The 144179-nt window shown below is 41.9% G+C and overlaps 2 protein-coding genes and 1 pseudogene across 2 annotated transcripts; 1 reads left to right on the forward strand and 2 right to left on the reverse strand.

The window, feature by feature from the left end:
• Nucleotides 1–3270: 3270 nt before the first annotated feature.
• LOC144367050 (small ribosomal subunit protein eS6 pseudogene) lies at nucleotides 3271–4016 on the reverse strand (annotated as a pseudogene).
• Nucleotides 4017–27141: 23125 nt separating this feature from the next.
• On the forward strand, nucleotides 27142–29869 carry LOC101955374 (very long chain fatty acid elongase 5). Its single transcript, XM_078023537.1, has one exon. The coding sequence runs from the start codon at nucleotides 27228–27230 to the stop codon at nucleotides 28125–28127; it is 900 nt and encodes a 299-aa protein (XP_077879663.1). The 5' UTR covers nucleotides 27142–27227; the 3' UTR covers nucleotides 28128–29869.
• Nucleotides 29870–30875: 1006 nt separating this feature from the next.
• Nucleotides 30876–73655, reverse strand: LOC120888585 (uncharacterized). The gene is made up of 4 exons (XM_078023538.1): nucleotides 73256–73655; nucleotides 50164–50234; nucleotides 42859–42985; nucleotides 30876–38075 (listed from the first exon to the last, which is right to left on the reverse strand). Exons 2-4 carry the CDS (start codon nucleotides 50164–50166, stop codon nucleotides 36283–36285), a joined length of 1923 nt encoding a protein of 640 aa, XP_077879664.1. The 5' UTR covers nucleotides 50167–50234; nucleotides 73256–73655; the 3' UTR covers nucleotides 30876–36282.
• Between the last annotated feature and the right edge of the window lie 70524 nt (nucleotides 73656–144179).

Raw genomic sequence — 144179 nt, forward strand, 5'->3', positions numbered from 1 at the left:
TTAGCTGTATCTCAAGTTCCTTTATTTATTTTATAAAAATTAATTTTGAGTCAGGGACTCACAAATTTATTAAGGCTCTTTCTAAATTGCTGGTGTGGGCCTCAAGCATATGATTCTACTGACCCATGATCCTGAGGCATTAGGATTGCAGTTTTGTGCTACCATCAACAACTGACAAGAGAAATTTCTCTAGATTCTTTCCATTGTTGCATTTCTGTAGTATGCCCACATTCACTCTTTCATAGAAGCAGATGGACTCTTAAGCAAATACATGAGGGACATCTGATTGTTGATTTAAGTCACCTTATGATCCTTGAAAAGAGTTCTGATGAACATTAATGTATCCCCCAATTTCCCATAGAGATTTTTATATTGCAAGTCCATTTGTTCTCATTTCTCACAGTTCAAATTGCAATTGCCCTCTTGTCTCAGCATGAAATTGGGCCATAAGATATTCCATAGTTTTTAGTAGACACTGAAACATTATGGAAAATAGCATGAAGCTCAACACACCAAGCTGATTTGATTTTTTGTTGTTATTCTGTAAGAGAAGTAGCTGAGTAGCTGTCTAAAATCCTTCTAGAATATAATGTTATTCATTCATCAGTGCAGTTTAATTTTATCTATGATGGAATTTTATTACACTGAGTAATAAGTTGCAGAGATAGCAACATAATGACACTTACTTTCTAAAATAGATACATCAATTTTCTTTTCAGCCATTTAGATTTTTGTCTTCCCTAAGTTATACTCAGGTTCTAGGTCTGTGATGTGCTTTTCACACACTGTATTCTCTAAGTATTTACCCTTCTGAGGAATCTGGGTTGACATAGCTATTGTAGAATGCTTCTTTTAACAAAAAGGATGGAAAAACAGTTGTGTTACTTGAATTACAGTGTCTTTCTGTGATGTCTTCTCTAGGAATTTTCTTAATAATGATGGGAAATAATCTTATGTCAGATTTTCATTTCCTATATCAAAAGCAAACTTGACTTCAGGAGTTTATATGAAAATTTAGATAACTTTTTTTGTTAGTTTTCAGTATGATGTTGAGTAGCCATTTGACATCCAGAACCTGTGTTTTCTCATCTACAAAGTGGATGATTTTAGAGGACAAAATTGGATAATATATTTCATGGTTACTATTAATAGAAGTATGTGATGTGGCTCTATATCTGATAAAACACTTGAAAGACACAGTATAGATGTTATTTATTTAATTATTATCTGTCATTCACATTAATTTTATTTAAAAATCTTGTAATAACATTTTTACCATAGTCACACATGTCAGCCACATCAGAATTCCAGATTCCAATTCTTTCGTGATTTAAGGTGATGAAACTGATTATATGCTTCTCATTTCTCTCTGCTTACTCTATGTCCCCAATAGAGAAATGCTCTGTTCCATGCCTCCATAACCCTTGTTCACCTGCTTTAAAAAATTATGTAGAAACCTGATGTTCTCAACCTATCAATATGATTTGTATTAGTCACAGGAGGAAGGTATTCTAAGCTGTTTTAGAAATAAATAGGGGATAAATAGGGATCTGTGCTTTTTAACCAATAATCCTCACTTCTGGTGAGAATTGTATCCCATTGAAATGCTTGTGACCTAGGAAGATTGTTATATGTATAGTCGCCATTTTCCAATGCTTCTGTATGTCCTTAATACCACTTCTTATATGGAGAAAAAGGTTATTGATTATACTTTATTCCAATTTACTGGATCAAACTTAATCATGTCTTTAGGAACCATAAATTCAAATAGAGCTAGAGTCTGAGGCACTGAGTATTTAGAACATCAAAATATGTTGATGAAACACAATTTAACTAGTAACATAAATTAGTCACCTTCTAAAGACAGGCTCCCAGGAAAAAAATTCAGAATGAAAGAATATGCACAAGTACCATTTTAACAACTACAATCAGATTACATCACATAAGAATAAGTTATATTTTCACCAGGAATCTCTGACTGTAGTTGCTTTTTGCAGCCAAAATTTCTTGGTATTGGCATTTTAAAAATATCTAATCTCTTGAACATGTAGGTCATACTCATATTCTGGATCCTGTGTTGTGCTTTTTTTTCACCCTGTAGCCTCCAAGCATTTGCTCCTATGATGAAGCGGAGTTGATATCGTTGTTTTTGAAGATTTTCCTTAACATAAAAAAAGTAAAATCTGGGCACTATGGTGCATGACTGTAACCGCTACATCTCAGGAGGCTGAGACAGGAGGATCACAAATTCAAAGCCAGACTCAGCAAAAGTGAGGCAGTAAGCAATTCAGTGGGGCCCTCTCTCTAAAGTACAAAATAGGGCTGGGAATGTGGCTCAGTGTTTGAGTGCCCCTGAGTTCAATTCCCAGTACCAGAAAAAAGAAGTGAAATCTTTTGTGTCTCTTAAGTCAAAGAATTCACCTTGGATATTTTGTCCTCATGGTACTGTCCTCACAATGTGGTGGAATAATATTTTCTCCTGACTGCCATCCCTTATACCAGGATCAACCAAGACTTCAGGTAGCTTAGAAGCAATTTTATACAGGTATGTCCACAAGCAATTCTCATTTCTATGCATGCTGCTGAGAAGATTTTTCATACCTAGTATCCTGTGTTATCTTATTTCTACTGAAGGGATGTTTTTAGATTACTCAGTTGTATAGTAGCTTCATGGAGACCATTGACACCAGTAGGTACTATGACCACACAGCTGACAAAACACCTTGAAGTTACTTGTAGAGACTGTTTAACAATTATCTGACACCCAGAACCTTATAACCTTGTCATCATGGGCATTCATGTCATGCACATGCCCAAATACAAAATTTTGAATCTTTCTTGTTTGAGATCCAGATTCCAATTCTGTGATAATTCATGGTCTTGTCGATAAGCATATGTCCCTTCTTTTACTCTAAACCCCTAATAAAGAAGTTTTTTTCTGCATGCTTCTATAGCCCATGTACATTTGTGTTTTGAAAACATAAGACTAGGTGATCTTTTACCTCTTTCTAGACAACATGTCTTATAATTGACAAACTCTGATTAAACTGACCACATTTTATTTTATTTTTTAACTGATTTTATTATTTTTTAAATACATGACAACAGTGGAATGTATTACAATCCTTATTACACATATAGAGCACAATTTTTTATATCTCTGTATATAAAGTACGTTCATGTCAATTTCTGCCATTATATATGTACTTTTTCTTGTATTACAATTCTTTTTTTTGAGGGTCTGATCGTATTTGTTACTGATAAAAATTCTTATTTTTGACTGGACTCAGACTTAGAAGTAGAAGCTCTTATAGAAGACAGCCTGTGTCTCTTGGCAATCCTTTCCTGGTGTTATTCTTTGGGTTTCTTTCATTCTCTTGGCCCAAAGTTTGGCATATTCTTCAGTCTCTTCCTTATTCTTCTTAGTATGCTGTTTCTTCAGAGCAGTACACTAGTGCTTGTGTTGAGTAAAAAGACGTTGAATCTTTGGTGCTTTGGTCCTGGTTTTTTTACCTTCCTTGTTTAAGGGTTTTCTGAAAATATATTGGTGAACATCATCTTCTTTAGAGAGATTGAAAAGTTTGCGGATTCTACTAGCTCTTTTGGGTCCCAGTCTACGATGTACAGTAGTATCAGTAAGTCCAGGATTATCCTTCTTTCCTTTTTTTACAATAACCAAGTTGAGAATGCTCAGATTGGCATCCACAATGCAACCTCAAATAGATTTACACTTTCTCTCTCCAGTTCGCCTAGGTCTATAACAGAAGTGCCCCTTACTCAGTAGTAAGCAAACATGGCCATGGGTCAAGACGCCCTGCTTCATGGGGAAATGTTGTTTCTTGTTCCCGCCACTGATTTGGACCACATAACCCTTTTATTCTTCACCCAGAGCATCCACAGCAACTTCTGTGGCCATATGCTTCTCATAAAAAGTATGAAGTTTGTATTCATCATCCACTTCAATGAGTTTCTGACAGCCAGTGGCTGGGAAGGAGATATTCAGGTTCATCTTGGAGCAGCTGTATTACAATTCTTAATACACACCTTTATACCACAATTTTTCATATCTCTGTTTGTATATAAGGTGTGTTGACACTCAATGCAAATCTTCATACAGGTATTTTGTGTAATGATGACCATCACATTCAACAATCCTTGCTAATCTCCTTCCCCCTTTTCCTCTCACCCCTCTTTCCTATCTAGAATTAATCTGATCCTCCCATGCTCTCCCTCCCTACCCCACTATGAGTCACTCCTCTTGTATCAGAGAAAACATTCAGCATTTGTTTTTTGGGGATTGGCAGACTTCACTTAGCATTATCTTCTCCAATGCCATCCATTTACCTGCAAATGCCATGATTTTGTTCTTTTTTTAATGATGAGTAATATTCCATTGTGTATAAATGCCCATTTTTTTTATCCATTCATCCACTGAAGGACATTTAGGTTGGCTCCACAGTTTAGCTATTGTGAATTGTGCTGCTATAAATTGATGTGGCTGTGTCCCTGTAATATACTGTTTTTAAGTCCTTTGGGTATAGTCCGAGAAGAGGAATAGCTGGGTCAAATGGTGGTTCCATTCCCAGATTTCCAAGAAATCTCCATACTGCTTTCCAAATTGGATGCACCAATCTGCAGTACCACCAGAAATATATGAGTGTACCTTTTTCCCCATACCCTCACCATTATATTATGTTGTTTGTCTTCATAATAGCTGCCATCCTGACTGAAGTGAGATGATATATTAGAGTAGTTTTGATTTGCATTTCTCTGATTGCTAGAGATGATGAGCATTTTTATATGTTTGTTGATTGATTTTATATCCACTTCTGAGAAGTGTCTGTTCAGGTGCTTGGCACATTTATTTATTGGCCCATTTATTTGTTTTTTTAAACTGACCACATTTTAAATATTAGTCTATCCTTTAATTTGTAAAGGGGGTTTGAGATGAATTCTAGCTGGTGTTTGCCCTTGATGTAAACTGAATTAAGATTTTCTGTATCCTGGAATAAGAATCTAAAGGTAATTCAGATATATGAAAAGATTCTGTTTCTGTTAAAATATACAATATATAGTACTATATTCTATATACATATATCAGAATTCCTGGTTTTTTAATAATTATCCATTTCAAGTCAGAAGAGAATAAGAAATGTTGCATTTGTCTTTTATTCTGGTGGGGGTGTCTTGGCTTTGGGATGAGATCAAGTTTATCCTGTGTCCAGCTACTTATTAGGTGTGAGACTTTGACCATAGGAGGAAATAGATATTATAACCTGACTGTTAGCTCTAAGGACAAATTGCCAAATAAGATGTTTGCATTTCATGTATTTAAACAATTGAGTCAGGGATTCTGGACAGATCTGAATTTATATATCCCCCATCTGAAATCCCATCTTCTTTTTTCTCCTGAATTACATGTGCAATGGAAGTGGAACTTTTACCAACATCAATTGGGAAGACTGATCTACTTTTGGATACTTCTTGGTTGAAGGTTCCTGCTCTCACTCATGGCTGTGTCTCTTCTAGTCTTTGGGCCTAAGGATAAATATTTATAAGAAACTTTATCCCTTACTTCTAGCATAAAAATGAAGAAATGAGGACTGTACCTGCCTGAGGTAAGAGGAACCATAGCTCTCAAATCTGGAATGTGGCTGTTGTGAGCTAAGATATACTGGAGGCTTTAAATACAGTGAGTTTGGGGATGTAGATATATAAAATATATAATTCTATATAAATATAAAAATATAAATACATGTATTTCATTAGTAAAATATATTACTATTGAAATACATAAATATATGTATTTCAATAGTAATATATTACAAAATAATAATAATTTGAACATATTGGCTTATTATCATTGCAATCAATTTTACCTCTTTTAATTTTTAACATGAATACTAGAAAAATCTAAATTACTCTTGTGCCTCAAAAATTATTTTACTTGTGCATTGCTTATTTAGAGGTTTGCTTTCCAGTAAAAACTCTCTTCTCTCAAGAAAAGAGAGCAGAAAATTTAAGTGAAATTTTACATTGATTGTCATTACATTGTTTCCATCCATGAATAATCTATAGATGTGTAAAATCCACCCATTGATTTGACCTTATATACAGGGTTAAATACAAATGTTCTTCTTGCTGAGCTAGATCCTCTTCTCTGAGGAAAACTGACCTTAAAGAAGGCCCCAGTTGGCTTGAGACCAGCACCCACTTTCGTTTTTTTTTTTTTTTTTTTTTTGACAATCTGAAAAGGGAATCTGTGTCTTTGTGTGTCTTTTTGTCTGTGTTTCTGTTAAGTGTGATGGCATTGTTTTACTTTGGACAGATGCAGAGTCCCAAGTTCCAATCTGCCTTAGATGTTTGGAGGTAACTTTAGCTAAATTTTAGCCTAAGAATGTTTCTAGTATGCTTCTCCTGTAAGGGACCAAGAGTCAATAGAACTACCAGCTTTTCTGTTCTCAACTTTTACACCCCTCTTAGCTGTGTTTTAAAAAAAAAACTTTGATAAACCTTACTCCCCTTTGTTAAATGGGATTAGGGCAGCAATGTTTCCTTTTCTTCCCATAGTTGGCTTGAGTGCATCCACTGCAGAGGGAAATGCCTGCTGGGGATCTAAGAACTTTGATACCTCGCTTTTTCTTTTTCTCAAAACCCTGCCTTCATTATTAAATTGGCATTAATTGGCTTCGAGGACAGGAACCAAACTTTTCAGTCACACATTTTTGGCACCCCAGAGGGGACTTTAGAGGAGCCCCCACTCTCTTTCTTGGGGAAGCCTAGCACAACTGTAAGCAGAGGATTAACTTTTTGAGAGCTGACTACTGGAAAGTTAGGAAATATGCCAGTGTGCCTGGGATCAGACCAACCAAAGGAGCTAATCCTGTAAATAAAAGGAGAGACTGAGGGACTCCCAGCAGCTGCTGAAGCCCCTTTTGCTTCGGGAAACCTCAATCATTTCTTCCCTGCACTGTAAGTGTTGCTCCATAGGAGACACTGAATGCAGTAATGTTGCCACACCGAGATCCTTGATTTTACACTTCTGGTTGCCCCTATGTGAGAACATCTGGTCCACTCATGGGGAAATCTATGGTGCCACTGATGTAGGAGTCATAATGGGAGTTAGAAACTTGAGGAGATTTTTCTCTTATCTGGTCTGTTTTAAAGGTTATTATAGATTGTTTCTTGGGGATGATCTTGGCTGAATGCGTGTATAAAAGATGAATTTTTTATTGTAACAATCTGATGTCTGAATGGGTTTTTGAAGCATTGCATAATCTTGCAGTTAAAAGTTGGGTTTAGGTTAATGTTTAGTTTATGATTTCAGATAATTCATGCCAGAGAACTTAAATACTTAAGATGGAAAATTAAATAACTCTATTTCCAAATTGGCAAGTAACTCCCAATCATTTATTTTTATTTTTTCATCAATTTTTTTAACTGGGTAGCCTGGGAATATTTCACTAGGTGTACCAGAGCATTAATTTGGGCAAGGATAGTAAATTATGATAAGGTATCTGTTCCCTTCATTGTGTAGGATTTAGGAAAGGAAAATGTTGGATTGGGACGTTGGTCTGGCTTATTGAAATGACATTGAATAGCAACAGTCTTGGAAATTTTTAAAGCTTAATTTTGGATATATGTGGTGGTATGTGGGTTCTCTTTTGGAATTTTTTTCAGGTGATTTACTGTAACTTAAAACTACATTAGGAACTTCAGAACAAAGAAAGTAGCTTAATAATCCTGAAGGAATTTCTTCTGATGGTAGCTTTTATATTATCAAGTAAGATCCTATTTTCAGTTTTGTGTGAGCAAGTTTTTCTAGTGTAGGAAGATATAAAGGTATGAAATTTTGTGAATTCTATTTTAAACTTGTATAATAATTTTCAACATCCAAACCTGAAAATTATGACTTAACAATAGATAGAAACAAAAGTCAGTTTGACTACTTCATCTTAAACACTTAGCAAAGACAGTTAAAACAAAAACACAGCTATTCCTGGGCATTTTAAATAATAATAATACTTAAATGTAACTTCCAAGAATAAGTAAACTGGAGGCTACAAAAGAGATTCTTAGGCAGGAATGCCTGATAACTATCAAAAGGAACTGCCAGAGTAGTTTTTAGTTTAAAGCATACAGCTATTTCTAACCTACACACGTAGGCTTGGTGTTTGCTAGTATGATTATCCAGCCCTAGGTAACAGAATTAAAGGTTTCTCTATTAGACACAGAGGTCATACTAGTAAAAAGATTTTGCAAGATCAGATAACATTAAATTATTAAACTGTATCTTAAGGGGAAGGACATCTGTAACCCTAAGAGTTAAATGTTATGTTTACAGTCCTGATAACTGGGGATGTTAAAGCCTATTGAGGGAACTTCTGTACAGTGACATGTTCCAGCTGCTGCAACATTTATTCAGTACTCATGCTTTTTGTTTCTCTCATAGAGGCACCCATCCCCGGATGACAACCTGTTTTTCCCCACCCAGACTTCAAATAGAACTGACTTCTAAAAGGGAACTCACGTCCCCCACGTCATCCCCCATATCGTCTCCCATGTCATCAACCCCCTCATGTTTGACACCCCTTTTCAGCTCTGAGGTAGCCAGAATGAGCTGTTGCCCCTTCTCTTTACAGCAATAAAAAGTTCCTAAAATTAGGAGGGAATGAAGCCAGAAATAGTGTAGATAGGTAAATTGAGTCAGGTTGGATCTAAGAAGCCAATTTTGAGTGAGTCTGGGAAGTTAAAGACTGTCCCTTGAGGATTACTGTTTACCAAGATGTAGAGCCTAACCAAATAGGCCCCCAACTGAGGAAACTATGATTGGTTCCCAAGTTTCCAGACAAAGGGGGGAATGAAAAACCAGCCTCTACCTCAGAGCAAAGCCTGTCCAAGGAAGGGACATGACCTTTGTCCTTGGAAAGACCCACAGAGCACTCCTAGGCACATTTCCACCTTGCTAATTGTTTATCCACAAATAACAGGAGAGATCTGCTGCACCAGGTGTCCAGGTGTCCCTGACTCAGTCAGGCTAGGTGGGGACCCATAGCAACCCCCTAGCAGCCACCAATCAATATGAGACAGGGAAATACCTGGAATGCCAGATGACCCTCCCAGTAGTTTATGGTGGTTGATAACATGTTGGGAAGCCGTGTAGTTCAGCACTAACACCCCTCTTGGCTTAAACCAATCAGTTCAAATGAATCCCCCTCTTATAGTAACCAATCACCCCTTCCCAACTTGTTCCCACCAGTGAATATGCTAATCATGTTTTAAAGTTGTTATTTGATTTTCCCGGGTGTGTGATGATTTGCTAAGAGATGCTATGATGTATGTGGGGGTCCTTGCCTTCTCCAAAGAACTGCTGCACACCCTGGGCTCAGGGCCTCTCAGTGTCACCTGTTGCTGTGTGCACACAGAAGACCAAGCTAGCTTACAATAAACACCTCTTTGCTGTTTACATCGATCTTGGTCTCTGGTGGTCTTTTGGGGGTCCCAAATTCGAACATAACATATCTAATGTCCCCAAAGTGTCCCCAGTGTAAATCTATGATATCAAGAATTTCTAATGTTTATTTGTCAAAACGATATCTTATTCAATCAGGTAGGTCATGAATTCATGGCATGAATTTGACAAAAGTGTAATAATCAAAGGACGTTTTCCAATGTAGGGGATATGTATGTGCATATATATTTAAAGAGTTAAAATTGACTATTGTGAGAAGTAAAGGAAATTGTTAAAATATGTAAACACATATGTGAAAGATAGGTAGGTAATGTCTGAAAGTTATAAGTATAAAGTACTTTAGAAGGAAAATCCAGTGGATCCCCAGACTTGGGCCACACACCTGAAAACCAAATACATCTTCTTTCTTCTTATTCTCTAGGCTTCTTTCTCAGGAGTACTGGTGTAAAATTCAAACCCACATCTTGAAAATATGTCTCTGAATAAACAAAATACATAGTCTTCACAGATCTTATTTTGTAATTTCAAAATTAATTTAACTAAAAGTCATTGAGCTCTGCTTCCAAATTTTATCCATAGTTTGTTTGTTCGTTCTTTCTTTCTTTCTGTCTCTCTTTCTCTTTCTCTTTCTTTCTTTCTTTTTTTTCTTTCTTTCTTTAGAAAAAGGAAAAAGAAAATGTATTGCTTTGAAAGCAAAGGAGAAATACAGGGGACTCTGGTTCCAAAAGCTATGTGTGATTCTGCCCTCAGCAGAAATAGGCAGCATTTAAAGAGGGGACTCAAAGACTACATTCCATACAAAGTTGGAGTTGTAATTTACTTGTTAATTTGGGAGATAGTAATTTCTGAGATCTTCTGGTTCCATCCCCATTGTCTGCATTACTTTGTTTTTATGGTGGGTGTATACTCAAGGAGAGATAACACTGCCTATCCTGGGAAAGAAAGGTAATACTATTCACCTGAGATTAGGATGGGGAAGAGATTAGGGAGGAGCAGGAAGAGAGGATGAGAAAGAAACAAGTCCATTTTAAAAATAAGTTGCTGTGGCCGAGAAGCAAGGGTGATATTCAAAGCATAAAGTGGACCACTGTTACAATTCCCACTCTCAATGTGTACATTCAATTTCTATGGAAAAATGAGCAATGACATCTTCAAATTTCTTCCTACTGAAGGTAAGTGATGTTGGGAAAGTAATTCAAAATCCTTGTTTTTTATATTTTAAAAATCTATCATTAGTTTTCCCTTTTTAATGTCCATGTAGGACTGTAATTAGTCTATACTCTCCTTTATGGTGTTTAAGACCAAGTTTGTCAAAATTGACCTTATTCCTATCTACCCTGAAGTATCAGTTGATATTCCTAAGAGATCACTCTTGGAGCCATGTGCAAAGACTCTGGCCTTCTTTAGATACCCTCTACCAATTGTGCGACCTGCCATGATGGGTGAGGTCTGTGGTCTGACCATACATGGCTTCTCTTGGAAGCATCAGGGACATTTCCATCTCCAATGACCGTGCACTTTATAGAATGTTCATTGGTGGGGTTCTTGTTCTCTAGGGTCTTCTCACCGGAGTTACAGGACCCAGAGAGGCATCCATACTTCTCCAGGTCCTAGCTGACCTTAGAGTGTAAGGACAAAAATCTTTTTTATCTTAACCCTTTTACTTCCTTCACTTTGGTCTCCAAGTTTTTTTTATTTTAAACAACCAACAAGCAAGATTTCCTAGTCTTAAAGAAGGAGTAATATTTTATAACTTGAATATCTATAATTTGATTTAATTGGGATCTGGGATCAGTATTACTATTGGAAGTCAAGATTATATACTATATGCCCTGTAGCTTATGGATTATTATCTGAACCAAAGTACTTGGCAAAGTATTCTCCTAAGCTTTACACTTAACTAATTTTAACTTTTAAAGCAAAATTTGATGTTTGTTTATTTGATTTGAAGCAATACATCTGCAAGACACTAACAGGCAAGAATTATAAAGTTTATAAGGAAAATACAAAATAAAATCAAGAGAGCAAAAACATTTTCACTTTGGGAAATAGCTATGATCCAAGAAAAATGATTTTTATAATCTTGAACATTTACTTATTTATACATTATATTTCCTTTCTGAGATCACAGTCATCTTAACAACAGAATCAATCTTTTAAATACAACTTTATTTTTTTACCTGTTATTTATTTATTTTGTTATTTATTAATCATTAAACACAAAGTACTTGTTAATTAATTTTATAGTGAAAAAATAGCAAATATCACATTTACCAAGTGACAAATGGAAACATCATCAATAATGAGAAAAATTGTGTGCCCCAATGAGATGAAATACAAAACACACAGCATTACCACTATAGCATTCTTTGCAACAAACAAACATAAATTTTGAAGAAACATCAGAGTAACCCAAACCTGAGACCAATAAATGATCATTAGCTTTGAATTCTAGATAGGGAAGAAGGGTGGGAGGGAAAAGGAGGGGCAGGTGATTAGCAAGAGCAGAGGAATGTGAGGTCAACTGGGGATCTCTGACTCTCAGGAGGGCATGTCCAGTGATCCACAGGCCACCAAGTCTGAACTTAGACTAGACATGGGCCTGGGCCCTGGATAATTTTCCTGCACTGAGCCACCACTCCTGCCAGTGCCTCTAGAGCTGTGGAGTTGTGAACTTTCACAGAAGCCAACTGCCTCACTAGGCTTACACAGCAGGGAGCTGTCTTAGGAGAACTGTTAGATCTAGTGTACTAACAGAATATGTTGTTACACAGAAGCAGAAAGTTGAGAGGGGCCAGAACCATGTTCAAGACCCAAGTATCCAGCAGCCAATGGCTGAAACCACACCATAACTCCAATGAAAGGATGACCTTAGCCTAAGCAACTGAATTTTAAAACTTCATTTTAAAATAAACCTGTAGTCCCCACCAGACACAAGTCTACAGAGCCCTCCAATATTGTCATCAGGCATAATCTTATAAAATAAGTCACTTTTCATAACCTTGATAAGAGTAAAGATGAAATCATTTGCCTCAGCCTTGATAAGATCAGAGGTATGATATTAAGGCAGAAATCACCTAACCTTATGTCCTGACTCTGAGATGTAAAATGTCACTAAAACCTGGTAGCAGCTGACAGGAATCAAAGGGAGTACAAAGTCCCCAAAGTTTAATATAATGATGGAGCCAATGAACAAGACATTTGGACCAACTAATACTGATATATAGAAGCCTCATAGCCTGATGAGCACCTGGACTGACATCCCAACTCTTCTCATCTTTTGCCTGATTTTCTGCATAGTCCTTGCTCTCAAACTCTGCAGCAGCCTCTAAACCCTGGTAAGGATGATGACCTCTCCTTAGGACTTTATCTCCTCAGCCAGTCATCAACTCCACCCCAGGAGAAGCCTCTATTAATTCCTGACCTGATTGCTGAGGTCTGAGTTAAGTGTGACTCTGCTGGATTTAAGACCTAAGACTGAAGACTTTAAATCTAGCACAACTAGAGGATAAGTCATGGTTAAGAATATTTGCAGTGCTTTAGAGTTAACTTAGAATGTGTTTGCTTTGAATTAGTTGTGTTTATTGCTTTTATCAGTCTGAATTATTGTTTGTAGTGCCCACAATTGTCATTCCTTGATTAAGAACCTATAGGGCTGGGTTATGGCTCAGTTGTCGTGTGCTCATCTAGTACATGTGAGGCCCTGGGTTTGATCCCAACCACACATATAAATAAATAAAATTAAATTATTTTGTCTACCTACAACTAAAAAAAATATATCAAGAAAAAAAACCTATGAAGTAAAAGTTATTGAGTGATTTTGAGTGAATAAAGCATTGAAAAGAGCATAGACCATGGACATTCTTTATCTTTCCCCTTGACTCCAGATGTCCTACCTTTGTCCACCACAACATCCAGTCACCTCAAAAAGGGACAAGCACTACTGTCAGTGAGACCCAATGGACCCTGAACCTTCATGAAGGTGCCAGTGCCTGGGCAATTAGACAGACACATAATCAGGCTGTCTCCTGGAGCCCAGGTCATCCCCAGAAGCTGCTGAAAACTGAGGCTTATATTGCAGAGGAACCCAGAAAGAAAAGGAACCCCAGGCTTGAGGATGCCTTGCAATACAATGATGCCTTTCAGGCAGTGCCCTGGAAGAAGCCTGAAAGACTTCAGTAGGGACCCTCATACTGTTCCTGTGGACTCATGCACTGGGACTGTGCCCTGCATACCTAGGAGCCTTGAAATCTTGGCTGTGATGATCATTTCTTATTTTGTTATTTCACTCCCGAATGATTTAAAAGTTCTTCAATATAAAAAACACTTCATGTGGGCTAGGGATGTGGCTCAGGGGTAGAGCACTCACCTAGCACATGAGAAGAGCAGGGTTCAATACTTAGCACCATGTAAAAAAATGAATACATAAAAGGAAGGTATTGTGTCCAACTAATATATATATATGTTTTCTTTTACACACACATATATATATAATTGTGTGTGTGTGTGTGTGTGTGTGTGTGTGTCTGTGTGGGGGGGGGATACAAAAAATAAAAATAAAAAAGTGGGGTTCCATCCTGGTAATGTTTTATATTGTGACAAGTTCTTCCTGAAGTATGGTGGGGGGAGAGAGGAAAACATTGTTCCAACACAGGCTGCTCTGCCCACCATGCTCTCCAGGAGTAAGCCCTGCCCTTCCTACCTTCTTTGGCCATGGGCCACCTGAGACCAAGTCCCTGCATTGAGGATACTGGTAGTGTTTCAAGATGTATATTCTTCCTTCCACTTGATCCCTCAATGCAAAACATAAACATCACCCAGTCCTAACTTAAAAACCCTGGCCATGTTGGTTTGTTGGGAGAGACCCAGGGCAGGTAGGGAAGGGGTCTCCAACATGATACCTACCTGAGACATAACAGATGCCTCCTTCGGGGTGTCCATGCCCCCACACTCTCTCTTGCTCTTCTATGACCCTGTCTCATTTGTCATCACTGACCGGATGGTCCCCCGTGAATCACCCTATGACATAGAGCTTCTGTATATATATATATATATATTTTAAATTTTATATTGTTTTGGGAGCTACCAGGGATTGAACTCAGGGGCACTTGACCACTGAGCCACATCTGCAGCCCTATTTGGTATTTTATTTAAAGAAAAGTTCTCACCGAGTTGCTTAGCACCTTGGGTTTATTTAAAATTTTTATTCTTTAGTTTTAGGTGGACATAATATCTTTATTTTTTTATGGTGATGAGGATGGAACCCTGTTCCTCACATGTGCTAGGCGAGAGTTCTGTAACTTGAGCCACAGCCCTAACCCTTAGCACCTCGCTTTTGCAGAGACCAGTTTTGAACTCACAATCCTCCTGCCTCAACCTCCCGAGCAACTGGTATTTCAGGTGCGCATTACCGTGCCTGGCTTTATCTTATGTTTGAGGCAAGGTCTTGCTTATGTTGACCAGGTTGGCCTCCAACTCCTGGGCTCCAGTGATTCTCGTTGTCTCAGCCCCTTGTACAGCAGGGACAGCGGGGACTACAAGGTCATGCCACCATGACTGGCTTCTTATTTTTTAAACAAGACTGTTCTGGAGCTGGGGCTGGGGTTCAGTGGTAGAGCTGCTTGCCTAGCTTTCGTGAGGCACTGGGTTCAATCCTCACCGGTACATAAAAATAAATGAAATGAAGGTTAAAAAAATACAACATTATTTAAAAAAACAGACAAACAACCAAGATTGTGCTGATGTCCCAATTTTACAGAAGAAGGCTTGGAGGCTGGGGCTGGGTAACTTGCTGTAGCAGACGCTGTGGGTGCTACACCCATGACCCCCTTCCATCCCACTCAAGGCCCTGGCTGTGGGGGTGGGGGGGGATGACAGAGAGCCGAGTCATGTTATTGGTATATGCTGGGACACATATGCTGGCAGAGGCTCAGCCACTTTCCTCAGTTTCCCCACTTGTCCTGGGGTGTCTGTGTCTTGCAGTATGACAGATGAGCCATGTCTCACAGGCATGGTGGACTGTGTGTGGACAGTCAAGGGGGTGGGACTGGAATGAAGGTGAGCAGGAGGAAATAAGGCCCCTGCAGCCCCCAGAGGGAACCTCAGTTTTCCCACTGTCATTACTGGGTTTGGACAGCCTAAGCCATCCTGTGTCACAGAATCACAGCCCCAGGCCCAGCACCACACTTGCCATCCCAAGCAATCCTCCCTGGGAAATCTCCAGTGGGTTGTGCCAGCTGGGATTTTTGTTGTTTTGTTTTGGTTTGGTTTTTCAAACACAAAGCAACTAAAACAAACACATAGCAATTAAAACCTCCAAGTGAGGGCAGCCACTGTCCTCAGGCAAAGGGTGGAGCAGTGTCGGCCCCTGGGAAGCTTGCCCTGTTGTTCCTCAGTGGAACATGCTGGTGGCCAGTGGACTTGTCTGTGTGTCAAGTTTCAATGAAAACAAGTTGACTTACAAAGTATTAATTCCCAGATGCAGTGTCGCATGCCCGCAATCCCAGTGACTCGGAAGGCTGAAACGGGGGGATCGTGAGTTCCAGGCTGTCCTGGACAAAACTCAGTGAGGTCCTGTCTCAAAAACAGAAGGGGACACACAGGTGTGCGAGGCTGAGATAGGAGAATTGCAAGTTCAAAACCAGCCTCAGACTCCGGGAGGTGCTAAGCAAGTCAGTGAGTCCCTGTCTCCAAATAAAATACAAAATAGGGCTGGGGAGGTGGCTCAGTGGTGGAGTGGCCCTGAGTTCAATCCCCTCCCAAAAAAAACAGAAGGGGATGAGGGTGTGGCTATGTGGTCAAGTGCTTTTCTAGCAGGTGTGGCCCTGGGTCCACATCCAGTACCAAAAAAGAAAGAGGGAAGAGAGAGAGAGGAAGGAAGGAAGGAGGCAGAGAGGGAGGGAGGGAAAGAGAAAGTCCTGAAGTGGTGCTGAATGAATAGGTTTGGAATCGTTTCCAACACTGTCCGCAGCACGGGGGGAACAGGAGGAAGATGTCTGCATCTGTCACGTGTGTGGCCGAACACACAATTGCCTAGAACCAGGCAGCAGAAACTAGAACGACAGTGGCCTCCAGGAAAGGCAGGTGGGTGGCTGAGGGCTGTTTTTAATTTTATCCCATATGCATTCATGAGCAGCCAGTGTTTTTAAAAGTGTGTGTGTGTCCTCCTTACAACCCTCTGCCCCATCCCCAGGGTGCCCATGACAGGGTATTGTGGTGTCCATCTCAACCTCCTCACTCCAACCTGTCCCTGCTGGGTGGTGGGGCCCTGGAGACATTCTTGGCCTCTCTGGACTCTCATTTCCCTGTGATACAAAGTGAAACTAGAACAGGTTTCCCCCAAGACCCCTCCCATCCCAATGTCCCATGTGCTGTGACTTGCTAAATGTCAGGGGCTAGAAGGTAGTTACACTCTTACCGTCGCCTGCCTCAACAACTTATAAATGATGTACAAACTCTATCAGGAATCATTAAAGATTTACAGGACCAAATAGACTCCCTGGCAGAAGTGGTCCTTCAAAACAGACGAGGCTTAGATTTGCTGACAGCTAACCAGGGAGGTATTTGCTTGGCCCTAGGGGAACGATGCTGCTTTTATGCCAATAAATCAGGCATAGTATGCACTAAAATTAAGCTGCTTTAAGAAGATCTAGAAAAGAGATGAAGGAAACTATTTGAAAATCCCCTCTGGATTTGGCTTAATGGATTTCTACCCTACCTTCTAGCCCCTGACAGGTAAACCCAATCCAGGTCCAAAAGCTGCCCTGATGGGCAACAAACCTCTCCACCCAGCCCACCCCACAACCCAGACCTAGGCCTCTGAAGTCTCCCAAGATGGCGGGACAGCACAGCCAAACAGCAGCAGTGCTTGGGCAGGTGTCCCCTCTCCAGGCAGCCTCTGCCCCGCCTCTGCTACCAGCACCCTCACTGTGCCTTAAGACCCCCCTCACACTGTGTGGACCTTGAGGGACTCTCCCTGCTAACCCAGCATAGTGCATATGCTTCCCCAGGCCCTGGTTTCACAGCCCAGGGACATGGCGACAACAGGACAGGGGCTCTCCCCACGGTGGAGTTCCCTGGAGGGTGGTCCATTCCTTGGTCCCCTAGGGTCTGGAGAACCCAAACCCTAGTCCTTCTCCCATTCATCCCAGCAGCTCTCCCCCAACCAGGAAATTCCTCTTGAGCCTAAGTTGTCACCTCTGTCGTGTGCAAACCCTGGACCCTGATGGATAGGAGAGCAGCCCTGTTGCTAAGATAGCAGCTGAGACCAAGTGTGTCTCCACCCTCATCCTACACAGGAGCCACCTTGGAAGGGTGATCTCAGCAGGCCTGAGAGTGCACAGCCCTCCACTCTGCCCTGGAGAGTCAGGCCCAGGCCCCATCTGGGGGAAGAAAGCAAGCTCTTCCTTCCTGTAGGTTGGTGGGGCTCACTGAGCACCCACTTCCTTCCCTGGAGCCCAGAGCGCTCAGGAAGCAGCTGGTGCAGGAAGGGAAGCCTGTGCCCAGGGACTGGCTAGAGGCTGCCAGGAGTCCCTGGCTGGGTCCAGGCTCCCCCAGCTGTTTCGAACCCAGGCCTGGGATGGATGAGGCCTTGGAAGCAGTCACAAACCCAGCCATTAGCAGCTGAGAACGTCGGCCAGAGCCTATAACATTAACCTTTTCAGACATCACCTATAAATGGGGGGATTCAGCTCCTTTCCCCAGAGGAGCTGCAGAGGGGGTGAGTTGCAGGGGGAGCCTGGCAGGGGAGGTTACCCTTGTCCTTTCCATCATAGGGACACAGGCTGGGAGTGGGCACGGACAGGGGTTTTCCTTTCTCAGATAGGAGAACCAAGGCTCAGACAGGACATGCTGGGTCCTGAGAACTACGAGAACTCCCCATTCTCCAGGTTCATCCTAAACAACCACAGCAGCTGTCCAGGCTGCACAATGTGGCCTATGGAACTTGGTGAGCAATTATTACACCTGCAAAGAACCACAAGGGTTCTTGAGTGCATCTCCCTATCCCATCTGAGGGCACCACACAGCACCACTGACCCTTGCTGTGCAAGAACTCAGTCAAGGGCTGCCAGATCTCCTGATCACCTGGAGCCTGAGAGCACAGCCCGGGTCAGCCCTGGGGGAGGGAAGCCTGGTCCTTAGCACACAGCCAGAGGGGGACTTCCCTGATTGTGCCGATGGCCTGTGAGGAGGGCTAGTGCAAGAGGTGGCAGAGTCTCCCCAGGGCACTGGCCTCCCCTTTGCCGCAGGGCACCTCTCTACACCCACCTCCTCCCAAGCCACCTAAGGGACAGAAACAGTAGTTAGGGCCCCACTGTCTGCAATGACACAAACCCGGGCTCTTGGTCACTCATAGCTATGTGACCTCTGGCAAGTTACTCAACCTCTCAAAACTTCAGTTTTTTTTTTTTTTTTTTCTGTAAAACAGGGGAGGAGAGCCTCTCTTTGTAGGAGAATAATGCTGCTCAACAAATCCCATCATTCTTATCAATAAACACATTATGGTTCCAGAAGCCTTGGTGCATGCCTTTAATCCTAGCAGCTCAGGGGGCTGAGGCAGGAAGATCACCAGTTCAAGACCAGCCTCAGCAACTTAGAAGACCTTCTCTTAAAAATAAAGGAGGTGGAGGCTGGGGATAGAATTCAGCAGTAAAGCACCCTGGGTTCAATCCCCATTACCACAAAAGAAATAAAAATAAAAAAGTCTTGTCCCTTTCCTGTTCTAATACACCTCACGCCCCTGGCTATGGGGTTAACACAAGTAGTTACCGGGAGTTTTCCAACCCTGGAAAAGCAGGGAGTCACCTAAGCAAAATCTGATTTCCAGGCCTAATTCAAAAAGGAGAGAAGGGAGACAAGGCAGCCCACATCTCAGCCTTGTCCTGGCTTAAAGTGGAAAACCACTGATCTAGTCTACTGTCCTCCAGACAGATAGGGAAACTGAAGCACAGAGAAGTGCGTGACTGGAGCAAAGTCACATAGCAAGCAGGAAGCAGGGCTGGACAAGAAGTTTCATGCTGACTCCTGCGTGCTGCCCCAGCTTATCTAACCCTTAGTGTGTTAGCAACACTCAAGGCCTCCAGGGCCAGATACAAAAGGGGAAAAGAGGGCTCACCTGCATTCAGGAGTCATGGAAACTGGCAGGACAGCACCAGAGATCCTTGCTATGTGAGAACTCAGTCTGGAGCTGCCAGGTCTCCTGGTGACTTTGAAGGACAGTTAAAAACCTTAGTTTTTGTGCAAACTTTCCTGAATCTTAAGAATTACGTTCTAGGGCTGGGGTTGTGGCTGAGTGGTAGAGGGCTCACCTAGTATGTGTGAGGCACTGGGATTGATCCTCACCACTACATAAATATAAAATAAAGATATTGTGTCCACCTAAAACTAAAATATAAATATAAAAAAATTACGTTCTAATTCCAAGCAAATTTTTTAAATATTTATATTTTAGTAGTAGTTGGACACAATACCTTTATTTATTTATTTATTTATTTATTTATTTATTTATTTATTTATTTTTATGTGGTGCTAAAGATCGATCCCAGGGCCTCGCACGTGGTAGATGAGTGCTCTACCGCGGAGTCACAGCCCCAGAACCCAAGCAAATTTTAAACCTGAGCAACCAACAAACAAAAACCTGGAGCCAGGTGCGATTCTTGGGTTACCAGTTTGCAACCTCGGTTCAGGATTTCAGGGTTGGACCTGGGGATGACTTTTTGGCACAGAGTCAGGATGACATGAGAGGTTCTTGGAAAGTATCTTTCTCTATAAATCAGTGTCTGGTCCTGGTGGCTCAAATTCTTCTGTTAGCTATTTGTTCTTTTGAGCCAGACAGTGCTCTCCCCAGATATTCTTGCCAAAAGATTTCAAAGAGTTTATTACAAATATCTTTGTCTAGAGGACAGATCTAGGTACTGTCCTGGACCTGGAAGAACAGAAAACAGTAATATAGACAAGAGCAATTGGACAACACGGAGCAGTTCCGATGCCCCAGGTTCCACCCCAAGACCTAGGGACATAGAGTACCGCCAAAGCTTCTGAGAGGTTGAAGCAAGGCACATGTCTATTCTAGATAAGAAGCTGCCAATATCCCCCCAATATACCACCCATGAGAGGCTGAGATCAGAAAGCTGGTGTCTTGCCAACCAGGAAGCATCCGCCAGATTTGCCATCTCAAAATAAGTCTGGCATCTTCCAGGAACAAAACTTTTAGCTGTCAAATGAATCACTGGGGCTCAGCGGAGGCTCTGGCCACCTGAAATTCTGCCCAGAGTCCTCACAGTGCCGAGGGGAAGACAGAGGTAGGTGGGCAGGCATGGGAAGCTGTGCCTAGACACTTTTTCCTAAAATGCTAATCTTAGGTCTAGACAACAGAAAAGCCTTTCCCCAAAAGGCATCCGGTTACCTCGGATTTTAAAACTGCACTGATGGAAGCCTCTCCTCTTGGCCTGTCCTGGGTTTCCACACGAGGGCTCTGGAAGAGGACTCCAAGTTTAGGGACACAATTAAGGAGAGGCAGAGGCTTAGAGGATTTCCCAGGAAACAAATGGGGGCGGGCGAAGGGGGGAGGACCAGATTCTTTACAAACTCCCTTCTCTCTATTCAAACATGATGAGTTCATCCAGTGTGCCAAGCCCTTCCCATCAGGGTGCCTGGGGAGCTTTGGACCATCACCACCAATGCCCCAGCCCCCAAGCCCATCCACATCACCTCTTTACTTCTTAGACCCAGCCCTACCATCCCTTTTTCTCAGGAATGGTCTGTAGTCTGGAATTCAGTTCCCCTGCTCCTAGCAGCACTCAGTCCAACCAAATTGCACTGTAGCATCACACCCACTGCCAAGCTAGCCTGAGCAAAGCTGCATAAAAATCACCTGGAAAGACTTTGCAATTTCAGATTCCTGGTCTCCACCCACAGAGATACTGGCTCAGCAGATCCAGGGGCCTGGGTTCCCAGGTGAGGGTGATATCCGGCTTGCACTATCCATGACAGTAGCCATTAGCCTCCTGTGGCTACTTAAGTGAAAATCAAAGTTAAATCAAATTAAAAATAGTAAGCCAGGTGAGGCAGAGCCCATGTCTATAGTCCCAGCTACTTGGGAGGTGGAGGATGGCTGGATTTCAGGAGTTCAAGGCCAGCCTGGGTAGCACAGCAAGAGCTCATCTCTAACAAAAGTAGTCACACTGGTCACATTTCAAATGCTCAACAGCCACATGGGGCAGGTGGCAGCCATGCAAGACAGTCCAAATGGAGAACATTCCCCTGTCTGCAAAGGTTCTCTCAGGTAGCACTGGTCTAGACTCCAGAGCACATGTCATGTTGGAAATCGTGGTCTTCCTTGTGAGTTCCTCAAGGCTGTTGTCTCGAGCAATCAGAAGGCAGGATTCCTGAGGACAGGGACTAATGCTGTGTTCAGCTCATAGGAAGAAATATTTGTTGAAGAAAAGGATGGCTAAACACTGGATGGATGGAGGGAGAGACTGATGGTCAGCTGGACACAACTCCAGAAGGGTTACAGAAACCTGGTGGCCTGAATCCTCTTGGGGATTGGATCCACACCTCCTTTACTGACTGGGCATGCTCTCTCCATTCAATACCAGAACCCTGCCCCCAGACTCAAGCAGCCAAGGACTGTCCCCCAGGTCCTGGATGGCCATGCCCTGCTTAAAACTGAGAGATAGCCACTGATGGAAAAGAAAGTCGATTCTAAAATGCCTTTACTATTTTGAGTTCCTGGCTACCGAGCAAAATGGGGCTGACAATCTGCCTTTAATAGCTTCAGCTCTGAGTGTCTTAAAGACATTTATTTCCAATTAAGTAACCCAAATAACTTTAGTGACTTTTTTTTTAATAAGGATTAAAGATGCTAGAGGACCTCAGTTTTCACCCACAATGTGGGGCTCCATCCTCTGGGCCAGCTGAGGGCCCTGCAGTGGGATGTGCATCTGTAGGAGGAAGGATGAAGGAACAGAGTCCTCTTTGCCCCACGGACTTGTCTTTAAACACTCCTGTGATTGGTTGAAGAGGTGGCTTAGCAGCAGAGCATTCGCCCAGCATCGCACACACAGAGTCCTGCTGGGGTGACTGAGGCAGATGAGCTGACCTTTCAGCCCTGACACCAGGGAGGCTACTGTACCCAGACACCTGTCCCCACAGGGTCCGCCCATGCTCTTGCTGGAACTGTCATTGAGCCAGCCACGGTTGCTGGAGCGCTCCTCTTGAGTGTCTTCCCTGCAGTGGGAGAGGAGGTGTGGAGATAACTGAACATTCTCTGGTGGAGGCCAAAAAGCCCAACTGGAGGCCTCATATGCATCCACCAGAGGCCCTTCCATGAGTGTGTGCAACAGACCTCATGCCCTTGGAGCTGCAGCCCTTGAGGCTGCAGAGGGACTGGGACTGGGGGAGGGTGTAATAAATACCTTGATGCTGGTGGAGCCCTGAATGGCCTCCTTCCCTGGGCCTGAGTGACAGCCAGCCTAGGCCTTTGCACTCCCAGGAGCCAGAAGGAGGGAAAGAGAGAGAGCTACAGGGGCAGAAGAGGGGGTGCCAGCCAGGGACAAAGGCAGAGACAGAAACAAAGGAAGAAAAATCCCCTCTTGTTATAACCTGTGGTTTAAAGAAAATTGTGGCTTGCTCCCCCAGGAGACCTCGAGTGCAACCCTGAGTCCATCTGATGCAAGGCCAGGCTCTTCTCCTTTGCACACTACACCTCAAGCCCAGGTGTGACACGGTGTCCTGGGCATTCTCCTAGGCCGGAAGCTCCCCAGGCCTATGTTCAGAATCAGGTGGAGTCAGAGCCAATCATCTCCAGCCAGATTTGGGAGCAAACAGTTTTCTTTCTGGATTTAAATAATTGCATTGCATCCCCAGTTCTGATTCTCTTCTAAAGCCAGCCCAAAATGACATTTGGCAGGCTAACGGTGGTCTGGCTTTTCACACCCCCACTGCCCTGTGGGGTTTTCTCAGAATATTTTCCTCAATGTCTGGGTAGCTGCCTTTTAAACAAGTTTATTCTTTTTTATATCAGGTCTTAAATTTTATTAAATTTTATTCCATTTCAGGCTATAAAATCTCCAAAAGTGGCTTTGAAAGTGAACAGGTTTTGGCATGCTGGAAATAGGTTACCTCCAATGCAAATAAAAGAGTCTAGCTTCTGAGAAGAACAAGGCTCTAAGGGTTGGGAAAATGTGTGGAGTGGTTAGAGACCAATTTAAAAGCACATATATTTTAAATGAAACATTCTGTGGACATATGGAACCAATATTTCTGCCAAGAGCTCAATTCTAGGGATCAAGTCTCAAGAACTAAACTTCAGTCTTTACTACCCAAGGTGATTTTAAGCGGACAAAAGAAAACTCCTTTTTTGGTTTCTAGTCTAAGGCGAATCTTTATACATTTTTAAATTATTTGGCATTTTAAATTAATTTTCTTAGAATGAAACGAGATTCTTAAATTGAGATCTTTATTTATTATATATATCACCAATAAATTTCTAAAAATATAATTTACACCTATTTTTTTCTAATCCTGTTTATGATTTCTCTATTTTCTTGATTATATGAATTTTTTAAAACTGATATTAACTTGATAATCTGTATCATTTCCTGGTTTACAAACACTCATTGATTTTTGCATCTTTTTATTTATAGCTGGCCTCCAGTAACCCCTTTCTGTCTGCTCCTCCCAGCCTTGCTCCAGCCTCTCAGCTTCCCAGACCCTCATGCAGTTGGTTGTAAATTCTTCCAGAATTTTTTATTATTTTTCAAGACAAAAAAAAACTTTAGAAAATACTTTAAAAAGAAAAATGTGGAGGGAGGAAGCAGCAACACGTTTTTTTCAAAATTAGGCTTTTTAAAATTTTTTTTAACATTTGTCCATATTTAATGTGGGTCAGCCACTGATACTTCATCAAAATAACAGTTTCTTTGCTGAGTTCAGGTGACCAAGGAATAGCCACACCCTCGGAATAAAACAAAACACACACATACAAAAAAATAAAAAAAAAAACACAGAATCATCTTTAACCTAACTTTTTATATGATGTTTCAGATCCCCTTAACTTTGCAAACAAGATTTTGTATTCAGTTGAATTTTAACTTTTTTTTTTATTTGAAGAGAGTGTGACTATTGAACTTGAAACCTTTTATTCTAAACATCTTGTTGGTTTCTAGTGAGTTTAAGTGGGTGAGAGGGTGAAGAGAAACTGGGGGATTCTTTTCTATCATAACATGAAGTTTCCCCCACAGTCTGCTCTCAGGTGCCAGACTTCAAGTTTTTCTTACAATGGTATACTTTGATTATTCTTACTTCCCCTTTACCCATAAGTTTTAACAGAATTTGATCAAACTGCACTTATTAAGAAAAATTTTAAAAAATAATTATAGTTCACTTCACCAGTCTGTACTTATTGCTTATGGTTTCACTCGCCTGTTATGTCTGTTTTTGGTGTCTGAAAAACAGACATATTATTTTACATATTTTACCCAGTTTCCTCCATGTTTATACTGGAAAGAAAATCAGGTCTGGAAATACTCCACTTTGATTGAATGCTATAATCAAGAAAATAAATTTTAAATATGCTAAATATATCTCCAGAATTTCTCAAGTAGCTATGCCTAAAACAAAGAGAATTTCCTGAAAAGAAAAACCATAGTTTGTCTGAATGCCTGTGACTTTAAAAGTAAATATTATTTATAGGAAAAAAAAAAACCATGGTCAGTTTCAAGAAAGCATGAATAGAACCCAAGTATTTATCACTAACGATAGATTGTAGATGATAAACACAGAATAACCTCATGATTTAAAGGAAAACTAGTATTCAACATGGTATTCTAAACTGAAACAGACTACCCTTTAATGATAAATAAAAATAGATTTTCATAAATGATAAAATTCTAAAAAGCTGTTTTCTGTTCCTCATTTCAAAGAGAGTTACTCAATATAGAAGAAAAATAAAACAAAGGGAGCAAAGTTTGTGGATAGAAACAGGGCCTCTAACTACAGAGCTGAAGAAAGTTATGCTGAAGAAAGTTATTCTGCAGTAGACCTTGAAAATAGCTTTGTTAGCATACCCCAGTCCAACTTTTAAAATGATGGTTTAATAGAAATATTAGCTAGTGAGTAGTCAAGTGATTGAATGTAGCAAAAGTTAGAAGATTCTAGTGATCTATTTTCCTCAACACAAAAAAATTAAATATTAGAAAATACAGAAAAAACAAAGTGATGGAAAAGAAAGTAAAAACCCACTAGACACAAATAAAGGAACATTAAGTTCTGCATATGAAACACAGTAAAATGTGCTTTTTTTGTAACATTTGATGGCATTGAAGAAAATAGTATTGTTTTTTTTAACTATTCAGTGCATGTGCAAGAAGATCCATTTGTTTTCATATTCAAAGTAAATAAGATTGTTTTAAAATTATTTAATGTTGCTTGCCTTCTTAAAGTTTTGAACTCCCAATATCCTGCATTTGAAAAGTGACAGGGCTATTTGAGTATTGATTGTTCTTGATGGGAAAAACATCCTTTCATGAGCAGCATTCAAGTCCTGATATTGGATGTCAGAAAAGCTAATAAATTAGAGAAATAAACTATTCTTACTTCTGGTGTGTGTTTTGCAGTGAAAACTATTTTGAAGTTAAATTTGTGAAAATGGTTATTTTAACCTTCATAAATTTTTTGTAGACAAAGAATGCAATACATAATTATTTTTAAAAGAGAATAACTAACTGATGAAGCATGAACACAGGCCCTTGTAACTATTGAAAAATAGAGTGGGGTGTAGAGGCCTGTACAAATGCTGATGTTCAGAAATAATAAAGTGTCCAATGTTGATTAAGCAGGAAATCACAGAACACATATCATTATGATTACATAAATGATAAATAATTAAACACTAAAGCCTTTTAATATTTGACTCATCAAGCCTGAAGAGAAAGAAGTGGCCCCATAAGCTAAATTGGTTTTCCTCCCTCTCTCATTGCAATTGGAAAAAGTAATGGGAACACCTAATACATTGTGAAGGGTCTCCTATGTATATATTTAAAAATCATGGTCAATATCATACAACTAGTAGTAGGTATGGCTGAATTTAGTTTCCTTTTAGAACTTTACATAGTTGCAGATATAGTGGAGGCTGCTGATTTGGGTGTAAATTTTGGAAACTACTGTTTTATATAGTGCTGGGAATTAAACCCAGGGGTGCTTTATCATTTATCTATATTCACAATTCTTTGATATTTTTATCATGGAGATCTGGTCTCAGTTACCAAAGCTGGCCTTGAAGTTGTGATCCTTCTGCCTCAGACTCTATGATTTTTTGAGGTTACAAGTATGTACCACCACATCAGGCCTGGATACTACCTTTTAATTTTTTACATGTGTCTAATAATCAAAACTATTTTAAATATTCCTGCCTTTTCTTTTATATAAAATATTCAATACTACCTTTCCAAATTGTTTTTCACCATCACATTCTTTTTTTAAAAAAGGCCAATCTTCATGTTGTGTAATTATACATTTTTGACCATCAAAAGATATACTCAATAGATTTTATTCTGAGTTAGCAAGTCAATTTTATATATGTTTTAGAAAAACAAATTGCCATAAATTTTTCTGGTCATGCTCTTAATAGAAGTACCTTCCTCCTCTTCCCATCGCAGCGGATCCTCTTTGCTTCAGCTGGCCAAGGGCTCTCCTGCCGCCGCCTTGCTGCTTCTCAAAGCTGCTGCTGTCTCTCAAGCCAAGAGGTTTTAAAATGGAACATTTTGATGCATCACTCAGTACCTATTTCAAGGTCTTGCTGGGCCCCCGAGATACCAGAGTAAAAGGATGGTTTCTTCTGGACAATTACATACCTACCTTTGTCTGCACTGTCATTTATTTACTAATTGTATGGTTAGGACCAAAATACATGAAGAAAAAACAGCCATTCTCTTGCCGGGGAATCTTAGTGGTGTATAACCTTGGACTCACGTTGCTGTCTCTCTACATGTTCTGTGAGTTGGTGACAGGAGTATGGCAAGGCAGCTACAACTTCTTTTGTCAGGGCACATGCAGTGCGGGAGAATCAGACATGAAGATCATCCGTGTCCTTTGGTGGTATTACTTCTCTAAACTCATAGAATTCATGGACACATTTTTCTTCATCCTGTGCAAGAACAACCATCAGATCACAGTCCTGCACGACTACCACCATGCCACCATGTTCAACATCTGGTGGTTTGTGATGAACTGGGTACCATGTGGCCACTCTTATTTCGGTGCCACACTTAATAGCTTCATCCATGTCCTCATGTACTCGTACTATGGCTTGTCATCTGTACCTTCCATGCGCCCATACCTCTGGTGGAAGAAGTACATCACTCAGGGACAGCTGGTTCAGTTTGTGCTGACAATCATTCAGACCAGCTGTGGGGTCATCTGGCCATGTGTGTTCCCTCTTGGTTGGCTATATTTCCAGATTGGATACATGATATCCCTGATTGCTCTCTTCACAAACTTTTACATTGAGACTTACAACATGAAAGGAGCCTCTCGGAGGAGAGGCTACCAAAAGGACCACCAGAATGGATCTGTGACTGCTGTGAATGAACACACCAACAGCTTTTCTTCCCTGGAAAACACAGCGAAGCCAAGGAAGCAACGGAAGGATTGAAGTGGCAGAGTGGAACACCTCCAGACATGCCATGCGATTGTAAGCACAATGATTTGTGCCCGACGCTCATTAACAGCTGCTGTAACTAGTCCGGCCTACAATAGTGTGATTTGTGTAGGACCCCCTTCATCAGTTCAAAACCCCTAGAATACGTATACAGATTATACAAGTAAGATTTCTCACATTTCCAGGCTCTTGTCGACCCCTGCGCTAGACTGTGGAAAAGGGAGTGTTACCGTAGTACTCGACACTGCTGTTGCCTTATTAGTTATAACATGATAGGTGCTGAATTGTGATTCACAATTTAAAACACAACTGTAATCCAAACTTTTTTTTTAAACTGTAAATCATGCATGTGATTGTAAATGTAAATTTGTACAGTGTTGTTACAGTAGAGAAACACACATGCCTTAAAATTTAAAAAGCAGGGCCCAAAGCTTATTAGTTTAAATTAGGATATGTTTCAAGTTTGTATTCATTTGTAATAGCTCTGTTTAGAAAAATCAAAGACCATGATTTATGAAACGAGCGTGTAAGGCGTCATTTTAAGTGACTGGCTAGATGTGAAATCAGAAACGGCACCTTCGGTTTTATAATATTGGCTTTCAATCAAGCAGGCTCAAATCTAGTGGAACAGTCCGTTTAACTTTTTAACAGATCTTATTTTTTTATTTTGAGTGCCACTATTAATAATGTAAAAAAAATAAAAATTGGGGGTGGGGAGCTCTAAAGGAGTCATGATGAAACTTAAATATATATTCTTTGTCCTCAAGATTTTAAGAAGAGTGTAGGGGTAAGTAGGCCATTTTTAATTTTTGAAGTGCTAAGTGTTTTTATATAAGAAACAGAGGTCCATTTTGCTTTACCCAGTGAGAGAGAGGTTGGTATTTTTTAAGAGATGATTGAATATTTACCATTTGACAGAGTTCCATAGATGAACTGGTTGCTAGGGTCCAAATTTGGATTGGTTTCTGTACTGCTATCTGTTTTGACAGACTTCCTTTTAAATGTGCCTAGTTTACCAAAATTAACAAAGGAGAGGGGAGAACCTTAAAAAATTAAGGTAAAATTAAACAGATAGCTACAGCATAAGAGAACTGGGAAATTGGATGGAGACATAACCTGTTTAATGTAAATCTAATAGTATCTGTGATTTTTTTTTCTACTTAGAATTTAAAGATTTGTTTAGAACCACTTGTTTAAAAACAATAGACTGCTTATCTAAAATCATGTCTTACACTTCAAATTGAGGCAGTGGTCAAACAGATAAGGACTTTTATGTGTCATTTAAAAGTATTGGAGTTTAGTCTCTGAGTACTTTCTCCATTTGGGAAAAAAAATTCATTGAACCACTCATGACACATCTTAGAAGGTCATTGACAATGTATAAACTAATTGTGTGTTTGATATTTATGTAAATATCAGTTTACCATGCTTTAATTTTGCACATTCATACTGTAGGGAGCCATTTGGTTCTCTTATTAATCTTGTGGGTTTTCTGTTTGGAAGGAGTCACAGCATCTGTTTACATTTACCTTATCAAATCTAGAATGTGTATATTTGTAAATGTATGTCTTCATTCCTAGGTACTAGTTTGCAAATGTCTTTACATATTTCAATACAGAAACTATAACATTCAATAGTGTGCTTGTCAAAGTGTGCTTAGCTCATCTGGATATACCCACACTGTTAAATAATGTCTAAACATTAATCATTAAAACATTTTTTATTACAAAAAAAAAGTACCTTCCTCTTAGTCATCATCAAAAGAAAATAAGAGGAAATTTAGAAAAGTCAAAAGCTAAGATCCAACAGTTGGCTAGTTAATTCAACCAGATGTTTATAATTTTATTGTTTTCTATTAAATTACTTATTCTGATTGCTCTGATGGCTTTTCCTATGATATTTTATAGTCAGCTCAATTTAAAAGCACTAGTTTATGTGAAAAGTGGATACTAAGGGAAATAAATATCTGGAACAAATTAATATTACTCAATGTTTCTCATAATTATATACAGCTTCCTCCTATCATACTGGGATTGCAATACATAGAGCTTTCAATGACTTCTATTCCTCACTATATTTCACTAATCAGCACATGCAGAAATAATTTCTCAACAAATTTATATTAAATAAGTAGCAATTTAGAGAAAATTAGATAAAATTCACACCTGTAAAATTAAAACAATATATGTGGCAGTTTGCCAAAGAATACTTGGCATATTCAAATAATAAAATAAATAACTGTTGCTTTCCTTTATGTGATAGGGAACAGTTTATTGTCATGCTGTTTCAAAAAAACATTGACAGTTTCCTTATGAAAAAAAAATAGTTGTTATTGTTTAACATGGATTTTACTTGAATTTTTTCATTTTTATTTTTACCTATTTATCTTGAACACTGAGAAGGTATTTGCTATGGTCAAACACAGTGAGATACTGATCAATTGATTGTATTTTCAAGTAATGTTTTAAAATGCATCTCTGAAACATTTGCAATTGTTTTCATTTTATATAATAACATCATGCACACTCAGCACGAGAAGAGGTTGCTCGTTAATTTTGGTATCAATACTGTGTTAGGTACATTGAAAAGATGTTGACAAAAATATATCTATAATGGTGGAATCTCCCAATTCTTTGTTTTCATTTTTCCTGTGGTGCTTCTGCTATTGATATTAGTATGTTAACTTTAATTTGAATTTTTCATACAGTTTCTTAAAACATAAGACACTTAGAATTGAGGATATCACATATAGCATATTTATTTCATAAACTGATATAAGATTCAATGAAAGACTTCAGCATTATTAATGTACATTTTATCAAAATTCCATTAAGTCACAATGTAAGAAACAGTATTAAAATTTTATATAACTAAAGGATTTTTAACAATGAGCTATAGGCACCCTAAGCAAGTATGTAGTTCCAATTATTCATTTACTGAACTTCATTCATTCATAATATAATAGTTGGTAAAAACCACACATCAGAGTGTCTGTCTTTGAAAAAATTGTTTGGTGAATTACTAACAATGCAGCATGTAATTGGTATTTGTCATTTGTTCATCATACCCACATAAGATTGTTATAATACTCAATAAGTTGTAGCTAAAAACATGAAAAACCACATACCATATTGTACAGATTATATAAATGCTCTTTTTAACAGAAATTTACTATATGCTAATTAGAATTAAGTTCATCCTAATTATTTCAGATATTAAAAAAAAAAACCTACAAGACCTCATTTGAAAAGGGCAAAATAGATTTCAGAAGTAACTACTGTTTCTCTAGTGAATAATGTGTATAGAAATCTGCTATGGTATTGGGGTATGAAAATATATTTGGGATGCATCAGAGAGTGCATATGAAAAAACATACTATTGATCATATTATATAAATGAAGTGAAATATCATACCAAAAGGTTAAAAAAAATTAACTTTTGGGGAAAAAAAGCATAAGAGTGCACTAGTATTTGAAATAAGGTAATAATTTTTTTTACTATAAGTAGTTGTTTCTGGGTGTCATTTCAGTCTTTACTTTAATTATCCATGCATTTTGTTAAGTACCCCTATAGGTGTTTTTGGAAAATATTGGCATTCAGTCAGTAATGCCACCAATTTCTGTTCTGCAATATTAAAGAACTATTTCAGATTTATTGCAATGAATAGTTTTGTTTAAAAGTAACAGTAGTGTTCCAATGTAGAAATTACTAAGGTAAATTTGGGTGTTCTCAAAAAGTTTATAACAGCCATATTTGATGAACTTTTTGTCATAAGAAATGTTGCTTCCATACCCCAAACCAGACATCATTGGAATACCCTTGTGTAGTATTAGCATATACAAGTTTTGATGAGGACTTTTGCATATTTTCTCCTTTTACTTCCCACGTACAACATGGCTTATTTTTTATAAGCAAATTTCTATGCTTGTTTAACCTCTCACACATCTCAGAATTCACTAGGAGGGATCCCTGACAATCTAGAAACAAACATATCTGAGATAGTGTATTGATTAATATATGAAGAAGTTCAAGAAAATATTGATCTGGCCATGAGATGGTGTGGTAACTATATAGAAAGCTAAAAAATTGAAATTGAAAGATAGATAATACTCCTGAGAATTACTATGAATTATGTAGTCTGTGGAAGTAGATATTTTAAGTAGGTAGATAAGTGTACATCATCACAAGCAGAAAAATTAAATACACAAAAAGTGCAATTTGCCTTATGCTAAAAAGACCCCTTCATTTATGTCCTTTTCTTTTAGCTCTCAGGTTACATATCTTTGGGCTCAAGATATTCAACAAGAAGAAAGTGGATTTGTTTTATGCTAGAGCAGTTAAGAACTGATATAATTAGGATGTAAAGATATTCTGATTGGGGGTTCAGTTGTTTCAAGTATGACAGCTTGCCCAGGAAAACAATGCAGGAGATTTTGTCCAACACTTGATCCAAATTGTATGGAAAAATTATTATCTTTTAAATTAAAAGTGGAACCCACAGGCAATCTACAGCAGGTATTGAAAGGTCATGATGAGACACCAAAAAGCAGTTGTTTTTCTCATGGTTTTTCTTTTTTTTTATCATTAATTGCTGTGGAATTTGATTTGAATGTTTGAAATATAAAAACTATATTTAAAAATAAACATAAAATATTCTTTTGTATTTTAAGGCTCAGAGCCTGAGGTCATAATACACAGTATAATTACCTCATATTTTTCTAATGAAATTCCAAGACAAAACAGTTGGGATATATTTTTCATTAAAAAAATATTTTTACTAAGTAAAATTATGTTGTTCGATGTATCATACTTTTCTCTGCAGTAAATGTTTGGCCTTAAAATTAATAGAAGTGAATGCTTTGATGGGGTTGACAAAAGGTTTATATTATCTTGTCCTGGTGAATATTGTGGCAGAATATATGGAGCATAAACCAGAAGATTTCTGAAATTGTGTACTGTTGTGGCTGGAAACACCTGAAAGGTACATCACTGTTATTAATAAAAATGACTTACTAAAAACAGCAATGTTCTTTTAGCTGTACATAAGTGAACAAATTCTTTGTTATGCAAAAATGCCTTGTGCATCCAGAGATCACTGAAATACATTATACAGAGACTCTGGAAATCTCAGTTCTATTTTTTACCTCTAACTAGTAAGTTTTTCTAGCTCAATAAATCTTTATTCCTTTTCTTGCTTTTAAAACCAGAGGAGAAATACTTTTCTTTTTTTAACTTTCTGGATTGTTTCTCAATTTGACTGAAATAAAACATGCAGGAATCTTGGAATATATTACAAAGCATAAAAAAGGAAGTCAATTGTGATTCTTTTTCTTTCAAATGCTGTTCTAGCTCAAAGTGGGTAACTTATCTTTCTTCAATTACCTATGATTATATGATGATTTTCCCCCTAGAATTTAGAGGCCACACTTTATCCACTATTTGTCTCTTGCTTAAATCTTTACAAGTTTTTATTTGTATATGGTTGTGCTTTGATCCAATTTATTTTTCTTCTTATTTAGTGTAATTTAATGTATAATTGGTATAAATATGTCTGTATTGGAGAGTGTACAATGTCCCCAGGCATTGTTCTTAGCCATATATTGTTTTAAACTCAGTTCTAAATAAATTATATGTAATATTAATAATATTGTGAATAATATTCAATATGATTTTTGAATGGATTCCATGCATAAAAAGCCTTTGCCCTATTGTAGTTGGTAAGCCAACATTTTATGATAAGAAACTTAATCTTTACATAAAACCTTCTCAGTTTACCTCTTAACACTTGGTTCACAGAAAATAAGACTATGAAACATAGCTTATTATTTTTTCATAAGTATATGACCTCACTCAACCTTGACTCCACATCCATTTCTCTGATTCCTGCCCTAAAATAACACTGCCTATAGAATAACAGTGATGTCAGAATTAACTAATGTATATGAAAACACTGATCATTTACCTCATTCACATAAAAATGCAATGTTTCCAATAAGGCTGAAGTCTAGAAGTGCATTATGCACACACAAGAAAGATAAAGCACTTCTCTCTTGCAAGAGCTACCTTTAAGGTTGTGGAAATTCAGTCTATTCAAATCATTATGAAATGTTAAAATGTTAAAAAGTTAAAATGTTAAAATTTGTAAATATAGATGTGAAAATCTGGGGCTTATTTTCCAATATTTATCTATGTCCTTCCTATAAATTGTAATTTCACCATGAAAAAAAAAACAGAAAATAAATTACAATGATTTGATTATGCAAATTGTGCTCCACATTAAGTTTGATTAAAATGTGTAAAAGTATTAAGAGATGCTAGAGTATTATTTATTCAATAGTAGGTTTTACTGTTGCATAAAATATTTAATCAAGTGGAATACTGTGATATCTGTTTTTTAATGACACAATGCAATACATGCGTGTTAACATATACAGAAATATTCAGTTATAAAGACATATTGCATACATAAATAGGTAAAAAAAAAAAAAATGAACTGTAAACCGGGCAAGATGGTCCATGCTTGTAATCCAAGCAAATTGGGAAGCTGAGTAGTTTCAGAAGTTTAAATTCAGCCTCAGCAACTTAGTGTGGATTCACGCAACTTGGCAAGACCAGTATCAAAATTTGAAAAAGCAGAGAGAGGACATAAGAATGTGGCACTGTATTTAAAAATCCCTAAATTTAAACTGCAATACAAAAAAAGATTAAAATAATACAATTCAGTGTTACACATCAAAAAATAGATTCCTTATAATTGTTTTCTCTGGTATTCAAAAGTGAAAATAGTAATATTTGATTTAGAAAAAAAATGCTTTCAACGATGAGGTTTCTGCATTATACATGTATGATATTTATGACTAACATTTCTATCAAATAACTTGATAATGCTTAATAAATTTAATCAAAATTTAAAGACAGGTACTTATATTCGATATTTAAATGAGTTGTCTTTACTGATCCTCATATATATCAAGGTGTAATGTATAGATAATGACTTCACTATACTCTCACATTTGTCAAGGTATTGATTATAAAGGTTTAATTGTTATATAAGGCATACATTTTAGACAAAATCTGTTCAGTGTTCACTACTGGTATGATTTTTCAGATGTTCAATGAATTTAAAATTTGAATAACTCTGGAAATATTATTTAACTTTTTAGGGTTTCTGGGCACAATGTATTCTTCAAAAATCACTAGTGTTTAAGAAACATGTGGCTATGAAATGTTGTGTTTTTTTTCCATTTGTATTCTCTCTAACCTGTATGTATCCACTGGTGCTGAGTATTGGTGAATAAATTTTGAAGGCATTGTCACATTGTCAATTTTCACATTTCAAAACTTTCTCTCTGCTATGATTATTGTGGTGAGGATTAAATTTTAACCCTTTCTTAGTGGAATGGTTCAATGGTCTCATTTATAAAGCTTATCTCCAATATATTTTCTCTGATGTCTAGTAATGTATAATATATAATTTAAAACATTTCTACATTCTCTATATTTGTATGTTTCCTTTTCAGAATAAATAGCATAGTGGTGAAAAAGAATTGATTTCTTATTAAAAGTTTTGATACATTGTTTTCATTCATAGGTGTTCTTTCCTATTAATGAGGTTTAGTTTTTCTTTAAAAGTATTATCACTTTATTTACGTTTCATATTCACCAGGGTGTCTTCTGCTGCGGTGAATAGTTTTATTTTTTATTAAAAGTTTTGCCACTTTATTCACATTTTTAGGGCTATTCTCCAGCGTGAGTTCTTCTATGATGAATAATGCCTGTTTTATTCTAAAAGCTTTGCCACAGTTGTAGGGCTTCTCTCGAGTGTGAATTCTGTGTTGCAAATAAGGTGTGATTTTCGATTGAAAGCTTTGTCACATTCTTTGCATTGGTAGGACTTCTCTCCAGTGTGACTTCTCCTGTGGCAAATAAGGTTTGATTTTCGACTGAAATCTTTGCCACATTCTTTACATTTGTAGGGTTTCTATCCAGTGTGAGTTCTGTTGTGGCAAATAACGTGTGATTTTCGACTAGAAGCTTTGCCACATTCTTTACGTTTGTAGGGTTTCTCTCCAGTGTGAGTTCTCCTGTGGCAAATAAGGTTTGATTTTCAACTGAAATCTTTGCCACATTCTTTACATTTGTAGGGTTTCTATCCAGTGTGAGTTCTGTTGTGGCAAATAACGTGTGATTTTCGACTAAAAGCTTTGCCACATTCTTTACATTTGTAGGGTTTCTCTCCAGTGTGAGTTCTCCTGTGGCAAATAAGGTTTGATTTTTGACTGAAAGCTTTGCCACATTCTTTACATTTGTAGGGCTTCTCTCCAGTGTGAGTTCTTCTGTGGCTAATAAGGTGTGATTTTTGACTGAAAGCTTTGCCACATTCTTTACATTTGTAGGGCTTCTCTCCAGTGTGAGTTCTCCTGTGGCAAATAAGGAGAAATTTTCGACTGAAAGCTTTGCCACATTCTTCACATTTGAAGGGCTTCTCTGCAGTGTGAATTCTGCTGTGGCAAATAAGGAGTAATTTTAGACTGAAAGCTTTGCCACATTCTTTACATTTGTAGGGCTTCTCTCCACTGTGAGTTTTGCTGTGATAAGTAAGTCCTACTTTTCGACTGAAAGCTTTGCCACAATCTTTACATTTGTAGGGCTTCTCTCCACTGTGAGTTCTGCTGTGGTGAATAAGGTCTGTTTTTTGACTAAAAGCTTTGCCACATTCTTTACATTTGTAGGGTTTCTCTCCAGTGTGAGTTCTCCTGTGGCAAATAAGGTTTGATTTTCGACTGAAAGCTTTGCCACATTCTTTACATTTGTAGGGCTTCTCTCCAGTGTGAGTTCCTCTGTGGCAGATAAGGTGTGATTTTCGATTGAAAGCTTTGTCACATTCTTCACATTTGTAGGGCTTCTCTCCACTGTGAGTTCTGCTGTGGTAAGTAAGTCCTACTTTTCGACTGAAAGCTTTGCCACAATCTTTACATTTGTAGGGCTTCTCTCCAGTGTGGGTTCTGCTGTGGTGAATAAGGTCTGTTTTTTGACTAAAATCTTTGCCACATTCTTTACATTTGTAGGGTTTCTCTCCAGTGTGTGTTCTCCTGTGGCAAATAAGGTGTGATTTTCGACTGAAAGCTTTGCCACATTCTTTACATTTGTAGGGTTTCTCTCCAGTGTGAGTTCTCCTGTGGCAAATAAGGTTTGATTTTCGACTGAAAGCTTTGCCACATTCTTTACATTTGTAGGGCTTCTCTCCAGTGTGAGTTCCTCTGTGGCAAATAAGGTGTGATTTTTGACTGAAAGCTTTGTCACATTCTTCACATTCGTAGGGCTTTTCTCCACTGTGAGTTCTCCTGTGGTAAGTAAGTCCTACTTTTCGACTGAAAGCTTTGCCACAATCTTTACATTTGTAGGGCTTCTCTCTACTGTGAGTTCTGCTGTGGTGAATAAGGTCTGTTTTTTGACTAAAAGCTTTGTCACATTCTCTACATTTGTAGAGCTTTTCTCCAGTGTGAATTCTTCTTTGGTAAATAATGTTTAATTTTTGACTAAGTAGTTCACCATATTCTTCACATTTGTAGGGCTTCTCTTCAGTGTGAATTCTGCTTTGCTTAATAAAGATTGAGATTTCTTTAAAAACATTCTTCCCATTGGTAAGGCATCTCTCCAGTGTGGTTTCATCTGTGGCAAATAAGACCTTTTTTTTACTAAAATCTTTGCCACATTTTTTATATTTGTAGGACTTTTCTCCAGTATAAATTCTCTGGTGGTGAACAAGACCTGATTTTTTATATGATTTCTGGTTTCCACTCTCACTTGTAGTTTTCCTTATTTTCTTTTGTTGTAAATAGTCAAAATCACAACTTCTGTATTTCCCACTTATCACTTTGTGAAATATATGTTTTATGCCCTTTTCTGGTGAATATTCTTGGGTGTGCTGAGGAGTCATGGCTGAAATAAACAAAAATTAAAAAAATAAACAATACCTTCTAGACAGGGATAAATATATTTTGCATACATAACATGAAATTGGGGTAGAATAAATACATCAGGAGTGTAGAAGATTAGTATGTCCAAGTCATCATAAATCAGTTCAATAAAAAAGCACAAACAAAATAACCTTCAGAATATTACTCAAATTTTTGTAGAGATCACAGCATCCAAGAGGAGTATATCATTAATAAGAGAAATATAATAAAGAGAAGGTAAGTATGTTACTTTTATCATCTACAGCCTTTTGTTCTCTATAAGATAGCATTGTGTATTTAGGAAATATCTACCAGCTACCTTCACTCTCAGTAGAACAAGAGAAATGTAAAATATACAAACATTTGTTGCTTTTTCAAAGAAAGTATCTAAAAACTGGCTTTGGTCTACCATGACATACAGACATGAAAATAACTAGTATATTTTGAAGGATAATACCACAAATATTCAACAAGGGTAAAGAGGCTATGGACTCTTAAAAAGAAAAATGAACAAAAAAATTTACTAAGAAATATACACATATATGTCTATAAAATTTTCCATTAAAACATTTTAAAAGACTATAAAAACCTTGCATAGCCGATGGCCATAATAATTGGATAAAGTCAACCCATAACAATCAAGTATAATAAATTGATTTTTATATTTTTAAATTCATGAGATATGATGATTTCTTTCATTGACAAATATACCTTTGTTTATTTCCTAAATATATCATGGTACTTTATACTATATATATACAAGGTAAAATGACTAAATATAATGAATTAACACAAAAATAATCAATTAACACAATTATTATTTTAGATAATTATCAGTTTTGTTCTTACAAGGTATTATATTTCTTCTATTAGTATTTATGAAGAATATTATACACTCACCATGTGGTAAAACAAAACTCTTGACTCTCTTATGCTCAATAAAATAAAAATATGTAACTTTGAGTATAATATCAACCCTACACAAAACACAGTACCTAGTGAGCAAAATTTTACCCACTAAATTTCTGACTTCCACATGTGAATCAAATGTACCTGCAACTTAATCTCTGCATGCCACATTTCTTTAATGCAAAGTCCTGCATATATTTCTTAAAACACTTTAAGAGACAAAATATTTTATAATTCAATAATAATAGTATATAAGTACAATATTTTTACACATTTGGTCATTGATAGGCACATACATTGAGGCCATAACTTTAATACTGAGAACAAAGTCTGCACTAAACACAAAAGATGAGGTATCTCTTCAGTTTTCTGATTTAATTATTCATGGATACATATTTAGCACTGGCATTTCTCGATCTTTAGGTCATCTAACTTTTAATTTTTCATGTGTGGTGCTTGAGATTAACCCCCCAAATTCTATATCACTGAACTACAACACAAGTCTTTTTAAAATTTTTTTGACTCATGCTGTTTCTAAATTTCTATGACTTCCCTCAACATTAAGTACTTTTGCATGGCCTCCCAATTAGCAAATATTATAAGGATGCAGCACTGCTCTTGCCTATTTTTATTTATTTAAATGTTATTTTATACTTTTTACAAAAATGAACTATATAATCTACTCTTGGCTCCTTTAATGAACAAATAAAAATAATACAGCAAATATAAACAAAGAGAAGCATGGCTTAATCCAAGTGACAAGAAAGAAAAAAAAATTAAAAACTGAAAATTAGGATACTGGCAGTTATTAATTACAAAAAGAACATTAAATAACCATTTAAAGAAAGTTTTGAGAGTGAAATTAAGACAAAATATATAAATATAAATAAGCATAAATCGTGTATTTGAATAATTCTTTTAAAAAAATGAGAGGGGTATTCCTAGTGTGCAAACCTGAAATTCTACCAATATGGGAGAGGCTTATCAAGCAGGACCAAGTTTAAGACAAGTCTAAGCAACTTGTGAAATACTGTAAAAATTAAAAACCTATAGAATATACAAAGATAAGTGGGATACACTCACACACACACACACACACACACACACTACACTTGAGGGGATATAAAACATATATATATATTTGTAAAAAATCCACTCATGTCACAATAAAAAGCAGTGATCTAGAAATTAAGTCATTAATCAAAATAGAAAAATAAGAAATATAGAAAATAGCTTACAAAACAGAAGTATGAGTTATTCACTTCAAAATATTTATGATTATTAATGCATTATTAAAAAACACAATAAAAAAGAAAAAATACTAACAAAATTGAATCTAAAAAAAGAAACTTCCAAGTCAGTACCAGCATTGAGCATGAAAAGAAACCAAGCATGATCTGCTCCTAGAGGGCCTATTTGTTTAAAGATGGATAATACCTCTGCATTTACATCTCATCCTTTTGCACAATGTTTAATGAATGAGATTTAGTTTTAAATTATGAAATTTCTCATAATCGTTTTGGGCAAGCTTTTGTTGAGTAAATTATATCCTGATCCTTGCCTTTTAAAACAAAAACAAACCAAGATCTAGCCTCTCTCATATTAATATGCATTAAATAATGTTTTATTTACACCTAATGTGCTCAATATACAACATAAAATTAATATTCAAAATTGGTCATCTGCATTGAATAGGCATTTTATTCTCAAACAGCCATTATCTATCTATCTATCTAGCTATCTATATCTATCTATCTATGAAAATATATATAAGATTCCACCTTATTACCATGGCAAGGTACTATGCCTTTGATCACATGGGGAAAAGCATAGACTGTTAAACTTATGCCAAAATGTTCTTTTTAATGCATGAAATATAGCAATTATAAATGTATATCAGGGACTTGACAAGCTGATTTATAAGATTCATTTAACCCTGGAAGAGAAGAGTCCCTCCAAACAAGAGAATAATCATTCTCCTTAAAAGAGGAGAAACATTAATAGAGGAACCCAAGATACTATAATTCCAGATTCTTGGGGGGATATAAAACCATTTAAAACCTCAGCTCAAAAGGAGTTGGCTCAAATAGGTTAGAATGCACTATGGATAACTTAGTTACTGCTTTGGTTGCTAAACTCACACAAAACTCTGTTAATGCTTTGCTCTGTTTTTGTACACCACTTGTGGGAAACTCAGTACTGTCAGATCCTGGACTTCTACAACCCATTACAATATCTTGACTCACTTGGATGAAATCGTTATATACCTGAAAAAATGTCTCATGGTATTCATTGTTGTGTTAGCAGAATAACTGTGTCCTTACCATCCACATAGTATTTAATAGGTCACAATCCTGCACAATATATTCATAAAAGGTCTATTCCTCTTGATAAAAACTGTGATAATTCAGTGAACATTCTCTCTAAGGCAGAATTTGATGCTCTGACATTTTCCTTAGTGGGTTTCCCTGATTAGCTCTATGGGCTTACAAAACTACAATGAAACTCACCTATGCAATCATAAAAAGTATTAGTCATGCCTCCATGGCTGTTAATATGCTTAATGAAGAACAAAAACAACATTGTCAAGCCATACTTAAAATTCATGATTGCAATTGATTGTGTGGTATTGTTATATCATAATGGATATCAGAAGTTTAATAACGTGTTCCTTCAATTTAAGTGATAATAGTAATTTTATTTCAAAAGAGTTAGATTACCTTAAAGATATCATTAATAAGGTACAACAAGATGATTGATGATTGACTTGTTGGATTGGCTAACTTCATGTTTACTCAATTTCATCTGCGTCAAAAAATATTCATAGTTGGATGTTTACTGATGTTGGGACTTGTTGTTGTCTATGGCTGCCCTATTTTTTGCCCCCACCAGCATTAAGGAGATAAGTAATATTATTTATTCAAAAGGCCTTAAAAAAGAGGGGAGGGGGCCTTTAAGTATTCTGACCTTGGAAATAGAAAGTGTGCAGGTGATGGAAACTGGTACCCTGAGTCCCCCAATAGTAAGTCCCAGCAGTTTCTCTCTGAAGCTATTAAGACAAGTTTACAGGTGCACTATCTAGTTTCTGTGGTAATGTCCTTTGGGAGAAGAGACTCTTTGTTTGTATTAACTGTACGCTATCTTGGTTAGCTAACACTTGGGGTTAAAATAATACTAGGTTAGAATGTAGTCATTGCAACAGAAGCTATGTAATTTGGGGGCATACTATGTACAGCCAAAAAGAGGAGTGGCCAGTTTTTTTTTTTTTTCCTTTTCACTGAGATTGATTCTCTCTCTTCTTTTTGCTTCTTTAAAGGTTTCCTCACAAGAAGAATTGTAACACATCATGCTGGCCATCACAATAAAACGTAAGTATTGATAGTTAATATGAATAAACTGAGACATCACTAAAGAAGAAAATGGAGGATCACAAAGAATTTGAAAATGTGATAAATGTAGGGCAGTATGTGTTCAATGATTAAAATCAAAAGGAATAAACCTAAGCTTCTAAATTTTTTTTCTGCTACATAACTACTCTACCAACATTTTTTAGATTTGTTTTCTCCATTTGAAGGTATCCCTGTGTCCCCTGCTCTGTGTAGGCTACAAGAGTTTATATCACTAAAGTATGCTAGGAACTACTTATCTAAAGTGGAGAATGTATAACATACCAAGAAAGAGAGAGATTAAAGAGTAACAATATATATTAAAGAGTAAATTATCTGTACTAAAAATGCCCTTTATCTTTGAAACACAAAACTGAAACTCATTCTTATTGAAAAGTACCCAGAAGATACAACAGAAGTACATTAAATAATAACTATTAATTAAAAATTTTAAATGGAAATTAAACTTACCAAGGAAGGCAAAGTTTCTATAGTTCTCTAACATCACATCTTTATATAAGTTTTTCTGAGCAGGCTGAAGGCATTCCCACTCCTCTTCAGTAAAATCAATGGCTATATCCCTGAATGATAAAAGTAACTGTAAAAAGAATACATAAATAAATAACACATTGACCACATGAACATTTGCATAGTCTGTAAGGTAAATGAAGTTAAAATGAAAGTTAGTAGACTATCATGTAGGTGGTGTTCTGGAACAAAATGATACTATTATCTACTTCTGAAGAAAAAGTGATTTAAGTTCCAAAAAGTATATATATTCCACATTTGTGAAACACAACATAAAACTCAGGCATTACCACAAAAATATATAATTTTTGATATTTTATATCATGATCTAAATTATGTATATTGTTCAGATGAGAAAAGTATTGTAATTAAAAAAGGGAATCCTCAAATTTTAATTGTACAACCACTAATCAGAGATTTACTAAAGTGTAGAATCTTATTTTTTTAATTCTCTGATTGAGCTGGCTTTTCTGAATATGTAGTGATATCTCTAGTAATCCCAATACCAATGTTATAAGAGAAATTTTGAAATATAACAAGGTAGACAGACCACTTAATGGAAATATTTATGAATGTTATTAATATAAAAAATAACAAAAACAATCCTGTTTGCATTTTCCATTTTATAATTTTAACAATTTTTAACATACAAAATAATATATGCATATATATATATATAAAATTTGATTGATGCATATATTGTATGATGTTTATAATAGAATATACATATAGCTTTTCAAAATATATAATTTGTTTTTTTTTTCTTTTTTTGGTTCTTTCTAGTTCTACCTGAGAGTAGAATCAATTTTTATGGTATTATGTAAGCATGGGATATATCTTATCCTAATTAGAATCTTGTTCTTGTTGGTGACTCTGATGGTAGGATTTATATACATCTTTAATATTTCTATCTCCTTCCCTTTTATTTATTTATTTATTTTTACCACTGTGCAATCTACAGTTCTTGTTTTCTTACCCTTCCCCACTTTATGAACTTTAGATTTTACATATCAGCAAAAACATTAAACATTCAGTTTTAAAGAAATGGTTTGTTTTTCTAAGCATAACATCTCCAGATCCATTCATTTACTGGCCAATGTCATAAAGTTATTCTTCTTTATGGCTGATTAATAGTTTATTCTGTACATAAGCAACAATTTTTTATCTTGTCATCATTGAATGGACCCATTCCTCATTGAATGTTTGCTTTTGTAGCTTAGCTATTGTGAATTATGCTGCTGTAAACATTAATGTGGCTGAATCAATGTAGCATTCTGATTTTATGTCCTTCAGGTTTATAAAGTACAGTAAAAAACCTGTGTTAAATTGTCTTTCCATTTCTTTAAACAATATCCATACAGGTTATTATGTTTCACTTAGACCTCTATACAGCTGCAAAAATTAAAATTCAACTAAACTTGAGGTTGAAAATAAAACATACAGAAAATAATTAGTAAGCCATAAAATGACTAAGAATTTATTATCAAATCTTTGATCCCAATGAAAAGTAAATTTTATAAACTAAAAGTAAAGAAAATCTTAAGAAAAAGAGCAACATTAGAAGCTATTAAAGATGAACATAACACAGAGACAGTTACCAATATCCATGTTGATGCTTTTAAAAAGCAAATGAGCAAGGTCTAGTGATGGAAAACTATAGTTCCAGTGACTGAGGAGGATGAGGAAAAGGATCATAAATTTGAAGACAATATTATATATAATATTGTCTTATATATATTGTATTGAGCAACTTAGTGAGGCACTTAGCAACTCAGCAAGACTGATAAAATAAAATACAGAAAGGACTGAGGATGTGGCTTCATGGATAAGCACCCCTGTGTTCAATTTACAGTACAAATTTTAAAAAAGCAGATACAATTAAAGAAGCAGTAGCAAATTTGAAAATTCAACAAATAATAATTATTTTAATTATATAGTATATAATTTCAAATATGTGCATATATAATGATTTCTCATTTGATGGAAATACACTCTGATGGAAATTTTATCCTAAGAATATTCTGCAATTTTTCATTTTTCTGAGTATAATGACACGAATCTAGATATCTGGATAAGATATTTGCTATTTCCACTGTTGTACATAAAGTCCACTGCTGATGAAAATATCATGATGCCACATAATTGATGCTATGAAGTTAAATCAATCAGGGTAAACCTCATAATAAAATAAATGGCAGAACTACAGAAAACAACAACAAAAACAAAACTCTTAATAAGCCTCTTGTTATTTAGGCAGTGATACATAATGAAGATTGGAGTGCAGGGAAGAGGAAAAATGGCATTCATTCCAAAGAAAGATGCTAGGATATTGAGAAAACAGTGTGATAATAAAATGCAATTTTATCCCTTTATTAATAAAACATAACAACATATAGACACATTAAATGCTGAATGTAAGTTATTAATAAATAATACTGAAATATATAAAAAGTTCAAAGCTTAACAATTTATATACAAAAGATAGGGTACATACTACATTTACAATAACTTCAAAAATATAAGATACTTGGGAATCAACCTAATGAAAGAGGTAAAAGATCTATACAAGAAAAACTACAGAACCTAAAGAAAAAAAAAAAAAAAAAACAGAAAAGACCTTAGAAGATGGAATGATCTACCTTGCTCATGAATAAGCAGAATTAATATTATCAAAATGACCATGCTACCAAAAGCACTATACAGATTTACTGCAATTCTAATCAAAATCCCAATGGCATTCCCCATAGAATTAGAAAAGCAACCATGAAATTTATCTGGAAAAATAAGAGACCCTGAAAAGCTAAAGCAATCCTTAGCATGAAGAGTGAATCAGGTGGCATCACTATACCAGACCTTAAACTATACTACAGAGCAATGGTAACAAAAACAGCATGACATTGGCAACAAAACAAACTGATATACAAATTGTACAGAATAGAAGACACAGAGACTAACGCACAAAGTTACAATTATTATATATTAGACAAAGGTGCCAAAAACATGCACTGGAGAAAATATAGTCTCTTCAACAAACCCTACCTCTCACTATGCACAAAACTCAACTCAAAGTATATCAAGAACCTAGGAATTAAACCAGAAACTCTGAATCTAATAGAATAAAATGCAGGCTCTAATCTTCATTATGTAGGATTAGGCCCCAATTTCCTTTACAAGACACCTATAGCACAAGAATTAAAACAAATAATCAATAAATGGGATGAAATCAAATTAAATGTTTATTATCAGCAAAAGAAACAATCTGTGAGGTGAAGAGAGAGCCTACATCCTAGGAGGAATTTTTTACCCCTCACACTTCAGATAGAGTACTAATCTCTAAGGTACATAAAGAACTCAAAAATCTAAGCCAATAATAATAATAATAATAACAACAACAAAAACAACCCAGTCAACAAATGGGCCAAGGATCTGAACAGACAATACTTAGAAGAGAATATACAGTCAATCAACATTTTTTCTATATATCTGATAGGTTATGCTGCTCCCTTTTCAGGACAAGCATAGTTCTTGTTCAGTTTCTAAGGAAGGAAGACATGAACTAGAAGTATTCTCAACTCTCCTTTATAAATTATCAAATACAATTTTCTATGTCATTTTCTAAACATAGGTGGACATGGGAAATAGAGACTTGGAGCAGAGACCATTTTTTATTAGAAACACAGTGTAAAAGAAAGACAAAAAAAAAACATAATTATTTGCACCACTTTGAAGCACAAAAGAAATGGACCCTGGAATTCAGAAAAGAAAGATTCATACTTTTATACTCAGGAATGTGGATGACATGGATGCCTAAAGTGAAAAGGTTATTACAAGCTTTTGAAATACATTTTATGTGAGTGGCAGATAATCGTTAACCAAATAGTATCTGCACAATGTCTTCCAGGGGCTTTATCAGCTGTGCACTACAGAACATACAGGTATTCATAGCCTCCATGAAGAGCATTATTTATCTGTGTCCTCTAAAATTATTCCCACAGTACAGATAAAAAAAACATGGGTATTTGTATACTAAATGGCAATTCAGCAGCCCACATCAGACTACCCAGAGACAGAACTGTATGAAATTTCTTTAAAGACCATCAATGTATTGTTAGCTCCTGACACAGGGATGTCAGTCTGGGGAAATATTATTTTCTTTCCATTCTGAAGAGAGTGCATTGAGAATACATTTCAGGGGCAACACAAGTACTTTTTTTTTTTTTTTCATGTTAAGAAACTATTCAGAAACAGAGCTCCCAAGACAGATTTCTTAGAAGGGTAAATGCCTGAAGATTACAAAATGAAAAAAAAAAAAAAAATCAGTGGCCCTGAGAGACTCAGTAACAAAATAAATATAAAAGGCTTATTAGAAACTGAAAAGCAAAAAAGTAACTATTTCTAAAAATAAATATGCTCATTAGTTGCTATCTCCTCAGCATGTCATTAAGTAAACAACAAATTATGTATGAATATTTCTAGGATTGACCAAATTTTATTCCATATGATTTTATATTAAACACCAAAATCCAGATAATAGAATTCATGATTCACTGCCAAAAATATTTAAGAAAAAAATTCCTTAAGGAGTGGATGTTTAGTAAATATGTCATTTAACAATTTAATTACCATATGATTTTGAGGAAATTTACTCATTTTCCTGCAGCCATAGTGTTGAGATATTTCTTATTTATTTTTCCTGTAGTAACTTCCAAAGATAAACCCTAGAATCCACTTTAAATAACCTACACTTACAATCACACAAGAAACCTATAATAAATGATGAGGATAAAAAAGGCAATTTTAAAAAATAATTTAAACCTTTCTCTTTTTGTTGAAATCAAACTCAAGCTGCATTTTTGGATCCATTTTCTCTTTTAAGCCAGAAATCATAAAAAATATAAAGGCCAAAAATTTTAACTGCAAATTTATACATGAGTTATGTCTATTAGATTTAAAAATTCAAAATTTTTAGAAATTAACAAATGCAAAATAAAAACCCATTTTGGGAAAAAAATAATAATATTGATGAACATATAGAACAAATGAATAATTATTAACTAAAAAGGAGTTTAAATTAGTATCTATTTGTGGAAAATATTTTGCTATTGAATATACATGATACTCCCCATCATAGAGACTTAGTGAAATTAGAGCATATGTGACCATGAGTACGCAATGGTACTCATCCAAACACTTTAATTCCAAGGGCATGGCTCAATACAACACACATCTTGAAAGAGAAAAATAATAATCTGTAGGAAAAATGGTCACTAGGCCGGTCACATTTCATAACATATCCAGTTTAAAAAAGAGCATAAAACACTATGTATAAATTTTACATAGGTACCTTATGAAAGTGATATTTTACATGTGTAAATTTTTAGAAATAAAATATGTAGAACTTATAAGAAAATTAAAATTATGAGAAGCACATAAAAGACTGAATTATATATCCCATGTATAGATGATAAAACTCATCATTATAAAGGTGATAATTTTCCCCCAAATTAATCCCCAATACATCTCACCAAAATTGCTATGTACAAATATAAATATATCACAGTGAAGTCCACTTTTATGTGTTTTCTATAATGCAATAATTTTAAAAAGCTATAAATAAATATACAATAAAAGAAAGTAGGAGTATAGGGAAAGGGGAACTACTGGATACTGACAGGTAGCAAATTATATTCCATGTTTTATGATTATGTCAAAATAATCCTGAGTATTAAATACAACAATAATGCAATAATTTTAAAAAATCAAAAACATTTAATTTAAATGAAATAAGTAACCAAATCATAAATTTTTAAAATTAATCTACAAAATTATATGTAGGGGCTGGGGATGTGGCTCAAGTGGTAGCGCGCTCGCCTGGCATGCGTGTGGCCCGGGTTCGATCCTCAGCACCACATACAAACAAGGATGTTGTGTCCACCAAAAACTAAAAAATAAATATTAAAAATTCTCTCTCTCTCTCTAAGAAAAAAAAAAAACACAAAATTATATGTAACTTTAGCCAAAAACCTTTTCAATTATAAGAGCAAAAAAAAAAAAAAAAAGAACTTATCATGGCCTACTATTCATATATATTGAGAAATCATAATATTACAATAATCATGAAAGTATCACAATACAAATAAAATCCCCATATGAATACATTTGTATGTAAATCCTGTATGCTTTATTGTGATAGTAAAGTCTAGATATATCAACCATAGCAAAAATAATCTCAGCAATTTAGCTATGACCTTTCTCAAAATAAATTTAAACCTACTATTAGGGCTATTTACTGGTGACAAGTCCTTGCCTCCGCAATGCTGAAGTATATCAGAGAAGCATGCCAAGATAAGTTTAGAGTGGAATGTTGAAGCTTTATTAAAGGACAGTAGAAAAGACTTCTCTTCAGAGGAAGAACGGGACCCAAGATGAGGAATCCATGAAAGGGAGAGATCTTCTCTTTTTTATAACTAAGTTCTTCCTTCAGCTTTCCTGCATTCCTGTCGAATTTCTGTCCTTTGATCTGTTATCTTGCAGTGATGGAATGTACATGGGAAGGCCCAAAGGCTGGGGGACAGGTGGGCTGAAGCAGTAATCTGGGCAGGAAGGACTTTTGAATTAGCATCTCCCTGTTTGCTGGGAGCTGCTTCATTAACATTTACTTGGGATGGGCTCTGGGCCTTGGGGACATTTTCAATTCCCCTTTTCCTGGACTCCATTCTCAATATAATGTTCATTCTTCATTTTACTTGATATTAGACCTGATTTACCTAATGACACTAACTACCTAAATAATAATAATAATAATAATAATAATAATAGTAAAAATAAAAGAAAGTCAAAATAAAAATTAGCTGGCTCAAGAGGAAATTAGGTGCCCCAAAACAACAGCTCCTTTCTTCAAGAAAATGGCCTGTGGAGATTTGATTTTGATAATTATTCCACCTGTCAATCTCCAGCATCTGGTAGGACAGTGGGCTGCAGGAACACACCTGACACATAGTATTTTAGGCAGACTGAAGATGTCCTTTAAGCATAAGGAAGACAGCAAAGAGTCTCTTCCACTGACATGTTCCCCACCTGGTTGGCCAGTAGGACTGAGGACATAGTGGCCCAGTGGAGGACTTAAGCCTGCAGAAACTGCCCAGAGTCGCAATCTGCTAGCTCCTGTTTTCACCACAGCCAGTCTTAGTGGTTCCAATAAATAGTCTTTCTCCCCCAGCCTACCTCACTAGGCCAATGCATACTCACCATTTCCTGGTTCTCTGCAGTTGGGCCTCTTTGGGATCCTCAGTTTCTGCACAGCAGAGCAACCTGTGACTCTGAAGTATGAGATTCAAGTCCAGACAAATGTCAAAAAAAAAAAAAAAGAGGACTTAGGAGATAAGAAGTAACAGTGAAAGCCCACCCTCCTCCTCCCTGACAACACACAAAATTGAACAGTTCCCACAAAATTCTCTTGATTGGAAGGGGCTCCGGATCATGTATATTGCATCTGAGACCAAAGAGCCCTTTGTGAGTCATCACTAAAGTTTCAGGGAGGATTGTTATCAGGGAAAACAACCCTGATTTTTACAAGCATAATACAAAGGCAGGTACAAGGTTAGTGGTTTAAAATTGTTCATCACTTAGGGAGTAAGTTTAGATCACAACATCAGAATTTATGAGGCACTACTAAGGTTTCAGAGAGGGTTGTCATTTGGTCAGGGAAAGCCAGAATTTATGAGTCATCACTAAAGTTTCAGGGAGGGTTGTTATCTCATCAGGAAAAACCAGACATGGGTGAATTCAAGGCACTGGCAGACATTTCAAGCAACTTTAGAAATCACAGTAATTTATAATGAAGCAGAAATTAACTTTTCATGCCTGTGTGATGAGATGGCTCCCAATCTTAAGAAGAATTTAAGCTGGATTTTTTACTTGCCAAAGCCATAGCTTTTAAAGTATATCTTTCATACTTTAACAAGTATGAACATTAAATTATTGATATGAATTACTACACATTTTTTCTTAAAAAACAATTAAAATAGAAACTAAGATTTGTTATTAAGTGGGTAAAAATTTTGATTAATATATTGATGATATAAATATGGAAAATTGTGACAATGATAAAAAGACATTTAATATAATGGCTTCAATATTATAAGTCCCTATGATTAATGTTCAGTGGGTCAGTTCTTCAATTTTTTTTTATTCTTTAGGTCATTTTGAATTACACTCTTGTAAATGTTTGTTAAGTATACAAATTTCAGATTTTGTACCTGTAAAGTAGAAAAATGGCACATTTGAGCCCCTGTGAGGATTTTAAAACTTATAAGCCACATGGGGCATCTTAGCACATTTTTTTTTTTCATATTTGCGCACAGTACAATTCTAGAGAGGAATGAGTTAGAGATATAGTCTACTTTCCAGAGCAAAAGACAAAATAGCCTTAGGCTATTTCTAAAGCTTTTAACTTTTTTAACTTTTAAAAATTTTTGGTAATTTGAAAAACATATTTTTAAAATGAATTGTTTGAAATTAATTATTTCTTTCCTGCATTCTTTTTCACTTTCATTTAATTTTTAGAAGAACTAACAGAACAGAATTCCAAAAATGTTCCATGTGAATATAAATGTATGTTTCTAATGATCAAGACAGAAAGCAGAAGCAAAACATCATCTAGTTTGATGGGTCTGCCTCAAACTAGAGAGTTACATATCTATTTCTGCCATTCTTCAAGAAACTCCTGAGGTTGAAAAAAATCACCAGCCAACAAAGAGAAATGTGGTTTTTGTTTATTTGTTTCTCACAAATAATTCAAGCTAAAATACAGTAGTATCACTGTAGTTTCAGAACAAAGTGTGATTATATATATATATATATATATATATATATATATATATATATATATATAATGTTAGATAGATATTTTTTGCCTGGATAATCATCTAGTACATATTTCCCTTTAGACACAGTTCTGGGAAAAATGTGTCACAAATAAGACATGGATCCTAGATTGCTACACAGAATAATTAAGGCATATACTAAGAGCTTGAATAAAACTTGGCATACAGACATAAATAAGTAGAGAACACCATAGAAAACTATATCTAAATGCTAAGCAGAAAATTCATAGTCTGTAAGTACATGAAGAGACAAGTTATCATAGTATATTTTATGATTGAGTTGCTGCTAATATACAGAGATAGATATTTATTAAGAGATGCATATTTTTTATTTAAAAAGGGAAAGATCAAATGATGTAGATGACTTAAACATGAGCAATTAATATTTTTCTGCACTCAGTATCTTTTTTAGCAGATATATAAATTGTAATTAATTCCAACCAGTAAAATGGAGAAATGGTATAAAGATTATTCTCTATGAGTAAAACTACTTAAAAATAGTACCATAACTTCCATTAGTGTCCAAATGTTTATTCCTGACAAAAAAAATTGCTTCTTTAGAACCATTTCTGTAGATATGATTTTTTATAATAAATATTTTTGTGATTTTTTTGCACATTACTTGATATAGTTATGCTTCACATTTTCTCTTCTGTGCAAAATATAGACCTGAGAAAGACTCAAATCTCTGCTGCCTCCTCTGCAAAGACTTTTGATTTCTCCCAGCACATGTTCCATCTACCTATTTTACCACCTATATTCTGAAAGAAAAAATTTCTAACTTCTAAACTCCCTTGATATTTGAGCTATCTTTTAATTTTTAAGCTTATATCATTTCTATAATGAATACAGTGCTTTCAGTAAAAATGGCTATTATTATGCACCTGGTTCATTTACAGGAGTTTTGTTTTGTTCTTTGGTTTTAATTACAATGAAGTTTAAAAAAAAAAGTTAATGTTGAAAGAGAACACAAAGAAAAGACCACCAACTCCAATTTGAAATTAAATTAAATCAAGATTGTATTGTGTACACAAACCTGGCCAGAACTGTCTCTTACAAAACTCCATGCTAGAGATCACCCCCTGATCTTCAGGAAAAAGTATTTTCAGCACAAAATATTACAAAGAAGGTGGGTGTCTCGGGTACTATACAGCTAACAAGTTTTTGATAAGCATAAAACAAAGGCATATAGCAGGTTAAGGATCTAGATGTCTCAACATTTCAAGGTAGGGAATAAATTCAACTCCAGACATTAGAATTTATGAGCTGCCACTGAGATTTAGAGAGAGTTGTTATTTGGTCAGTGGGAGCCAGGATTTATGAGGCACCAGTAAGGTTTTAGAGAAGGTTGTTATATGGTCAGGGATAGCCAGGCATATTTGAATTCGAAGCACAGGTAGAAATTCCAAACAAGTTTAAAACATCAAAATATTGTTAGGCCAAAGAGAATTTTTAGTTTTCTTACAGAAAATAAAAATAAACTTTTTATAGCTTTTTGACAAGATGTCTCCCAGTCTTATGCTGGAATTAGGCTGGTTTTATGATTAATACTGTTCAGAGTCAAAAGATTGTTTTAAAATCCCAGGCCTTTTAAATATTTTTTATATTATGTCATTGAAATATTCATACCAATGGTGATCACACCAGGTGAAAAGATTAATATTTGGAAAATAATTTCCAATACAATAGTAAATATAAAATTGTTTTTTTTCCTCTTTAAAAGTTCTTTAGCACAATTCATGTTACCAACATTTGTTGTATATTTTCTATCTAGTTTTAACATTAAGCCTTACATTTACTTTGATAGGGAAACTAGTTAAATTTGATTTCGTCAAATGGACAATGTCAAGATTCAATTAGATATTACAGCAGAGGTTGGCATGAAGCACTTGTGATATGTTTAAGGCAGACCTCTATAAGACTACAGCTGCTTGTTCATGTGATTGCTTTTGTTTTCCTAAAAAAAGTGAAGTTTTGTATGGTAAAACAATAAAATTATCAAAAAAGTAAGATACAAATTGAATTTTTAAGTGGAAATATATAGCTCACAGTCATAATTTTTTTGACTCACCTACAGGCAATATGTTACAAAACAAATATTTTGCAAAGTTCTGATAAATGATATATAAAAACATTTTTTAAAACTCAATGATAAAGAGGCATAATGAGGTGCACAAAAGATTAGAAAATGGTTCATAAAAGATGTACAGAATATCAGTAAGAACAAAAAAAAGAAGTTCTTCAGATAAATGCAAATTAAAATCCGAATGGCATATAGTTACATATTTATTAGACTGGTTAAAATACAAAAGGCTAATAGCCTCTCATGTGGGCAAGACTGCAGAGCAACTGGAAATCCTCTGTGATATTTCTGAGTATATATAATGGACCCAACATTTTGAAAAACAAACTTGTATTTTCCATTTTTGTTTCTAAAATTGAACATAGACACCAAATGTGAGTCCCAAAACCTCCACTCTGAAGTTTTACCCAAGAGAAGTGAAGACATACATCACAAAAGTAGCATTTAGTAACATTTTATTCATAATACCTAATATTTGTAGTTTGGAGTCTACAAATAGAAAATTAAATACACTCTGGCCAAATTACCTATACATTGAATAGCATTTAGTAAAGTCCTTCAATGCCTTACTGTTAGATGTACTATGAATTAATAATAAAACAAGATAACTAAAGTTCATTTAAATAAAAATACATAAACTCTTGTGTTTTATATAAAATTCTAGCACAGACTATTATCAGTTGAGAAAATATAAAAATAGTGATTGCTTCTGGAGTGATGGAGTTGAAATTGACTATTGTAAGAAATTTGGGGGTTTTGGATGGTTATAAGGCATAAAAATACAATTATGGGAGAGGGTCTCATTAAAAAAAAAAAAAAAAAAAAACTATGTTTCACTGTGTGTGGTGGTTCAAGCCTGTAATTCTAGAAGCTTGGGTGAATGAGGCAGGAGGATAACATATTTGAAACCAGACTCAGCAACTTAGTAAAGTTGTAAGCAATCTAGAGGGACCATGTTAAAAAACAAACAAACAAACAAATTTTAAAAACCTGGGGGATGTGGCTTAAAGGTTAAGTGTGCCCTTTAGTTCAAATCCTAGTTAGAAAGAAAGAAGAAAGAAAGAAAGAAAGAAAGAAAGAAAGAAAGAAAGAAAGAAAGAAAGAAAGAAAGGAAGGAAGGAAGGAAGGAAGGAAGGAAGGAAGGAAGGAAGGAAGGAAGGAAGGAAGGAAGGAAGGAAGGAAGGAAGAAAAAGAAAGAAAGAAAAAAGAAAAGAAAAAGAAAAAATAACACCTTTCACAGCCCGAAACTGCCCAGGGAATTATGACAAAGAGCCATAATCCAAAAGTTGAGAATTTCAATTGAACTCATGGGGAAAAAGAGAGTCAGAGAAAGTGTCTCTGGAAATTATTTGCCCAGGTAATATAGCTAATAGTATGGCAGGGGTTATAAAAATCTGAAGGGTGGTATCACCTTGGGGTGTCTTAACCACACTATCTTTTAATTGGACATTAGATGCTAGGTGCTCAAAGCAGGTGGGATGTGAATGGTGAGAATTTTTCTACTTTCATCTATATTTTTAAAATAATTAGGGATAAATAAGTTTGGATTTGGCATTCATGAGCTTTTGAACTAATGGTATTCTGTCTTTAGTGAAGACGTAATTTAGGAGCAAACACATGGAGCAACCACAGAGTTATCTGAAGCCACTCAAGAACAGGGAAAATTGAAAATTAGAACAAGGAAGAGACATGCTAAGCAGGGCAACAAAGGCCTGCTGGAATGCTGGCAGTTATTTTGCAAGATTCCAGGGTCCTTAAATGACAGGACATGACACACCACAGGGACATTTGGAACATGTGAATTAGAGCCTCAAGTGAGACTCTACTCCTCCCCAACCCATATCCATGGAGATTGAAATGGCTGAAAATAACTAACAACTCAAGGAGGTTGGAGACAAGACAGTGGAACAGAAAGAGTCAAAGACGACAAATAAAGGAATGTAACTAGGGAGAAGATGTGAGGGAGAGGGTCACAGAGTATCAGGTGGTGATCTGATCATGTGATGCACAAGGCCTCTAGGGCTGAAACCCTGTTAAAAAAAAAAGAGCCTCAAGTGAGAGAAGGTGCCCAGCAGGGACACAAGGGGCTGCACCCACAAGCTGGGACACAGCCATCTGGGGTACTAGGGGCAGCTTAGGTATGCACAGTGGAGTGGGATTAGCTGAATATTAAGGGCTCTCTATGTATTGACATTTTGATCATCTTCTTGGACTCTTGACTATGGATAAGTGCTGTCTAGGGTGGCAGGGTCTCTGGCCCTGGAAATCCCATGGAGCCCCTTCCTGGAGTTCGTGGCCTCCTCATTCATTGGTTAGCTTTCTATGTTATACCCAGGGCCCTTGCCATTCCACTTCTCTCTCTAGAACTTTCCCGTCCCCACTTATCACATGGATACCCACTCACTCTCTCTGGATTTTGCTTGGACATGAGCTTTTCAACAGTCTGGAGGTTCCCCCCCCCCATCCCTGTCTCTAACAGACAATCTCTGTGCCCCCCACATTGTGCCCATTGCCTTTACCTTTCCTGATCTACTCTATATTTACTTTTCTCTCTCCCCCCCCTTTCAAAATTATAAGCTCCAATTACATTGTATCCCCAATGCCTAGAACAGAGATGCTCAATAGATGTTTGTTCAGACAAATCCTGAATCAACATCTGCCACAGGAACTCAGCACATACCACCCAATTTTACTGACCCTTTTCTCCACCTAAACCTGTTTCTGAAGAGCTGAGATGTGAGGCCATGTTTCCAATAGAAACCGTAATGCATAAGTGGAATCTCATCATGACTCCCAAAGAATCCACTCTCCTTTCACTGGTGAAACAGATCACATGACCAAGTCTGAGGGCAATAGAATCTAAGCTGGACTCTGCCCAATGAGAAAGATAAAATAATCTAATTTATGTCAGCTGCTAACATTCATCATCGTCACATGGTCATCATCCTCTTCATGACATCATTCTCATCAACATTATGTCACTATCATTGGCATAACCATTGCTGTAATCACCATCATAATCATTTTCATCATTATTGCCACTGCCATCATCATCATCACCACCACCACCACCACCATAATCATCACCACCACCACTACCATCATCACCACCATCATTATCATCACCATCATCACCATCATATTTATCATCATCACCATCATTGCCATCATCAGCATCACCAGAAACTCTGAGGAGAGACAACAATTCAGAGTCAGCCCCTTTCATCAAGTTCATAAGCAAGGGTGGAACAAGAAATTTTCATGGCTAAGCATCTAGTGATGATGTGGTTTTGTACATCCAGAAAAGATGGGTGTGAAGTTCATGTGTGAGCACATGAGGGCCTGGTGAGCACATCATGATACAGACTGAGAGTGACCTGCTGTGCCCACTGAAGCAAGTATCTTTCTCACAGGAAAATCAATCCACCTGAGGAAGATAAATGCACATTATGGGTAAAATACAAATGTGAGATTATGAAGAGCAGAGCAGTAACATATTTAGGGTCAGGCAGTAAACTTTACTCTGTTATTCACTCGAGTTTGAAGAAAAACATAACATAATTAACAAAGTTGCATGTTTCCTAAGAATGTTTTTAACCTGATATCCTGAAATAATGACTGTCATCTCTATTTCAAAACTTACTGGGTAATCCACGTAAACTTTCATTGTTTCATGGGGAAAAAAATCCATCAGTTTGTTAAAGCTAACAAGGGCCATCGATTTTACTTATCATTTGTAGTTTCTTAACTAGTTTTTTGCTTTGGTCTTTTTGGTGTCTCACATTTTCTCATGGGGATGAGTTATTGCCCCACAGGTAGCTGTCTTGGAGGAGATGCCCAGTAGTGAGTCAAAGTGATGGTCAGGATAAAGAATAATGGGACATCAGATATCTGTGGACCAAACACAGAATTAGCCTCACTGTACAAAACAGAGGTGCTCCTCAAAGTGCTGCCTGGAAAAATCCCTTGAATGGGTAATGGTTTGGAAAAGATCACTTTGTCTTTTAAGGTTCTGTCCTTTAATTCTCTTTGGCCTCCAGTGGGCAGAGGCCCCTGCCAAGTGAGCGTGAAATGCATTCTTTCCCTGGCTATTAGGAAGATGGCTTTGCCTCCCACCACCCAATTCTGCAGAAATAGACATCACATGAAGTGCTTTGTGAGACTGCCATACGTCACTCCACCCTCTTATACACTCTGCAATAAGTAGACTTTCCCAAAACCAAGGAGGGACATGGTAACAGGATAACACAGGAGAAAGAGAGTGGGCTCCATAGCATTCATGGCTCAAATCACAGCTGTCTTTTCACATGGCCTCTGCATTTTGTTTTAGTGTCCATGCCTCAATCTCCTCAAACTTAAAATGAGAAGAGGATTCATCAGCCAGGATGATGCAGTTGACATTGGCAGGGCAGTTTTTCCATGAAAATTAGCTTGTGTGTTCAGATGTTCAAAGCTGCCTAGGTGTACCAGTGAGACACAAATCCTCATGTGAAGTTGAGCGCAGTTTTGCCACATGGAGTTGGTCCAAGGCTCCTCAGCATTGAGGCCCTGGGTCTCAAGCATGTGGTCAGCCAGGATGCTATCAGTGGCTAGTGGACTTAACCTGACTGCTTAATGACCTGAGCACAGGACCACAAAGCACCAGCTCCCCACCCCCCGACTGCCTGATCTCAGCAGCAGCTGTGAAGTCAGATTTGTTCTCTCCAGAAAAAAATGGAGACACGAGTCCAAGAGGTCAGTCCCCTCCTCCCACACGTAGCACTGTTTAAGGACCAAATCCAGATTGATAGTCACACTTCTTATCCACAATACATGGAACCTCAAAGATGCCTCCTTCATCTTTTCCAGGTAAATTCAGGCAAAAGGACTGGGCTTCTTACCCTCTCAGCAGGTCTTTGACCACTGAGTTCCCAAACAGAGCCTTCCTCCAGTCCAAGTGAACTTGGTCCAAGGCCATATTTTCATGAAATACCAACAGCATTCCTTCTTCTGACTCTGGTCAGACAGTGCCAGCCCTACAAGTATGAAAGATCCTATGCCCAGAAGGGCCTCCAGTTGTTCTACTGTGCTGTTCTCATCATCTAGAAATACTCAACAATTTCATCCTTGAACCTGTGCTCTGAAAGTGCAGCCTAGTGGAACAAAGGCAGTCCACAAGCACAGACTGCCTGCATCAGGCATGGCCATCCTTCCTCACCTTCCCAGCCACCTGCAGAGCCTGCAACACACCAGGAGCACATGAGGCTGGGGCTGGCAGAATGCCTTGTCAGTCAGCAGGATGCATAGTGAGTACTGCAGGTGCATCATGAGGAGGCCGGGAAGACAAGCTGCCTCAACAAGTTGCTCGGCACCTAACCACACCTAGCTTTGAATGCAAAAAAAAAAGAGCAGCAGCATTCTAAGAAATATGACTGACCAAAGAGCTGCCTACTGGATTTCTGTTACTCATCAGCATACCAAAAATCTTTCACTGTAGCAAACTTACTCAAGTATCTGCTCCAAAGTCACCTTTTCTTTTGATCTTTACTCTATGTAAACATGACTGTAAAAGAAAATTACTATTGGATAGAAAAGTAAAGAAATTTGTCTCCCTGGATTGCACAGTTTTCTGTTTACTGGCTTCAAATGAAGTCTGAATGTTTAGCTAAACTACCAGTACTGAAGGCTCAGTCACTGAATACTGAAAACATTACTTTTGCAAGCTGCCCTAAAGCAATTCTCTAATTCAAATAAATATTTACTGCACATGTGCTCTCTGCATGGCACTGTTGAAAGTGCTGGATTTCATGCAGAATAGACAGTACTAAATTACAAAGTTATTCCATGCCTTCTTTTGAAATAATTTGTAAAGTTTAGCGACACTTAAATCACATGATGAAAGAATAGCAATGGAAACAGGCCATAGCCTAGAACATTGACTCTTCTAATTAAAGGTTAAAATATTAAATTTCAATGATTACATGACTGAAGAACTGTATCCTAACAGCTTAGAATTCCAAAATGACAAGTATCACTCACATTTTAAGTGAACTCAGAAAAAAGATTAAAAATTATTCTACACACAGCAAGTATGGAGTCTACAAGCTCTAAGAGGTCATTCTGGCTTAGAAATATAAAAAGATGTGAAGACAGACGCCAAATGATTTTTTTAAATACCAATAACTAACAGGAAATTTTAAGTAAATATTCTAACAGCTGGTATTAAATATAACCCTCTAACAGCATATTCTTCATTACTGAGCTCAGATAACTGGACCAAGAATGGAAATTACTATATCTTATAGAAGATACAACCTTAATTATTCATCATAAATATAACCATCCATAGCTCTGCCACAATATTCAAGACATTTTACAGCTTAGCAAGCATATCCATTTGAAAACCATCCACTATCTTTTTCTCTTGCAATGATACTACCCTTTAAGGTTGTTTCTCTAAAAGAACCCGACACCTGCTTCATTTATGTACAATGAATTGGAGCATTTTCTACTCTCATGTATAACTGATTAGAACTAGTTAATAATTTTTTTAAAAAAGAACCCAACAAAATCATGCCATATCCACCAAAATCTATAAAAATCAATTGTCAGTGATAACTGTGGATGGCATGTGCTTCGGATTCCCTTAGAAAGTTACTCTTCTAATTTTTTTCAGGTTCTTCAGAATTGTCATGTTTTGTGTTCTCAAAGGTACAATTTTGCTAAACAATAAGCTTTTAGTAAATTTTGACTGACATGATTACTCTGAACGTGTTCCAAACACATCATACCCAAATTCATATCTACATTAAACACTACTAATCCTGAGTGTTCAGTAACCATGAAACCTAGACCATGAGCTCTGCAAGCACAATATCCAAGTATTCTCACCTTCACTGAGAAGCAGTATCCACTAAACAAAAGATGACACCAACCATAGTATACAGCTATTGCATCTTATATTTATTGATTTTTGGAGTTTTACAAATGAATATGGCTTGCTTTAGGTAAATTGGTAAAAAAAAAAAAAAAAAAAAGCACAGAAATTTAACTGCTTATAGTTAAAATTATGAAAATTTACATCTCACCTCTGATACTGATTTTAATTAAAATTGTGAAATAACACCTGCTACAGCTGGAATTCCATTGAAGATAAGAGCCAATTTGTTCCTTGTGATACCTCTGCTGTCAATTACTGCCCTCCTGTTGCATTTTACTTTGAAGAAAAACACTGTTGTGTGGAGTAAGATCTACTTATAATTTGAAATGATCTTGGCACTGTGCTTAGCAGTTGATATGCAGCAGCTCTGCTCATCCTCACAACAATGCTATAATGGAGAGTATTATAGACAGTGTCACTAACCTTAATATACTTGTCCAAGGTCACTGAGCTACTTCCCATTATTAACAGCACAGAGTATATCCTGAATCTTTTATCAAGAGGGCCCCAAATAAGACCACAGCTGCCAGAGAATATGGATTCATCCCACCATGAGTACCTCCCATTTAATCTCAGCAAATTTATTTTTCTCGAATTCACCTTAATCTGACCATCTGCCTTGGCATGGAGGAGAAACAACATAGTGGCAGAGCTGGTGTGGGCAACAATTTATCTTCCAAGTTTTGGCATTTAGCTAGCCTTCATTGTCATATCTTGCAAAGCTAGAAAAGATCAAGATCTCTTTAGTAAAATGACATATATGGAATGGCCTTACCAGCAATGCTATTATCAATCCTGACAATGTTTAAAGTGACTTTAAATATTTTAAATATTCAAAACAATTCTGATCTTAAATGAAGCAGTGTTTATCACATAAGCAAATGATTTGTGTCATGTTATAACACATAATATATATAAATGAGTAATTTATCCTTCATTCCTCCAAAAATGACTTTGTATTTCATTAATGAAAACAGAACAATGAGTTGTCTGTGGAACTGAGTATCACACCCAAGGCCTCACACATGTGAGACAAGCCACATCTCCAGCCCAGAATGCTGGTGTTTGAATGATGCTGTTAGAGTAACAGTGTAGTGCCAGCCCAGCCATCCACTGTCCTCTGACAAAAATTCCTATTTAACTGCTACATACACTGATGTTTCATGGATTACATCCAGAAAAGAAGTTTACAGAAACCATATAACTTCTACCTTTTTAGAATTACTATACACTATATTGTACTCTTTGAGATGCAGAAAGAAATTTCAATTCAGACTTCACTGACATAGGAGCAAGAACAGTTAAACAGCATCTACTGTTCTTTGTTAATTAAGGAAGATTGCTCAGCCAGGTTGTTGGCACACACCTATAGTCCCAGTGGCTTGTAAACATGAAGTAGGTGGATTGCAAGTTCAAACCCAGCCTTAGAAATTTAGTGAGGCTTTCAGCAACTTAACAGAACTCTGTCTCAAGAAAAAATAAAAAAAAATTGTTGGGAATGTGGTTCAGTGATTGAGCACCCTGAGCTCAATTCCTAGTACAAAAAAGTCAAAAAACATAGAAACAGAATAAGCTGCACTGTAAAAAATTTTAATGACTTTATCTAAGAGCTAATAAAGGTACCTCTGAAAATCCATGCTAGTCTCTGGAAAGTCATAGCAAAGAAATTAACCAATCCCTAGAGAGGCATCTATTAGTGAATGAAGTCAAGTGAATTGTAACAGAAACATAACATCTTGAAAGTCACATCCAAAACTAAGCTGGTCTAAAAGTGAATTCTGTTTACTTCCTGCATTCTAGTCTACTCACTTGTAAACCTTGTTCTTGCACAGAAATGCTGTCATCATGGTCAACCCAGGCCACAAACTTCTGAGGCATTCCCAATCTTTATCTTCAGATCTTAACATCTGCTCAAGCCAACTTGAATAACCAAAGAGGAACAGATGACTCTGCTCCACAATCCTTCCTCGATTCTGGAAATGCTAGTGATGAGGGCATGGAGCTCTCAGCAAAGCTTCTGCCCAAACAGGGGGCACAAAACCCAAGGCTAAGAGTGCTCTTGGGGGCTGGGGTGTGGCTCAGTGGTAAGCAATAGCCTAGCATGTGTGAGGCACCAGGTTTGATTCTCAGCACTACATAAATATAAACAAAATAAAGTTCATCAACAACTAAAAAAATATATAAATTAAAAAAAAAAGAGTGCTCATGGGATTTTAAAAAGCACAGCTGGAAGGAGACCCTCTTTCCTCCCTCTTGTGGGAGAGCCTGAGTATGGCCCCTGCTCTGTCCCCTTAGCCCTTAAGGCACTAAAATCATGCTGGCTTCTGTAGCATTTCATTCCTTTGAATCTTTCTTCAGAAATCTTCTTTCTTCAGTAATCCTCCTTTTAAATTATGATGGTTGATTGCAGCCAAGCATCCTGACTTGCACCTTCTAAACATTTCCAATCTCTGTGTCCACATCTATCAGCAGTGCCCTAGCTCAGGTCCTCATTGGCTCTCGTCCCACAGCCCCACAAGTCTCCTGTCTCTAGTCCTCACAAACAGCTTCTGTGGTACAGATAACAGGAAGGTCCATGTTCCCCACACACACCCAAACTCATCAATGGCTCTCCATTATTAAAGAAAGATCTAAATTCCTTAACAGGACTCACCCAAGTCTCTATATACAATCTTCCCTCCAGTCAAACAGCTGTTCCTCTTTGACTCACATTTTAGCTCTGACTACCCCAAATTGCTTGGGTTTGGTCTGGAGCTCAGATACACACACCACACCGAATTAATTAGTAAGTAGAAAGTTCCCATTCTTGAAAACCTAAAGAAATCAACAAAATGTGACTTTCTTCCAGCTTGCTTCTAGGTATCAAAGTCATCACATTGATGTCTACATTTCATTACATCAAATTCCTAAATATTGCTGTTACAAATAACTGGTGCCAATGTACATAACACACAGCAGCAGCAAATGTCTGAAAGGAAGAATCATAGGCTATAACAAAAGGTTCTGATCACCGATGAATCTCTGCAGACAGAGCACCAGCACTGACTCCCTGAGAGGCTTTCTCACCCAGACAGTTCCCCTGTTTCTCCACTGGTGCCACTACCCTCTGAAGAAATCTGTAGCCTGGCACATGATCTGTGCTTCTTTAAGGACAGGACCATGTTCCAAGCATCCCTGGATCTCCAAGACCAGTCCTCAGAATACATTAGACACCTGTATATATTTAGAGAATAATGTGTGCATTCTAAGCTAAGCAGATTTTTTTAAAGTGCACTGGATATCAAGTTAGAAAACTTGGGCTTCTTCCATTAAATGTGATGAAAATATTTGAAAACAAAAAATATTTTTAATATCTCTAACCCATTTATTGTTTCTGTAGAAAAAAAATATTGGAAGATGTTGAGAAATAAGGTCTGTTTTTTTTTTAACTTATAGAAAATTTCAGAGAAAACTGCATAAGCAGTCAAAAAACTAGTAAATTGGACTTGAACAAAAAAACCTATTGGCCTTACAAGAATGAAAAGACTATAAAATAAGAAAAAAATTTATACTTCATACATCTGGTAAGTGTACATTTGTGTATATCCAGAATACAGAAGAACTATTAAAACTAAACAAAAAAAGGACCGCTCAATTTTTAAAATGGGTAAAGAATCTGAATAGGAATTTGTCTAACAAAGATAAACAATGGCTAACAAGTACATGGAAATATTGAATATCATTAGTTATCAGGGAAATGCAAATAAAAACCACAATGCAGTGCCACTTCATACCCATTAGGATGACTACTATGGAAAAACACCATGGCACAATGTTGGCAAAGATATTGAGAAATAGAATCTTCAAACATTGCTGATGGGAATATAAAGTGGTTGAGTCACCTTATAAAACAGTCTGGTAGAGTTTCTTATGGCCCATAAATTTCAATCCTAAGTATCTACCCCCCAAAAAAACAGAAGTCAACTCAAAAACACCAATATTCACAGCAGCATGATCATAAAAACCACAAAGTGAAAGTCACTCAAATATCCATCAACTGATAAATGGATAAACAAACTGTAGTGTATCTACATAACAGAACACTATTTAGCAATAAAAGGAATGAAGTTCTGATATGTGCTACCTCAAAAACAGGCTAAAAAACCAGATACAAAGGGCCATATATTGAATGATTACATTTATATATATCATGTCCAAAACAAGTAATTTCACAAAGAGAGAAAGAAGATTCATGCCTACATGGAGCAAGAGTGAGTGGAGACTGACTGCTAAAGGGCATGGGTCTTCTTTGGGTATGACAAATGTGTTTCAGTATTAGATAGCTGGATAGGCACACAACTGTGTGAATATACTAAACCTCAGTGAATTGCAATTTTAAAGAGTGACCTTGATGGTAATGTCAATTATATATCAATAAAGCTGTTATTTTTGAAAATGGCTGCCCAAATCCTATACTAACACCTCTGCACAAGGGTCTGGTTGAATCAATCTGCTTGTGACAGAATAAGCTGTCAGAAGAACACACAATCTATTCAAATCAGAAAATAATCTATGTTCCTACCAATAAATCCCTATTTCAACCAACCATAAAACCAGATCAAAAGTAGACAGAGCAAAGAACAAAAGAGCATGCAATTCAACAATTAGCTGGAAGGTTATAGAATAAAACTAACCAAAGATTGTCTACCCAACTTTCCAATCAAATGATCACTTACTCTGACAGTCTAATTTAAACTTTATGCCTAATATAGAAAGAAACTGTTTCAAATACAGAAAATCCAACCCACTTAATATGTAATAAAGTCTTTTCTTTTTGGGGGGGGTAGTTTTTGATGGACATAATTGCTTTATTTATTTATTTGTTTGTTTGTTTATTTATTTATTTATTTATTGTGGTGCTGATGATCAAACCCAGTGCCTCACACATGCCAGGCAGGTACTCTACACTGACCCATAATTCCAGCCCTGTAATAAGTCTTAATATTTATTTAAATGTAGTATAAAAAGTTTAACAATTGCAGCTAACAGAAGAAATAAAGAAAAAGGCCTTCATTTTTAATTACAAATTCTGTTTAATCCTTCACTTTCCAGGAATATTTTTAGTAGTTTTTGTGGCACAAAGTTAAAGAAATTAACTCATAAGTAAAATGAAAGGCACTGTATAAACAAATTCCTGTACTCCCACAGAAAAGATTCAAAAACCTAAAACTTCAATATTTTAGAAAACAAACAAGATTATATCATTAGCCACAATAAGATAGCAGAAGGAAAAGTCCAGGAAAACCTCATTAATTTGGCCTACTATTGAAAAATCAGTAATTTAAAGTCTGCCTTGATTTAATTTCAGACTATGTATTAAGAAATATTTGCTAGGGGCTGAGGTTGTGGCTCAGCAGTAGAGTGCTTGCCTGGCACATCAGGGCCCTGGGTTCAATCCTCAGCACCTCATATAAAATCAATAAAATAAAGGTATTGTATCCAACTGCAACTAAAAAATAAATATTAAAAAAGAAACAATTTTTAGGCAAAATAAAGTGCAAATAAACTTGCTAGAGTATTATTTAATTGATTTAAAAGTTTCACATGCAAATAACTTCTGCAAAAATAATAATTAAAACAAGTTACATGTATTCTTTAGAATCCTGCATTCTAAAAGAAGTAAAGTGTATAAAATAGAGACTAAAATACTGCTTAAATCTGTTAAATCACTAATTGTTCCATGTCTCTGTTTACTTTGGCTGTGAAAAACTGGTTTAGGAGTCAGAAAAGCTTCCCAGGCAAGTCTCAGACAAAAACTTATTTATTCTACTCAAAGTCTGGCAATCTAATTTTCTGCTTTTATTTTTAAAAATGTGAACCATACAATTATATTTACTTTATTTGGGGGGGGGGTATTTACTTTATCATTATTTTCAAACAACATATTGTGAAAAATATTGCCATGTCTATACTGAGAAACATAAACAGATCTTAAACAAGATCCAGCAGCATACTAAGTTTAAATACTTACTCTGCCCACTAAAAAAAGATTTAAAATACAGGACTTATGTGATTCTAAAAACTAAATAAAATATAGTCCACATCAAAATTTGAAATAAAGTACCATCAAATGTTATGGCAGCAAGTGCCATAGAGTTATGCATATCTAAATTTAAAAGAAACCATGTTAGTCGTCTCTAAATTAAAATGTATACTATTCTCTTTTGCATCTTTAACTTAATAATGACAATATACATCAACCATTGGGAGGTTGAGGCTGAGGCAGGAGGATTCTACATTCAAGGCCAGTCTTAGGAACTTAGTGAGGCCCTAAGCAACTTAGCAAGATTCTGTCTAAAAATTTTAAAAAACATAAACAAAAGGGCTGGGGATGTGTTTCAGTGGTAAAGTGCCCCTAGATTCAATCCCCAGTACTATAAAATTAAACAAAGAAGTAAATAATGATTTGGGTGTCTGTGGATGCCTACCATTTACGTAGGTATTCAGTGCTAAATGAAAACTGGTGAATAAATCGCCAATTGGACCATATTGTCCCAGCCTTGGGTTATTCAGTAAACAAAGTTAATTGAAGTGAAAAAAAAAGCACTCTCAGGAAAGGCAATCTAGATGTACTTAATATATAGTAGACAGTTCAAAGAATAAACAGGAGATCAATGATAAAGTTGTGAATCTGCTTCATGTGAGGTCATCTTTATATGTAACTTTGATTGAAATAAAATGTAAAGCAAACATAAAATTAAAAATCATATTTACATCAGGATGTGATAAAATCTTTGGACAGAAGAGATACACATAATTTTAGAGATGATCACACAATCATATAGTTTACATAACTCATAAAAACTATATTATTACCCAATTATAGAAATAATATTCTGTATGCTATTCAGCCATTGGTATCCCTGTTTGAAAATTGTTAAGAAGTTTATTTTGAAAGTTACTTTAGGCTTTCCTTCAGGTGAATAAAACACAAAAGTACTGCTCTTTGCAGAAGAAAACATTCTGTATTCAAAACAATTATAGCTGGTTTTCAAATCAAGTTTTCAAATATTGCTTTTAATATTTCCTTTTTAGATTTTTTTTTTTCACGGTGGACACAATCTTTTTATTTTATTTCTATGTGGTGCTGAGGATTGAACCCAGTGCCTCATACAGTCCAGGCTAGTGTACTACCACTTGAGCCACATTCCCAACCCTCAAATTTTCATATATTAACAATGAGTTAAAATCAAGGCAAAAGACCTAAAAAGAACTCAATATATTTAAATATTTTCATCATATTAAATGTGTAAGAATATCTGACACGTTTTTACATATTATACTAGTATATTGTTAAGGAAGAGAATTCTTTATGTTAATAAGAATGTTGAATGAAAGAAATCTTTGAATAACACAAGTTTACAGTGGAACACACGTATAATCACAGAAAATCAGGAAACTGAGGCAGGAGAATCACAAGTTCAAGGATAGCCTCAGCAACTTAGCGAGGCCCTGTCTCAAAAAAAAAAAATTAAAATTAAATGTGCTGGGGATCTAATTTACTAGTGAAGTACCCATAAGTTCGATCCCCAGTACCAATAAAACATGTTATCTCAAAAATGTACTTTTTTTCCCTATTGGATTAGCAAAGATTAAAAAGATTAACAAAACTTGGTGTGAGCAAGGGTTTTGAAAATAGAATTCTCATGGACATTGAGGAGGACAGTTTTTACAGATAACAGCTTAGCTATATTTATCAATATATAAAATGTATATAATCTTTGACCTGGCAGTTTTACCTCTAAGAAGATAAGTGAATAAGTATACTATAATCAATATACCATTATTAACAAGAAAGAAAAACAAGTAACAATCTAAATGGTTATGAAAGGAGTAGCTAGATAAAGTATGATGCCTCTAAATAATAGAAAACTAGGCAGGCAAGTCTGGGTTGTAGCTCAGTGGTAGAGCACTTGCCTGGCATGTGTGAAGAACAGGGTTTGATTCTCAACACTGCATATACAAAGGTCTATTGACAACTAAAAAAATAATTTAAAAAAACAAAACTAGGCAGCCAGTAAAATTATCACCCATGATTATGCACATCAGGTTCAACTCCCAAATGGAGATATATATAGAATACTATAAAAATGACCACATAGCTTCATATATAGAGAGAGACTGCTGTGTATTTAAAGTCTTATATATACTTTCATATCCAACAATAAGTTTCCAAAAGTGAGTTAATGGTTGCCATTTCTTTGTGCAGGAGTTGAGGGCTTACTTTTGTCATTATGTTGTTTTATATGGGTAAAAATTTTGCTAATTATTATAATAAAAAATCACAACAAATTTTAAGAGAAAGAAGTGCCTCTATATCACCAAAATTACTTCAAATCTTTTCATCTTCCTATTTAAGAGGAAAGAATTCATTGAATGTTGCAAGTAAATGTAACACAGGATCTCCTTCTCAGAGCCACACTTTAAAATGACAAGATAATAGAAATTAAAATATTAGAGTCAAAGAGATAGGGAAAGACAAACATCACTATTCAAACAGCACACATTATTGGCATCCACCTTACTACCCAGAGGTTGTATGAACTCAAACACTCCTAAAACAATATCCCTTTTACACATTAAGGAAGCAGACTAAAATAATAATAATAATAATAAGAAGAAGAAGAAGAAGAAGAAGAAGAAGAAGAAGAAGAAGAATTAAAGAATTTTTAAAATGTAAAATCATAAAACACTTACCACAGTAAAAATATTTAATTATTTTCCTGTCTTACATTCTTTCATAGTACCTTTATTAAGAAGAAGAAGAAGAAGAAGAAGAAGAAGAAGAAGAAGAAGAAGAAGAAGAAGAAGAAGAAGAAGAAGAAGAATTAAAGAATTTTTAAAATGTAAAATCATAAAACACTTACCACAGTAAAAATATTTAATTATTTTCCTGTCTTACATTCTTTCATAGTACCTTTATTAAGAACCTGAAAAAAAAGTTTGGAGAAGTTAAATAGATTTTAAATGTATACCTTTAATCTGATGTTTATTTCCTTTAGATTTCTGTTTTTCTGGAACTAGACAAAACAGTTCAAAAGTACTCATGGGAAAATAAGCAAGCAAGAATTCCCAGGAATATGAAAAGCAACAAGGGTAAACTAGTTTTAAAAGATATTAAAACTTTTATAAAACAACTAATGTGATACTGATATATGAAGAAAAAGACTAATAGAATACAAAACTCAGAGACACCCCAATACCTCCAAAAGTTAACAATACCATAAGAGATTCAAAGAAGGGCTCTAAAAGCAACAGATGAAAATAATAGACACACAGAAAAAGATAAAGTTGAACCTATGCATCATTCTGAACACCAGAATAAATCCTAATTTGAACATTTAAATGTAAATGTGATACCATAAAAGTACTAAAACAAACCATGGGCAAATTCTAAAAATCTTGGAGGCCTTTCAGTGACTTAAACCCCAGATACCTGGGCTGGGGCTTTAGCTCAGTGGTAGAGTGCTTGCCTAGCACTTGTGAGGCATTGGGTTTGATCCTCAGCACCACATAGAAATAAAGAAATATTTTTTAAAAAATCAAGATACCGTAATGATTAATATAAACTGTAAAATTTAAAGAAAAAAATGTAAGACTTTTGTATATCAAAATATGTGAAGGTAAATAAAAATAAGTGAAAATCTGGGGAAAACTAGAATTGATATTATACAGGGCTAATCTCTCCAATTTACAAATTTCTAGAAATTGATAATGGGAAAAAAGCAACCCAAAACAAAAATGTGAAAAAACTCATTAACAGAGAGTTCACAAGAAAAAAAAATACAATTAGTTTTTAAGCATAATATGCTCAGCCTTATTAATAATGATAGCAATCCACATTAAACTACTCTATATTGATAATTCTCATCTATCAAACTGTTAACAAATTCAAGGGTTGTACACAGTACATTGGAAAGGTGCCAGGAAAAAATAGGAACTCTCTCATACACTGCGATCTGCCCTCTTGTATCTGTGGTATTCAGACTAGATTCAACAATCATAGGTGAAAATATTTTTTTTTAATTGTCATATTGAACACATACCAACTTTTTTGTTGTCACTAGTTCCTAAACAATACAGTGTAATGACTATTTACATGGTATTTTTATTGTATTAGGTCTTCTAAGCAATCTAAAGATGATTTAAAAGTATGTGCAGAAAGTGCATAGGTTATATGCAAATACTATGCTTTTTACATAAGAGACTTAAGCATCCTTGTATTACAGTATCCACAAAGGGGTCCTCAAACCAATCCTCAGTGGATAATGAGGAGCAACTGTACTTGTGGGAGTTTAAAACAGTGCAACACCTAAGAAAAGAAGAATTTAACTAAATTATAAATGCACTGCCCACTGGCACAGCGATTCCACTTCTAGGAATGTATCCCACAGATGTGCTTACACATGTATAAAATGATATGTATACAAGCTGTTTCACCATAGTATGGTCTGTGGTAAAACTAGAAACAACCAAAACACCCACCAGGGGGGGCTGGCTAAGTAAACAAGGCACTTAATAGACACTGTTTAAACACAGCTGTTTTTTTTTAAAAAGTGTTTTTTTATAAGCAAATATTATATTCTTTCTAAATAAATACTAATAGGAAAAAATCTCAAGAGCATATAAAGAAAAAGCCATAGGATAGAATTACTTACATAGTATTCTACATTATATATATATATATATATATATATATATATAGAGAGAGAGAGAGAGAGAGAGAGAGAGAGAGTACATTGGCATTTTCCCTACTATAAAAGGAAACAATTGACATCTATGGGAAATAAATTAAAGGTGGTTATCTAAAAAAGAGGGGTGAAGAGGGGGCAAAGCAGTTGAAAATCACATTTTCCCAAGCATGCCTGTGCCATTTTAACTTTTGAAACATAAGAATATGTTATCTACATTAAAAGAATTTTTAAACATTAAAAAGAATACTTACAGAAAGAAGAGAAAGAGACACCCATAGATAAGACTTAAAACTAAGGTTTAAAGAGATTTTTTTGCTCTGAAATTAGATGCTGAAAAGCAATCTTGGTGTGGTCATTGAAAAAAAAATGCTTTTTTCCTCTTCAATCAAGTTAAAGAATATGATAATCTGTTTTTAAAAATCTATTTGAATGAGTAAGAACTTTGGAAAGGGAAGAAAAGTGTAAAATGAGGAGACTCTAGTATAATGGTTCTCCAAGTACCAGCAGCGTCAGCATCATGTGATAACTTCTTAAAATTAAAATTCTCAGGCTCCCACACAGACTACTGAATCAGAAACTTTGTAGTAGTCCAGCGATCCTGGTAACACCATCAAGTCTGAGAGTCACATATCTTGTCTGGTTCTTCCCACAAGTTCAGGTACACCACCAGTCTGCATTTCAAACAAGTTCCAGGACATAGGACCACACTTGGATAAGCAAAGCTGGAGTCCTCCAGGGGGAAAAAGTTATGTAACCTTCAAACGATTGACTTTCCCATGAAACCTGTCCTCAGTATCAGATGGAAAAAGTTTTTATACAGGCTTCCTAGCCAAGAAATATCATGGAGCTAGTTTCCTACGTAAACTGTGTACACAGAGAACAAATGTTTTCAAATACATTCTTATAAAAACTATAACAACTATGAATCATTGAAATTCAACTTAAGGATGTCTCACTTGAAAAAAATTATAAGTGGACCTACAGACTTACAGAAATAGGGTAAAGAAACAAAAATAATCCATATTCCATAAATTCTGCTTGTGTTGTCTGAACAACTTAACCTCTAACTGCCCACCATGTGCTTTCATGAAAAAGCACCAAGAAGTTTGTTTCCCTGAAACCCTTTTCAAAAAAAAATTGTTCTCATGTTGATGAACACTGGTCTTCCATTTGTTTTACACAAGGAGAAAGATCTGTATAGGAATCTTCTGAATAAAAAATTCTAGCTTAGCAGAGTGCAGCACACACGTCCAGAAGGCAGGCAGCTTTAGAGCAGTGGCACCGCAACGAGATTCAGACCCAAGCTTGAGCCCTCCCTAAGCCCCAGAGCTGCCCCAGACTCCCACCCCGGCTCCCCGATGGCGCTCGTCCATCTGTCCCCAGCCATGCCGCCCAGCCCCAGGACCCGCGCCTTGAGCACCACCCCCCCTCACCTTCCTCTTCCTGGCTCTGCTTGCCACCAACCCGCTGGCCACCACGTTGGTGGAGCTGGAGAAGGCCCTGTCGCTCCTGGGCGCCCGCCAAGGGGGCCATGGGGGGCAGCGACAAGGGCCATGGTGGCCCCAAGCATAAGAGCAGCCGCAGGACGAACCAGCCAGGCAAGTACAGCCAGCTGGTGGTGGAGACCGCAGGCTGGGCGAGCAGAAGCTTGTCGCTGGCGGGCATCTATGCAGAGGACAGGAAGGTGGTGAGGTTCGACCAGCAGAACAGCAGCACCTACCTCAAGTACTTTGTGCAAGCTGGTGCAGAATGACTTGCTACTGCAGGTCAAGGGCACAGGCTCCACCTGCTCCTTCAAGCTCAATTTCCAAAAGCTGGCGGCCAGCTAACGGTGGGCCCCTTTTCAGCGCCTGCTATGCACAAACCCAAGAAGCAGGCAGCATGGCGCCACGTGGACCCCTGACCCACCAAGGGCGCCACAGCCAAGCAAGCACCCGGAAGGCCGCTGACACCAGAACAAGAGCAGCAGCAGCAGCAGCAGCAGCAAGACCAAGAAGGCAGGGGCTGGGAGCAAGAAGTTGAAGAAGGCAGCCAAGCCCAGTGTCCCCAAGGTGCCCAAGGACTGCAAGTGAGCGCCCAGGCCCTACATGCGACAATGTGGAGGGGGACCGTCCCGCTGGGCCAGGACCTCCCCTTCCCTCCCCCCCCGGAGACGCTCTCCCCTCCCCTTCCCAAGTGCTGCAGGGAGATTTTTGAAACAGCCAGAGTGACGCCCTGATTGGCTCTGGCCCTTAGCAATGGCGTCGCCATGGTTACCGCCCCACCCGGCAGCCTATGGGCAGGGCCCTGGTTGGCCAGCAGTCTTCAGCCTCCTGGCCTGGCCCCCTCCCTCTCACCACTTCTGGGCTCGCAACAATTGCTCAGGGTGCAGGGCAGCGCAGCGCTCCCCTACCCCCCAAGCCACAATAAAACATTCTTGACCTTTGCAAAAAAAAAAAAAAAAAAGGATTCTAGTTTATACAGAAAGATTTAGAAGTGCCCCCACCCCCCCACCCCCCCTAGATTCAGACTGACTCAGAGGGCAAGAGTCAAATATTGGTTCTCTTGGCCATTTTAATTTAACTTTAAGTCTTGATCTTAAAGATCCAGCAAAGTCAGTTTCACCTTAAATTAAGAGTACTGGCTTTTAGCTGAAGTCAGGGCTACTTTGGAGTCATTCTGATATGAAGTAAGATGGTAGGCAGAACCTTATCTCAGGGAAGGCAAGGCTCTTTATAAGTCTTAGGTAAAGTTTTCTAGTATTGAAGTTGATCTTTGTTCCTTAAATATTATTTTATAAAATTTACACATATTGTTGCTTGATGTTACATGAATACGAGCTAACAAAATATGATGTTACATTTAAATTCTACCCAGTGTATAGGACTTCATATTTATCTTATTGATAACAGTTCCAGTTATAAAAAATTAAAGTATATAAATAAATCTCCAATATGTTATTCTTATAAGTCTAAAATTACCATGCAACTTTAGTTTGGAGAACATCAGCTTGATATAATGTTTGGTTTGTTGTTGTTGTTGTTATTGTTGTTGTTGTTTGAGTTTCTATCTTAAAGACATATATACCTGGAAAACATGAACACATTTAATATACAAAAAGAGTAATACTACCACAATTACTATTGATGGATTTATATTAATTAAGTTTAGCTCTTAAAAAAATAACATACTATAATATTGCAAAATAACAGTTGTTGTTTAACCACAGTTGTATAATTCTTAATTCCTTCAAGATTACTTGCTCAAAAAACTTACATATATAATCAACTTACACAGACCTTCTTTATCACTTACTGAATCCTATATAGCCAACATAAACAGACCTTCTTTATCACTTGCTTAAATCCTCTTATTTACTTAATCACATACACTCTCTTATCCCAAAGCACATTTTTCTTCTATTAAATCTATACTTAGAACCTTCTCATTTCTCTTTCACATCTGTTAACTCCTTCTTTATTCACACTTTGAAACAATCCTTGTAAATTTCTGAACTTAGGCAAATTATTCCATTTTAATAAGTGATATTTTGTTATTTGAAGTACACAATTAACCCCATCTGTTTATCATTTCATGAAAACATAAACAATGTTTAAGTGTATAGAAGTATACTGTTGTAGGGATGGACAAGGCAAGGCACCTAAGATAGCACTGAAAATGGGGAAACAGTTTTATTTGGTTGCAGCCAGATTCAGAGGGCACCTAACAGGAATTGGACAAAGCCTGTCCCAGGGAACTCACCCACCCTGCTTCATCCAATTTCAGAGCAAGTCCCAGACACACCCTCAGCAGCCCCACCAGGACCCAAGGGAACCAGCTGTGAGCACCGCTGGGAGAAGGACCAGAGGCCAGGAAGGGCACAGGCCTGCACAGGTATTGGAAGCTCATCCCACCATATCCCAGCAGTGTGACTTTGGGCAGGGAGCTGCACCTCTCTGTGCAGCCTGAGCATGGAAATGCACAAGTTAAGTGCCTGGTACACAGCAAAGTGGTGCTGCCATGGCCAGCAGTGCAAACCCCACCACCCTTGGAAACTGAGTCGGGCCCCAGGGTCGCACCCAAGTGCAAGGACTGACTGGCCCATGGCACCTGGCGCCTCGCCCTGTGCCAGGTCCCCAAATGGCAGGGACTGGGCAGCGCTGCTGCAGCCTCGGGGCATGTTGGGCTGCCTCCGAAGATGCGGGCCACCCACCCGACCCACTCCCTTTGCGGCCTTGGCCTCTGCTGCTCTGAACTTCCTCAGCCCCCACTGGACACCGCTGCCGCCTGCCACTCAGGCCCCGCCACCGCCAGTACTCGGGAGACTTCGATCCTCTCTGCACTCCCCCGCCCTCACCCCAGGCACAGCAGATTGGTCTGGGTCACCGAGCCCCGAGCCCAGGGTCAGGACTAGTCGTTATGAGGACCTTTTATCCATATCCCCTTCCTGGAATCCTCTCCATCAACCCCCTTGACCTGCAAGGATTAAAACCCGGGTGCTGTCATGCTTTAATTTGGGGCCCCCCAAAGACCCCCCAGAGACCTAGATCAATGTGAGCAACAAAGAGGCATTTATTGTGAGCTAGCTCCATCCTCCATGTACAGCAACTGGGGGGCACTGAGAGGCCCCAGCCCAGGGCCTGCAGAAGTTTATACACTCTTTGGGGAAGGCAGGCACCCCACATCCATCACAGCATCTCTTAGCAAATCACACACTGCAGAAAATCCAACAACAACTCTAAAACATGATTAGCGGATTAAGTGGCAGGAGAGAATATGAAAAGGATTCTTGGTTAGTTCACGGGGTTGATACGATTAAAAAATGATTGGTTTAAACCACAAGGCTGTGGCAAGGGGGTCACATGCCCAGCTGCAGGGCTTCTAGTTTAGATATTGGCCATCACACCTAGGTGGGAGTATCTGGAATTTCGGATATTTCAATATCTTGGCCTATCTTCAGCGATCACCATCTGCAGCTTTTTTAGAACTGTTTCCACAGAGCTTTTCTGTGGTATTTTCCTGACTTTAGGACTATAGTAGGTCAAAGGTTAACTTTCAGAGCAAAATGAGGTCACAAGTAGAATGAGGTTGCTTAGGTCTTTCAGTGGATCTGCAAATTAATACAAATCTGGATATCTGTATGAAGATTAAAAAAAAACTAGAAATGAATATTGGGCCTAACCTGTGCCTGAGGGCTTAGGAGATCCTAGTTTTGAGCCCTGCTGTCTCCTTCAATATTTATTCAGGATCACTTTACAAAACACTCTTTCTTGAGGCTATGATTCTCATCATCTTAACACAGTGACCCCAGGTGCTTTCTGTGACCTTGGCAGAAAAAAAGCAGGAATGCTGAGAAAGTGTCCTGAGGCTGAGGGGAAGGGCCCCAAGTGCATTCCATTAATTGTTTCCCTTGATGATTTTTTTTTTGGTTTTTAATATTTATTTATTTTTTGGTTTTTGGCAGACACAACATCTTTGTTTGTATGTGGTGCTGAGGATCGAACCTGGGCCGCACGCAAGCCAGGCGAGTGCGCTACCGCTTGAGCCACATCCCCAGCCCCTCCCTTGATGATTTAATGGTTCTTTTTTTGTTTGTTTGTTTTTTGCAGTGTTAAATTATAGAAAAAAAATACTGAAAATTGAAAAACAAATGTGTTCATGAAGCCAGAATTAGACAGGCACTAAGTACAGATAGATAACTTGAGTCAGGCAAGATCAAGAAGACCAATTTTGAGTGATTCCAATCATTTGGAGATTGTCCCATAAGAGAAGAATTTAACTCTCTCAGAGTGCTTCTTTGACCCTTGTCAAGACCCTCACACCTCCACCTGGAACCACGGTAATCTGTCCCAAAAATTGCCCCTCTTTACAGGAAGCTTTAAGGTGGTTCATTTGTCTTTGGCTCTCTGAACTGCCCTTCCCTCTTCGGCCAACCTGGGTTCCACCTTTGGGCCACTCCACCAAGAATTTCTTGGCCTAGTTCTGGGCCTAGTCAAGGATTCAGGAAGGAGAAAAATAAGAAGAAAAGGCATGAGAACAAAGAAAGCCTAGAACACAAAAAAGGACAGAAATCCTCACTTCTTCGGACACTAGTGTTATCGTTGTTTACCAGTGAGGAGTCCTTGCTTTTCCAACGTTGAAGTATTACACCAGAGAAGCACACCAAGGCAAGGTCAGAGTGGAAAGTAGAAGTTTATTAAAGGACAGCAGAAAAGACTTCTCCCGGAGGAAGAAGGGGACCAAAGAGATGGTATCTGTGGAAGGGTGATGTCTTCTTTTTATAGCTAAGGTTTTCTTTTAGCTTTCCTGCATTTATGTCAGTATTCCTGTCCTTTGTTCTATTATATTTCAGTAGATGAGAAGGCCTGAAGAGTGGGGCACACGTGGGCCAAAGGTAGTCTTGTGAATCCAGCAAGAAGAGCTGACCAGATTCCCTCTAAGAGTGTAGGAATGTAAGAAAAAAGTTCTCACATCTGTTGAGAATTAACCTCTGAACTATTTAACCAGAAATTGGCTTACCCTGTCCTTGGATAAGGTGTATCCAGCAAAGAGATGAGAAAATTGGGAAGTTATTCATTTAAACTACATCAGGAGGGGGCTTGTTTCTGCTGCAGAGCTCAGAGGGTTCTGTCTGAGAAATCACATCACCATCAGCACACTCAAAGACAGAATAGAGTGCTTTCTTCTGACTGGAAGTTCAGGAATTCACAGGGATAGATAGATGATATATAGATATACCAATATATAGATATAGATAGATATATGATGTATAGATATATAGATATATGTATATATAGAGAGATAGGTGGATAGGTAGGTAGATAGATATATAGAGAGATTGATATATAGATCTAGATCTAGATATAGATATAGATATATAGATATAGATATAGATAAAGCAAGAGGTATTTTAAAGTAAAGTGCATGCATGGCAGGCTGTCTGACCTGAGCCAGGGCTATAGCAAGGATAATTATGGAAGAAGAAATGGTTTGTGTCACCATCACACAGAAGTTTCTAATGGTTCTTCTGCAGGGACATCACCTCTTATTTTTCCAGAGACCTTGTGTGAAGACTTCCAGAGCTGTTGAGGACCTCCAAGGACATGCTGCCTTTCCCAGCCCCCACTTTGTTTTTTTTTCATTTTTTAATTGTAGATGAACAATGCCTTTATTTATTTATTTAGCTTTATGTGGTGCTGAGGCTCGAACTCAGGGCCTCACATATGCTAGGCAAGTGCTCTACCACTGAGCCACAACCCCAGGCCCCCAGCCCCCACTTTGGGTGCAGAATTTCTTCTTTCTTGGCAGGATGGGCCAGGAAGAATTCAAGACAGATAGTTCTGGCCAGCCAGCTTCCACTGGCAGATCAGAGTCATTGCAAGGCCACCAGGCCTTGGACAGAAAAATTGGGGTCAAGGCTTTGGATGCTGCCAATGGACCCACCTTCTTTCCTGTTCCTCTTCTGACCACCAAAAGATAGGAGCAGGTTCTATGTCCCTTTCCATGACATAGGTAGGCCCTCTTCCGGTCCCACCCAGGCTGCATGGGAGGTGTCATGAACACTAGAGGGAGTTGGAAGTCTTCCACGAATGCCTTCTGTGACCCCAATACTAACCTCTTATCTTTGTGCCTCAATTTTCACATGGGTCAAAGAAGCTAGATAAGATTATCTTCAAGGCCCTATCAACTCTGCACATAATAGTGTTTGTTCCTAAGATTCCCTGGATTTTTTTCTTGACATAGATTTTTTTTCAAGAAGCAACTTTCCCTTCTTCTCCCAGAGAAATCTTAGCCACATGTTTCTGAACGTTTCCACACCACCTTCTCAGGACTCATCTCATGGAATCTTTGCTTTTTTTCTCAAGTCCCTTGTGGCCAGAGCTTGTAAGGTCTTGCCCGCCTGTTCCCTGGGACACAGTGAAGTGATCTTATATTCCCATGGAACTTTTTCCATGGAGGGGGAAAGACAAAGGTGCCCCCTCTCTTTGAGCATTTGCTCAGTCCTGGGCCCCAGGCTGGGCTCTTTCATTTGGGTTTGTTAATTCATTAAATTTTGAAAGCATCTCAGAGCCACAGAGGAGTCAGTTCAGATGAGGAAACTGAGGCTCAGAAATCATGGCTTGTGCAATCTCCCAGATTAAAAAAAGGTGAAGCTGGGAATCCAACTGCATCTGTTTGGCCCTAAAGCCAGATTTTGTCTTTTGCATCATATAACAACCTTGCTTCTTCCTGGAGGAAATTCCTGGCTCAAGGACAGGGGTGGCCAAATAGCAGAGAAGGCAGAGCACAGAATGTTGCTCTGAAGACATAAATACATCTCAGGTAAACAGGGAATGGAAAAGGACACACTCAAGTCTCAGAAACTGTCAATAATCCACTTGAAACCAAGGCTCCTGGCATGTGACATCACACTCAGACTCCTCCTAACCCAGCTTTGTCAATCTGACTCTTTAGAGAGGACTTTGTACCAAATCCTACAAAAGCCCAAATGGCAGAGTGCAATATGCCATCATTTCCATCACAGAGGAGCTGTGGGAATTTGGATAAGTTCCTCCCATGCTCAGAAACCTTGTTTCATTTTCTTGAGTAATGAGTGTGAGAATCTGCACCTATCTCAACAGATTATGGTGGGCAGCAAAGCTAAACAGATTTCTCTGACTCAGATGTAAAAACATATTATCATCTTTCACTCACAGCACCCACATATCTCAAGAATCACCTGTAGCAAAACCTGGCAGACATTTTTGAATCTCTAGGTGTCACCAACTTTGAACAGTCATTTAAAGCTTCATGAGTATTTCCATACTTTCTAGTCTGTAATTCACCCAACAGACCTCTAAGTGGGCAGTGCTGCTCCTGTCCTTGGCTGTAGTTCACAGATTTAGAAACTAAGGCCCACCATTTATGGTTCCCAGGTTGTTGAAGGGTTGACATGGAGTTGGAGCCCTCTGTCAGCACTTCTCCATCTTCTTGTCATTTGGAGAGAGCAGGCTAGTAAGGACATCTCTACAGCCATCTGTAGTCCAGATTTGCCCAAGACCCTCATGGGCCCTGTGTCCCTCCATACCAGGCATGTGCCTGAGTTTAAAGCCAACCTCAGGACTGAGCATGGAGGTTTGGCCACAGGTCAGCCCTCCTGAGACCACCCACATTCTGAGGGCTGCTGGTCTTCTTTCCTTTTTCTTTCTTTTATGTGTGTACACTGGGGACAGAACCCAGGGATGCTTCTCCTCTAAGTCCCATCCCCAGCCCTATTTTGTATTTTATTTAGAGACAGGGTCTCACTGAGTTGCTCAGGGCCCCATTAAGTTGCTGAGGCTGGCCTCCAACTTTTGAACCTCCTGCCTCAGCCTCCTAAGCTGCTGGGATGACAGAATATGCCACCACACCCAGGATGCATGGACACCTGTAAATTTACCATGACCCCAAGGTGAGTGGGACTCCCCCTCAGAGCACTAGCCTATATAGCATCTTCCTCTAAAGCACACTCCCCAGGTCATCTTCAGTCCCAGCTGGGCACAGTCTCTGGGGACATGAGTGCTTGAAAACTGCCTGAAGAACTGCATGATTTGGAATTTGTTTTTCATGGTCATAGGATGCTGGCTTATTTTTGGGTCTTCAATGCCATTTTGAAACCAAGGTGGTTCAGACTTCTTTACAAACAGCCAGTCATGAATTCAACTTCATTAAGGCCAATTAATCCTGGATTCATTATAAATTTGCCAAGAGGAAGTTATTATACTTTCCCCTTTGATTGGAATTTGGGCTTTAAATATGCTTTCAGGAGTGAAATGGAAATTTCTCTTTTCTCAGAGGGTCCTACCTTGCCAGCAATTACCATTAACCCTGTGTGTTCCTCAGTGTGTCAGACACCAACCTCAGAGCAGACTGTCAGGCCTCCAGCTGAGCTGCCTGTCACCCCCAGAACTGAACAGATCTGCTAATGCCACACTGAATCAGAGATGAGGAAGTCTGACACAGTGGCAGAATCTCATTCCAGCAGGGCACACTGGTGCTCATCTGTCATCCATATGGCTCAGGAGGCTGAGGCAGGAGGATGGCAAGCAAGTTGGAGGCCAGCCTCCACACCTTAGTAAGACAGTGACTCAAAATAAAAACACCAAAGAGAGCGAGGGATACAGAACAATGGTAGAGCATCCCTGAGTTCCCTCCCTAGGACCATAATCAATGAGAAAACCTGCTGTTGAATTTGGTTTACTAATACCAGATTATTGTGAGAAATTTTGTGTCTATGTTCCGGGGATATTGACCTGGGTTTTTGTTTTGTTTTGTTTTTCCTTGTAGAATTTTTACCTGATGCTGTTACCAGGATGACGCTGGCTTCATGGGAACATATTAGAAAACATTTCTTCCTATTTATTTATTTGGTAATGTTAGACCAGGATGCAAGAAAAGACCACTGACTCCAATTAAAATCAAATTAAAGCAAGCTTATTATTTCGACTGGCCAGACTGCCTTTCCCTCCCAAAACGGCGGGAACAAAACAGCAGCCCCACCTTTCCTACAGTCCAGCTTTATAGCCCAGAAAGTTACACAAAGGGGGGGTTACAGATAACAGAACTCTGACAAGCATCACACTAATGGTGGTTTACATTTTTTTGCTGGCCCCAACATCAGAATTTATGAGGACCATTAGAGCCTCAGAGAGGGTCATTGTCTGGCCAGGGAAGGCCAATATTTATGAGGTGTCACTAAAGTTTCAGAGAGGGCTGCTATCTGGTCAGAGAGCCAGGCATGGGTGAGTTCAAGGCATGGGCAGGCATTCCAAGCAGGTTCAGAATTTGCAATAATTTATAGTAAAGCCGAAATTAGCTTTTCATGGCTTTGTGGCAAGATGGCTTCCAATTTTAATAAAAGATCAGGTTGGGTTTATCAGTAAGAGTTTGAGATGCATTTGGTTTGATTCTTTGTTTTGGCACCGGGGTTTGAACCCAGGGGCACTATCCATAGAGCCCCATCCCCAGCCCTTTTTTATATTTTATTGAGAGACAGGGCCTCACTGAATTGTTTAGGCCCTCACTTTTGCTGAGGCTGGCCTTTAATTTGTAATGTTCTTGCCTCAGCCTCCCCAGCTGCTGGGATGACATGAGTGCACCACCTTTCCTAGCTGGTGTTCATTCTTTAAATATATCATAGAATTCACAATTGAGTCAAGCCATTGGGTCCTGGGCTTTGCTTTTCTTTCTTGGAAATCCCTTGCAGCTAGCCATAACTTTTTTTTTTTTTTTGGTACTGGGGTTTGATCCCATGGTGCTTAAACTACTGATCCACATCTCCAGCCCTTTTAATATTTTATTTTGAGACTAGGATTCACTAAGTTACTGAGGCTGGCCTCCAACTGGAGATCCTCCTGCCTCAGCCTCCTGAGCCCTGTGATTACAAGCATGCACCAATGTGCCCATTTGAGAAAAATAAATAACTTCTCTTTTGCTTTATTCACCATTGTTTTGAGTTTCTGTGTTAATGCTGTTATACTAACATCCTAACTAATACAACATTAGATCTGTTGAGAGCCACGGCCCAGTCAGAATGAGGCCTGGCATTTGCCAGAGGGAATGTTTGAAAAGTGACACCAGGGAACCATTGAGATGATGATTTGAGTTAAGCTGTATATAATTGCTGTGATGTTGGATTGATTGTATTGTATATTTGACCTTTACTGTTGGGCAATAGGGTGGCTCTTGCTTCCTCACCCACTACTTTAGAGTTTTTATGCTACTTGGGATGGGATTGAGGTGGGATTGTTCAGTGCATGGTTCTGGAAGGTAGTTCTCCATAGGATTATTGGTGTATGTTTTATTGCATTGATTTGACATTTTAGTACCTATTTAGTGGATAAAAATATAATTGAAGCCAGGCACAGTGGTATATGCCTGTCATCCCAGTGACTTGGGAGGCTGAGGCAGGAGGATCACAAGCTGGAGATCAGCCTCAGCAACTTATTGAGCCCCTAAGCAACTCAGTGAGACCTTGTCTGTAAATAAAATATAAAAACGGGTGAGGAGGGGCTCAATGGTAAAGTGCCCCTGAGTTCAATCCATAGTATAAAAATAAAAAGCATGGATTCAACAGTGTGCGCAGGAGGGTGTTTTCTAGAACCTTCTTTGAATTCATAAGAAGTCTTATCTAGAAGCTGGTTTGTAGACTGTGTAACACGTTCCAAAATTAAAATTAAAATGGTAAATATGTGTTCTCCACCTTCATAATGTAAAGCAGTAGAGGGAAAGAGACAAAATCGCCTCAATAATGATGTCAATGATCAGAATAAAATAATTATATTTAAAAGTCAGACTAGAGAGGACAAAGAAATCACATGGGAGCCAGAAACCCCCACAGCTGAACTGGATATCAGGCGTGTCTTCACCCTCATATGAGCTCACTTATCTCTGGAAGTTCTGTTTTCCTCTGTATGGGTTTTTTCTTCATCTGCAAAATGGTGCAATGCCATTTGCTTCTGACAAAGTCTCACTCGTTTATTAAGATTCTGAGTAGATGCCAGGCATGTGGGTGAACATCTCTAATACCAGCGGCTTTGGAGGCTGAGGCAGGAGGATCGCAAGTTGGAGGCCAACCTCAGCAACTTAGCAAGGCCCTAAGATACTTAGTGAGACCCTGTCTCTAAATAAAATACAAAAATGGGCTGGGGCTGGGACTCAGTGATTTAGAGCTCTAGTGTCAATCCCTGGTACCAAACAAACACCCAGAAAAACGCTCCTCAAGGCCACCCCCCCCCCTCCGCTCCTCATTAAGGGAGCAGAACTCCAGGGATCAGTCCTTCTGTGCTCACACCTGCAGAACAAGCCGGAAGTACTCTTTCCAGGGAAGTCAACCCAGAGCCACAGCAGGAAGTGTGTGCGGAGATCTACCAGCAAGTGTGATGAGCGCATGCCTGAGCCAATGGAGAGTGAGGGTGTTCCAATATCCTCCAATGGGACGCCAGCGGAGGTGGGCTCTTGCCAGCCTCCCTAGTAATTGCCGCTTGGTAACCCCTGGGCAGGTGCAGGGTAGTGGCTCCTGGTTCAATGCAAGTTGGGCTCCCGGCTGGCACCTTGAAGATCCAGGAGGTGGAGAGCACCACGAAGATGCTGCGCATCACCTCACACAGACACGGGAAGGGGCTGAAGCTTGATGAGAGTGCCCTGGCTAAGCGCGAGAGGAGCTGCGGGCACAGCCAGGGGTGTGGGGGCACGGGGACCATCCTAGCGTTCTCCCCAACTCAGTGTCACTTTGGTGCTCAGAGTTGACCCAGGGGCGCTGCTCATGGAGCCACACTGTGGCCCTTTTTGTGTTTATTCCAAGACAGGGTCTTGCTGAGCTGCTGAGGCTGGCCTCCACATAGCAGTCCTCCTGCCTCGGACTCCAGGTGCCCTGGGATGACAGACCTGCGCCACAAGGCCCTGACCAACCATCCTTTTACCAGTGAGGTCTACTTTTGTTAAGTGGCAACTGTACCAAGTCCCAGCACTTATGGTATTTTATTATTATTATTATTATTATTATTATTATTATTATTATTATTTAAAAAAAAATGGCCCATCCATTAGCCACCCAGTTTAGTAATGACAGCTGGGGGTTTGCACTCCATTGCCTCTAAGCTGCTGGACCCTAGAGTCATGGCCCGTGGTCTCCCTTTAGGCTGAGCATCTACAGAAACCTGCAATTTATATGAGCTTGGGACTGTAGCCTCGGAGCCTCCTATTAACAGAAAAGGCCAATGAAAAGCCTCTGGTTTCTTGTCTATGTCTCTTTTTAGGAGTTGGGGGGTGCCAGGGATTGAACTTGGGGAGCCCTCAATCCCTGAGCCATTCTCCAGCCCTATTTTGCATTTTATTTAGAGACAGGGTCTCTCTGAGTTGCTCAGGCCTCACTTTGGCTGAGGCTGGTTTTGAACTAACATCCTCCTGTCTCAGCCTCCCAAGTCCCTGCCATCACAGGTGTGGGCCATTGTGCCCAGCAGACTTTTCTCTCTCACCTCCACTGTTGGGGCATCCAGAGCAGTGCCTGGAAGGTGCTGGCACCCAGGGTTGGTTGGACCAGTCTGTGAATCATTTGGACCAGGGACTGCATTTTTTCCCCACGAAAACACAGTAATATTGACCTTTTCTTTCCTCTGTGCTGCAGGCAGATGACTTCATAGAAGAGTTAATCCAAAGCATGAAGATGGCAGGAAGAGTGGTGCTGTGGGCAAGACCTCTGGGAACTGGAAAGGTCTTTGTGTTCTCATTGATTTCTGCTGCCCAATAGGACAATCCTCACGTAGAAGCCAAATGGAATATACATCTTAACTAGTCTTTGTTTAGTGATGTGGGTCACATGTGTGTTTAAGAAAGGAATCTGATCCCAAACTCATGCTTCTAGAATGAAAATCATCCTGGCCAGAGTGGGAGGATAGTCCTCTGAGGGGTCTGGTCACTGGGATGGTCCTTGAACTCTTTCAAGTCTCCTTTGCTTGGAAAATGCATCTCTTTTTCTTTGCTTTTCTCTTCTTTTTATTTCTTTTTTAACCAGTGATTGATCTTGGGGGCACTCAACCACTGAGCCACATTAATTTTTTTGTATTTTATTTAGAGCCAGGGTCTTGCTAAAGTTGCGAAGGGCCTTGCTAAGTTTCTGAGGCTGGCCTCCAACTCGTGATACTCCTGCCTCAACCTCCTGAGCAGTAGGATTATAGGTTTGCACCACCGTGCCCAGCTGAAAATCCATTTCTGTTGGTCCAGTGCCTCCTAAAAATTTGTGACAGGCTGTGGCTGTGGCTGTGGATCAGTGGTAGAGCACTTGCCTTGCACGTGTGGGACCCTGGGTTTGATCCTCTGCACTAAATAATAATAAAGAAGTGAAATAAAGGTATTGTGTCCAACTACAACTAAAAAATAAATATTAAAAATATTAGAGATATTATGTCCGTGCACAATTAAAAAAAATTTGAAAATCTTCTGTGGCACATTATGGGAGAGGAAAAAATGAGTCAGCCAGTTTTTTTTTTTTTTTTTAAATTCAAACTGCCACAGTCCGGCTGCAGCAAAATAACCGGGGTGGGGGGGGTGGGGGGTGACGAATAACTTGTGTCCCTTGATACAGCAGGAGTGGAAGCCGTTTATTGTAGGACAAACAGAGGTATTTATACATTTTGCCCAGCTTATCTTAATTAGCATAAACTAGATACATCAGTCAACCAATAAGGAATCTCCACACTTAATGGCTCGCTTTTGTTACTTCACAAACCACTCCCTCTGGCATTTTGCCAGGCACCATCCAGACTTGCTATGAACTCTAACATTCCCCTGGCAAAATACCAGGTGTTGTTTTGACTTGTTTACAGACTCTAACAGTGAACTTTGCCCACCACTATTTTAGCTACGAACATGATTGACAAATAAGAGAAACGTGCTTTTTATCTTCAAGGGGCTTCTAGTGTTTTCGGGGAAGAGAAATAGGAAGTCTCCTGATGGCACAAAATGGTTCAGTTGAGTGCTGAGTTTCAAACAGCTGCCTGATTTTATTTATTTTTTTTAAAAAGAGAGAGAGAGAGAATTTTAATATTTTTATTTTTTAGTGTTCGGTGGACACAATATCTTTGTTTGTATGTGGTGCTGAGGATCGAACCCGGGCTGCACGCATGCCAGATGAGCACGCTACCACTTGAGCCACATCCCCAACCCCTGCTGACTAATTTTAAATGCTGGAATTGGGCAGAGAGTTTGATAATTCCCCCAGAGTTGGGCTTTCCAGGGGACAAAAGAGGACATATGGTGCAGCTTGTTGGGATCTGCAAGGGGATTGGCCAGATCCTCAGGCTTCCCAGAGCTCCTGGTGTGGGCAAGGTTTGTTTTCTAGAAGGGCCTCTTGGCACAGGAGAGTAGGAGCCTGCACTCTTGTATGTAAAGAAGTGGGCTCTTACCAGGTGTGGTGGCCCCGGCTTGTCATCTCAGTGACTCTGGAGGCTGAGACAGGAGGATCACATGTTGGAGGTCAGCCTCAGCAGTTTCACCAGGCTTTAAGTGACTTAATGTGACCCTGTTCAAGAATAAACACCCTAAAGTTCTGGGCTGCATCTTGATGTGCTGCAGTCTTGGCTGGGCACAGAATTAGGAGGCACCACACAGCTTTGTAGGTTCAAACAGCAATTCTTTATTCCCGCTCTCACACCGCCTCCACACAGGTCCAGGGACAATCGCGTTCTGCCATCTCCCCGCACAATTCACCTACTCCATGAGGCTATCTCCAAATCCCATTTTAATCTCACGAGAACAAGCAGCAGGAACACCCTAATCCCAGCAATAATCTTCAACCTCTAACTTCCCTAAAACCCATTATCTTAAACTGGCAACGCCTTAAACTCAAGGAGCCATTTACTTCCTCAAACCTGATCAGCTCTAAACCCAGATCCGCCTTGGTCCTTGAGCAAGGTCACCTTATTAAAGCATGCATGCAATGTCCCATCGAATGTCCTCTAAGCAGCATGGCGTACGCTTGGCAAGGAAATTTAGATGCGTCATTCCTACTTGGTAATGGCCCTCAGCATTGATGGATATTGATTGATCAGCCGGGAGGCCTGGGGCAAGCTCCTGATCTATCAGAAGCAGAAACACAATCAGCTGTGAAATAAAAGCTTGAATTCTAATTTTGAAGTTGTGCATATGGAGTTTCTAGGGTGTGTTGTGTGGTGTGTGATGGTGGATGAAGAAGTCCTATGCCTGGGGGAAGTTTTTTGAGGCTGGAATGCCATACAACGTGCACTTAATAAGAACATTAGGTTTTCCAAGTCGTCTTCCATTTTTTTTTGGGGGGGGGGTTACCAAGAATTGAACCCCAAGAATTGAACCCAGGAGCTCTCAACTCCTCAGCCCCATCCTCAGCCCTTTTTACATTTTATTTAGAGACAGAGTCTCACTTAGTTGCTTAGGGCTTCACTTTTGCTGAGGCTGGGTCTGCAACTCGTGATCCTACTGCCTCAGCCTCCTGAGCCCCTGGGATGACAGGCCTGCGCCACAGCACCAGCCTGATAGCTGTTTCCTTCAGTGCTGATTCTCTGAGTGTTATTTGGTACTTTTTGTCTTCCAGTGTTGCTCTTAAGAAGTCTGATTTTCAGGGTTGGAACCTTTCTTTCTGAATGTTTTGGAGGTACTTTTGGATAGGGCGCCCTCCCCTGATTTCCCTTTTTGATGTCCACAGGGCTTTCTGAGTCTCACTGTTTGATGTCGTTGGTTTGGACACTCGCCAGCTCTGAACCCCTGAGCTGTGGGCTTTTCCTGTTCTCTGTGTGCTCTTTCTGGAAGTCCAGCTAAGTGAGATCAGCTCTGCAGCGATTTTCAATCTGGGCGGGTTTTGCCCCCCAGGAGATATTTGCCAGTATCTGGAGAGTTGTCTCTTGTGGTTTTCAAAACGTGGTGGGGGGACTCCTGGCATCTAGTGTTAGAGGCCAGTCATTCTGGCAAGCAATCTGCACTGCAAGGCTGTCCCCAAAAAACAGAAGAAAGACTGAGAACTCTTTTTTTTTTTTTTTTGGCTAAAAGGGATCAAACCCAGGGACGTTTAACCCCTGAACCTTGTGGCCAGCCCTTTTTGTATTTTATTTAGAGACAGTGTCTTGCTGAGTTGCTCAGGGCCTTGCTAAGTTGCTGAGGCTGGCCTCCAACTAGCCATCCTCCCGCCTCAGCCTCCCAAGCTGCTGGGATGACAGGCGTGCACCCACCCCAAACAGCTCTCAGTTTCTTAATCCATAAAATACATGTCAGTGGGCTGGGATTGTGGCTCAGCAGTAGAGCACTCACCATGCATGGGTGGGACCCGGTTCGATCCTCAGAGCCACATAAAGATAAAGGCATTGTGTTGTGTCCATCTACAACTAAATCAGTTATATCAGTTCAGTCACCTATATCAGTTCAATATTTATTGCTAAGGGGAGGGGTACTTAACTTTATAATGCCTTGATTTTTTAGCATTTTTTAAGATTTAAGATTTTCCCCTAATTTTGGGCTGGAAAACAATTAAACTTGTTTCAAAGAAAAAAATTAAAAATAAATATAAATAATGCAACACTGTCCAAAAATAAACAACATAAAGGTCTGGGATGTGTCTTGGTGGGTATTGATTGATCGGCTGGGAGGCCTGATAATATTAAAATATTAAAAAATTACAAGTTAGACTTCCAAGATAACAGGCTATGGAAAGATATGTGAGATCTATAGAGCTCCATAGGAAAGGGTAGTTATATGTGGCTTTCTTAGATGAGTTTTTTAATAATATTTTTTTTTAGTTGTAGTTGGACACAATATCTTTGTTTTATTTATTTATTATTATGTGATGCTGAGGATAAAACCCAGGTCCCCCAACATGCTAGGCAAGTGCTACAGCACTGAGCCCCAGCTCCAGCCCAGCCCCTTCCATGAGCTTTTAATTGGAGAAAGCTGGACAGACATGGAGCCATTCTTAACCAAGTATTGATCCTATTTAAATGGAAGGGTCATGGTCACCCCTTCAGTATTAGGTAGAGGGAGGCAGGGATGCTGTTCAGTGGGACGTGGTCACTGTTTTGACTCTGGAAACTGAGAATGGGGAGTTGAGGGCTGTGAAAGATCAGGGAAGACACATTATGGGAAGAAGGTGGACATGAAAACCAGGCACAATGGCTCACACCTGTAAACCCAGCAACTCAGGAGGCTGAGGCAAAAGGATCTCAAGGTGGAGACCAGCCTCAGCAGCTTAGTGAGACCTTGTCTCTAAATAGAAATGCTGGGCCTGGCGCTCAGTGTTGGAGCAGCTGCCTTGCACATACAAGGCTCTGGGTTCCATTCCTAGAACCAGCAAAATAAAACAGGTGGGCAGAGCCACCTGCGGCCTCCCCTGGGCCTCGTGGTGTTGGAATTGCATCCCTCCATGTTCTGTTCTAAACATTTTCCCTATGCTATTAGAATACTTGCTTTGGGCTTGCCAACACAGGTGCCTAAGCATTTGGGCAGCGAGGTAAGCAAAGTGACTGGCTCAAGCCCAAGGATGTAGTGCCCTTTCACTAAAAGAGGGCCACGGGGTCCAGATCTGGTTTCTCAAAAGAAGCCAAATAGCTGGATTTCTAAATGAAAGTTCCTAGGGATCAAAAAATGGCAAGATCCAGGCATGGTGGAACATGCCTTTAATCCCAGTGGCTGGCTTGGGAGGCTGAGGCCAGAGGATAGCAAGTTTGAGACCAGCCTCAGCAAAAGCAAGGTACTCAGTAACTCAGGGAGACCCTGTCTTTAAATAAAATACCCAATAAGGCTGGGGATGGTGCCCCTGGGTTCAATCCCCACCAAAAAAAAAAAGCCAAGTTTAAAGGCACTTCTAAGACTACATGGTCCCAACCAAACCATCATGTGGACAGCTCGTTGACTCCTTGTAATCTAAACAGTATTTTAATTCACCAGGTGAGGCAGTGCAGCATCAGCACTACTGTGTGCTGAAGACCACACTGGAAAACAGGGAGAATATAAGAACTAGAACCAGCCTCTGCCCCATGGGCTAGTGGATTTTGCCTGACAGTGTTCACTCATTGTCCTCCAGGTCAGCTACTCAGAGGTGTCTCCAAAAGGGCATTAAAAAGAAAATCTAAGAGGAGCCTTCCCTGGGCCATCTTTGAGGAAGTAGCTCCAGTTGGCCTTGTCCCAGCAGCTTGGGAGGCTGAGGCAGGAGGATCAAAAGTTGGAGGCCAGCCTCAGCAACTTAGTGAGGCCCTCAGCAACTCAGGAGGCTCTGCTGGCCTGCACACCTGGAGTCTGACCTCCTTCTCATTTCAGAGATGAGAAACTATGAAATGGCACTCAGAGGCTATGGCATTTCCCAGTCCTGGGCCCACTTGAGAGCATTTGCTTTCCATGACTTGGTATTTGATGATACGTCTGTTCCACCTGGTTCTCTTTAGCATCTGCCAATCTAAGTTAGGTTGCTGAGCATCAATTTATAGTTGACCACAGTGCACGGTCATGGGGAGCTTGTGAAGACCAACCCACCACTTCCAGATTTGGCCTCACATATCATCCACTATTTGCTGGCTTTTTAACATAAAATGAAGGTAATGTAATAAATCCTTTCTGATTTGTTACTGTTATTATTTTTTTTTTGACCCAGGGATTGAACTCAGGGGTGCTTAACCCATGAGAGCCATCCCCAACCCTTTTATATTTTATTTAGAGACAGGGTCTCACTGAGTTTCTCAGAGCCTTGCTAAGTGGCTGAGGCTGGCATCCACCTTGCCATCCTTCTGCCTCAGCCTCCTGAGTCTCAGGGATCACAAGTATGCGACACCATGTTCAGCCTCTTGAATAAATTTTTTATAGATGGCTTTGAATTATGTTTTCAAGACTGTAAAATGGGCTGGGGAAGTGGCTCAAATGGTAGCATGCCTGCCTGGCATGCGTGCGGCCCGGGTTCCATCTTCAGCACCACATACAAAGATGTTGTGTCCACCTATAACTAAAAAATAAATATTAAAATTCTCTCTCTCTCACTCTCTCTAAAAAAAACAAAAAAGACTGTAAAATGGAAACCTTTCCTTTCTTGCCTCTGTAGACAGCCCTGGCCCTGGCAATTGCTCAGGATCTTGGGAGTAAGGTGCCTTTCTGCCCCATGGTGGGGAGCAAATTTTACTCCATGGAGATCAAGAACACAGAGGTGCTGATGGAGTACTTCCACAGGGCTATCGGTGAGTGTCACGTTGGAGTGACAGATGACTGTTACTTCTCTGGTGATTTAAATCCTTTCATAAAATGCTACTGTGATGTGTTGATTGAACTGCTCATGTTCTTTTGGTGCTCTTGATAAGACAGGCAAGATCAGCCAGCCATCCCAGCAGCTTGAGAGGCTGAGGTAGGAAGATCACAAGTTGGAGGCCAGCCTCAGCAACTTTGTGATGCCCTGAGCAACTCAGTGAGACTCTGTTTCTAAATAAAATATAAAAAGGGCTGGGTTTGGTGCTCAGTGGTCAAGGGCTCCTGGGTTCCATCTCTAGTACCCAAATAAATAACGAATAAATAAATAAAAAGGCTAAGAAGTCTACTTGGGGAGATTTTGTTTTAATGATGAAGGAAAGAAAATGCAATGGGAGGGTGTAGCATTTGGAAATGGGGAGATGTCATGGGACTCTATTTCACCGCCCACAGCTATCTGATTTCCTGGTGACTGGCTTTGTGTGTTCCTGCAGTGCCTCTATGAGGGACTGGCTCTGCCTCTTGATCTTCCCCAGCAGGTCCCTGTAAGCACTCAATTATGGGTCTTTCTCTCTCTCTCTCTCTCTCTCTCTCTCTCTCTCTCTCTCTCTCTCTCTCTTTCTCTCTCTCTCTTGAGACCATGGCCACTGAGCCACCACCAGCCCCTGTGTGCCACTAATGCTGAACAGTTCTAATTCTGAACTGTGTCCAGAAGCTAAGCTTTGTGTCACATTGAACTTAGGCTTTTTATTTTTTTATATTTGGTACCAGGGATTGAATCCAGGGGCACTTCACCACTGAGCCCCGTCCCCAGTCCTTTTTATATTTTATGTAGAGTCAGGGTCTTGCTGAGTTGCCAAGGCTGGCCTCCAACTCTCAATTCTCCTGCCCTAGCCTCCTGAGGTGCTGGGATTATACGTGTGCACAACCACACCTGGGTTTTACGTTTAAAATCTTTCTCTCTATTGTTTTTTCTTCATTTATCATTTTCTTTTCCCTTTTCATTTCCTATTTTTCAGGGTCTCACTATGTTTCCCAGGAATTCCTGTAACTCCTGGGTTCAAACCATCCTTTTGCCTCAGTATGCTGAGTAACTATGGCTACAGATGTGTGCTATGGTGCCTGGCTTACTTTTCCTTATTTAAACATGTGCCAGTGATTTTATTTAACTCATTAATTAAACATATAAACCATATTCCAACAGCTCAGGAGGCTGAGGCAGGAGGATAGCAAGTTGGAGGCCAGCCTCAGCAACTTAGCCAGACCCTGAGCAACTCAGTGAGATGCTGTCCCTAAATAAAATATAAAAGGGGCTGGGGATGGGGCTCAGGGGTTGAGGGCCCTGGAATTCCATTCCTGGTACCAAAAAGAACCAAAAAATGTGACCAATAAGATATCACAACCTTTCAAATACCTGAATATTATTATTTTTAAGAACTTAAATTAAAAAAAAACAAACACCATTTTTCTGGGCTAGGACAGGGGCTCATTGGCAGAGCACCCACCTAGCATGTGTTGTGCCCTGGGTTCCATCCTCAGCACCACATAAATATATATATTTTTTAAAGTTATTGTGTCTATCTACAACTGAAAAAAAAATAATTACAAAAATTTTCTGTGAGACAAAAACTTGATAAAATGGCATTCACACAGATGCTTGTGTTTCAGTGGCCCAGCAAAATCTGAAATGCTTTAAAATTTGAAAAAGTATAGGTCACCAGGCACATTTGATGGGAGTCGCCCTTGGGATGGGGAGATTAGGGGCTTTTGATGGCAGCTGGTGAGGAGAAATTTCTAGATTCTGCCACAGAATGAAAGGGCAGGCCATGTCCTCCCCTCAGACAGGAGCCTTCTGTCCCTGCACCTTTGAATTCCTGCAGAGATGCAGAGGGAGGAAGAGAAGTTCATCTGTTCCTGTCTGTGCCACTCCTTTGCCATGATAAAGGTCCCTGTCAAGGACTTGGAAACCCGAGCCAGCAGATGAAACCCATGTCCTTTGTGCTGTCGTGGCCATAGACAGTGCGTGCAGCCCCTCTCCTGGCCACCAACTGGGCCCACTGTCCACCAGGCCTTCACCTGTCTACTTGTCACCACTGAGAAACTTCTAGAAATATATGAATGGCTAAGAGATAGGGATGCCTTTTTTACTCTCCTGGAGGAATTACATGTCACTGTCCCCTCACAGTGAGTATGGGCAGGCATTCCATTTGGAGGAATTTCCTCTTTGCAGAATAGAAAAGGTTCTATTATAAAAAATCAAAGTAGGCTTAAAAGCCCAGAATTTTCCAAACTTGACAGAGTTTTCTGATACCTTCATGTTGTCTGGGAAATTTCTTTTTTTTTTCTACCAGGGATTGAACCCAGGGGCCCTGGAACCCTGAGCCCTATCCCCACCTTATTTTGCATTTTATTTAGAGATAGAACTCCCTGAGTTGCTCAGGGCCTCAGTGTTATGGAGGTTACCCTCTAACCCACGATCCTTCAGCTTCAGCCTCTGGAGCTGCTGGGACTCAAGGTGTTCACAGCTGCACCCAGCTTTGTTTGGGAAGTTTGTCTTGGGGTTCAGGAGCTGGGAATTTGGTTCAACAAACACAGAATGTGGTTTCTCTTTTGTGTGTTTTCCAATAGCCTCTTTTATAGGCTCTCAGATGGATCCCAGGCAGAGGAGAGCTGGCCCTTAGCTTCCTGTCTTTACTGTTCTTGTCCTGGTTGGTTGTCTAGAGAAGGCAAGTGATAGCATGAATAGATAATGCCCCCCTTGAACAGTGGGAAGTGGCCTGAGTGTCTGATCCTGTGGCTGTGTGTCTCTGCCTTTGGGACATTTCCATATCAGCTCACAGGGAGCCCAATGGTCACCTGCCAGCAGAAGTCCTCCCCATTTGTCAGGAGAGCAGCGATCCTCAATTCTTCTTCTTCTTTTTTTTTTTTTTTTTTTGAGGAGGGGCACTAGGGATTGAACCCAGGGCACCTAACTACAGAGCCACCTCCCAGCCCTCTTTTGAATTTATTTGGAGACAGGGCCTCACTGAGTTGCTCAGGGCCTCATTGAGTTGCTGAGACTGGCATCCAGCTTGCCATCCTCCTGCCTCGGCCTCCCGAGCTGAGACAACAGGCGTGGGAAACCGCTCTCTGTAGTGTTACTCTCCACCCATGATGGTGTCTCCAGGTTGAACTCTAAGGTGACAGAGCAGAAATCAACAAAATTGAAACAAAAGAAACCATGGAAAAATTGACAAAACTAAAAATTGGTTCTTCAAAATAAATAAATAAATAAATAAGATCCCCAGACCCTTAGCCATGCTATCAAAGAGAAGTAGAGAGAGAACTCAAAGTACTAAAATATGGGATGAAAAAGGCAATATCACAACAGACACTACAGAAATACAGAAGATAATTTGAAATTATTTTGAAACACTATATTCCAATAAAATAGAAAATAGTGAAGATATCGATAAATTTCTTAAGTCATATGATTTACCCAGATTGTGTCAGGAAGATACACACAATTTAAACAGACCAATAACAAAGGAGGAAATAGAAGAAGCCATCAAAAGACTTCAAACCAAGAAAAGCCCCAGACCAGATGGATATACAGTGGAGTTTTACAAAACCTTTAAAGAAGAGTTTATGCTAATACTTTTCAAATTATTTCAGGAAATTGAAAAAGAAGGAGCTCTTCCAAATTCATTCTATGAGGCCAACATCACCCTGATCCTGAAACCAGAAAAGACACTTCAAAGAAAGAACTACAGACCAATATCTCTAATGAACCTAGATGCAAAAGTCCTCAATAAAATTCTGGCGAATTGGATACAAAAGCATATCAAAAAATTTGTACACCATAATCAAGTAGGATTCATCCCTGGGATGCAAGGCTGGTTCAATATAGGGAAATCAAGAAACGTTATTCACCACATCAATAGACTTAAAGATAAGAACCTATGATCATGTCAATAGATGCAGAAAAAGCATTCGACAAAGTACAGCATTTCTTTATGTTCAAAACACTAGAAAAACTAGGGATAACAGGAACTTACCTCAACATTGTAAAAGCTATCTATGCTAAGCTTCAGGCTAGCATATTAATAAATGGAGAAAAAATGAAGGAATTCCCTCTAAAATCTGGAACAAGACAGGATGCCCTCTCTCACCACTTCTATTTAATTTACTTCTTGAAATACTGGCCAGAGCAATTAGACAGACAAAAGAAATTAACGGCATAAAGATAGGGAAAGAAGAACTTAAATTATCACTATTTGCGGAAGACATGATCTTATACCTGGCAGACCCAAAAGGGTCTACAAAGAAACTACTAGAGCTAATAAATGAATTCAGCAAAGTGGCAGGATATAAAATCAACACACATAAATCAAAGGCATTTCTGTATATCAGTGACAAATCTTCTGAAATGGAAATAAGGAAAACCACCCCATTCATAATATTCTCAAAAAAATAAAATACTTGGGAATCAACCTAACAAAATAGGTGAAAGATTTATACAATAAAAACTACAGAACCCTAAAGAGAGAAATAGAAGAAGATCTTAGAAGATGGAAATATATATCCTGTTCATGGATAGGCAGAACTAACATCATCAAAATGGCGATATTACCAAAAGTTCTCTATAGGTTTAATGCAATGCCAATCAAAATCCCAATGGCATTTTTTGTAGAAATAGATAAAGCAATCATGAAATTCATATGGAAAAATAAAAGATGCAGAATAGCAAAAGCAATTATAATAAGCAGGAAGTGTGAATCAGGAGGTATAGCAATAACAGAATTCAAACTGTACTACAGAGCAATAGTAACAAAACAGCATGGTACTGGTACCAAAACAGGTGGGTGGACCAATGGTACAGAATAGAGGACACAGACACCAATCCACAAAATTACAACTATCTTGTATTTGATAAAGGGGCTAAAAGCATGCAATGGAGGAAGGATAGCAACTTCAACAAATGGTGCTAAGAAAACTAGAAATCCATATGCAACAAAATGAAACTGAATCCCTTTCTCTCGCCATGCACAAAAGTTAACTCAAAATGGATGAAGGAGCTTGATAACTAATCAAAGACTCTGCATCTGATAGAAGAAAAAGTTGTCTCCGATCTACATATTGTGGGGTCGGGCTCCACATTCCTTAATAGGACACCCATAGCACAAGAGTTAAAAACAAGAACCAACAAATAAGACTTACTCAAACTAAAAATTTTTTTCTCAGCAAGGAAAACAATAAGAGAGGTATATAGGGAACCTACATCCTTGTTACAAATTTTTACTCCTCACACTTCAGATAGAGCCCTAATATCCAGAGTATAAAAAGAACTTAAAACATTAAACAATAAGAAAACAAATAACCCAATTAACAAATTGGCCAAGGCTCTGAACAGACACTTCTCAGAGGAGGACATACAATCAATCAACAAGTACATGAAAAAATGCTCACCATCTCTAGCAGTCAGAGAAGTGCAAATCAAAACCACCCTAAGATAACATCTCACTCCAGTAAGATTAGCAGCCATTATGAAGGCAGACAACAAGTGCTGGCAAGAATGTGGGGAAAAGGGTACACTTGTACATTGCTGGTGGGAATGCAAATTGGTGTGGCCAATTTGGAAAGCAGTATGGAGATTCCTAGGAAAGCTTGGAATGGAACCACCATTTGACCCAGCTAATGCCCTTCTCGGACTATTCCCTGAAGACCATAAAAGAGCATATTATAGGGATACTGCTACATCGATGTTCATAGCAGCACAATTCACAATAGTTAGACTGTGGAACCAACCTAGATGCCCTTCAATAGATGAATGGATTAAAAAAATGTGGCATTTATACACAATGGAGTATTAGTCAGCACTAAAAAATGACAAAATCATGGCATTTGCAGGGAAATGGATGGCATTAGAGCAGATTATGCTAAGCGAAGCTAGCCAATCCCTAAAAAAACAAATGCCAAATGTCTTCTTTTATATAAGAAGAGCAACTAAGAATAGAGCAGGGAGGAAGAGTATGAGGAAAAAGATTAACATTAAACAGGACAAGAGGTGGGAGGGAAAGGGAGAGAGAGAAGGGAAATTGCATGGAAATGGAAGGAGACCCTCATTGTTAGACAAAATTTCATATAAGAGGATGTGAGAGGAAAGGGAAAAAGAAAAAAAAAACAAGGGAGAGAAACGAATTACAGTAAATGGGGTAGAGAGAGAAGATGGGAGGGAAGGGGAGGGGGAATAGTAGAGGATAGAAAAGGTAGCAGAATACAACAGTCACTAGTACGGCAATATGTAAAAATGTGGATGTGTAACCAATGTGATTCTGCCATCTGTATATGGGGTAAAAATGGGAGTTCATAACCCACTTGAATAAAATTTATGAAATATGATATGTCAAGAGCATTGTAATGTTTTGAACAACCAATAATAAAAAAAATTAAAATAAATAAATAAAAGCAAAGTTACTTTGAGACATTGGTTTATAAGTGAAATGTATGTGCACTTCTAGTTTTATTTTCAGGAACTGCCTAATTGCTCTCCAAATTGGCTCTATCATGCATACACTACTCAGTAGTTGATTCATTTTGCATTACTCTGATGGGTGGAAATTGTGACTAATTGCTCTTTCCATCTGCATCCCCAAGATTACTAGTCAAGAAGCCTGGGTGAAACTCTTTCCTCTGTGACACACTTGGGAGCTGGTCTGTCTATAAAGAGATGACAGAGTTGTCAGCATTCCTGTCATGGCAGGAGCTCAGGTCATGGCAGGATTGCATACCAGCTCTCATAGGCTCAAAGAGATGCCAAAGTAAGATCACCAGCCTGCAAAAGGTTCTGTATGGTGTACCACATCTGGCAGACATTTTGATGATGTAAAGCAAAACTTGCCTCCCATGCAGGGTATAGAGTAAAGGGCAGCCTGAATGCCACCACCTACCAGAGTCACATTTTAAAAGAGGAAGTTTCTGGTCAGAGGAGAAAGCCACGTGCCTCACTAAAGTAAAAGACTAAAACAGTCCTCTCCTCTATTTAGGAGTCATGGAATACTCCTTTAAGCAATTCTCATCTTCCCCTTTATTCCTGCCCTCCTTAGAGTATCCTGAAACCTCCCTCCTTGACCTAGCAAGCCATGGTGAAGGAAGAAATGAAGGAGAAATCAAAAGAAAACAGCTGGTAAATTGGCTAATGCAACACCCTGTAACATTTTTTTTTTGCTGAATCTTTTATCTTATAGAATGATAAAACAATGCCAAAGGCCGTAGTCCAGCATATGATGCCTCTGTGGCCTTCCTTTTCTTTCCCCACTCTCTGGATCAACTGAGGATTTGGCCCTATGTGACCTAATGTGCCTTTCTCTGTCTCTGTCACACCACCATCACCATCACCTGTTCCTAATAATTTCTTTCAATTCATCAGCTCATCCCTTAGGAGCGAGAAAACCCACCTTAGGCAACAGAGTCAGGCTCAAGACTCAAGCCTCAGTTCTTTTCCACCCCAAACCTGCCTTTATATCCAGGAGTCCTGTTCCTTTTTTGGTGTCAGTTTATCCACCTAATTGCTGATCTCCTCTAAAGGATGAGGATGAACTAGAGAAAAATCCCTGGAGAACTTACCATTCATTCATCAACCACAGCAGTTGGTGCTCCATCTATTATGCAATCCACAAGGACCCAGGCTAGGTCTTTGAACACAAACAAACACACAAAGAATAAAGAAAGACACAGGTTGCACCAAAGAAGCCATATAGAAAGAAAAAAATCCAAGAAAATATTCTTATCATTTGTGTAAATTCCTGTGATTCATTGGTCAAGTAAGAATGTCATAATAATGTAAAAGTATTATTCTAGAAAGGAAGAAGAGGGTCTATCAGTTCAGGAGGAAAAAAACAGAAAATCACAAGAGAGGGGCTACTTGTGCAGAAGTGTAGTCAAGGAATCACACATCATCTGCACTGCTGAAGCAAGGGCTACCTGGAGAGAGAACATCAGTGATGCTAGCAGAGGAATTCCAGTCCATAACAGAGACAGAAAACAAAGCAAGAGAGCTAGTGGAAGTTTTTCCAAGAAAGCCTCAGCATCTTTAACATGGAACCTTCAGTGAGCCCCAGCATCTTTAAAAAGGGACCTTTAGAAGATGGTGTGCATGTCCTACCAGAAGGTTCAGCCTTGGAGACACAGCAACAATAAATCTACAAGTCTATGGAGAGCTCACTAGAAAAGGATAATGATCTTGAAATTCATCTGCATAGTCAAAGATTAGGCCCTGAGAAATCAACTCTACCCTTTTATCCAGTTCTGCTTTGGCAAACACACACACACACACACACACACACACACACACACACACACACACAAACACACACAAGAATAATAATAAGGCAATAGCAATATTGGTTTTAGAGTCTGTAAACAAGTCAGGATGGCGCCTGGCAAATGTTAGGGTCTGTAAACAAGTCTGGATGGCACCTGGCATTTTGCCAGAGGGAGAGGTTAATGTTAAGGTCTGTAAACAAATAAGGATGGCGCTTGGTATTTTGCCAGGGGGAGTGGTTTGTGAAGTGACGCCAATGAGCCATTAAGTGTGGAGATTTCTTATTGGTTGACTGCTGTATCTAGTTTATGCTAATTAAGATAAGCTGTGTGGAATGTATAAATACCTCTGTTGTCCTACAATAAACGGCTCCCACTCCTGCTGTATCAATCTACACAAGTTGTTCCTCACCCCCGGGTTATCTTGCTGCAGCTGGACTGTGGCACCCCGGCACCTGGTTTGAGAGGTTTTGCCCCTAAAGGGGGGAGTTACCTGAACCCTGGGTGCTGCTGTACCTGATCTCTCCCTGGCATCTGGTACAAGGGGTCTCTACCCTAGAGGGTGGTGTCCCCTGGACCCTGGGTGTGGCCATTCCCGATCTTCCCCCAGGACCTGGGCTCATGTGGTCTCGCCCCTAGAGGTGGGCATCCCCTGGACTACAGATGCAGACCTACCTGATCTGCCCCACACATCCATGTTCAAGTGGTCTCTCCCCTAGATGGAGGAATTCCCTGGACCCTGGGTGCAACCGTACCTGATCTCCCCACTTCACTCAGGTAAGAGAGGGGTCACCCCTAAAGAGGAGGACCCCAGGACCCTGGGAGCAACCATTCCTAATCTCACACCGATCTCTGGATTTGAGGGGACTTGTTCCTACATGGGGGAGTCCCCTGAATCCAGGGTGCAGCCGGATCATACCTTATCTCCCCTGGCAACCAGGTTCGAGGGGTTTTTCCCCTACAGGGAGGAGTCCCCTGGATCCTGTGTGCAGCTGTACCATACATGATCTACCCCCAGAACCTGGGTTCCAGGGGTCTGTCTCCTAGAGGAGGGTGACCCTTGAGCCTAGGTTCGGCGGTACCTGATCTCCCCCAGCACCCATGTTCAAGGGGTCTCATTTCTAGAGAGGGGCTTCCCCTGGACCCTGCGTGTGGCCATAGCTGATCTCCCCCCAATACCTGGTTTGAGAGATTTTCCCCTAAAGTGGGGAGTGCCATGGACCCTGGAGGCCATATCTGATCTACCCCTGGCATTTCGGTTCAAGGAGACTCGCCCATAGAAGGGGGCGTTCCTGGACCATGGGTGCTGCCTTAACTGATCTCCTCCCGGCATCTGTTTCAAGGTGTTTCTATCATAGAAGGGTGGAATTCCCCTGGACCCTGGGTGCAGCCGAAGCGGATCTCCCCCCGCTGGGTTTGAGGGGTCTCGCCTCTAGGGTGGGCAGGCCCCTTGATCCTGGCTGCAATGGAACCTCCCCCAGACATGCAGGTTCAAGTTCTCTCTCCCCTAGAGTGGAGAGACCCCTGGACCATGGGTGCGGCAGTACAAGATTCTCTGGGCACCCAGAATCGAGGGGTCTCACCCCTAGATGGGGGACGACCCTGGAACCTGGGTGCAGCAGTACCTGGTATTTTGCAGAACCCAAGTTCCAGGACACTTGCCCTGAGAGGGGGACTTCCCCTGGTACCTTGGTGCGGCAGACCTGATGTCCACCCAGCACCCAGGTTCGAGGGGTCTCACACCTAGAGAGGAGTGTACCTGGTCCCTAGTTGCTGCTGTACCTGATCTCCCCCCAGAACTGAGTTTGAGGGGTCTTACCCCTAGAGGGGGGCATCCCCTGGTACCTGGGTGTGGACATACGTGATCTCTCCAGGCATTGGGTTCGAGGGTTGTTGCACCTAGAGGGGAGAGTCCACTGGACTCTGGTTGCTTTGATACCAGATATCCCACTGGCAACTGGATTCAAGGGGTCTTGCCACTAGAGGGGGAATTCCCTCGACTCCTGTGAAGTGGAAACTAATCTCCCCCTGGGTTTGAGGGGTCTCAACTCTAGAGGACAGAATCCCCTGGACCCTGGGTGTTGTAGTACCTGATCTTCACCAGCACCCGTGTCCCAGGGGTCTCCTCCATAGAGGGGGAAGTCCCATGGACCCTGGGTGCTGCCATACCTGATTTCCCCCCTACATCTGGTTCAAGGGGTCTCTACACTAGATGGGGGGAATCCCCTGAACACTGGGTGCGGCAGTACCTGATCTCCCGCCACGACCGTTTTGTGGGGTCTCTCCCCTAGAGTAGAGAGTCCCCTCATCAATGTCTGTAGTGGGAGCTCCCCCCTACAACTGGGTTCGAGGGGTCTCTCCCCTAGACGGGGGAGTCCCTTTTGAACCCTGGGAGTGGCCGTCCATCATCTTCCCCCGGCATCCGGGTTCGAAGGTGTAGCCCATAGATGGAGAAGTACCTCAACCCTGTGTGCGGCAGTACTTGATCTTAACCAAGGTTCGGGGGGTCTCGCCCCTAAAGGGGGATTACCCTGGACCCTGGTTGCGGACGATCCTGATCCCTCCCCAGCACCGTGTTTGAGCGATCTCGCCTGAGAGGGGAGAGTCACCTGGACACTTGGTGCAGCGGTACCTGATCTCCCCCAGGCATCTGTTTCGAAGAGTCTCGCCCATAGGGGATTCGTCCCTGGACCCTGGGTGCTGCCATACACGAATGCCCGACATCTGGTTAGAGGCATCTCGCCCCTAGAAGGGGGGTGTCCCAGGGTCCCTGGGTGTGGCTTTACCTGATCTCCCTTGGCACCCGTATTCGAGGGGTGTCACTGCTAGGGGGGTGATTCCCGTCACCCTTGTGTGATGTGGAACCTAATATCCTCCCGGGTTTGAGGGGTCTCTCCCCTAGAGGAGGAAGTCAACTCTACCATGTGTGCAGAGGTATATGATTTTCCCTCAGGTTAGTGGGTCTCACCCCTAGAGGGGAGAGTACCCTGGACCCAGGTTACGGCCCTATCCGATCTCCCCCAAGCACCATGTTTGAAGGTCTCACCCCTAGATGGGCGAGTTCCCTGAACCATGGGTGTGACATGATATCACCCATTCACCTGGGAGCAAGAAGTCTTGTCCCTAAAAGACGGAGTCCCCTGGACTATGGTTGCTGCAATTCCATACCTGATCTCCCTCCGGCTTCCAGGTTCAAGAGTTTTCATCCCTAGTGTGTGGGGGGGAGTTCCCTGGACCCTGGGGGCATCCATACCTGATCTCCCCTCGGGCACCTGGATTGAGTTGTTTTTGCCCTAAAGTGGAGAGTCACCTGCACCCTGGGTGCGGACATATCTGATCTACCCTGACATCCATTTTAGAGGAGATTCGCCCATACAGGAGAGAGTCCCTGGACCCTGGGTGCTGCCTTACATGATCTCATCCCGGCATCTGTTTCAAGAGGTCGCTACCCTACAGGGGGAGTCCCATTTACCCTGGGTGCGGCCGTAACTAATCTCCCCCGGTTCCTGGGTTTGAGGGGTCTCACCCAAGTGTGAGGAGTCCAGTCAACCGTGGATGTGGCGGGAGCTCCCCCTACACGCGGGTTCGATGGGTCTCTCCTTTAGAGGGGGCAGTCCCCAGGATCATGGGTGAGGCCATACCTGATCATCCTCTGGCCCCCTGTTTGAGCGGTCTTGCCCCAAGAGGGGAGAGTCCCCTGGACAATGTGTGCTGCCATACCTGAAATTCCCCCAGAATCTGGTTAGAGGCATCTAGCCCCTAGAAGGGGGTCGTCCCCTGGTCCCTGGGTGCGGCTGTACTTGATCTCCCCTGGCACCAAGGTTCCAGGGGCCTCAGGGCTAGAAGGGTGATTCCCGTCGTCCTTGTGTGCTGTGGAACCCAATCAACTCCTGGATTCAATGGTTTAGAACCTAGCTAGAGTCTTCTCCTGAACCCTGGGTGTGGCAGTACATAATCTTCCCGAGCACCAGGGCACCAAATATCTCCTCTCTAGAGGGGGCGTCCCCTGTTCTCTGGGTGTGGTTGTAAACCTGATCTCCCCCAAGCACAGTGTTTGCGGGGTCTCACCCCTAGTGGGGGGTGTCCCAGGACCTTGGGTGCTTCCATACGGGATCTCGCTTCTGCATCTGGTTTGACTGGTCTCTACCCTTGAGGGGGGAGTCAACTGGACACTGAGTGCCACAGTACCTGATCTCCCCCCGGGACCCTGGTTCAAGGGATCTCACCCCTAGAGTACAGAGTCCCCTAGACAATGGCTGCAGGGGGAGGTTTCCCAGACACCTGGGTTCGAGGGGTCTCTCCCCTAGAGGGGGGGGAATCAACTCCACCATGTCTGCGGTGGTATATGATTTTCCCTCAGGTTCTTGGGTCTCGCCCCTAGAGGGGGGAGTACCATGGATGCAGATTGTGGCCCTATCCAATCTCCCCCCAGCCCCATGTTTGACGGTCTTACCCCTAGATGGGCGAGTTCCCTGGACCATGGGTGTGGCAATACCTGATATCCCCCATTGACCTGGGTGCGAGAGGTCTCGTCCCTAAAAGCAGGAGTCCCCTGGACCATGGTTGCTGCTGTGCCATACCTGATCTCCCTCTGGCTCCCAGGTTCAAGGGGTTTCTCCCCTAGAGGTGGGAGTTCCCTGGACCCTGGGTGCATCCATACCTGATCTCCCCCGGACACCTGGTTTGGGTTGTTTTGCTTTAAAATGGGGAGTCACCTGCACCATGGGTGTGGACGTATCTGATCTACCCTGGCATCCGTGTTAGAGGAGACTCGCCCATACAGGGGAGCGTTCCTGGACCCTGGATGCTGCCTTACATGATCTCTTCTCAGCATCTCTTTCGAGAGGTCTCTACCCTACGGGGGGGGGGGAGTCCCCTTTACTCTGGGTGCGGCTGTAACTAATCTTCCCCGGCTCCTCGGTTTGAGGGGTCTCGTCCCAAGAGTGGGTACTCCACCCGACCCTGGATGTGGCGGGTTCGATGGGTCTCTCCCCTAGAGGGGGCAGTCCCCTGGATCATGAGTGCGGCCATACCTAATCTTACCCCAGCACCGTGTTTGAGCATTCTCGCCCAAGCGGGGAAAGTCCCCTGGGTGCTGGGTTCAGGCGTACCTGATCTCCCCCTGCATCCGTTTCCAAGAGTCTCGCCCCTAGGGGGTGCGTCCGTGGAACCTGGGTGCTGCCATACCTGAAATTCCCCAGGCATCTGGTTAGAGGCATCTCGCCCCTAGAAAGGGTGGTCCCCTGGTCCCTGGGTGTGCCCATACCTGATCTGCCTTGGCACCCGGGTTCCAGTAGCCTCACCGCTAGAGGGGTGATTCCTGTCGTCCTTGTGTGCTGTGGAACCTAATCTCCTCCCGGGTTCGAGGGGTGTCGAACCTAGATGGAGGCATCCCCTGAACACTGGGTGTGGCAGTACATGATCTTCCCCAGCACCCGGATTCCAAAGATCTGCTCCCTAGAGGGGGCATCCCCTTGTACTTGGTTGCTTCTAGACCTGATCTACCCAAGCATCTGTTTCGAGTGGTCTGTAACCTAGAGGTTGGAGTCCCCTGTACATTGGGTGCAGCCATGCCTGTTCTACCCCTAGATTAGAGAGACCCCTCAACAATGGCTGGGGCGCGACCGCCCCCCAACACCCAGGTTTGAGGGGTTTCCTCCCCTTGAAGAAGGACTCCCCTTGACCCTGGGTGTGGCTGTATTGGATCTCCCCCCAGCATCCAGGTTCGAAGGTCTCGCAACCAGAGGGGGGAGTCGCCTCCACGCTGTGTGCGGTGGTACATGATTTTCCCTCAGGTTCATGGGGTTTGCCCCTAGAAAGGGGAGTCCTCTGGTCCCTGTGTGCGGCTGTACATGATCTCCCCCTGCATCCGGGTTCAAAGGTCTCACCCTTAGAGGGGGGAATCCCCTCGACCCTGTATGCGGCAGTACTTGATCTTTACCCGGGTTCCAAGGTTCTCACCCCTAGAGGGGGTGTTCCCTGGACCCAGGTTGTGGCCATACTTGATCTCCCCTAGCACCGTATTTGATGGTCTGGCCCCTATATGTTAGAGTTCCCTGGACCATGGGTGCGGCAGGACCTGGTCTTCCCCCTTGACCCGAGTTGGAGAAGTCTCCTCACCAGAGGAGAGAATCCTCTGGATCATGGTTGTGGCTGTACCATACCTGATCTCCCTCTGGCACCGAGGTTCGAGGTGTTTCACCACTAGAGGGAGGGAGTTCCCTGGACCCTGAGTGCGGCCATACCTGATCTCCGCCTGGCACCTGGTTTGAGAGGTTTTGCACTTAAAGTTGGGAGTCCCCTGGACCCTGGGTGCAGCCATATCTAATCTACCCCTGGCATCCATGTTAGAGGAGATTCACCCATAGGGGGGGCATACCAGGACCCTGGGTGCTGCCTGCCGTACCTGATCTCCGCCTGGCATCTGTTTCGAGGGGACTCTAACTAAGAGGGGGAGTCCCCAGGAACCCGATTGTGGCCGTAACTGATCTCCCCTGGCTCTGGGGTTCGAGTGGTCTCGCCTATAAATTGGTTAGTCTCCTCGACCCTTCCTGCGGCAGGAGCTCCCCCCGACATGCATGTTCGAGGGGTCTCTGCCATGGAGATCAGGTACAGCCACACCCAGGTTTCAGGGACTCCCCCATGTAGGTGAGAGACCACCTGGACTCGTGTGTCGGGGGGAATTGTCGCCGCAGTCAGTGTTGAGCGGACTCCCCACCCAAGGGGCAAGACTCCGGGAACTCGTGAGCTGGGAGATTTCAGTTAGGGATACACCCAGAGTCCAGGGGACTCCATCTTCTGGGTTAGAAACCCCTGAAATAGCTACTGAGGGAAGATCAGGTACGGCAGAACCCAGGGTCCCAGGATGCCCCCCTTTATGGGTGAGCCTCCTCAAACTCAGATTCTAGGGGTAGATAAGATACAGCCACATCCAGGGTACAGGGCACTCCCCACTTTAGGGGCAAAACCTTTCGAACCAAGTGCCGGGGGAAATCAGGTACGGTGGCATCCAGGGTCCAGGGGAAGCCCCTCACTAGGGATGAGACCCCTTGAACCTGGGTGCTGGGGGAGACCAGGTAGAGCCGCACCCAGGGTCCACGGGATGCCCCCCTGAGGGGCTAAACCTCTCAATACCGGGTGCTAGGGGGACATCAGGTACGATTGCAAACAAAGACCAGGGAACGCCCACTCACAGGGTAAGACCCCTCGAATCTATGTGTCGAGGGAAATCAGGTACAGCCTCACCCAGTTTCCAGGTTTCCCCTTCTTTATTTGCGAAACCCCTCGAACAAGGGGCTGGTGAGAGAACAGATACAGCTGCACCTAGGTTCCAAGGGACTCCCCACTCTAGGGGCGAGACCTCTTGTACCCAAGTTGAGATCAGGTACTACTGCACACAAGGTCTAGGGAACTTCCCCATCCAAGGGAGAGACCCCTCAATTTCGGGTGGTGGGGCAAAAATCAGGTTCAGCAGGATCCCAGAGATTCCCCCATCTAGGGATGAGATCCGTTGAGCCCAGTTGTAGGGGGAAATAAGTTATGGACACACCCAGAGTTAAGGAATCTCCCCCATCTACGGGCGCCATGGGGAAGATCAAACCAGGTGCCATGGGGAGATCAGGTATGGCCACACCCAGGCTCTAGGGGACTACCCCTGCTAGGGGTGAGAACCCTCAGACCAGGGGCTGGAGGAAAGTGAGGTACGGCCACACCCAGGGTCAGGGGCACCCACCTCTAAGGGCGAGACAACTTGAACCTGGTTGTGCGAGGTGATAAGGTACAGCCGATCACAGTGTACAGGGAATTCCCCGCCTAGGGGGGAGACCCCTGGAACCCCATGCCTAGGGGAGATAAGGTATAACTGCACCCAGTATCCAGAGGACTCTCCCCTCCAGGGACGAGACCACTGGAAACTGGGTGTCTGTGGGAGATAAGTTTTGGCCCCACCCATGTTCGAGGGGATACCCATCTAGAGATGTGACCCTTCAAACCCGGTTCTTGGTGGGAGAAAAGGTTCGATCGCACCCAGGGTCCAGGGGACGCCCCCATTCTAGGGTCCTCACCCCTGGAATTTGGGTGCTGGGGAAGATCAGGTACAACCACACCCAGGGTCCAGGGTTCCCCCTATTTAGGGGCGAGACACTTCGTACCCATGGGAAGGGGGGAGATCAGGTACGGCCGCATCCTGGGTCTAGGGAACTCCCCCCTCTAGGGGTGAGACCCCTGAAACACGGTGCCTGGGGGAGATCTGGTACGGGTGCACCTAGGGTCCAGGGGAAGCCTCCCTCTAGGGACGAGACTCCTCGAAACCAGGTGCCGGGGGAAGATCAATTAAGGTGGCACCCAGGGTCCAGGGGACTCCCCCATCTAGTGGCGAGAACCCTCGAACCCATGGGGAGATCAGGTACCACTAGACACAAGATCGAGGGGACACACCCCTCTAGAGGAGAGACTTCTCGAACACAGATGGGGGGGAAATCAGGTACCATCGCACCCAGGGTCCAGTAGATTCTCCCCTCTAAGGGCGACACACCTCGAATCGGGTGTGTGGGGAGATCAGGTACGGCCGCACCCAGGTACGAGGGGGAACTCCCCTCTACACATGAGATCCCTGGAACCCGGGTGTTTGGGGAAGATGAGGTATGGCCACACCCATGGTCCAGGGCATGCCCCGTTCTAGGGGTGAGACCTTTCTAACACGGGTGCCAGTGGGAAATAAGGTTCGGCTGCACCCAGGGTCTAGCGTTCCTCCTCTTTAGGGTCGACACCCCAGGAACCCGGGTGCCAGGGGCAGATTAGGTACACCTGAACCCTGGGTCCAAGGGCTTCCCCCTTCTAGGGATGAATACCCTCAAACCCGGGGGGGGGGGGATCAAATTTCACCAAACACAGAGTCAAGGAGCCTCCCCTTCTAGGGGTGAGACCCTCGATTCTGGATGTCAGAGAGAGATAAGGTATGGCCACACCCAGGGTCTAAGTGACTACCCCCTCTAGGGGAGAGACCCCTCGAACACGGGTGCCGGGAGGAGCTCCCACCTCAGCCAGTTTCAAGGGGACTCCCTACTATAGGAGCAAGACTCATCAAACCCGGGACATGGGAGATCAGGTACGAGCGCACCCAAGGACCCGGGGACTCACCCCTCTAGAGTAGAGACTCCTCGAACCAGATGCCAGGGGGACATCAGGTATGGCAGCACCCAGGGTCCAGGACGCCTCCCTCTAGGCGCGAGACTACTTGCACCCAGAAGGCAGAAGGAGATCAAGTACGGCCATACCCAGCGTCTGAATGACTCTCCGTCTAGGGGAGAGACTCCTGGAACCCAGGTGCTGGGGGAAGATCATGTACGGTCGCACACAGAGACCAGGGGATGCCCCGCTCTAGGGGCAAGACCCCTTGATCCTGGTGCTGGGGGGAAATCAGGTACAGCCACACCCAGGGACCAAGGGATGCCCCTCTTTAGGGGAGAGACCCATAGAACCTGGATGCCTAGGAAGATAAAGTACTGCCACACCCAGGATCCAGGGAAATCCCCTCTCAAGGGGCCAAAGCCCTCAAACCTGGGTGCTGGGGGCACATCAGGTAAAGCGGTACCCAGGGTCCAGGGGAAAACCTCCTCTAGGGAGGAAACCCCTGGAACCCGGTTGATGGGGGGAGATAAGGTACTGCCGCACCCAGGAACAAAGGGACATCCACTTCAAGATGCGAGACATCTGGAACCCAGGTGGTGGTGAAGTTCAGTTACTGCTGCAACCAGGGTCCAGGGAACTGCCCCTTCTAGGGGGTGAAACCCCTCAAAACTGGGTGTTAGGGAGGAGATCAGGTACAGTACAGCCGGGACCATGGTACTCTCCCCTCTAGAGGAGATTAACACTTGAACCCGCGTGTAGGGGGAGCTCAGGCCACATCCAGGGTCGGGTGGACTCCCCACTCTTGGGGCGAGACCCCTAAAACCCGGAAGCCAGGGGAGAATAATTAGGGCTGCACCCAGGGTAAAGGGGACTCCACCCTGTAGGGTAGAGACCTCTCAAAACAGATGCCGGGAAGAGATCATGTATGGCAGCACCCAGGGACCAGGGACTCTCCCCTCTATGGGCAAGTCTCCTCTAACAAGGATGCCAGGGTAAATCAGATACATCCCAGGGTGCAGGTGACTCCCCACTTAAGGGCGAAAAAACTCAAACCAGGTGCCTGGAGAGAGATCAGGTAAGACGCACCCAGGGTCCAGGGAACTTCCCCCCTAGGGGTGAAACCCTGTGAACCTGGCTGCCAGAGGGAGATCAGATATGGTACACAGCAACCATGGTCCAAGGGACTCCATCTTCTAGAGTCGAGACATCTTGCACCCAGGTGATATCAGGTTTTGCCACACCCATGCTCCAGGGAACATGCGTATCTGGGGGCGAGACCATCAAACATGGTGCTGGAGGAGATAGATATGGCAGAAACCTGAGTCCAGGATTCTCCCCGCTCTAGGTGCGAGACCCACGAACCTGGGGGAAAATCATATACCATGGCACCCAGGGTCGAGTTGACTCCCCTCTCTAGGGGAGAGACGCCTCGAACCCGGGTGTCTTCGAAAATTCCTATCACAGCCATTGTCGAGGAGACCCCTCAAACCTGGTTCATAGGGAGATCAAGTAGGGCCGAACCCAGGGCCAGGGGATGCCCCCACCCTAGGGTCGAGAGTCCTCAAAACTCTGTGTCAGGGGGACATCAGGAACCGCCTAACACAAGTAACTGCAGACGCCACCTCAAGGGGTGAGACCCTTCGAACCCAGGTGCCAGAGGAGATAGGTACAGCTGCACTCAGACACCAGGGGACACGCCCCACTAGGGGCAAGACACCTATAACCAGATGCCTGGGGAATTTCAGATATAGAAGCACCCAGTGTCCAGATTTCCCCCTATTTAGTGTCAAGATCCCTTGAACCCGGGATCCAGGGGCAGATCAGATACACCTAGACACAGGGTCAGGGGATTTCCCCCATCTAAGTGTGAGATCCCTCGAACCCAGAGGGAGATCAAGTACATCTGCACACAGGGTCAAGGAGACTTCCCCTTCTAGGGCAGAGACTCTTCAAACCCAGATGCGTGAGGAAGATCATGTATGTGGCTGCACCAGGATCCCGGGGATTCCCCACTATAGGGAAGAGACCACTCGAATCAGAGGGTTGGTGTGAGATTAGGTACGGCCGCACCCAGTGTCCAGGGTTCCCCCTATTTAGGAGTCAGACACCTTGTACCCAGATGAAGGGGGGGAGATGAGGTACCCACACCCAGTGATGAGGGAAATCCTCCCTCTATGGGAGAGACCCCTCGAACACGGTTAGTGGGGGAGAGATCAGGTAGGGCCCCACCAAGGGTCCAAGGGACTCCCCCCTCTAGGGATGAGACCCCTCAAAACTGGGTGCCAGAAGTACATCAGGCACGACTGCACACAGGGAACAGGGAGTGCCCCCTCTAGGGGTGAGAAACCTGGAACCCAGGTGCCAGGGAAGATCAGGTTGCTGAGGGTCATTGCCAAGTAGGAATGACGCATCGATATTTCCTTGCCAGCGAACCCCATGTTAAATGGACTTGCCTTGGAAATTTGCTGTGACCTTGCATGTGTGTTTGAGAAAGGTGACCCTGCTCAATGACTAGGGTGGATCCAGGATTAGGGTGTATCCTGTAGGTTTTAGGAAGTATCTGGGTTTAAGATAATTTGGGTTTAGGGCATTCCCAGTTTAAGACAAGTTTAAGGCGTTCCCGGTTTAACACAATAGGGGTTTTAGGGAAGTTGGAGGTTGAAGATTATTGCTGCTGGGATTATGGTGTTCCTGCTGCTTGTTCCCATTGAGTTCTCGTGAGATTAAAATGGGATTTGGAAAAAAGCCTTGTGGAGTAGGTAAATTGTGTGGGAGATTTTTGGATTGCCCCTGAACGTGTTTGTAGAGGCCAGTGTGAGTTTGGGAATAAAGGATTGCTGTTTGAACCTACAAGGTGTGTGGTGGCTCGTGATTCTGTGCCAAGCCGAGACGTTGGCACCAGCATCCAGGGATCTCCCTGCTCCATGGCAGAGACCCCTCGAACACGCATGTGGGGGGGGAGCTCCCGCCACAGGCAGGGTCAAGGAGACTCTCCAATTTATGGGCGAACGGGGAGATCAGTTACGGCCACACCCGGGTTCCTGGGGCCTCCCCCCTCTTGGTTAGAGGCCCCTAGAAACAGATGCCAGGAGGAGATCAGGTATGGCAGGCAGCACCCAGGGTCCAGGTATGCCCCCACTATGGGCGAATCTCTTCTAACATGGATGCCTGGGGTAGATTAGATACGGCTGCACCCAGGATCCAGGAGACTCCCCACTTTAGGGAAAAAACCTCTCAAACCAGGTGCCGGGGGGAGATAAGGTACGGCCACACCCATGGTCCAGGGAACTCCCACATTTAGGGGCTAGACCGTCAAACATGGTGTGGGGGAGATCAGGTTCAGCAGCAACCTTTGTCCAGGGAACTCCCCCCTCGAGGGGCGAGACCCCTGGAACCCAGGTAAAGATCAAGTACTGCCGCACACAGGGTCGAGGGGACTCCCCCCTCTATGGAGGAGACCTTCAAACCCGGATGCAGGGGGGGAGATTATGTACAGCCACACCCAGGGTCCAGAGGACTCCCCCCACTAGTGGGAGACCCCATGAACCTCTCTAATCTAAGTGAGAAACCCCTCAAACCTTGGTCCTGGGAGGAGATCAGGTACGGCCGCACCCAGTGTACAGGGGATTCCCACCTCTAGTGTAGAGACCTCTCCAAACAGATGCATGGGGGAGTTCAGGTCTAGAATCCCCCAGGAACCAGGGGACGCCCCCTCTATGGAGGAGAACTTTGGAACCCGGTTGCTGGGATAGATCATGTACTGCCGCACGCAGGGTTCAGTGTACGCCTCCATCTTGGTTCGAGACCCTTCAAACCCTTGAGGAGATTAGGTTCCACAGCACACAATGAGGACGGAAATCACCCCTCTAGTGGTGAGACCCCTGGAACCCGGGTGCCTGGGGTGATCAGGTACAGCCGCACCCAGGGAGCAGGGGACACCCCCTTCTAGGGGCGAGATGCCTCTAACCAGATGCCGGGGAAACTTCAGGTATGGCAGCTCCCAGGGTCCAGACACACACCCCCTAGGGTGAGACTCTTTGAAACAGATGGGGGGGGGAGATGAGGTAGGGCTGCACCCAGGTTTGAGGGGACTCTTCCCCCCTCTACAGGTGAGACCCCTTGAACCCTGGGAGGGAGATCAGGTACCACCGCACCCAGGGTCTAGTGAACTCTCCCCTCTAGGGGTGAAACCTATAGATCCTGGTGTGTGGGGAGACCTAGTAGGGCTGCACCCAGGGTCCAGGTGATGGCCCTCTCTAGGGGTGAGTCCCCTCACAACTGGGTGCTGTAAAGGGGGTCCGGCGGATCATCGGAGGGAGAGACCACACAAGAGACTTACTCCATGCAATTGGCAAAAGGGGATTTATTGGGGATCCATTCCAGCGCGCTGGGAGTCTGTGCTCACTCAAGAAGGGAGAGCAGCCCAGAGCCCAGAGCAAAGGTCAAGCAGAGCTTAAGTACACTTTTTGGAGAGGGCGGTGGGCTTTGCATACATCAGAAAAAATCATCATGAGGCGCGGGGAAATTGAACAACAACTCTGAGACGTGATTGGCAAATTCATTGGCGGGAACAGCTCGGCAGCGGTGATTGGTCATTCCTAAGCAGGGTACACATTCAAACTGATTGGCTCGGGCCCTGTGACAAACTGCACAGGGCCCTAGGCTAAACGGCAAGTAGGGTGTTGTCTTAACTATCTCAGGAATCTGGGTGTAACAGAGGAACTCAATAATACCTAATCTTTTACATTTTAATTCAAGCCTTCCAGCTTAGAAACTTTACCCTTTCAGGTGCCAGGGAGACATCAGGTATGGCCTCACACAGGTACCAGGGGACTCCCCTCTCGGGTGGAGACTGCTCAAACACGTTGCTGGGGGAAGATCAGGTATGGCCGCACCCATGATCCAGGGGACTCCCTCCTCTAGGGGAGAGACTCCTTGAACCCAGGTGCTCAAGGAGCTTCCATCATAGCCAGTGTCGACGGGTCTCCCCACACTACAAGCGAGACCCCTGGAACTTGGGTGCCAGGAGAGATCAGGTATGGACGCGCCCAGGGGACTCCCCCCTTTAGGTTAGAGACCCCTCAAACCACATGCCATGGGAGATCAGGTATGGCAGCATCCAGGGTCCAGGATGCCCTGCTCTAGGGGCAAGACTCCTGGCACCCGGATGCTAGACAGAGATCAGGTACAGCTGCACCCAGAAGGGCCTCATCATTCCTCAAATAGAAATGAACAACCTCACCAGAAAGAGTGCTGAGCAGGCAAACACGAAAGGTGCTTGAAACCAGGGCCATCTTTCCTCCCCTTACAGACTTTTTTCTTATTCTTGTTGCATATGAAGCTGCTGATTAACTCTCAATTGGAAATTGAGCCCTTAGAGGAGTCTGGTTGTTTGAGAGTCAGTTCCACTCTGCCTTCCCTTGGTGATCTCCATTAAAAAACAGAAAAAGGGATCCAGTGCCCAGGGGTGACTGTTGAGGGGTAGCTCCTCCCGAGTTTCTAAGCAAATTAGTGAAGCAGCCTCCATTCAGACATTCTGTGCGGTCCCCACCTGTCCCCACCAGTGCCCCACCTCAGGGACTCACAGGGGAACAGAAGGTCACCCCCTCATCTGAACTAGAATCCCCTTCAACACAGTGCCCCACATGGGCAGCCAGCTCACCATCTCCCAGAGAAGGCAGGAAGTAAAGAGAACTGTCAGTGTGTTTGCGAGTTCAAGTACCCCTAAGGCAATGAACAGTGGGATTTAAAGCGAGACTCCCTTCCCACATTTCTACCTAACACGCTGACATGTGGATAAACACTAAAAAGTTCAGTGGACCTTTGGTCATCCTTAAGGTGTTTGTGAGATTTATATAAAAGGCATAGCTCAGCTTTTCTATGTGCCCTGGGACGCAGCTATGAAGCTTCTAGAAGCCACCAGATATCTGCACTTGAGGCTTCTGTGAACATGAGGAACATGAAGAACCCTCTCAGTGACCCCAGCGGGAAGGCCTGTCTCTCTAGTCACCTGTCTTGGTCCTTTATCATCTTCAGGATCTGCCAGCAGGGGGCACTAAAGCGACACAAGAAGTTGGAGGAGGGAGGCACTTGCTCCTTCCTGTTTCCCCTGCGTCCCTCCTGCAGGACCCTAGCAATGGCTGTTCACCCTGTCAGCCGCAGTGGGTTCTGATTCTGTTTCCACCCCATGTCTTTCCCTAACAGCTTTATTGTAGTACAGTTGACACAGAGCAAATGCCCACATTTAATGTGTACACTTTGGTCAATTGTACACATACACGTTTCCTTGATTCCATCAACACAATCAACACAGTAAAAATATTCGTCACCTATAAAATCCCTTCGTCCTTCGGGTTTTTTAATTATTTTAAAAGATTTTGCTTGTGTGTTTGTTAAGGACACTTGGCATGAGATCTGCCCTCCACATAAATTTTTACCTGCCAGACACCATATTGTGAGCCCTAGGCTCTGCCTGGCACTGGGAACCTCTGGAACTCATTTTTCACTATAGTCAAAATGTGGGCAAACTCAGGATAATTCACACATTAACTTTTTTTGTTTCTGTCCATTTCCTTTCCGTATGACCAGGCTTATGTCTCCTTCCAAGACCCCAGCTGGCAGCACCCAGCACCCAGCAGTCTGTTCTGAGTCTTGGCACCCCCCCCCCAGGCTTCCTCTCCAATGGCTCTTACCATCTTGTGGGGGAGTGCCTCATGCCCTCCACTCCTGGGCTTCTGCCTGAGAGGATTTCAAGGAAGACGTGAGACTCCCAATGTCTAGCAGGTGGAAAGGAAGAGGAAAACACTCTCAAGGAAGACGGTGCTCAGAGAAGAGGGCAACAACTCCCTTTGTGACTCCGGTATCGGGGAGAAGGGGAGGTTCTGGGAATCCTGCCCAGCACTGCCTCTAATGGTAAACTTGTTCCTGTCAGCAGGGCTGCATCTGATGTTCAAGTCCCTCCTGCAGGTTTTTAAAGTCAACTCCTGGTCATTTTGGTTTATGGAAAGTTCACAAAGTCCTCTTTCATGCCCGTCCAGCCTGGATAAGGGTAACTTGTGGAGTTTTGGGGACTGTACAGGACTCACAGTAGAGCATGTACTGGCTTGGCTTGTCGACACAGAGAGCTGGAAATACCCTGTGCAGTGTGAGGAAGCCCTGGATTGGCATCTAAAATTATTGGGACACTAAAATCAAGATCAAAAAGTAGTAGCAACTGTAAGAAATTAGTACGAATGTGTGTAGCTAAGCAATAGGTGAGATGTTGCTGGAACAGAGGCCTCAGGGACTAGAGTCAGACAGACCCAGGATGGAAGCCCAGCTCTGACACCTACCTGCTGTGAGGACTCAAATGTCCCTTGACCTCCAGCTATCTCAGTTTCTCGTGTATAAAATGGGTTTGATGACAGCGCTCAGCTTCTTGGACTGTGTGAGAATCAAGTGGGTGAAATTCACAAAGTATCTAACCTAGAGCTGGGTATGTGGTGGCTGCTTCTTGACCAGCTGTTATTGAAGCTCAAGTCAGGGTCATTAAAACTCACCAAGGCCTTGTACTCCAAAACTCTCAAGTCTTGGCTGGGATGACACCTCAGAGGATTCAGTCATGGCAATTCCAACAAAATTCTTTTAAATAATGTAGTTTCTTACTGCAATGTCATAGGCAGCATCAGAGTACTGGAAGTCTTTCATGCAGATATGTCAATTTTTTGTCTTTCACTAAAATTTGAAACTAATTTTATTTTTTCATTTTTACCTTTTATTTTTTAATTTTTTGGTACCAGGGATTGAACCCATGGGTGATCAACTACTGAGCCACATCCCCAGGCCTTTTTTATTTTGAGACAGGATCTCACTAAGTTGCTGAGGCTGCCTTCAAACTTGCAATCCTCCTGCATCACCCTCTGGAGTCGCTGGGATTACAGGGGTGTGCCACCTCACCCATCTGGGCCTAATGTTTAAGCATAACAGGCAGATGGAAAAATTAATTCAGCTCATGCATTTTAGTGGGAGCTTCTTCTTGACCCATGAGAGGCTTGTAAAACCATATAGTAAGAAGATGAGCTTGTGAAGTTCACAGTGTAGTGAAATGGTCCTCAAAAGTTTCAGGGATCCTTCAGGTCCCTCCCGTGGCTTCCATGCTCAGAGATTCCCCAGAAAGATTCTCAGGAGCCAGCACAGAGATGTGCTTACAGCTATGTTCATCACGGCAGCAGAAATAAGCTGTTGGGCTGGCTCACAAGGGACGGGATTCTATGGAGTCTGTAGTTTCCAAGCACAGAATTCACACCCCCTACCATACACACCCCAGGACAGTCACACAAAGCACACTGTCCCCAAGCAATGAAAATGCAGATGGCAAGGCAGACTGCCTGGGGAACCAGCCCTTGAAGATGTAGTCCAAGGCCGTCTGTGGGGGCTGGTCACAGAGGCTGCTCTGCCTGGCAAGGACCCGACCCAGACCCTGGAAGGAAAGCAGCTGCTGAAGTAAACTATCATTTATGCACATGGTGAGGCTCTGGGGTCCCCTTATGAGTGGACTGTTGACTGGGAACACTGGGAGCTGAGCACCCGCACAGAGAAGGAAGGGTGACCTTGAAAAAAAGCCTTTCCCAGCACAGCAACCTCAGCCCCACAAGCCAGCTCTTCTGTGCACCTCTTGTGCAGGGCCACCTGTGAGCTACACCCCTCAGGGGATCCATTAAATCCACCCACATCTATAACAGAAGCCAATTCTGATTCTATCTGTTGATGAAGGGACCAAGGCAGGAGGAAATTGAGCAATGGGGTTGAGGTCCCCCTGCTGGGAAGAAGCCAAGAGGGGATTCCAGCCCAGACCCTGCTGCTGTGGGTCCCTGTTCATGCCACTTGCAAAAGACTTCTTCCTGGCAGAAAACTCAGGTGAAGCTCCTCCCAGTGTTTCCTACTCAGCGCCCAAAGCAAGCTCCTTGTGTCCCTCGATTCCTCCCCACACGAATGTCCAAGGTCTTCTATCAGCTTCTCTTTCTGTGTCATGGTCTTTGCCTTTGCACAGGTGACCTGGGGATGATGGGAGCATCTATGCTGTTATGTACTTGTGATTGGAAGTCAGAGCACAGTAAGACCGGGTTCCCCACCTCCAGGAAGTGTAGACAAGAAGGCTTCAGAAGGGCCTGCTCTTCTCCCGGGGATAAAGGCAGAAGTGGGGAGTCAGGATGGCAGAGACCACTAAGGAGCAGCTCCTGCTCTTTCCCAGGTCCAAGCTCTTGTCACCCTCACCTGGAAGATAAATCCAGACTTAGTGCTTCTAACTGAACAGCTGTTTCCCTGGGACTCACTTCCTGAGTCACCTGGATGTGTCAGTGGTAAGTCTAGGTCACCCTAGCTCCACCTGACCTTGCTACCGTCAGTTCTCACTGAATTGGGCTCCTGTGTCTTCTAACAATTATTTTTATTGTCTATTTTAGCTTTACATTTTGATTTTATTTAGAATAAAACAGACAGAGGGTCATTAATTTTTTCTCAATTTTCTCACTTGGTAAGATCTTAAATTGCTCCGGCACTTTACATCCATAACAGAAATAACCTAAATTTTATCTGCCATATTTTGCTTATGTCAAATGTTTATGGCCCATAATAAGTACAAGCCAAGTGAGAAACCTTTCCAAGGTAATTATATATGTGAGAATAATGTAACAGTGGGAAATTTTAGACCAAGTCCATAGCAATCGCTTTAGAGTGGTTGTAAATGCATTAATTTATGATTAATTTACACAGTCCCCAGTGCTGCCCGGAGCTGATGGAGCCAAATCCAATTCCAAGAATCCCTTAAAAAGGAAAAGTGTTGTTTCAGAAGGAAAAGACTGGGGAATGTCAGGGAACTTAAAAGATAAATACCTTTTGGAGATTTAAGTCTAAACTCCTCATGAGGAGAGATGGTGGTGGGGTGCCCCTTCCAGCCCAATAATGCTGAGATTAAAGCACCTGTCAGTCCAGTTCATGTGGATATCTGTCGCTGGCATCTTCTCCTTAATGTATTATACTGCAATTTAGTAAAACCCTCAGGCAAAACTAGCAAGGAGTCATTGAATGATATTTTAGCCATTAAAACATAGAGCAAACATTTTCCAAAATTGATGTGTTCTTTGTGTTGGTGTTACTAGCAACACACTGTCAAAGCTGTTGGGCAAAAGATGAGTTTAATACCCTTATTTTGGGAGTCTACCAATGATCCATTACAGTGGCAATGAAATTATTTCCCTAATCCACAGAAAATAAATGTGGGGCTTGTAACTGGGTTCATATGTCATGATGGCAAAACTGTTATCCAACTTAGAAATCACAAGGCAAAAATATGCAGCATTTTTTGAGAAATTAAACAAGTTTATATTTATGAATAATTCCTGGTGGTGTGTGTGTGTGTGTGTGTGTGTGTGTGTGTGTGTGTGAGAGAGAGAGAGAGAGAGAGAGAGAGAGAGAAGTTTTAAATCTTTTTTTTGCATTAAAAAGAGTCATATTGCTTCTATCCATTGTGTGCTTCAAATTAAAGTACTACTTGAAGAAGGGTGACAAAGGACATCTATTAATTGTCACTTCAGTCTTTAGACTGTGTACATTTTGCGCACTGTGGAGCAGAAGTCACCAGCTCCAGGGAAGCACCTGCCACTCACTGGCTCTGGCTCTGCTTGCCTCATGCACACCGGGCCCCTTGAGGTTGGCCTGGGGAAGAGGGTTTTGAGCTCAGTGGTGCTCAGTTAACTATTTCATCCTGATGGTGTCACTGGTTTCACCATAAGCATCTCTGCCATTGTGCTGGAATGCCCACCATAGCTGCTCTGAGTTGTATGCTTGCTGCAATTCAGTATCACACATCACCAGTGCCAGAAACCAGAAGGGATGAGCCAGGGCTTATTCTAGAAGTGTGATTTCTGTGCTAATTGCAGCATAAGACATTTAGAGTAACTAACCTTAGTTGCAAAAACAGGCCCTCATATCCAGCCACCATGTGCCTGAGCCATTGATGGGCGGGAATGGCCTCTCTTGAGCCATGTTCTTGTATAAGCCCTTTCTTCACAACAAATGACACTTTCTTCACAACAAATGCCAGCCGTCTGCCTACAGTCAGTCATGCAAACATTCAAGACAATTCCAAGTAGAAAATTTCCTCCAACTCCCTGACACAGCCCAACAAACCTCTCAAGACTCCTAGGGACAGGTCAAGATGACTGGCCCTCAGGGCTTGTCTACCTTGGGATGACAAGACACTCATGATACATGGGGGAGTGTGATAAACAAAGACAAGGATGGGTGACTTCTTAACTTCAAAGACATTTCAATATTAGACATCGAGTATGACCTGGCCTCCCAAGAGCCTCTAAAATAGCACAGAGGATCTCCCGTGCCCTGCTCAGCTACTGAGCCCCCAAGACTCACCTGTTAATACCTAGCACCCAGTGCAATGACATTGTAGCGGGTCCTTCGGAGGGGACAGGGTCATGAGTGAGGAGCCCTTGTGATGGCATTGGTGCCCTCTTAAAGGGCCAAGGGCCTGGACTCCTTCCCCTCCATCACGCTGAGACAGCCAGAAGGCTCCAACTGCAATGCAAATGGCAGAACCTCCCGACACTGAATCTGCTGCGTCCTGGACATGGACTTCCAGTCTCCAGAACTGCAGAAACAAGTCTATGCTGTATATAAACTGTGAAGCTTATTATTGGTTCAACATCTGAGCTAAGATGCCAGGAAGACCACCATGTAGGACATTAGAGACTTTAATTGCACATTTAGGTGTTAATGGGGATGAAAAGATAAATCTATGCATTTGTATCATAAGTAGTGAAATAAAAGGAGGAAAAATAGTTACTTTGTAGACATTTGCCTTGATTTAGACAACAATCACTAAACCACCTACCTTCATGGGGTTCAACTGTATGATGTAGCTATTTCTTTAATAAAACATTTTATTTTTATTATTTACATGTAAAGTTAAAAATCAATCTACATTGCAAAAAAACTTGACAAAGGCATTTCTGAATGCCACTTTACTGAAAATTATTTGAAAATCATTATTTCTCACTAGTAATTTGGATTTTTCTTTTCTATCTATATGCAAATGTTGGCATCCTTTGCCTAGTTTTTTTTTACAGCCTTATAATTTTGTCTATTTTATAAAGTTAAAATTAATGAAGTTCTGTAAAGGTGGTGAGGTTTTCAATAGTAAGTGTGGAAGATTCATTCCTGAGTGTAAATTCTGCTATCACAGACTCTTTCTATTGGCATAAATCTACATTTTACAATTTGATATCTAAGTATAATGCATTATTATAATATTTTCCCATTAATACAATTTATTGGTTCTCTAAAAAATTAGTCATATTTAAAATATAAATGTACGATTCCCAGGAGCAAAGCCAAGTAGTTAAAGTTCCAACTTTGCCTCTAATTATCTGCAAATCACCCACTGCATAAGGACCTTTGTTTCAATCTTCTCTTTGCACCTTGGTATTCATCTGGATTTGATTTGATTGTCTATGTTTAAACTGTAATTTAGATCCCCTCTGGGAGGACAGTTTATAATTAAAATTATTCCTAATTGTGAGTTTTTATTTTACTCCTGCTTAATGAGAGATTATAAAACAATTTCATCCATGCAGAGAGATCTCAGACCAGACAGCAATTGCTATCTAGGGAAAGATTTCTCTATCTTTAGTCTCTACAACGCAAAACTGAGCACAGGTGTGCACTGTATGTTTACAGGGATTGGGGAAGATGGCATTAGCTTGTGTGGGGCTTCTCAATGGCATTCAGCCTCATGAATGAACAGGGGGAGCTGGAGATTGTCATCTGAAGGGTGTGACCACATCCCTCTCTTGCCTATCAAATGCAGCCAGGAATTCTGCTGGCCCTCCAGCTGTTTGGCTCAGGGCCTTCAGGATGGTCACATATGTTCTGGAAATACTTCCATGAATTCTATTTCCTTGCCTCCTCTTCACTCTCCCTCATTAACCTGACTCCTTCCCATAAGATCATCAAAATGAGGAGAATCTAATGAACATGGACAATACCTAGGTTCATATTCCTAGTGACTTGCCCAAAGAATTTTTGTTTATATCTTTAATGTTTTCATTTTGATTTAGGCTAATCAGCCTGAGATAATTGCATCACTTGAGGAACAAACAGACACCATGTGAGAAATAAAATGTGATTGTAACCATCAGAGTTCCCAAAGAAATCTATGGGTGTACCTTGTAAAGATTTTGTTAAAGAAAAACACAAATTATATTCTGCTATATATCTGTCAATATCATTAATTTTAATTCCTCACATATAAGACCATAGGATTTTTTTAAAATAAAATTCAGAAAACTGTAAGCAAATCCACTGGAAAACATGGGCAGTTTAAGCTTTTCTTTGGTTACTGCTATTGTCAAGTTTTCCAGTGGTTCTGTGCAGCCAGAGTCTGTCTACGGGACCAGCATTTTGTCAGGAATCCATATAAGAATAGGACAATAACAGGTCTTTTGCTGGGTGTTTTCATAATAGTTGCTCAAAAATTATGGTAGCTAACAGAGACCAGGGTATGGTGCTGCAGACATTGGAGAAGGGGCCCAAGCCTGACAAAAAGGAAATGTCTTTGGACAAGGGAACAAAGCAAGCTGTTCCCAGGTAGAGTGAAGAACCAGGGGCAAAAGTGGGGAGTTGTTGGCACATCCTGGGGGATGGTCCCCAGAATCAGCCCAGTAGCCTGTGGGCAGCGAGAAGATGCCACTTGGCACTGTAAAGAGACAACAATCAGTATTTTGTTCCACTCAGGTTACACAGTCTGTGTCATAGCTCGGGCACTACAAGTGGCCCTGCTAAAGCGGTATAGACAACACACCCACATCTATTCCCATACATACAGCTCATGCATCTGTTATGGTGAAACTCTGTTGGCAAAAAACGATGACATTCTGGGTTGAACCCACAGGCTGCATCTGTGCATAGAGGAAGTGAGGTCCATGAGGTTGTCACATGACCTGTGTGTCGCATGGCCCAAACCAGGCTTTGTGGTTCTATTTTCCCGTCCCATTCTGCTCCCCTCCCCTCTATTCGACTCTTTCTGTTTCATCTCTGAAACCAGCACCTGCACTACATTTTCTTGCTGATGGGCTCTAGGTGATAATTTGAGTGCATAAAGGTGTGGTGGTGGCCAAGGCCCAACCAACAGGGCCAGGTCCTATCAGACTCTGTATGGGCTCAGAACAGTGGACACACGTCTAGGGAAGAAGTCCTGAGTTCTTGGAAACATTATCTGATTCATCCATGTTTCTGAGTTGGAAGTAACAGAAAGGGCCTCCAGAGAATGGGGATTCACTGACTTGATACTGGGCAGCTCAGAGCATCCCAAGAGGGCAGTAGGAAAGGACTTGGAGAATATCCATGGAGGGAAGATGCTCCAAGTGCTGTGAGGGACTGGCGCTAAAAAGGCACCAATGCAGCTGGCCCTGAGGAAGACCCTGAGTCTTAACACAGAAGCCTTTGATAGAGGACTGTGGTGCTGCTGCTAAATGTACTGCCCCTGGAGCCCAGGAGAATGGACACAGACCTGCCATAGGCACCACCCGAGCCAAGACATGTCCCCATCTGTCAGCCAAGGTTCTTCAGAGAAACTGAAGCCAGAGGAGAGAGAGGATGGATAGGCAGAGGGGTAGATAGGTCCCCTCTCACGAGTTTCTACACAGTTCACAGTGCACCCAGAGATGGGTCCAGGACCGCTCTCAGCAGTGCTGCCATGTGGTCATGTCTAGCAACAACCTCATTCTGTCAAGTGCATTTCAGTCCTTCTGCTTGGCATTTAAGACTGATTTCTGCTGAGTTATACATGAACTCCCACAAATCTTGAACAATTTAGTATAGGAGGAAACCCACATGAAAATTCTGCAATTCTTACTAATGCAGCTTGATTTTTAAAAGCAATTATTGCAGTGGTAGTGGTGAGGAGCAGCAGCAGGTTTGGGGATCTCGATGGACAGTGTTGTGGGGGCTACCTGACTTTTTCATGATGACAGTTCCCCAGTGCTGTTCACAGACCAAATGGACAGATGTGTGCCCTTGAGAACCAATCATTGGTCTACCACAGTCATGGCAAACGTGGCGGCCCTGTCCCTGTGCCTGGCCTTGGAATGAGCCTGCCAGACCAGGTGTGCACAGGGACACAGGTGGGGTTCGTTGGTCTTCTGGGCAGAGTGTGCTCCCTGAGAGAACACTGGGACAGAAAGTGCCTTTCCTGCTGCAATGCCTCATCCTGCTTACAATGGGGACCTGCAGGGCTGCGGGGCCTGGAGCTGCACAGCCTTTGCCTTCATGATAGTGCAGCACAGCTGAGTGGCACAGCAGGCCACCTCAGCGTCATGGGCTTAAATGGCTGTCATGTGGGATTTCTGCTCTTTTAGCACATAATGTCCCCCTGGTTGCAGCTTTCCCCTATTATTATACTAAAAATCCACAACTATTTTGTTTTAAAAAATAAATTTAAAAATAAAATTGGTTTCCTGGTTATGTTTCAGCAGAGCCAAGCACTCTGTATGATGAGGATTGTCTCAAATGTAATTAAGACATCGAGTTGGAAGAGCTGTTTGATACCTACCTCCTCCACTCGATAGCAAAGTCCAGAAGAACCACATCTTTCACAACATCGCCTCCTCGACATGTGGGAGAGAGCCTGACAAAACAGGTGACAGTCAGAAACACGTCTCATCTACAAGTTGGGTGTGTCAAACGCTTGTTCACACTTGCCTTAAATGCTGAGTTCTCCTACCAAGGGCCAGTGCAGGCTGCATTAAACTCAGAGGCAAGGGCACCTTCCAAGCAAATAAGCCTGGCTAGTCTTAGAATTGAAATGCTTCCTCCAAACTTTGAATGTATAAGAAACAAATGCCCAGCTCAGGCTGCAGCAATCACTTACCTTTGATAGATTTCATGTCTTCAGAGGGGGTGGGGGAGGGAGCACAGATGAGTTCTAATGGAGAAACTCACCAAGGGGTTACTAATTCCTTCTACGTGTCCCCAGGGGCAGGGCTGGTCCCCTGGCTGGGCAGTGCCATGCAGGCTGCCATCTCATCTAAAAGCAGAATCCCAGGGACACAAACTGCACTGTTTATGTTTCCAGGGAAATCTCATGGATGTTTTGTACTGAATTGGCCAGCATTGTCTAATCTGGGTCTGAGCAAGTCTTCAGTATTGTGGACCCCACTGGCTTTCCCAAGTGTGTCATTAGTCCAATGGCAGTTGACACAGGGTGATTCGGATGAGTTGAAGCCCTCAGTCTTTGTTTGCACAGGGAGAGTTAGAGCCACCTGATTGCTGGCAGGGGTTTCTTTGTCTTCAGTTGCTAAAAGATAGGACCCCAGAGGTCTGTTCAGCACAGAAGAGGGCTTCTTTGGGACTAAGGGAAAGTGGCTGTAGTTAGCTCTTATGGGTCATAAACTTGGCTATCTATATTCACTTGTTCTTCAGAGATATACTTTATTTTCCATTGAACTTGCAAGAGTCATTTGTCTGAGTTGCACCTGGATAATAAGATGTAGGTGGAGTTGGCATTTGGACTCATGACAACCCTGAAGTTCAAACCTTTTCCACAAGGGATGTCAATTACACCTCAGCTGGAGTCCAAAAGGATGATCTCACTTCCCAGAGCTGAATTGAGATGCTTCTGAAGGTGCATCTGGGGTTAGACAAAAAGTGCTGAGGTTGACTCGTGATGTCTGCTGTGGGTGAAGAAGATGGAGTGGTCGTGGCATGGTGAGAGCTGCTGAGACAGAGTCACAACACACTAGCCATGGAAGCTGCCCCAGAGCCCATCAGCAGACAAGTGGATAAAGAAGTGTGGTAAATGAGCGCAGCAGAGATTGACTCAGCCATAGAGAAGAGTGGAATCACAGCACTTGCTGGTAAATGAATGGAACTGGAGAACATCATGTGAGTGAAGGAAGACAGACTCTGAAGGCCATGGGTTGAATGTTCCTGTCATATGCAGAGGCTAAGGCAAAGAGGCAGAGAGAGAGTGAGGGGCACGAAAACAGAAGGGAGATCAATGGAGCAGAGGGAGGGCACGGAGGGGGTGGGAGGCAGGACAGGTAAAGGCAGGAGTGGTGGATGTACATATATGAATCTGCCACAGTGAATCTCACATTGAGATGTATCCATAATGCACTGATTTATAAAACTATAAATAAATGAAAAAAATATACCAGGAGACTAGAGAAAAGGGTATAGGGGGAGAGAGGAGGCGGGGGGAGAAGGGGAAGGTCTGGGGATTCAGTGGGGCAACTCATAATCTGTGCATGCAGGAATATTGCCATATGCACCTCAATGTTTGGCAAAACTATAATACACCAATAAGAAAATAATAATAAGCACTGCTAATTGTTGTTCTGGTTCTAAGCCATAATTAGCCCCTCAGATGGGCCGTCTGCACCCATGCCTATTCTGTTGTTCTAGATTTAATGTTTTTACATTCATTATTTTAATAGATACTCTTTTCTGTATCCTGCAGTAACAACCACGATAACAACATAACACTCATTACATTTTCCTTCAACCAACACCCTCATCTTTGCTGGAAATAGACATGTGGCAGTTAAAGCATCTTATCCCCAAGGCCACAGCACTTTTAAGACAGGTTTCTCCCAATGAGGAAATGATAGCTCCAGAGACCTTTTGTTGCTCTTGTGGGGAGGACAGCATATTTCTAAGAGGATTTGACCCTACAGCATCTAGCCCTCCCAGCTAGCACCTTGCTTCCCTGTGGAGCGGGATGACAAAGTCAGCATAGGAGACCAGGCCCCTGGGAGGTCACTGTGTTCATCTAATCCCACCCTTGCCTGAGTCCAGCACTGCTCAGAGACCACTGCACAGACAGATTCCTTTCATGCCTACACTAATTTGAATTAGATCTTCTGTCTTTTGAATAAACAGCCACATGTACATTCCTGTACTCAGTAAAGGCCACCTTGAGTTTGTTTTAGTAGATAGAGTAAGCGTGCATTTAACCATTACTGAGTAACTATGGTTTTGCAACTCACTATGGCAAACTGCTGGGCACAGGGATGTGGAAGTAATTCAGATGGAGGCCCTGCATTCATGCAATGTCATTGGAAGGCAGGTAGAAACACCCTCAGTTCAAATATTTAAGGGAACAAGTGCTGTTACATGGAAATAAAAAGTGGGGAATTTGCATACCTGTAATCCCAGCTGCTCAGGAGGGTTAGGCAGGAGGATCACCAGTTCAACACCAGCTTCAGCAATGGTGAGACACTAAGCAATTCTAATTAAAATACAAAATAGGGCTGGGGATGTGGCTCAGTGGTTGAGTGCCCCTGGGTTCAATCCCAGTACATGCACCCCCCAAAAAAGTGGGAATTTTTCCATCAGAAATAATCGAATATTAGATATTTTAGTCCAGGTCTTCCTTGAAGGGTGCATGGGAAGCTGATGGAAAGAGGTGATGAAGATTCTAGAGAGAAAACTGGCATAGAGACATGTGGGTGGGGAAGCCCTGGGCAATTCCAAGATAGGGTTTGTGTTCAGACTGAAGCTGTTACCTTGAATGGCAGATAAGGTGAGCCATTTGTGACCCTGCTTTTAGCAATAAAGAAATCATGGAAGGTCTTTGACCAAACATGGAAAAAGTATGGAGTACAAATTTTGTAAGGATAACCATGTACGGTTTGAAGGGTAAGGGGTCGGCAGCAGCCCAGGGGCACGGATTAGCAGCAGGAGGCTGACTGAGAAGAAGTTCAGTCTTGTGATGTTCACTGGATCCTGCTCTGCAAGGGTGGGGGCACAGTTTTAGAAATCTGAGCATGGCCTGAACAAAATGAGTGATTTCTTAATTTGTTCAGAATCTAATAGAATTTACCTGTGCGGGAGAGCCCTTATTTATTTAAAGAGGTGTGACCAGGTAGGTATTTAGGGTGCATTTGTGGTGTTTGTAATTTTCCTTGAAATAGTTCCAACATAAGAAAATTTAGTAAATATGGCAAAGTGTGAATCTTCATTGAATGGGGCCAGTGCATGTAGGTTTGGTTGTTACAGTTTCCTTTAAACTTCTGTGTTTAAAAATTTTTCTTTCTTTTTTTTTTAATTATTAACAAAGTCTCTTAAAAACTGGAACTGCAATCCAAATATTGGAGGTTAGGAGTAGAGAAGCAAAGGGGATTGTTGTGTGTGAGGTGAAACTTGCTCAGAAACCATTCCCTTGGCTGCACTAATTTCTGAGGAGGATCGGTCTTCCCCAAAGGCGCTGCTCTTTTATGGCTTACAGGGCCCCATTTCTATTCAGTGACATGCTTATCCTAGGGACTGTATTCCAGCTGGTCTGACACAGCCATGGCCATTCTGTCCCTCTTTGCCAATGCTTCCCAGCAGTGCATGTAGCCTGCAGAGAATGGTGGTGCCATCCTGGCTCATGAATCTGGAAAGGCTGCTGTAGCTTTGGCATTCAGGGTGCTTTCCAGGGTCCAAGCAAGAGTTTAAGAAGCCACTTCACATCTCTGCTACTCTGCATTCTGGAGTCCTTGAGGAGCCCCAGGATTCCTAAACCATCCCCAAGTTGATTCTCTAATGCCCACACTGTGACAATGCTCTCTGGCTCCATCTTCCTGGATTGAAGGCAAATGCGTCCTGAATGAAGTCTGCATTTTGTTGACATAATAACTTGGGAGATGGAACAGAAAGAAAAAATCAGAATCACAACAAGGGTGAAGACCCTGATGAGGATAAAGAGGAGAGGGAACGATTTTTCTGCTGCTCCGTTGGCCAATCAATGCAGTGTCACTTGGTCCCATGACTATTTCTGCAGCTGACAAGGAATCTGTCATTTTTTTGACTAAGAAGCACCTCAGGTGTGCCATGGAGGGTTTTTTAGATATGCAAATTAGGTCATTGTAGCAAAGTAGATCACCTCGCACATGATTTTCAGACATTTGGATTGGCCACAACCTACAATTTTACAGAATCTTGTCCATGCATCCCTGACATTTTAAGTGATCCTAATGGTAGCTAATAAGAGTGTAAATTTTTAATAACATTCCTTTAATCAGGGACACCTTGAGATGCTTCAAAACAAGATTTTAGAACCTCTGCTTTGAGGTGCTTCTGCTTGTAGCCTGGGTTGTATCTTGGCTGAGGTTGATTTTCAGAGACAGCTATTTCCTGAATCCACCAGCAGAGGGACCAGGACACAGCAGCCTGGTACTGGACTTCTGACCCCTCTCTGCTTAGTGTCTTCTTCCAGGGGGACTGAAAGGAGCTTTGGCATTCAGACACTGGGCTGCACACACACCATCAGGAGGCCCTGTGTGTAAGACCAGGCAGACTGAAGCCTCACCACAGGCAAAAACTCAGCCATAACGGAGCCTTAGATATGATGGATACTCCTCTGGCCAAGCAGATCTAGAACGCAGTCCCCTCTGTGCAGGAGGTGACATCTCGGTCCACAACGCAGACAACCGAGACGTGTGATTTCACCTTGCTTCCTTCTGTGCTTACACTTGATTTCTGCTCTTAACTTCCTCCACTCTCACAGAGCACTAACCTTACTGAAGACAAGTGCATGAGCAGCCTATGTCCCTTCCTTGTGCACTGACACAGTTCCAGTGCTCACACCCTGGGTGGACCCCAGGAACCAGTGAGACCAGCAAAGCCCCTGCAAGAGCATCAGACGCTCATAAGTACTTTCCCGCTAGGATCCAGGGGTGTCACTGCTTTTTCCAGAGTTATGTCAACACCCAGAGAAGTGATGACAGCAGGCCCCCTCCTGGCCGCTTCTGCCCCTGCAGTCCTCTGTGGAGACCCCCTTCATCTGGCTTTGCACTGGGCAACCAGTCCAGGCAGACTGCCCTGAGTCTCCCTCCCTCTGCAAGGTGCCTCTCGCCAGGCATCTCTTGCTTCCGTGCTGCAGAGCAGGAACTGGTTCTCCACTCTTCCTAGGCACGAGCATCACTCTTCAGTCAGGCACCTCTGCTTGCTCCTTGTAGACAATTTGGGAAGAACTTACAGCTCTCCACACTTTCTCTATAGCAAAGGAGTGATCTTCCAGTTACACCCTGGATATTCTCCACTGGAAACATTTCAAATGTCCTGTCCTCTTTTTCTGTCCCTCTCTGTGCCCAGGAAGGGTGGCAGTGTGGGTCAGCACTGTGGGTGAGCTCCTCTGCCCTCCAGCACCCAGGTGGGTTTGGAGAGGCAGTGAGAGTTGTTTGAAAGACATCAGAGCATGAGGGCAGAGGGGCAGTATGTCCGCGCTGGTCCTTCCTTTGGAGCTGAGTCTTGGCATGGCTGTACTCCCCTTTATGAGCTCAGTGTGTCCATGTAGCTGCTGTCCTCAGGTCCCATTAACAATTACATAGTTGAGTTACTCATTTTTTTCAATGGTTTGAGGTCACCCTCAGTCCAAAGAGAGATGAGATGGAGAAATCTGCTGTTCTCTTGAAAGATCTAAGAAAGTCCACTTTATTTCCCACCAGAACCCATCCATCACAAGGAAGTCTCCTGAGTGTGCTCCATCTCCATCATCGAGGGAAGTTGCAGCTGGAGTTGATTAGATCTGTGCACATGGTGCTTTATAAATGCAGTCCTGGAGACATGGGTAGAACCAGTTCAGTCGCATCTGCCCTTCTGCAGCCTCTCGGAGCAGAGAGGGCTCGTGCTGGCCAGGATTTTCTTCTCTTCTTCACCTCTTCCAAACTGCCTGCAGCCTTGGATGAGGGATAAGTGGTAAATAGCTCTGCCTTTCAGCTATTTATTCTTGTTTGCTTATAATCTTTATGGGAGAATTAAATAGAAGCAGAGAGAACAAGAAGATTATTTTTTGATGAAAAGTTAATGCTCCTGAAGGAGATGGCTGATTAGTTTTTATCTTCAATAAATGCTGGGGAAATTAATTTGGCAAGCATCTTACCTTGGCACAAGTTGTGTCATCTAAATAAAGTTTTCCCAGCTTGCCTTGTCAACAAAGTGATCTGAAACCATTATTAAATAGAAAGTTCCAGCCTCCTCACTGGGAGAGCCTGGCTTATTAAGCCCAGACTGGGGAGCCTCTGTCTTTGGTTCTGTGTTCAGGGTCGCAGCTATACATTGAGTGTCAAACCACTGCGGTGCATTTGGAGTTTGAATTTACACTGAGGCTTTGAATTTATTTTTTCATTAAGGCATCAAACATTTATTGGGTCCTTCCTACCTTGTTCCAGCTCAGGTATCTCCTGAACTATGCAGTTAGAGGAGTTGTGGCCTCCCCGACTTTGCCCAGCAATATACCACAATGCTCCATGTGTGCAAAAGGAACCAAAAGCAAACCTGGTACCTGCAGTCACGGTGCTTAAGTTCGAGGCAAGAAGACAGACACTGACCAAACATGCACACACCCATTAAATCACACAGAGAAGCAAGAGTGGGAAGGAATAGCACAGGGATCTGTGAGGGGCAGGCAGGGCTCCTGACCTTGTCCTGAATGCTGTTAGGACAGAATGTGACAGTGAGCTCTCCCTGAGTGGCAGTGACGTGTGTTCCCACGCAGATGCAGAGGGAGGCTTGGCTTCCTGCAGGAGTCCCGCTTCACCCAAACTCCTGCCACACCAGGCCTGTACCTCTGGTAGCCGCAGACTCACCATCCTCATCCCTGAGGATGTTCAAGGCCTTTGAAGTTGTGGCCTAGAAGATTCTCTGGGGGCATCTCACCTCACAGAGGGACAGACACAAAGGGGCTTCCGTAGAAGGAGGAGCCCCAAGCCTTCTGTCTCCTGTTCTGAAGTCTCTAGGAAGATTAGTAGCACTGACACTGATGTTTTTCCTGTTTAATGTTTTTATCAATTTCTATGGTCATATTTTCTCTTCTAATAAAGACACATTGAAATTGCCGTATTTGTTCAGGGCAGACTTTCTGTTCTGTGTTGTTTCTTTCTATTTCTCTCCTTTTCATAAGACAAGGAGCAGGAATTGGCCAACTCTCTAGGGGACACCCAGTGAGATGTTAAAGGCAGATAATCTGAGCACAACCACAGATGGGCCACCCCTGCCTGGAGCAGGTGCCCATGCATGTCCACCATGACCCAGCAGGCTATGAGCACTCCAAGAACTTCCAGAGCCTCACACCACAGGCACAGGGCACATAGCCTTCGCTGCTTGGGCTGGGAGCAAGCAGTGGGATGCCCAGGGTGGGCCCAGGGAGCAGACTGCAGGGGGTACTGAAGCAAATGGGCTCCTTGGCTGAAAACTGAGCTGGTCTGGAAGTAGGACGTGTGTGTGTGTGTGTGTGTGTGTGTGTGTGTGTGTGTGTGTGTATGTGTCTGTCTATCTGTTTGTCTCTAGAGAATGGGGGTGTGATACACAAAAATGTAAGTCGTAAGTCTGCTATCTTTAAGTAGTATCCTTTTAGGTTACTTTTTAAGATTTATTTTTTCCCCAAAATGCATACAATTTTATAATAAAAATAGTTTGTTTGGATCAATTTTTTTTGAATCAACAAATGAAATAGCAAGTGAAGAATGGGCAGATGAAATATTGGTCCTCAGGTGATCAAGGTTGGCCTCACAGTGATTTTTGCTCCTCATACCAAGCCTGGGTGGGCGCTGAAATCCCAAGACCATGCATGGGCAGAGACAGATCAAGCCCAGCACTGCTCAGCCAGCCCCCTGCAGGGGCCAATCCTCCCAGGAGGACAAGCAGCAGCCTCTGGGGCCAGGCATCCTGACCTGACCTCTCCCACTTCCTTTTCCTGGGCCCTGTGTCACAGTTACAACCCCAGCTAGCCTGAGAATGCTGAATGCAAGAGGCTGGACTTCTTAATTTCCAGCCCCAGGGAGAGGCCAGGCCAGCTTCTGTTACTCTTTTCCTGCTTTTTTGCTTATTCCTATACTCACAGCCAAGCAAATATTAGCTTCCACTGCATGCATAGACTGATAGTTGGTTATCACCAACTGTCACTGACTGTTTGCTTTGCAGTGATGGACATGGAAACTGGCTTGTCAGCATGCACTGTGGCAGCTTGTGTTGATGGAGCCTGCCTTCTTATTGCTTGTTTTTCTTTTTGTCTTTGTTTTAGTTTTTTTTCTTTTTGCTTGCAACTAGAGACTTCCATTCTCATTTCCTCTTATTCCATACTGAGACTTGTCTATTGGTCTCCAGTGTTCTTCTGGATTGCAGTGCTGTCATTTGCTTTTACGATTCTGCAAAATAAGGGAAACTAATATATTTACCAATATTTTGTGGCAGTTTTCCTTCTGTTTCATACCAACATTCACTTAAGGCAATAAATTTATTTTAGTTATGTGCCTATATAGGTTTTTCAGAGTTAATGGACTGTTATTTTATATTCCTGTTACATTCTGATACACATTATGATGTATTTGCATAGATAGAATAATAGATTTCCTCAACAAAACTTATCTTAATATACCTTTCAATGAGTCCTCCGTAACAAAACATCCAGATCCTTATATGAATAGTCAACAATAAGAATGTTTTCTGCTCTGATAGGACTCAAAAGCTGGCATTTAAACCAAACATTGCAATGCGTTCTTAAGACCCTGAACAAGTGAAATGGAATCAGCATTTGCTGAACATGGATGTTTCTTCATGTGAAGTATCTTATTTAACTTACAGAAAACACGAGGCTTTCTTAGAACCTAGGAGTTTGGAGCAAGGGGTGTTGGAGGGTTGAGGCACAACTTATTGTTCTCAGACCATCTGGAGCATCTGAGTATGTTCTTCATTTTATCATTTTTCAAAATGTGTTGCTTTGCAATTGCTCAGTTATGCTGAAATTGGTTAGGCTTCTGAGGGTCTGTCGTACTTTTCAAGAACACTCCATAAATTCTGCAGAAAGACAACCACAGGCAAAGCTATCATTTCTTTGCCCACCCCCCAAATACATTATGTCCTTATCTTCTTGCATTTAGAGACCAGGGACATTCCTCTGCATTCTTTACACAAACTTCCTACTTCCCAGAAGGTCACACTTGCCTTTGTGGCAGAAAAGGGGTTTGCATGGTCCACCTAGTTACACTGGAGTCCTGCTTCCCAGAAGCCCGTCTGGGAAGCCAGCCCACACCATGGAAGGTGGGAGGGAAAGCACAGGCACTTCTTACTGAAGGTCCTTGTGGGAGCAGGCACTACAGGGAGCCACTGAGATGCCAGCTGGTTCTACCCTGTCTTTGGCCCTCCTCCTCCTCCTTTTGTTCCTCTTGGTCAGATCCCCTGGCCACCAAAGGCCCCAGGCCCACCGCCATACATCTAACCAGAGGCTTGCAGGAAAAGGACTGTTTTCAAAGCCTTTCTCAGCACTCCCTCACAGTCCGCTCTGCAGTGGCCCTGCATGGCCATTACTCCCCTGGGAGCTCCCACTCACCTGCTCACCTTCGGTTTATACCAGCGTCTCAGAAGGCTGGTAAAGATGTTTCCTGGGTTCTCTACTCTATCCTTAATTATGTGCCTCCTCTCTCCCCTATATGTTTTAAGGGCTTGCTCTAAACATATCTCTTATTTTGTGACATGTGTGGAGAGACTGCTGCTTGGATCAAACTCGGGCTGATTCAGAGCTGTTTGGTATTGATGTAATCTGCATAAAACCAAAAAAAAAAAAAAACGACCTATGCTCAGACCAGATTGTCAGGGAAGATGAGCAAAAGACTCCCCTTCTCTGTTTTCCAACACTGTTGACGTCTTAACAGGCTTGAGCATCAGCCTCTTAGACTCTGCAGCCTAACAGCAAAGCCATTTGTAATGTGATGCCCCATGGACCAGTCCCTCAGCCTCATAAGGCTGCTGCTTTAAACTGGACAGCATTATTACTGGTGGGCACCTGAGGAAGACACACTGCTCCTGGGGCAACCTACTGGAGACCACTCAGTCACTGGACCTAGAACTCAAACTCAAAGAAGGAAATATGACTTTGTTTCTTTTTCTTTCTCTGTCAGCCATACAGGCCAGCTATGCTTCCAGGGGACAGTGTAGCCATGCAGAGGCTCAGAAGGATTTGGCACAAGAAGAAAGTAAGCCAGGAAAATGTGGGAGCTAGTATCACATCTTCCCAAGCGCCAAGTGCCAAAGTAGCACACTTGTGGCAAATGCTCCTCTGAATCTCAGGGTTTCCCAAAAGGTTATTCAGAGGGGGTGGGGCAATGTGATGAGTCTACTAGGTGGTTCTTAACTAGGGGGAGTTTGGGAAATGGGCATTCTTATAAATAATTTAATTTCTGTATTTGTTGATTTCCTTACTTTTAAGGAAAATGCTTGGAAAAGCATCCAATAGCCTCAAAAATATGACTCTTGTCGCATACTAGAGTTTTAATTCAGTAATCCTAGACCGTGGTCTCCCTTGTGCTAACATGGGACCACCCGTGAGTGGTTTCATGACATCCATTGAAGCAACAAATAACCATGAAGCAAACACTGTGCCATGTGCTGCTGGGGTGGGGAGGTGCTGCTCGTACCTGGTTATGCTCCATGAACACACAGAGGGCTGGCAGGTGACCTTGAAGACAATGAGCAATTAAACAAAGAGGGATGAGCTGTTTGGTATTGATGTAATCTGCATAAAACCAAAAAAAAAAAAAACCGACCTATGCTCAGACCAGATTGTCAGGGAAGATGAGCAAAAGACTCCCCTTCTCTGTTTTCCAACACTGTTGACGTCTTAACAGGCTTGAGCATCAGCCTCTTAGACTCTGCAGCCTAACAGCAAAGCCATTTGTAATGTGATGCCCCATGGACCAGTCCCTCAGCCTCATAAGGAGAACTCTGGGTACGTTTTTATGGCTTTGCTATTCCTGTTCTCATCTAGGAGGAGGCAAAACCACATCAACCCATCAGCCATGGATAAGGAATCAGGTTGTATTTCTCACTGAACTGTGAAATATGTGTGTTTGGGTTGCAGAGGTTTGGAGGGGGAGAGAAAAGACAAGATACTGCTTAAGGAACAACTGACAATCCACCTCCACATTGTAGCTACAGGTGCTCACTAAAGTCATGTTGAGGCTGCTCAAGTCAAAGGTGTCTTGGGAAATCATAAGCAAAGGATTGTTTTAGAATTCTCTGTGACCTGGGCCTCCTGGAATCTGTGCTTTGCAAATACCCCTTTGGCCTGGCAGGCTGCTTTCCCAGCTGCTTTCATCCACTGAGGAAAATAGAACAAGCTCCAGAAAACCACTGAGTTTCTTTGAAGGATATCTGGGTGCAGAATCCCAAATGTACGAGGAAGAACAGGTGCCCACCCTGAGTGAGTCCTTCAAGAGCACCCTATTCTCTCTTAGACCTGTTTAAGGTGATTTCTGTGTGCCTGAGCTTGGGGGTAAAAATGAATTCTTCATTGCTAGCATGTGTCTCCTTTATTCTCAATAAGAAGATTTTCTTTCCTTCCTGTCTGTCTTCTCCCTTCCTTTCTTCCTTTTCTTCCCTCCCTGCTTCTTCTGAAATGCCCTCCTGGCTCAGGAGTCCTGGGTGCTCTAATGAAGGAGGCACAGGGCACAGGCAGACAGGCACTCTTTCTTGAAGGCTGACACTGCCCTTGGGGAGCAGCTCATGAGCCTGCTGGAAGGACTTGGGACAGGGAGTGCCTGGGGTTGGGGAGCAGGGACCCCTGGAGTCAGTGCTATTGGTTTAACAGGAAGCTGGGGCAGGAGGGGTCAGGCTCTGACTCCTGCTCCCCAAATCAGGCCAGAAAATAAAGAACCTGGGTGATAAAGAGGAGAGAGGATAGTGCATTAAAATGGGTGGGAAATGATAAGGATGTAGAAGGCTTGGATTTCTCCTGCCCAATTCTGCAAAATTAAAACTTAATAACAGGAGTCTTTTATTTCAGAACAATTCTGTGGAGGGGCGTCTCCTCTCTCTTAACCAGCAGCCCTAGCACCCTGCATGGAAACTCCAGCAGTAACTAGGGCAGCTGCCCTTCCTTCCCTCACCAGCTGTGCCTGGAGGCCGCAGTGCCCATCCACACGCGCAGGTGGACATCCGTCTGTATAAGCACTTACGCCTCCTTCCCGCTCTCCTGACTAGCATGTCCTTTCAGTACATCTGGAAGAGTTCAGGATTATTCCCAAAGCCATAAGCTCCCAGGCATGGGCAGAATGTGGCCAGCAATTCAGAGGGAAGGTGCTGCGTGGACCACCTGCCATGAGCCTCAGCAGGGGCGAAGGAAAGAAGGGCCTCTCTGCCTGGAGTGTCCACAGGCTGGTCCTTGGGACAGAACTCCCAGAGATGCTTAGCAGGAGCCTCGGTGCCAGTGTACGAACACAGAGTTCCCATGCCAGAGGAGCACGTCCACCCGGGTAATTCCAGCCCAGGTGAGATCTGCCCATCTCCTACTGTCTTCCTTCCCCAGGTCGCTACCTGCGCTGCCAGACCCATCCTCCTCTTGAGCCTCAGCCCGTTCCTGCCAGAGTGCAGGCTGGGCCAGTGCAGCCATGGAGCAGAAGGATTGGTACTGACCAGAAAACCAGAGGAAACCAGAGCGGGTGCCCCGACTGCAGCATAAGAAATGTTGTGGGGACACCAGCAGGAGCTGCGGCAGGGGCAGGAGCCTGGGGGGAAGCCGCGCTGCCTCCCACTTAGCCAACGCCCTGGCTGGGATCACTGCTCTAGGTTCTGAGGTTGCCCTGCAGAATGTGACCTGGCGCAGGTGTGGGCACGCCAGGGAACAGGTGAGGCCAGAACCTGGGTTCTCCCACTGCCGCTCTGGCTTCAGGAACCCGAATAGGGCTTATTGCCAGGGACCCCCAGAGCGGGGAGGGGCACAGATAAGAGCACCAGGAGCGCCTCTCCCTGGATAGGAGGATCCCATGGGGACCACATCGCCTATCTGAAACTACTTCCCACTGGCTGCAGATCTGAGTGCAGGAGGAGCAGGGCGTGGCAGAGGGGTCCTGTCCATGGTTTACCTCCCACTTGGGGACTCTGTTGAGCTCTGGGGAGAGCGTGGCTAGTCTATTTTTTTAATTAGCATTTATTTATTTGAGAGAGAGAGAGAAAGAGAGAGAGAGAGAGAGAGAGAGAGAGAGAGAATTTTTAATATTTACTTTTTAGTTCTCAGCGGACATAACATCTTTGTATGTGGTGCTGAGGATCGAACTCGGGCCTCATACATGCTAGGTGAGTGTGCTACAGCTTGAGCCACATCCCCAGCTCTGCATGGCGAGTCTCTGCAGCCTCTTTTCCCCAAGAATAGAGGTTTTTCCTTCCTTAGTACCAGTTCATTCTAATTAAGATTGAGGAATCCTAGGGGAAAGCCAATCTCAGCACTGGTTCCCCAGTCCCATCACACTTCCTGGTCCCCAGAGCAGATGTTGGCTCACCATAGAATGTGCACATGAGGAGCAGCTTGCATAAGGCCCAGGATGGCAGAAGTGTGAAATCACCCATCCAGTACCTAAGGTTCAGTCCATCCAGCTAGTTTGGGGTTGCTGGTAGGGGTTATGGAGCTCGCTGGTGCTGGTGTACAGGCCAGGCGACTCCAGAACAGACCCAGGCTTTCCAGACTCCTGTGTCTGTAGCCAGGATGCACATGTCTTGAGTAGAGGGGATAAAATGAGCACATTAGACACACAGCTCAGCACCAGAAGTGCACACACAAAAAAGCTCAGCAGCTATTATTACTGTCCTCATTACTAAGTCAAACAACCAGGGAGCAGACCCAGAGGAGGGAGCAGGAGGCTTCCAGACCAAGGCACAGCAAGCACCAGGAGCCCTACAGAATGCAGGGATCTCTGGGCTGGCCAGGAGAGAGCTCACTTGCCAGTGCTGCAGTTCTGTTTATTCTTCTGTGGATAATGGGGATGAAAGGGAAGCAAGATCATTTTTCTACTATTTGTGCAGGGCCAAGGGCTCTGCATGTTCTAGCTGAGCCCAGTAAGACCTGGAGGCTCAGTGCTACACTGGGGCACAGTTCTCCCCCAGTCTCTCTCCCCAGCACCCAACACTGATCTTCCTAGCACTATCCTCCATCAATCTATCTAATCCTCTCTGCCCCCAGGCTCTTTGAGCTCAGTTGAAAATTAATGGGAGGGACATGCTATCACTTTAGGTGAAGAATAATTTGCTTTTCACAAATCATGGGAAGCCTGAGATTCTAGGGAAAGCTAATATCCTTGCAATGGTGGGGTTCCCCAAGAGGAAAACAAAACAAAACATTTTTCTTCTATTGTTTCAAAATAATGACATTTTGCCTTGCTAGTTCCAAGGAGGCAGAATCTGCCAGTTCCAGGGAGGCATTCTGTCTTGCCAGTTCCAGGATTTAGCAAGAGACCCATTGTGAGCAGAAGAAAGTAGCAGAGCAGACGGAGACGCAGGGCTGTGGAGGGCGCAGCCAGGCAGTCAAGTTTCCCAAGAAGGTCTGCTCTGAAGCAGACATGGGTGAGGAGAGGCAGGATCCCATGGTACTGCTGGGACCCATGGAGGGGAGGCAGGGCCAGTGCCAGGGCTCAGAGACGAGACTGAGTGAGACTGAGAAGGAAAAAAAATAAAAACTAGGTAGAAAGGAGGCACGAAAGAAGGACAAGGAAAAATAATTTAATTCAGAAGTTTCATATATCTTTTCAGGCTTATCAATCCCTAAGTTACCCTTGCTTCCAGGCCCAGGACATCTGTAAGATCTACCTTGTGCACTGTTAATTAACCCTCCAATAAAAAGATTAAGCCAAGACAGCTATCTTGAGAAACCTATAACTTAGGGCAAGTTTCTAGAACCATCTGTTGACCAGGTAATGAAGACCACATCAGTCTCATTAGAGATTGACAAGACCACCATAAATCATCTTGAAACCTCAGGACTGTCAGTCCTACATAGCTTTCCATATCCACCACTCATCAAGTTTCTGTTAAAAGAAAGGCCAGGAACCACAAAAACAAACAAACAAAAAACCTCTCTTTTAAGATGACCCTCATTCTCCATTGAATGAATGTGTCATCTTCTTTCCTAAATAAACCTCTATGTATCTGACTGGCATGAACTGAAACTTCTTTCCATCACATAAGCCAAGGATCCCTCTTTCGAAGAATTCCTGGGACCCTTACCAGAAAACATCTCTTCTCCAGGACAGGATGACGGAGGATGAAAAAGAAACCACCAGTAATGTCAGGTGGGCTATGTGTGTCCTAGACTCAATTGTTCCCAGAGCCCATTCTGCGTCTTCTTGGTCAGGAACATCTCTGAGGCTTAGCTGGGCACTGGACCTCCCAAGTTACAGTTGCCCCAAAGGTCTCTGCAGCTGGGTTGGTGTGTCCTAAGTGGTGATATATAAGCAGCACAAGCACTAGAGGATCCCAGGACATAGGCGTCATCTTTCCAGCATATTACTGTAGCCTCATTTGTGAAAGAGCTATCAGAGAGACTCCCTGGACGCTCAGTGCCCACAATTCTGTCAGGACCTGATTATACAGGCATATTCTGCCTACCATGTGCAGATGCCTAGGAGGAAAGCAGTCATCCTGAAAAAACTGCAGTTTGCACAAGAGTTTAGGCACACAGCACCAATCCCATTAGTTAGGCGATGCTGAGAACCCTCATGAGACCCAAGTCCCCAGACTGCAGCCAAGGGTCAACCTTGCAGGCAGCCTTTCTGAGGATGGCAGCCTCAAACCTGTGCTGTGTGCACCTTTTGCCAAACATATGACCATTTTTAGTTGGTCAAAGATCAAATCCAGGGGGTTACATAAATATTTTGATTTGCATAAACCAATCAGGGTCACTCCTATGTAGGGGGGACTATTTCACAAACCATGATGGCTGGAGTGAGGGCTGCTGTGAATTATCCCCAAGGAAAGTCAGGGTACTGTTGGATGAAAAGGTAAAGCACTATTTGAGAGCATGGATGGGGGTGACTGTCAAACACCCAGCAGTAAGAAAAGGACTTCTTGTCCTTGTGCAGGTTTGAAAACATTACAGATAATTAATTTAGTTTACATGGCTATTGCTTCTAGTGAAAGGATGTTTTCCTTGAGTTTTTGGAATTGGGTTCAGAAATTCCTATTGAAGATTCTGCAGAAAAGCTTATCTGCCCTCCTCAGTGATCATTTAACAATAAAGAAGGCAAGAGCTGAGATGGAGCCCAGGCGGGCATCCCATTGCCATGACAACTCATGCGACCAACATCATTTTAATGCTTTTTCACTGGGACAGCTCTGTGCTGGGCTTTGGGAAGAGTGTGGCTGAGAAGACTGAAGACACCGTGGCACATACTGTGTACCCAGGTCGCAGGGGATGCAGTAGATGCTCTTAGTGCAGCATTCTGTGTCCATCAAGGGTTCTACCTGGGCTGGTGCCAAGCAGAAAGCAGGGTCCTTGTGCTGGTTATTTCCTGCCTCTCTGACCCACCCCTGCATTGTCCTCACAGGTGAGTCACATCCAGGGCTCTGACAGGGTAGTGCCCTTGAAATCTCAGTGACCTCTGACACTAATGAGCACTCCCTCCTTGACACCCTCTGGGCTTCTCACGCTCTGATCCTAGGACCCACTTCTACTTACAGTGTTGAGAATTGCACCAAAAATAAAAGTGCTTTTATTTGTACCAATGAATATTCACCATATTAGAAATTTAAGTGGACAAATGTTACCATGTTTTTCTCTCAGTCTGTTGCAATGTCACAAATCCTGTGGCCTCTGTCTGCCGCCTCTGGAAATCTCCATTCTGCACTCAGAGGCAATGAGAATGAACAGGCAAAAAGGCTGCCCCCACAACCACTCAGGGGTGGTTTAGAGGACCCCCCGCAGCAGTGCTGGGAACCCCAGGAGGAGCGACTCTTGAGAATCATGGTTCCACGTTATTCCTGTGGCTTTCCTGACAGTATGGGCTGTTTTTCCTCCTGATTCCCTGGTCATTTCTCTCAGTATTGGAGGCTTCATCATTTGAAGATGGTGAGAGCTGTCCCTGCTGTTCCAGGTCCGCCTTCATTGGGTGTGTTCTTCTCGGGTCACTCCTTGCTTAAGGTTGAGATCAACATCTCTCTTCATAAAGTCCCAATCTCTCTCTAGCATGGAGATCTAGGGAACTGGAGACACCATGGCACATACTGTGTCCCCAGAGAGCAGGGCATACAGTGGATGCTCTCAGTGCAGCCATTTGAGATTCCAATATGTGAGTATTGTCCTTATTGGCACCTTGGTCCCCAGGTGCCCCTGCCATCTACCTCTTCTTTCCACCATTTGGTTATTCTTGCAGAACAACTGGGCAGCACTAGCCAGCCTTACTTCATGCCCTTACCTGCTCTCAATCAATTCTCCACCCCAGCAGGGAAGTCTTCTCACCCATTCAGTGAGGTCTTCTCACCCATGACTAGACCATTCCAGCAGCTTCCATTCCCCTGGAAGGAGGCCGAGCACCATGGAGTGCTTGGTGGCTATCATGACAGGCCCTCATGGCATTGCCTCTCTCCATCCTAGACTGTGGTTTGCTTCTTCTCACGAGCAGTTCCCTTAGGCTTGCTCAACTCCTGGGCTCTCAGAATGCACATGTGTTCCCGTGTCCTTTATGCATGTTCATTTATTTTTTTGCTGTACCCCACCAGGGCAGCTCACAGCTCTGTACTTTTCCAGGAAATGGTCTTCATGCTTCAGGCATCTAGAGGTTTTTTTCTCTCAGAGGGGAGAAAGCTTCCAGTGGTTCCAGCAGGAGTCAAGGGAATGACATGATCTTGTGGGGTTGCCTCTTGGGCCTGTGCCACTCCTGGACCCATGGTGTGGCTGGGCTCTCCACTGGTGGAGTGCTCCAATGTCGAGATCTAAGTCATATACCCACACTTGGAACCAAGGCTGGGGTAGGGTTAGCCTTACCCAGACCATGGGGACTGAAAATGGGAAAGAGGTGGGCCTAGGGGTCAATCAGGGCTCTTGCCATAGAGAAGAGGTACACATGTGGGAGATGAAGAACCACAGAAACCAGGTATGGACCACAGAACCAGGTACTCCTGTTGCTGTTTTAATCTCCTGTTGCCTGACACCAATCTTTCTCACCCATATTCCTGCATGTGACATTCTTCTGTCCTCCTCCATTGTGAACATCCATGCACATCCCATTAACTTTTTATCCCTCAAGACCAGCTCAACCTTGTGTCTTCCCAGGGAAGTCACTGCTGTTTCTCCCCTTGGTCTGCCTTTCACGTGCCATGCACACCCATGTGCCATGCACACCCATGTGCATGACGGTGCAGCACATGCTGCATCTATCCTTTGGGTTTAGCGTCCCCACCAGGGCAGCTCACAAGCAATCACCACTTGTTCATTTCTACCTACCCAGCAAGCAAACAGCCAAAGCCCAGCACAGAGCAAAGACCTCATTCAGCCTGGGAAGTTGGGTCTTGTTTTGGTCTACCAGGATCCTCTGAGACTTGTTCAAACTGTTCCCAGTATTACTTTGGGTGAGAGACTTCTGGAATCCATGAGAGAATTGAACTGTGTGTGTAAAGTTTTTCCTCTTGAACTCAACAAAATAGGATGAAGTTATTAGTGACTGAATCTATTTGATATGATCCATCTAGGAAAACAAAACTCCTTCCAGGTATTTTATCAGAAAGAATCCAGTAAAGGAATTGAT

The sequence above is a fragment of the Ictidomys tridecemlineatus genome, chromosome 10 (assembly GCF_052094955.1).
Source record: "Ictidomys tridecemlineatus isolate mIctTri1 chromosome 10, mIctTri1.hap1, whole genome shotgun sequence".
NCBI classification, from domain to species: Eukaryota; Metazoa; Chordata; class Mammalia; order Rodentia; family Sciuridae; genus Ictidomys; species Ictidomys tridecemlineatus.

Excerpts from the sequence above, each read along its gene's own strand:
- LOC101955374 (XM_078023537.1), top strand. The coding sequence starts at position 27,228 with ATGGAACATTTTGATGCATCACTCAGTACCTATTTCAAGGTCTTGCTG.
- LOC120888585 (XM_078023538.1), bottom strand. Across the intron at positions 38,076-42,858 it reads TAGAAACTTTGCCTTCCTTG|CCATGACTCCTCAGCACACC; the intron begins GTAAGTTTAATT and ends TGTTTATTTCAG.